The following is a 121,069-nucleotide window of genomic DNA, read 5'->3' as shown; positions in this document are numbered from 1 at the left end:
CTAGATCTTTCGGATGAGGGGTATTGTTGGCTCACTTTTCGGTGAGGCCGGACTTGAGGGACAGAGTTAGAGTTTCCCGGCCACGAGACCAACAATTGATGAAGATCATAGAAAGAGTACAAGAAGGCGAAGGTGGTGAGTTTGGATTTGCCAATGATGGCGCCCTAGTGCAAGGTTCTAGGATATGTGTGCCCGATGTGGACAACCTCAGGAATGAAATCATGCAAGAGGCACACTATACATCTGCAAGATCCACCGAGTTCCACCAAGATGTACCATGATGTGAAAGATAGCTCGGTGGAATGGCATGAAGAGAGACATAGCGGACTTTGTGTCCAAGTGCTTGACTTGTCGGAAGGTGAAGTTTGAACACGAGAGACCGTCGGGGAAGCTGCAAGAGCTCCCTATCCCGAGAATGGAAGTGGGAAATGATTTCTATGGATTTTGTGACTGGGTTGCCTCGTACCACGTGAGGATATGACTCGATATGGGTAATTGTAGACCGCTTGACCAAATCAGCTCACTTCTTACCTGTAAAGACTACATACTCTGTGGCACAGTATGCCCGGCTCTACATTCGAGAAATAGTCGATTGCATGGAGTTCCGCTTCCATAATATCGGCAGAGGGCCCCATTCACTTCTCGGTTTTGGAGAAAGTTGCAGGAGGCACTTGGCACACTGATTGAACTTCGATGCGACCTTCCACCCTCGAGACAGACAAATTCAGAAAGGGCGATCAAACAACTGGAAGACATGCTTCGCATGAGTGTCTTGGATTTTGGAGGTCGATGGGATGAGCGACTAGCTCGTGGAGTTTGCCTACAACAACGATTATCACTCCGAGATAGGGTTGGCACCCTATGAGGCATTATATGGAAGAAAGTGTAGGTCTCCTCTGTGTTGGACAGAAATGGGGGAAGCGAAAATGCATGATGTAGACCTAGTGCAGTACACTTCAGAGGTAGTTCCTTTAATCGAGAACGGCGAGGGCGGCTTTCGATGAAGCGTAAGAGTTATGCAGACCCCAGACGGAGGAATGTGGAGTTTGCAGTGGGCGACTATGTATTCCTGAAGGTATCTCCAATGAAGGGAGTCATGAGATTCGGAAAGAAGGGCAAGTTGGCACCTCGATATATCGGACCTTTTGAGGTTACTGATAGAGTTGGAGCAGTTGCCTACCGGTTGGAGCTACCACCCAACCTTTCTCACGTTCATCCCGTGTTTCACATCTCCATGCTCAGGAAATACATTCCCGATCCTTCTCATGTACTGCAGCCGGATGTGATAGAGCTAAAAGAAAATTTGACATTTGAGGAGCAACCTGTAGCCATAGTGGACTACCAAGTAAGACAGCTAAGATCCAAACAGATCCCTATGGTTAAGGTTTTGTGGAGGAGTCAGTCAGTGGAAGAGTGCACTGGAGTCGAGCGGGACATGCGTAGCAAGTACCCTTACTTGTTCAATGCATAATCATGTGTTTTATTACGCCTTGTGTAAAAATTCGAGGGCGAATTTTACGTAAGGGGAAGAATGTAACACACAAAATTTTTTTATTTATGTGTATTTTTGATATTTTAATTTTATTTATATTTTTGGAATTTTTTTTAGATTTTTAGGATTTTAAAAATAGGGTTCGATTTTCCGAAAATATAAACTTTTATGATTTTAAAAATTAATTTAAAGACCACGTGGCAAAACTAAAAATATATTTGGAGTCGTATTTTTACGAGTTTCTGAAATTTTTGAATTTTTGGACCTCGTTTTGGTCCCGAGGCGATAAAAATTCAAAATTTTGTATTTCGAATCAAACCGGCGAATCGAATCGACTGGATCGGACTGTCGAATCGAACCGGCTCCCTTTCCTTTTTCTTCTCCGCGCGTCGTCCCTCTCTTTTCTCTTTCTTTTCTCTCTCCTCCTCCCCTGTGCGCCTGTCGCTCCGATTTCTCGGCCAAATCCGATCCGCCACCGATTGGACCGGGTCTTGTGTCTAAAATCATCTACTCGTGAGAGCTTTCCATAGACACCAAGAACGCCAAATCCATCGAGCGGTTTGTCCGATTTTTGCTCGGGAAGATTTTAGCCCATTTCGACTTTTGGGCTAGATTTCTCGAAACCGTGAATCCACGAGAAACCGAGGCCACCAGCATGCTCCATTCGTGAGAGCTTAGCGACATAAATTTCGAATTTTTCCGACACCGTTTTTGGTGGGTCCTCTGAACCGCGGTGTAATTTCGAGCATTAAATGAGCTTAGAAAATTCTGAAAAATTTATGTGCTAACCCCGTGTTATGGGCTTCGTGTAGGTATCCTCGATTCGCAGAAATTCGGACGATTGGCCGGTTCGCAAATTTGGGCGAACGGACCGTGGCCGGAAAAGTCTCGAATTGGGCGAGGTTTTGGCTAGCCCCATTGTCGGACGTCGGCGCGTCCCGAAGTCGGAATCGGCAAAGGTAAACCCAACCTAGTTTTTACGTAATTTTCTAGTGCTTAAATAGGATTAAAAATCCATAAAATATTCGTGGTAGCTTAGAAAATTACGATTCTTTTGTAATAGCTTAGTAATATTGCTAAGGACCGCGGGGCAAAGTTTTATAATTTTAGAGCTTGTTTGGGCGGTTTTGCAAAAATGATCAATAATAAGGACTAAATTGAAATTTTGCGTATTGTGATGGATGATTGATTTGATGGGCCCGGGAGGCTGTGTGATATGATTGAACTGTTGATGTATGGATTGTGAGTATAGAAATGCGATTTTAACCCTTTTGCGGGTTGGGTAGGTCCTAGGTATAGGGAGACTCTGCGGATTTTCTGCGACTTAGGACGAAATTGGTCTTTTTCTTTATTTGTATTGAGGCCGATTGTATTAAATTAATGTAATATGATACGCAGGTGAGCCGGGACAGCCTTCTTCGTCCGCCCGCCACACGATAATTTGTCGTCAAGTGCAGAGTAAAATATTAATTTTAATTATAATTTCGATATTATTATATGTTCAGCATGCCCATGCATCACTTATATGCATATATTTATGTAGTTAAACTCTAGGCACGATTTATGTTGCATTCATAACTGTTGATGTACCATGGATGTTGTTGTGGTAATTTGGAGCAGTGTGCGTGCGTTGGCGTGCGTGTGATGTGGTGTGGACTATGGATAGGACGGGGTAGTCACGGCTTGAGTAATTCGCTGGGACCCGTTCCTTCGAGGGGTAGTCACGGCTTGAGTAATTCGCTGGGACACTCGAATTGGATATTAAGTGGAAGACCGAGCTAGAGTCATTCGCTGGCACCAGGTTGAATTTAAGAGAGTGTATAGGGATCGGCTCCATATGTTATGATTGATACTACAGGGTGTGTGAGTGCTCCAAATTACCTTTTTGATGCTATGATGTGAATTTATTGCTGATGTTGCATTTCATTCCACAGGTTGCATGAGTTTTAGATAGTTATAGAGATTATGGTTAAAATTGATATTTTACTCTCTGAGTCGAACGCTCACTCCTGTTCAAAAATTTTTACAGGCCACAGGAGGATATTTTGTTCTGGGTTAACCTGCCTTTTTACCTCGCAGGTTATTTATCAATATTGTGTAATTTTAATTACTCCTAGAATTTCCGCATGTGTTAGCAGTAATTATTTGAAATTGGTCTGTAATATTATATTCATGTTGGACCTGTAAACTTAATATTTTAAGTCTGTTTGATGGATTGGATGAGGGAGCTGAGCTCCCATTTATTATTATGTTGATGAGTATGTGGAGGGTGAGCTGAGCTCCCCAATGGATTGTTTATTGTGTTTACAGGTCGGGTGAGTCGAAAACTCCCCGTTGGAAAGTCCATTTTTATGGCCGGACTCTGTCCGTTTGTTTTCTTGATATTGGGCCCAAATGGGCCTTAGAGTTGGGTTAATGAATAGTTAAGGCTTACTACGGGCCTCGGGGGCTTTAGGCTGGCCCAAGTCCTAGTGCCGGTCCGGCCCATAGGTTGGGTCGTGACAAATCAAATTAAAAATTATTTTATTATAATTTATATGCTTTAATGACCTACTTAATTATGATGCAAAATGAAAGGGATATAAAATATTAAAATGCATAATAAATGTGTGAAAGTTTGAAATTTAAAAATATATGTTATAATTTTTAAATAAATTATTACTTAATTTTTCAAATTTTTTAAAAAACTATATTTTTTTAAGAGAGATTTTTTATTTTGAAAGTATTGATTATTTATTAGATTTATTGATTTTGATTAATTTTTTGGGGGGGAAACAAATAAATGGAGGATTAAAATTATAGAGAAAATTAATTAATTTATAATTTTTCACAAATTTTAAACAATAAATTATAAAATATATATTGAAATATTGTTTTTTGATTAATTTTTTATATAGTTTTTTTATTAAACATATCTATATTTACGTTAAATTTACTTAATTTATTAATTTCAAAAATTTAATTAATTTAACGTTTACATCTTATTTTTATTAGATATTATTAAAAATATATTTAATAGTGTTATATAGTGAATTTAACTTTATATATTAATTTAATATAGTGCATTTATTATCATTATATCAAAATTCATAATAACTATATTTTTTAAAATAATCTCCATTGTATAAAAAACAAAGGAATTAACCAAAAATACAACATGCTATTGATGAACCTGTGACAGCCAAATATAATGATAAAAAATTAAATTAATGATAGCGAAGTGAGCATCTAAATTAAATTTAAAATTAGAAAAAAAATCGTAATTAATTGTATTATATTGTTGCAGACCATGAAAATTTTTCATCTGTATGAATCTATAAAATAAAAAATAAATGGGTTAAATGTCCATCGGATATAAACTCGATGTGTACCTATTGGACGTTCAATTTAGAGTTCATATAAGATAATAATATATTAGATTGATTATAGAGAAAGAATATACCTCCATATGTAAGCTGATATTTTTATATAGAATACAAACAATTATTAATTATGGTAAGTTAACTATATAATTATATGGATATTATTAGTTAGCATAATGATAGAATTATATTTCTATTTATAGTGAATAATTATAGGCATTATTATATTTGGCAATTCTATCAATATTATTTTTTTAATCAAAATTCTTTTTTTTATTGAGTGAATATTACAGTGATTGAATCGACTAAACAATGGCTGAACCATTAAATATAATTAGACTCATGAGCTATTCAAAAACCTGAGTTATTGGGTCAAGTGTGTGTGTGTTTCTATATATATATATATATATATATATATATATTTTTTTTTTTTTTTGGGAGTTAAATCCTTTCGAGTACAAATCTTTAGATTCGTTATGTTTAAACAATAAAATATTGACAATTGCCTTATAATTTTTGGAGTACGGATTATTATATTGAACTTAATAATAGCTGATTATCACCTTAAGAGGATTTTTGCCTTTTATTTGCTTATCCTAGCAGACTATTGTCTTGAGTAGGCTAAGCACTTTATATTTTTTTGACCCTAGCGACTATGGGTTAAACACCTTAGTTAATTTAGCTTGGCGGACTATCGCCATGAATGGACTAAACACCCTCAGATTATTTAGTCTGGTAGACTATCGTCGTAAATGGACTAAGCACCCTTTTACATTTATTTGCAAAAATAATAATTGTACAATTATTTTTATGAAGATAATCTATATAATGCATGTTGTAAACTTATGCACTATTTCTCAATAAATAGTATTATAAATGGAATGTATAATGTACCAACTGATTTTGATAAAAAATAAAAGCATTCAGATTTAAAAAATGTTTTAGAGTGATATGTTATTCAAAAACATATATACATACATTGGTATAAAATGAATTTCAATTTCAATCACATCTAAAACACCTTAGTTTATTTAGCTTGGCGGACTATCGCCATGAATGGACTAAACACCCTCAGATTATTTAGCCTGGTAGACTATCATCATAGATGGACTAAGTACCCTTTTACATTTATTTGCAAAAATAATAATTGTACAATTATTTTTATGAAGATAATCTATATAATGCATGTTGTAAACTTATGCACGATTTCTCAATAAATAGTATTATAAATGGAATGTATAATGTATTGATAAAAAATAAACGCATTTAGATTTAAAGAATATTTTAGAGTGATATGTTATTTATAAACATATATATATACATGGGCATAAAATGAATTTCAATTTCAATCACATCTAAATTCTGCAATATGATAAGTAGGAGCTAAATAAAAATTAAAAGCAATGCTAGATCATGAAAATTAAAGTGATAAATTTTAAAATAATTATAGGTGTCAAATTTCTATTCATCTTGAAAATAAATTTAGACTATTATTTTATCAATGAAACTTATGCTATTGCCACCAAATAATTCCAAAAATTAATTTTTAAAATCATATAATTTTTTCAAGTCCTATTAAACTAAAATACAATTATAATTTCTATTGATTTAAAGTCAAGCAATGAATTTAATTTTAACAATAATAGAATTTTGTATCAAGAAAATTGACTAAAACTCATATAATGTTATTGGAAGCATCATTGGTAATTTTTAACAAAACAAAACAATTGTCCTAAATACAAAACTGAAAGTACAACGATGGACTTATTAAATGTGGCTATTTTATAGCTATTAGCATAAATCAAGATTGTTTTCTTACCATAGAAATATTGACAATTTTGTACAATAAATAAAAATTATTAAATAAGAATTTTTATAAGCTCAAATAATTTGAAAGTTCCGAAACTTCACAATGATCTCCCGTCAATCTTTAAATTATTAAAAATACTTCGTAGCAATTGAAAATGTGATGATTTTTTTTGAAATGTCAAATCTTTGTAAAATAAAATATGAAAATATCGCCTAAAGTATAGAGTTTATATATAGGCACGTAATAGTAAAGAAAAAAAAGTGTTGCAATAATAAAGCATTTATACTTACTACAAAAAGAATGTCATCGATTGATTATCCAATAGCATATAAAGCCCTTTGAAAATTTTAAAACAAAACTTATATGGCTGTAAATATATTTTTTAGATTGTACATGAATAAATTTAAAAATTTCCTGAGCATGATAAAAAATTTTTGGTTGGATTGTTGCAAACCACAAACCATCATTTCACTTGATTCGTTCTCTCATTTTGAGTTCATAATATAAAGAATATAAGTAAGTGACACAACTTCTTATGTTGTTTCCCATAGATGGCGCCATTGTTGCTGTCTATGAAAATTCTTTATGGATATGGACTTGCAAAACATAAAATAAATGGATCAGAGATCCATCATATATGGACCCAATGAAGACTCTCAGACGCTTAATTTAAAGCTAGTGTGAAAGAATAATATATTAGATTGATTAAGGAGAAAAAACATATTTTCATAGATGATCTAATCTCTTTATATAGGATATAGACAATGATTGATTATGGTAAATCAATTATGTAATTATATGGATATTATTAGCTAACATAATTATATAATTATATTCATATTTATAGTGCATAGTTATAGGCATTACTATATTTGACAATTCTACCAAAACTGTTTATCTCTAATCAAGATTTTTTTTTTCTTTTATTGAGTATGTCATACAGTAGTTGAACTAACTAAATAAATCTCATTACTGAACCATTAAATATATTTATGCTCATGAGTTATCTGAAACTTTGAATTACTGGGCTAAGTATTTATATATTGGGAGCTATATCATATATTTAATAAAAAATTACTAATAAACTTTAATATAATAATATTAAGCTTTGTTTGGAATCATAGTTAGTAGTGAGTACTCGATTCAAACCGAACCGTACCGAATCAAATTAAATTATGAAAATCGAATTACATATTTTAGAAATTAAACCGAATCGAAATGGATGAAAAATCGAATCGAACCGAACCGTTCTATTTTGATTCAGTTCAAACCGATCGGTCTTGATTTTTCATTGATTTTTTAATTTAGACTTGATTTTCCAGTTATTTTATCTAATTTTAACTTTGGTTTGAACCTAATAACCATTAATCAATGAAATTAAGCAATATATATAATTTCTCCATAAAAATAAATCAATTCGATTCAATTTGATTTGATTTGAATATATAAAATTTTTATTCGGTTCAGTTTAACTGAATTTTTTTCTCTTTAAAATCGAATCGAAACGAATCGATTAAATTTTATAACCTAACCAATTAAACCGAATTGATTCGATTCAATTCGATTTTTTGATTTGAAGAAATCTGCTTACCCCTAATTATAGCCATGGAGGAAAATAAGTGATCCTTTTTTTTTTATGAGAGAATAATAGAGCAAGTATTATTAAAAGTAAAATTAAAAAAAAAAATTGTCAATAGGTGCCAATGCCATTTAATTAAGATGCACTTGGGCAGATTCCACCACATCCAAGTCTATTGTTAGGGCCTAAGAGCTGTTGATATACAATCTTGTCAAAACATAATTCTTAAAACATACACATTAGCTGTAAAATTGCATTTTCTGACTGCTCCATATTGAAAAATTAATCCGAATGCCAGCAGACTTTATAAATCAAGGGAAAAAAACAAAGCCTAAATACATTCCTATATTAGAGTGGCAATAATAGAGTACTCACCAAAATCAATATATTTGAACCGCACTCGATTAATATTTTTAAAATCTGATTAATATTATCAAAATTCGAATTCATTTTAAATATAATTAAAATTTAAAATTTATTTTTAATTATTCAAATTCATTTAAAAATCAATTATTATTACTAAAAAAAATTTAAATTTGTTTAATTTTATATATTTTAATTAATAACCTACATAAAATTATTTTAATTAATAATTTATATTTAAAATTTAATAATTTCATAAAATATTTAAATTCTTTTTATATAAAATAAAAAATATAAAAATTTATTAATATTATTAAAAATATATATATATATATTTTATATTTAATTAAATATTTATATAAACGAATTCAAATAATAGATACTAGATATGTAAAATTCACGCCTATCACAAATATTATTGTTTACATTCAAACCCATTTCAAACCTAATTATATGCTATCTAAACCCATCTTATTAAAATTCAATCGGATCAAATACCTATAAAAACCTTAACCATTATATCATCCTTATCCCAGATTCTTCAAAGATTAAGCTATGGTAAACTCACAAGGATAATAGTAATTAAATATAAATTAATCATCTCACTATTAAATTAATAAGAAAAATAAAAAATAGTCTGTCTCATTATTAATTATACTTAATTTTATTGATTATACTCTAAATCTTCATACAATGACAAAGTTACCTTCTTCCCCTTTCTATCTATTCTTCTACGATTTTCCTACTCTTTTCTCTTAACTCAACTCAACAAAAAAGAAAAATCACCCTTACCTAGACACTGTTAGAACAACTCGCAGACGGCCAGTTGCCCTCGTTGTTAATGAATTTTTCTGCAAAATGAAAATTTAAAGGATTATTTCCTCTAAATTTTACTTTATATTTTATTTGTCTCTTAACCTTAATTTATCAATAAAAAAATTTACATTTTAATTTTATTTGATAAAAAATTTTTAATCTGTAATAATAAATTTACAGATTAAAAATTCCCAGATTAAAAATTCCCTTTAAACTGTAAGATAACGCTTGCAAATACAATTTCAGTATCTTTCAAAAAATCCCTCCTTTTAAGAAAATAGTTCATTGTAATAATACAAATATTTTTCTGATAGATTCAAATAATAATTAAAATAGATTTTTTTTCTTTAATGCGAGAAGAGAAGAAAGGACGTAAAACAGAATGTCGTTGTTTTTTTAATATGAATGGAAACATGCTATATTATATTACAAGGATTTTTATAAAATAAAATAAAATTAAAATTTAAAGAATTTTTAATAATAAATTAAAATGAATAGAAGCAAGTGAAACAAAACAAAATTCACAAATCAACTATAAAGTTACTCAAATTTAAAGTGTAACTTTGTTATGTTATAAAAATTTAGAACACAACAAACAAAATTTAAAGTAAAATCAATAATAAATAAAATCAATTCTGACTTTATTTTAAAGTTATCCATAACAAATGTTTAGTTACTTTAATTTTTATAAATTTATAGGTTCAATAAATTATCATTTTAGTTGATTAAAAAAAAATGAAGGGGACTGTCCAAACTCCAAAAACAATCACATAGTTATTACCCAATGGGGCAATGGGGAATACAACAGAGAAGCAATTAATATTTGCAGTAAGACTGGGATTGAATCAAAGATGACGTTATCTCTGCAACTTTTGAATCGTTTGGAAGCGAATGAGAGAAGCCACCAGCAGCAATGAGTGTGATAAAAGGGTATGTGCATGTGTGTGTAATAATAAAGGAAAAGAAAAGCTGAAAGCAGACCTTTGAGGATAAAACGATAAAAAGAAGAGATAAGGAGTCCTTCCTTTGAAAGTGATGGCCAGTTTATAAGGAACCAAATGTCCCATCTCTACTTTACTATGCATCTTCATGGAATTGGTCTCTTCACTCTCTCCCTCTATTTTCCTTCTACCCAATTTACCCTCCCCAAAAACCCATTTCCCTTTTCTCTTTGCAAACGGTCATGATTCGTACAAAAGGAAGATAACAAAATGGCAAGCAAAGGCCCACCATAATGTTCCTGCCTGTTAAGGATGATGCAAAGAACCATCTTCTCTCTTTGAAATAGGAACATTTTGCTACAATTGCTTACATCCATCCCTTTCATCACAAAAACATTCATAAACAAAGATCCATAAAATATATCTTTCTTTTCCTCTCTCTCACCCCAAAAGGAAGGAAACTGTGCTAAGGCAAGAGAGACGGATTAGGTAAAATTAAAGGAGTAACACTACTCAAAATGGAGCCGTTGACGTTCGATGGAGTGTGTGCTTTTTGGGAGTTTGAGCGGCTGCAGCTAAGCATGACTGCCCAAAAAACAAAAAAAATAATAGACACATGACTTCAACTTGTGTATATAAAAAGGAAAGAGCCAATTAGCTTGCACAGATGAGTGTTTTGCTTAAATCAGAACCCGGCGAATCTCTAAAGCAAACAAAATAATTTGTGGGTCCATTTTTAATTTGGGTTTATTGACTGCATAACTTACCTCCTCTTGCTGTCTCTTGAGTCTAGCATTTTCTGCCTGTAGATGTGCTATTTCTTGCTCTAGCTCACTAGTATAAGCCTGCAAGAAAAAAGAAATCGCTGAAAACAAACTCGTGACTTGATTTAAACTGAACAACAAAATAAGAAAACTAACTTCATAAATAGCCCTAATTAAAAGGAGGGGAAAAGACAGATAATTTCCTGTTTTCTAGCTCTCGATCGAGCTGCTGATTCTCGGTTCTTGATCATACGCTTATGCCGGCGATCACAGGAACTATTATCAGATTCTTGAACCCTTTTCTTGCCAAAAGAAGGCATGCCCGAAGATGAGTGCAAAGCCTCAAAAGGACCGTTCAAAGAGGAAACATTTGAAACAGGATGGGTAGGCCTAAGTGGATCAGAGTTGTCAAGAAAATCGAACCCAGGACCTGAGTTTAATCTGAGAACAGTGGCATGAGGTGGCACAGGAGAGTCATATAGAGCAGGGTCTCCTTGAGCATGGGCAGAGACTCTTCTTGTCGGTGGATCTTTGCGAAAGGGTCTAGCAAAGAAGTCTTGAAGAATAAAGTTAGGGTTGTGATAAGGATTATGGAGTCTAGGAGTGACAGCGAGGTCTTGATCGCCAGAAGGGTGATCATGGAGAGAAGCAAGATTGATGTCTTTCCAGACCTCTTCCATGGTCTTAGCCTTGTGGTGGTGCAGAAGGCGAAAATGGTCAAGGACAGGAATATGTGGAGGACGATTTTGAAGAGGAAGATGAGACTGTTGAGAGATTTTGTTATATATGGTGTTATGAGATTTTTAGCTCTGAGTTATGGTGGTTGCAACTGTGACTCTTGACTAGGCTGGTGTACCTGAGGGAGAAAAGTGGGGCATAGGATTTGATGGGAAGAATAAATTATACAATGGAAAGGGAAGTCGCTGCTCTCCCTTTTATACAACATACCATGTCATGAACGAGGGAAGGATCACCAACTCTAACCCCCACGTAATAAATCCTCTCACTTGACTTCATCGGCTTAGGGATTCTCCTTACTTGGCCGATATGTTTTTGTTATGGACTTTTCTTCGACCAGCTCAAATAGAGTTTAAACAAGGACTTTTGTTATTGGCCTCTCCTCGTATTTTAGATAACTTAAGTCTTTACCAAAGCACATTGTTATATTTTTTTTACGTGAATGAAATGACATGTATTATTTTAAAAAAAAAAAAGGTAAAAATAAACTTAATTAACTGAGAATAGCTGACATTGCTAAATTTAGGGTCAATTATACGTTTTGCAGCTCACGTTGGCCAACATTCAATCAACGTCTAGTTTTGATTCTACCAAGTCTCATAAATAGAATACTTCCCTCCATTCACACTTTCTTTTACTACTACGTTTACTTTTTTTTTTTTTTTTCAAAGCTACTTATTTAATATAAATTTTTACTTCTCTTTCTTTAAATATAAATGGATTTTATATTATTATTCTACAAATAAGGACGAAATTTATCTAACAGCACAAAAACAACTATGTTATTGATGTCATAATAAATATGACTAATTATATGATAAAATATCACAATAAAAAATTAATTACAAACGAATTAATTAAAAACATGAAAAATTTTTTTTAAGAGATTATGCATTGTAAAATGGTAATTGAAATTCAACAAAATTTTAATAAAATAAGAATTTATAAAATTTTTCACATAAAAATATGCTTATTCTAACCATATTTGTATTACTAAAATAGTTTATATATATTATTTCTAATCCATTTATATTTAGTGATAAATAATGTGTGATCAACTGTTCTACGTTTAAACTCTTTGTAAATTTGATAGCAATATTATGGTGAAAAAAAAAATTACGGTTAAATAATTGTAATTTAGAGATGATTCAATGATGGCTTCTTATTTTATCTACCTCGCGATGACTTAGTGGTAGCCCTTGCCAGTTGTCGGCCACGGCCACCAGCCATTGACGAGGCAGCCTTGCTCACAGTTACACATCCCAACCCATAAGTGAGAATTAAATTTTGCAAATTTATATTCTTTTACTGCTTGAGGTGCACGACTGAGTGTTTATATAACTCATTTTATAAATTTAATGACGATTAAACCTATGAAAATTAATAAATAAAAAAAATAATTTATTTCATTGCTATTTTTATTGAGTGATAATTTTATAACCTTGAGATTTTTAAAATTTAAAATCTTCTCATTAAAACAAAAATTTAAAATTACCGTTATACATTCAACCTCTCTGATCTATTAATCGAATAGCAACATTATCATAAAATATTAAAATCTGCAGTAAGGATAGTTATAAATATTAGTTCTTAAATTTTAAAAAGTCATTTTCATAAAATACTTTCCATAATTTTATTTATTTATTTATTAAAGATAAAAATACATTTCATCTGATGTGCCTCCAATGGGGGATCTAGTACAAAGTTCAATTGCATCATGGCAGGTCTTCTTGGCTGCCACTCCGTTACAGGCTCTACGAATAAAAACAAGATTAGCTTGAGCAAGGTCCCGCGCAAGGTGGATAAGATATCTTCGGCACGAGTTGACAAGCCGGACAAATATTGCGTTTATAAATCTTTGGAATAATGAAAAAAACAAAATTTCCTCAACTTTATTATTATTATTATTATTTTTATAATTGCTCTCTCAACTTCTTATTTTGATAATTGTAATTTAAAATATTGATATTTTTTATAAAAGTACTTAATTTATACAATTGCGGGTATGAAAAAGCTGCAGGTAATGAAACTATTATATCATATGGCATTATATAAAAAAAAAAAGGAAAAAAAAAAGAAAGAGAAAAAAAAAGGCATTATAACGAATAGTAAATGTGAATAATTAAGAGGGCTTGTTGGTGGTGTTTGTTTCAACTTTCAAATGCCGAGTCTATGCTTCCAGCTACATATGAACAGCTGGGGAGTACCAGATGCCAAGAGGACCGACCTTCTGTCCTTGGCTGTAGCATCAAGCTTGCACTCTATAATTGGCTCCATCAGAGAAAGCTATAGCCTCTAATTTCTGGTCCATAATTTGGACACCAGCTACACATTTAATTCCTATGCTATTACTGTATACATTTTGTTACATGCATATGTTAATATTCTGTTGTCACCCAACCCCACTCCTATATTTTTAGCTACCGTCCAAATTATGTACCTGAAATAAGTCTCTCTCTCTCTCTCTCTCTATATATATATATATATATATATTGTGCGCTAACGTCTATTCAGTCTTGTTTTGATTTTACGTTTGACACGCCATGAACGAAGGGGAGCTTGATAAAGAGATTAGTGGATAAACAAAATACGTGAAGGAATGATCAGTAACCTCAAGCCAAAATGATCATAACCGAATGAGAATTTGATCATACATATCGTTCTTTCACAACGAAATTAAGAATTGTTGAAATCAACATTATTCCTTTCTAATCAGTTAGACCAGTGTTCGAAAAGACCTCTCAAATTTGAAGGAATGCACCAACTCTGGCCCCACCATTTGAGAAGCTTGTACCAAATTCAAACACAATCACATAGGAACAGAACATGATCAACTTCCTCCGGCTTATGGAGGGCACATAGCCTCATATTGATTTAGAATACCCGTTCGTACGGAATAAGCTTTGGTGTTGAGCCTTCTGAGCATAGCTAACCAAACGAAAATCTTGACCTTAAGATATTTGAGAGGAAGAAAGTCAGATTTGCTCAAAAGCAGCGCATCAGAAGCACGATCAATGTAGAATTTATCCACGTCAACACCAATCAAGGATTTGCGAATTGCAAATGAAAGATAATAGAGAAGTCCTCTTTCACCTTAAGATCAGCAAAAAGATTGACATCAATTCCATTATTAATAGAGCGGACAACATTGTTTGATATCTGAAAAAAAAATCTGCAGGCGAACCGTTGGCAAGAATGGCCACCTTAGAAGCGCAAAGGAACCGCTCAATCCATTTAACCCATTTGTTAAGGAAACCCAGGTGGCAAAGAGCGTCTAAAAGGTAGCTCCATGAAAGAAAGTCAAGGGCCTTCTCGAAATCCAATTCGAAGAAAAGCCCCTTGTCACTTTTATTATTCCTGAAAGAATCCACAATCTCGTTCGCAATCAAGACCCGTCAAGAAATTCTCCGCCTTTAATGACTTCAACAGATTTTGCTGCCTTGTGGGTTGTGGCAACTGCTCCATCGCATAAAAATTGTTAACATAACACATAATGTCCGTCATAAATGATTCGCCCAAAGGATATTTTTAAATTTTATATTTATTTTTGAATATTATTGTTTAATATTTATGAACACCATATATAAAAATTTCTATATACCATATATAAAAATTTCTATAAATATATAATTTTATTTTTAATATTTATAAGATATTAATTATATATATTAACAAATAAATATATTATATTATAAAATTTATTACATAAATAAAAATATGTAGAAATTTGCTTGTGGATGCGGAGGAAACAAATGGAATTTTGTTTATTGATCAGAAATAATTATCTTTTGGTTTTGTTATGGATTAAAGATTAATAAACATAAAAAATTTGAACATATCAGATGACAGGCTACGGCTACCTGTGCCGTAAATGAAATGACTTTCTTTTCTCTAATTAAAATTTCATTATTTATTAAGCTATTTTGGAGATAAATTATTAAATAATATTACAAATAATATAAATTAATTTTTATAAATTATTTAAAAATTTTGCTAAAATTTAAATTTATTAATAATATATAAACAAGGAATAGTCAATTATTATAAAAATAAAAACAATTTACAATAAAAAAAATAAATTTATATTTTATATATTATAATTTAATTGATGTAAAATAGTTTTATAATAAAATAATTATTATGAAATACTTTTATAGAATGAAGAATATAAAACTATCAAATTAACTTTATTGCTTTTAAAACCTCTCATGAAATAGGTTTAGATTTATCTTCCTTCCCTCAAATTATATTATAATAATAATAAAAAAAAAAATAAAAATCAAAAGCTTTCCAACCCGCACCGTTACTCTGTTAGTTTGATTATCCACCGCCAATGGATGCAAGGGGATTACCCAATTAATACTTACAATACTTAACCCATTCCATTAAAAATTATTTTGAATTATTTAAATTTATTATTATTATAATAAAAAAATATTTAAATATATTTTAATTTATATTTTATTAAAAATTTTATGATTCTATAAAATGTTAAATTATATTTACTAAAAATATATTATATATTTAATAAATTATTTATAAAAACAAATTCAACTAATAAATAATCAACATATAAAACTCAAATCTAATTCAACCTTATACTAATATTATTAAACTAAATCTAAATTTACTTCAAAATTAATTATTTACTGTTTAAATCCATTCATACTTAAATCCAACCATCCATCCATCCTACTTGGATAAGATTAAGCAAAATAAAAAAAAAATAAAAATCCAACCCATTTTCATCCCCAATTCCCATCCCAACTTAAGTAGTTGAGCATTGGAGTTGCTTCGCTGGTCACCTCCACCGAGCTTATTTGTATTTGCATGGATCAGTAATCGTACTACATTATTTTAAAAATAAAAAGAATTGCTAACCAAAAATAGTAATGAATCCTAAACATAAATGAATCATGAACACGCGCGCTTAGATTTTTTTAATCTTTAAAGCAACAATAATGATTAAAAAAAACAGTGAATCACAGTGAGTCGCGTTATCGTTTGATGACGAAGAACTACTACAATTTTAATAGCCTAATAAAAATTTTCAAAATACCAAAAAAGACTTCGGATTTCGACAACACCACAAGTAGTAGATTACAGTTTACACCCACAAAACAATATAAACCAATCATACAAATAAATAAATAACCAAATGACAAAGCCATTTAAATGAATAATCCAGAGTATCAAAACTCAAAATAAAAAACAATAATTCAAAAATTAAGAAAAAACTTCCCAATAAAAAAAATTATTAAAAATTCGAGTGGCACTTAATAATACAATTTTTTTTTTTGCAAATTGAAAAAGAAGTGAATTATTATTTTTAAAATATTAAGAAAAAAGAAATTATATACATTTTGCTTTATTGCGGATTTCACCAACAAAAGACTACCAATGCCCAGATCCAACAGCTTGATTTAGCAGACATCAAAATATAGGAAATTAAAACATCTAGACCCTGGTATGTGTCCACTACTTTATTTACTAGTAACAAAAACTAATATAAATGTAATCAAATAATTTGAACAAACCCAAAATCCACAATCTCCAAGTCTTAAATTTAACATATATAATAAATATAATGCCAAACACCATTTCAATGGTTTTCACTCTGCGAGGACCATTTTTATGCAGTGAATTCTTCATAAGGTTTTGAAAAAGATATACATATAAATGCAGATTATAGATATGATGCGTGATGAGAGAACAGCCAGATCATCATGTGACCAAAAATAGAGCAATAGTCGACATAGCATGAGCTACAGGATCTCATAAAAGCTACTCTCTCTCTCTCTCACTCTCCCCTCCCTCACAATATGCAGACTCGAATCTAACCATATTCTTTGTTCCATCTCTCAGAAATTATATGTTTTCCCCAGGATTGGAGGTAATCTGGCCCCAAAGATTTTTAAAAACCAGCTCAGGGGCAGTGAAGGAAAGCAGAACCAAAATTCCCCATTAATGACACCAAACAGGCCACCACCGATATTCAAGGGATAGAAAACACAATACCCCCCACAAAAACCATACATACATCCCAGTAGACTCAAGCTCCTAGCTCTTGTAATAAATGTTTTTCATTTCTTCTCATTTCTCTTCTTTTTTTTTTTTTTTTCTTATTTTTCCCTTTTAATTTTTCATCTGTCTTTATAAAGTTGTTTTCTTTTGTTTTCCTTCTAATTGTCTTTCTAATTGCCCCACGAGAAATCATGTTTCATCGTGCCAAGGCAAGACCACTACCATCAAAAAAATACGAGACATCCACCACTGTAATCAAAACCCTCACTCTGCACCTTCCACCAAGAAGTTGCAGTAGAATGTGCATTTGCACACATTTTACTTACTCAAATTTCTTGCTAAAGTAGATGAAGTTGAAACTCCTTGTACACTAACTTGACCTGTTCCTTCAGTAGTGGATACTAGTGACTGGCTTTTCAAGTCCCCAGATGATGATCTACCAAGAGAGGCCTCATTACGAACATCTGCTGGACTCCTTCCACTGCTGTGGCTACTGGCATTTTCCTCCAATGAAATACGCTGGACACGGGCTGCCAGCATGTCATGACTGGACCTCCCAAGTGTCGGGTGACCTGAAACACTTGGAAACTGAACAGAAGGTGGCATTATCCATCTCATCCAATCATTTCGCCTCCTTACTTTGTCACCCTGAAACACAGATGAAACAAAATTTAAAATAGGGAAGATACAGGCAATAAAGTAAAAGTATACTAGGGCCCTTCTCAAAGGAGGAGGAATTGAATAACAACTCAAGCTACTTCAATAGCAAACCACTTGGGACAGGTATTTGAGTTCTTTTGCCCCTATCCCATTATTTAATTTAAGGATTGGATGGAAAAACCATAAATCTTGTAGAGATTGTGGCTCATATTTCAGAGAAAATACAGCATACTAACTGCTCCAGGCATAATAATAGGGGTTATTTTTGTAAGCACAAGCTTCTCCTATTCCTGCTTATCAAAAAAAGCTTCAGCTATTTCTACTTGTAAAAGGAAACTTTAGTATCTCTATACATAGGCACTTAATCTTCTCCTTCATATTGAAAGATCACAGGTGGCTCTCCATGGACATGGGCATATCGCTAAATCACATAAAATTCCTTGTATAGTGGTTTCCCTCTCCGTGTGATTATTATTCTAATATCTGTGTGTTGCATAGGTAATTTTTCAACAAAACCACTGTCCCAAATAGCGAACCTTAACAACAACAGACCTCAAGAAAATGCAGGTAAAAATACCTGTACTTCAACAACAGTTGAACTTCTTATAGCTTCCGATATAAACTGGATATTGTCAGTCAAATGAGAAACCTGAAACATAAGCCACAGAAAGGTGTTGTCTTTGAATTAATCTCTTGAAAAAAGAATACACTAGCAGAAATTAAAATGCCAGAACCTACACAGCCAACCTGAATTTGGCTGTTTTAAATTTGGCAAAACCTCAAATTGTCATGATATTCAAAAGAATTGAAAGAAATAGATATATTAATATTGGAAATTCAATAAAACAAACTGCCCCAACGCAAGTGAATTTGCAATGCAACCAATTAAAGAAAACCCCAGCTTGCACAAATGCGGGACATAACACATCACATCATTCTGATAAAATGTTATAATAACTTTGAAAAAACAAAATTCAGATTTAACATGAAGCTTTGACTAATGTATCACCAAATCCTCCCCCCGCACCCCCCCCCCCCCCAACAAAAAAAAAAAAAAAATTGTGATAACTCAATAATCAAAGTATGACCACATTACACTCTTTTTTCCTAGCATCTTTCCAATTAAGGAGACGATTCACAAAATTGTTTAGATGGTCACCATATGCAATTAAGCACACAATTTATCAAGTGATTGGTGGATGTTGACATGTTATGAAAATAGAGTGATTGTCGGCATCATATCTCACCTTTTCTCTTGAAACACCAATAACACAAAAACATCTATTTCTAAATATGAAAAGAATCAGATTAAGAAAATTGATTCATTTTTCTTATTCTAGTTAAATTTGAATAAAACTAATGTATGTTTTCCTTTCATCTTTCAGGATCAAATATTTTAAAACTATTGATAATTCATATACAGTGTACTCAAGTCTGATGCTTTCATTGGGGTTTCATTAACAAAGTAGTATAAGAATAAAATAGACCAAGAAAAAGCGTAGGATTTATAGTTTCTTCAATGAAACTGTAGAGACTTTAGTCATCAGCAATTGCAAGCTTTTTCCTTTATGTATGGATAAATTCGCATGTGCTAGTGTGGCTATCAAAGATAACAAAATAAAAGCAGATAAAATCTTTGCTGCTTAGCCACTGTACTTCAACACTAGGCTATATCTAGGGTTTATATATGACAATAAACAAATCCAGAGGCACGTGCCCTGCAGCATTACAACTTACAAGTCATGCACTGTACGTATTTCCTGCCTCTTGCAATCACACAAGCACAAGCAGAGGTAGAGCCACAATCATTTGAATGGGGTCAATTGACCGCACTCAACTTAGGGAAAAAAAAACTTTGAAGAAAGATATTATATGAAATCTTTTACGGGTATTTATTAGATTGACCAACTAAAATGGCAAATATATTAAACAGCCAACAGTATACACAAAGGAAACGCTAGGACAACAAAATGAGTAATATAGCTACTGCACATAAAGATGTTTGGATTTTCGAAATATACAAGCACACAAGAACAAGTGACATAGTCATGGCCCAACTCTCTTTAGCACTAAAAGTGTCAGGAGCACACAAGAGTGTTGAAAAATAAGTCTATTTCACACAATACTGGGTGATAATTGTTTGTCCAATTAGATGTATGAGGTATGTTTAAACCTGCCCCCTGATAAGAAAAAATAATGATTTTCATTTGGTAGGTGTTACAAATTAGAATATTGTAAAATATCAACTAATAACTCATATTCGTTATTCCATAGGTATCAATTTTGAAAGCTTTCAGCAGTTTTCCTACAGGTACCAACTTGATACAGAGCCCGAACCAAGCAACAACAATTACTGAACCACAAATGATTTGCATCAAATTTGCTAGCTGCATATGCATATAATAAAGACACTGAAACAGAGATGAAGGTAACCAAAAACTTTTTAAGATTCTCATAATTAAAAGGCCCATATTATGCAAGATTGTATTTCTGGTTATACACAAATTGCTGCTTTAGGGTATTAAATAACACACAGTAAGCTACATCCACGTATGAACATATCATGAATCAGAATCAGAAGTCAAACTAACATTGTAAGCAACAATATCAGTAATATACTTGTGAAAATTCCAATTTCACAACTTACCCCTATATGAATCTTCAATAAATTAACCCAAAAATTGAAACATGCTAGGAAAAAATAGCTAATAGAACAATATCAAACCAAATCATGTAAACAGTAAACAACCAAGCAGTTTTCTCTCACACTTATACATGCAACATGAAGAAAAGAAAAAGGGGGGAAATCACATATGGAGAAAAGAAACACTATTTAGTTGCACAAATATGCATCTATCCACGGTTTCTGAACTTTTACACAATTTTTGCTATGGAACTCTGCAAATGAAATCATTTACCATTGAATCCTTTCTGATTTCGTGCTATTGAGCCTAATCTTGCTAATTTGGCAAAATTAATCAGAACTGACATCCAACACAATGGTGATATCACTGACCATGCCATCAAAGAGCTAATGTGGCATATGGCATTTTTTTTAATCTTTTCATTTCTTTTTGTTTTGTCAAAAAGACCAAAATATTTTTTTTTTTAAATTAAAAGATGATATCTAATATTCTGATATTGTGATTTTAATTATCAAGTATATAAGCAATGGTTCTCTAAAAAATACATAAATAATGATAAAGTATTAAAATAACATAGAAGGGTAAAAAAATAAAAGTAGTAGTCAGTCAAACCACAGTCCTATATAAAGGAGAAAACAGGAAAATAATAGAACAGTAATGGTATTGAAGAACAAAATCTTCTTCTATTCACGGAAATTGACTTTTTTTTTTTTTTTCAAAAGTTGATATCTTATCATTCTAAGAAATAAATAAACACAAACGCACACAACCACACATATACATACCACATCAGCTCTTAAATGATATAGTGATGATGTCATCCCCGATTTGAATATTGATTTTGAGCAACTTTGGCAAAATTGGACACAATGCACCAAATAAAAAAGTTTGAAAATTCAATAGCAAACAATTTCACTTGGAGGGCCCAGTACTTAAAACACACAAGTTCAAGTGAGAAAAAATGGATTTTGCAATTTGCCACTACTCAGACATGCAAAAGCAGCTATAAGCAAATGTGCATGTATGCCAATGCCACATATACATAAATATGAATCAACATGATAAAATTAACAATCAACCAAATGGCCTAGGAAGTGCATGAATAATAACATGCATTTTCCATTTATGAACTCTAATAAAGTTTTCATTTGAATAAGCATTTGGTATTTCTCTATGATCTGACTCCAAGTTCCAACTGTATTAACTGTCATATGAAAGCATACATCTGGGTTAGGACATATTATAAATCATGCCACAAAGGTAAAATTCCAATGATAGCATTTTAAGAATGCAGTGAACGAAATAGAGCCAACCATCCAATCATAACAGATGAAACATAAATCTTCAGTGATATAACTTCTTGGCAGGGAATTGAAAACAGAAAAATAACCAAAAACAAAAGGTAAACAGTAAACAATTTATTAGTTTTCTCCCATAAATGTACAAGCAGCAAGAAATATTGCCATAAAAGAAATAATACAGAATATTAACAACATTAACACCCAAAAAAAATAAAAGGCTAGAAAGTTTCAAAACAGCTAGCCCAACTAAAGAGCTCTGTGAATAATAGAAAAACGCACACTGATACCTTAATACATGACATGAAAATTACACAAGAACAAGTAACTGAATCAGGCAACTTAAAGCTTCACACACACACACACACACACACACACATAGAAAGAGAGAGAGAGACACACACACACTCTGTTTTATTTGGATAACTTCATGTGATTAAAAGTCAGGTACCTGATCATATAATTTAAATAATAGAACATGATTAACGAGAATAAGCCATGAATAGAGAAAAGTAAATCATTGTCAAAAAAAAAAAAAAAAACTACTCAAGCACCCCAAAAAAACTTACTTTGTTGAAGCCTGCTATTAGTTTAATAGGTACCCAGCCCTGGTCATCCATGTTCTGCCGCAAGAATGTATCTTTAATTAAATTTTCATTACTGCAATAAATTAATAGGAGGTGCAACTGTTGTTAACTTCCCAATAAACTTGAAATAAGATGGAATATTGGCAGCAAATAAATATGGGAACCTACAGAAGAAACCATAAAGTGAAAAAATACCTGAAATAATAATCTATCTGATTCACTATTTTAGAATGCAACTGAGGGTCTGGAGAAGTAAAATACAGAGGAGGCGGCATTGGTGCTGCAACAAAAGGCACGCCTCTGAGAGGGTCTGGAGGTAGACCAGCAGCAACATAATACAATTCTATCAAATGGATGAGGACATTAGTGTAGATTCACATAAGCAAAATGAGAGCAGAATATAATAGAGCTTACCATGGAATCCAATGGGACTGCCAAAGGCCCGCATTGCTGGGGATCCAATAAAGGGGGTGGTAGTAGGGGGTGGTGGTGGAGGTGGCGGATGCCTTATAAACCTTTGGACAACTCTCTGCGGCTGCACATGGGCATCCCTGCCATTGAAATTTCTCTGAGTGTTCCAATCTTGATTAGTGCGATCTTGATCACGTCTGCCCCCATAATTGTGATGGTGAGAACCATCTCCTCGTGAATGTGGCCCACCATTGCGCCTGAATGAATTGCGCTGCTGCTGTGGGTGATTATTAGCAATTAGAGATTGTGAATTCCTTTGTGAATGATCCCTAGGAGAAGGGTTATTTAAATGAACTTCTCCTATCAGGGGCTGTGATCCTGGTGGCTGAGGAGTGCCACCGTTGGAAGATGTGTTAGCACCATTGCGCTTCATTGATCTCTGGCGTGCTGGCATTGTATGATTTGGAGTTGAATTAGGATATGCATTACTGCTAACTTGTTTCTGTGAAGATGAGGATGAACTTCCAGTTTCCTGTAGTACATAAATAGCAGGAAAAAAAAAATGCAAGCACATATTGACCAAATTCCTTGGTAAGATACAGAGAAAAAAGATTAAAAAAAAAAAAAAAGAATTGCCTTTAACTTCTACTTATCTTAATTAAAAAGCCCTTCATCCATACTGAACATCTAAGCAATAACTCTAAATTATGGTTGTCTACTGTTATGGTTTTCGTTTCTAAGAAACTAGGCATATATGAATAAATAGCCAATCCAATGTTTTCCTCAGCAGCCACAAAAAATAAAACAAATTAAAGAAATAAGCCAACCAAACAGATAAAGCCAAATAACTCAAATTAGATTCGAGTTAAAAAAAAAAAACCTGTGGAACTGGGACAGACGATGATCCATCAGATAAACCTTTGGATAAATCTTGAGAAGGTTTCCCCGCAGCCCTAGCAGACTCAGACAAAGCAGGCCATGAAACAGCTCCCATCACAGGCCCAACCTCCGCAGCCCCATTCGATGGCTTATTCCAGACTGGCCTTTTACCCACATTGCCATTGGAACCATTTCCATTATCCAAAATCTCTTCTTCCGCCACCGTCATCGAAGAAGAGGATGAAGAAGCAACCAACGCAGGTTGATCAGTCACAACCATCGGTTCCCTCGCCAATGGTGAAGAAGGTGTGGCTGCCACCGCGATCGTCTCCGATTCCCCACGAAAGATTTGTGTCCACGGCGAGGACACTACTCTTGAACCACCACCACCGCGCCGTGATTGAGGGCTATTATGATTATCCACAGCAGCCGCAGGGGTGGGATGCCGAGGTGAGTGATTACTTGGCGTTGATGTTATCGAGGTACTAAGGGCATTAGCTGTGGTAGCCATAAGATTAAGAAAAAAAAAAAAAAGGGTTTCTGGTAATGATCAAAGGGGGCAAAACAGGAACAAAAATGATAAAAAAAAAAAAAAGGAGAGAATTAAAGAATGATAGAAGCAACCAAATTAGGGTTTTTGATTTGGGTAATGCAAGGGTAATTTCCAAGAAAATCGAGGGGGTTGATATGATTCTGATGCGATCCGCCTTCGGAGAGATCGAGCAATGGCGCTTCTGGTCCTTGACTCTTTTCTTCTCTCTCTCGATACTTGTTGGTTTGGTTGCTTAGCTCTTCAGAATTCTGAGGATGCTTATATTTTCCTTATTTACGGAAATAACCCTAGTGTTTTTGCTCTCTCCACGACCAGAAAGTATGCAGTTCCCTGCTATCTCATTGGACTAATTTTTTTTTTTTTTTTTAACCTATTTAGGGTTGGAACCTGCCAATGTAAAACTCTACATAAGGGAAATTATCTATGCTGATTTACTAATTTTACATTCATATGCTTTTTTATTAATAATTTTAAATTATTAATACCACATAAAAATATATAATATTACCTTAAAAAATTGTGCAATATTTTATATAAAATATAATTTTTTTATGATTAATATAATATTAATAATAAAAAAGTATATTTAATGAAACTTAATAAATACTTATTTTTCAAGGTGATTAAAAAAAATAATTGAATGATTTAAATTATAACAAAGTACATATTAATTTGACTAAATTACTATTTATCTTATCTAATTGATGGAGAGGAGAGTGATAAGATAACTTATAGAAAATTGTATTAATAATTACCGTATTTATTTGGAGATAAGGATAATATTGAAAAAATTAATTAATGTATCTTAATCTTTTCAAAATGATATATAATTTTGAACAAGATAATTTTTAAAATATAGTAGATAAAAATGAATGAGGGGAGTACAATATTATACTTATGAATTTTAACTTAGTGATATTATAATCGTCTCTAAATTATAAAGTCTTAAATTTAAATTTCATTCAGAGTCAATTTAAAAAAAAAAAATGTAATAAGACATCAAGGAATCCTGAAGCTTAAATGCAAAATATAAAGTGTTCTTGAGTGAGATTAAACATATATAATTGAAAATTATCATTTGGATGCATTATATTATTTTTTTTAATTAAATATAATAATTTTAATTTTATATTGCATTACATTTTCAATTTTAAATTTTATACTGACTTTGATTAGGGTTAAAATTTAAGGCCCCACAAAACTTCACAGCTTTGAAAACAATTTTAGTACCATTTAATTAAAAGCTCATTGTTATATAAATATTTATTTCAATATTTAGATATTTAAACTGCTATTTATATAATTACAATGCGAAATATGTAGAATGTGCATATTTATCCTTTTTTTTTTTTTTTTTTGGTACAAAGGAGAGCAAAGCTCAAAGGAAACCACAGCACAGCTCTAGGATATGAAAAGCCATTGCCTCAAGCTCTCAAGTAGCTGCATAAGGAAATGAATCCCTGAAGGAAAAGATTGTGCTAGTTCAACAAGTCTATCAACACAATGATTTGCCTCACGATAAACATGGTTTATTTTGCTGTCCCAATCCAAATGAAAAAGCTGTTTGATAGACAACACCAGAGATCTCAAGGCCTCTTGAGGTAAGGAGTCGTCGTTCACCATTTTAACTACTATCAAACTATCACAATTAACATATAAATTTCTTATCCCCAGAGACCAAGCAAGCTTAATACCTTCATACATAGCCCATAATTCTGAGCAAGGAACACAGCAAATACCAATATGGTGAACAAATCCTCTTACCCATTTTCCAGTGCCATCCCTTCCCTTATAATTCCCCCTCCAAAACCTGATTACCCCTTCACTGAACCATCAGTATTGAGCTTGAAATAGCCCATCCGAGGAGTTTGCCAAGCTATCCAACTTTTTACTTTAGGAGTCGAAAAGTTAGTCGAACCCATAATCAACGGATCAGCATTACTCACATCTGAAGCATAATTAAAAAATTTTATGAGCCCATTCTTTTGCCAAACTATGCTCTTCTGAGAACAGAACCATGTTCTGTCTATTCCAAAATTTCCAACAAGCAATACTAAGGAGCACGCTATTGTGCATATCTTTAGAGTTAATATTATCGATTACCCACTTATCCAACCGATCTTCTTTACTAAATTCATCCCACCAACCTAAAGGAAGAATCATCCTCCAAACTTGCTTAACAAAACTACAATCCCGCATCATATCCAAATGAGATTCATCATCAATAAAACACAAATTACATATAGGAGAGTCAATTAAGTGCCTTCTCATTCTTTCCTCATTAGTGAGCAACCTTCTTTGAGTTGCTAACCACAGAAACGTCTTGATGAGCTGGGTGCCTTTCCATGCCCAAATTAAAGATCACATTTTATTCATAGGAACCCCAAAATCTCCATATAGCCATTCATAATCAGATTTTATAGTAAAATTACCTGAACTGATGAACCTCCACCACAACACATCCCCTTCAAGATGAGGTGAGGGAGGAATAAGAGAAGCGATACATGCAAGGGCACCTGAAGGCAAGAACTGCATCATCTTATTCCAACTTCATGATCTATGAAGATTAACATAAGCATCCACTGTTTCATCGAGGTAGTGAAAAGGAACAGAAGCAATCGTTACATCCAGTAAAATGATATCCTCAAATAACCCATCTATTCTTCTAGAAAAACGCCTTTGAGCCATCTCCAATGGACCAACTAACACAAGCTTTCAATTCTCCCCAAACATCTGCAATGCCCTTCCAAAGAGGGGAGGCGTTAGAAATGGAAATGCTATTCTGAATAGACAGATTTTGTGCCCTATATTTATGAAGGAGGACTTGGGCCCATAAGGAATCTTTCTTTGTTGTTAAGCCCTAGCATATAGTTAACATGTAAGGCCGATTCAGAGTTGTTAATCTACAGAAACCCAGACCTCTTGAGCTTTTAGGTCGAATGGTGTTGTTCCACAAGACCAACACCACGCGTTTCTTATTAGGAGTAGAGCCCTATAGATAACGCTTCTTCAACTCTCTAAAAATGGAATATATTCTAAACATATGTGCCATGGTTTCTTACTTCGACAGGCAACAATGTCTAAATTTGATATTTTTAGATAGTAATACAGAGAAGATAAAATTATTTCAAGCACTGACAGAATCAGAAGCCAACTCTCTACACATTCTTTCAATATTGTTACAAATGTGAATTGGGAGCCTAGAGGTTTGCATAGCAAACTGAGGCATCACAGCAATAACTGATTGAGGAAGAGTAACACGCCCTGCCATGGACAATTGAGATGCATTCCATGGTGACAGTCTCCTAATAGATAATATTTCATTACTTGCATAAAAAGGCCTAAGACCCCATACACCTAAAGGATCTAACTAGAATCTAGGATTTAAAAATAAAAATGGAGGCCATATGTGTAAATACCTTAGCTTAAAAACTAACAATAACATCGCATAAACCAAGGCCTGATAAAGGAATTTGAAGATTGCCCTAAAGCAAGCATAGGGAAGAGAGGCTGAAGGCCAAAAACACCTTAGCCCTCGAATTGAACACCACAAAGATTTGACATAGAAGGGATGGAGTGTCGCCATCATCTCAAACCACATTTGCTGAGTCAATTTTAGTGGAGAAAGAGCAAAGGAGAATCACAGAGGTATCTAACATGGCACATGCCTACACACAAAAAGTTCCTTACAAATAAACTTACTGTATGACAAGCAAAATAAAAAGTGACCAAGAACAACAAACGATCAATCTCAAAATCAAAGTGGTGAAGCATACACTTGTAGTATATCATTGATCGCTAAAGAGGTGAAAAAGTGACTGACTCTTCATCAAATCTCTTATGTGTTATGGGTTGGGCTGCATTGCAGCATACCCTACAAGTGGCTACCTCCCACAATAAGCAAATCCTTCCCCTTAGGTTTCCATGTGCTGCAAGATCTCAACATAAGGGACAAAACTCCAAAAAGTATATCAAGAAAGCCCTCTTCAAATAACCATATATCAACAAAAAAAGAGTCAAAACTTATTTCTATATAACCATCCTATTAGGAGGTAGGGAGGAAGACCCTTTACCCCAAGAGGTAAAAGAAGGCAATGAATAACGGAGGCCAACGAACCTCATAATCGAGGTTGAGAGAGACTCTCTATTGTTAGGACATAGTTTTTCATTTGGCAAATCTAGGCAAATATGAGATTTTGAGATGCACACTTTTTTTTTTAACATAGATAAGCATACAAATGGCTTAGTGATGAGAATGGGTGTCTATTAAAATTATAATAATTTTAACAGAATCTTTATTCTCATATAAGCCACTCACACACTCTTTTTCACAACCGATGTGGGATCCCGAAAAATCAGTCTATGGGGCACGCTAGACTAGTTTCGGATCTCAACCCATGGCACACCAGCCATAAGACTCCCCTGCTTTTCACTCAAATTCTTTTTTTTTTCTTTTTTTACTTAGATAAGCACACAAATGGCTTAGTAAGGAAAATAAATGTCTATCAAAATTATGACAATTTTAATAGAGTTTTTGTTCCCATACAAGCCACTCACACACTCTTTCTATAACGACCCAGATGCACACTTTTTCCCCTGTTTCATCATTCCATTTGTCTTTTGTTTCCCTTCTTTATATATCTTTATATTATTTTATGTATAATTATTTTCTTTTTAAGTCTATATTGCCCTATCATTTTACTCTTTAGATTTTCTTTTTATTTCACGTGCACCATTAATTTCTACCTTTTTAATAATTGAAACTTCTTATTCTTTTTTTTTTTTAATTTATCCATTAGAAAATGAATTTATTGCCCAAATTTATAAAATTTATTTATGACACAATATAATTAATTTATTTTAAAGATAGTAAATCTAAATATCAACTATAACTTAATTTTTAGAATTGAAATTTAAATTTGATCGGAATACGACATTCATTTATGTATTCAATATTGGAATATAACATTTTGAAGGATTTAAATTTCTTGACGTAGATTTTAAATTTCAATTAAACTCAATTAAATGTGAAATAAAATATATAAAAGTAACAAATTACACCCCATTATGTTATCAAATAAAAAATATATGAATATAACTTAGGCATTATAGGAGTGAATATTGGGCTATTGAGAGAACAATTTTAACTCAAAGTTTCATTTTATAATTTAGAAATTTTTAAATAAAATGAGAAAAATTCAAACATTGAATATATGCATTACAAAATAAATGTTTAGTCATCAAATTATTAATTTAATTTAAATAAATATTATAACTTATAAAAATAAATATCCATTAAAGGTAAAAATTATACTTTAATCATTTTACTAAAGTATCATACAATTTAATATTTAATTTTTATTTTGGAATAATTTTTTATATTGGTGGAATTAGGATCGGCCCCTTTGAAAATCAGAATGGGCCAGCTTATCAGATGCTAAGCTGCAATGACATGGCCCATGGGCCTTCCCTTATGAATTACATACAGCTTTTTTTATGAGTTATCTATCAAATCTTTGAATTTTATAAGATAATTAACTTATTTAAAAAAATAATAATATAATATTTGTACTTTATTGTAAAAAACAGTAGAGTGAAAACATGGCGAAGGAATTAGTGGGTGAAGAGGGTTCTGTTCATGAGCAGCATCATGGAAAGGACTTCGTAGACCCACCGCCGCCTCCATTGTTGGACCTGAAAGTGCTGAAATGATGGTCATTTTACAGAACTCTAATTGCAGAGTTCGCGGCCACGCTTCTCTTCCTTTATGTCTCTGTGGCAACTGTGATTGGGCGTAAGAGCCAAACTCACTCTTGTGCTGGTGTTGGCTTTCTCGGCGTTGCTTGGGCCTTTGGTGGAATGATTTTTATCCTTGTTTATTGCTCTGCTGGGATTTCTGGTACGTATTATTTAATACCACCCATTTACTTCACTCTACTATAACAAATCCATGAATTTTTCCTCTTAATTTTTACATTTTTAACGACTTTTAAGGGATTATGCCATGCAATTTGATTAGTTATATAAAAATACATGCACAATTATACTATTTGGGTTTTTAATATATATATATATATGAATTATATTATATTTTAAATGAATAAAACCATTATATAAATTATACACTATATAAAATAAAATAAAAAAATATTCGAGCTTATATATAACTTTGGAAGTCCGATAAAAATTTATGGCATAATGTTGCTAATTATTATGTACATGTCTTTTTGTTATTTAGATTATTAAAAACTTTTCCTAAAAAAAGAAAACATTAATTCATTTTTTAGAAAATAAAAGGTAGAGAAAATAGACTAATTAATAAAGAATAATTTCCAACTACCACAGGAGGCCACATTAATCCGGCGATGACGCTGGGGCGGTTTGTGGCGAGGAAGTTATCGCTGGTAAGAGCAGTGGCCTACATAGTGTCACAATCCCTGGTAACTATTTCTGGCGCGGGCTCAGTGAAGGCAGTGATGAAGGATTACTACAATTCTTTGGGGGTTGCTGCCAACTCTGTTGCTTCTGGTTACTCAAAAGCCCCTGCCTTGGGAGCTGAGATCATCGGCACTTTCGATCTTGTCTACATCGTATTCTACCGACCCTAATCGAAAAGCCCGCGACTCCTTCGTTCCTGCCAGTAAACTATAATAAACTAAATTACGCTGATTTCATTCTCGATATCCATAATAATAATAATAATAATAATAATAATAATAATAATAATAAATATTTGCCATACTTATAAAAACTGAACAATTTGTCATTCCACCAAATGCCTTGCGTACGAAAAAGAAAAAGAAGATCTTAAATTTGCACTTGTCATGATCCTCATTATAAATAATTTCATTCAGTCTGTAATAGGATAGCTACTCGATTGTAAAAACATCTCTATCCTCCTACGTAGGTGTGATAAAGATTATGACAATTGAAAAGCTAATGTTATCATAGGGCTGATTCAAACATTATACCAAAAAATGACAATCATTTGCGAAAACTTTTGACAGTAAAAATCACACACAAATCATCCCCAAATGTTCCTCCATTATAAATAAGCCAATATATTTTCACTTGATATTTTCCCCCTGGAAATCCATTGGGCCTGGCTGCAAAGCAGGGGGTATTTTAAACCTGAAAATACAACATATCCCAGATATGAGTTGCAAATAACCAACCTCAGCTTAGACTAAGAAACAATAAATTGATAACACTACCACCAAAAGTAGGCTTGGCCCCTTTCCTTGGTTGATTAAGCTCACCCATGCACACCAACACTCTATTCAGTATTCACACTTTCACAATAATCTGAAACACTGCTTTCGTCAACCTAGGCCACCCACAATCCCCTGATCAAACTTGCCCAACAAATAAAAAGCTAAACAAGCTGAATCAAAACTAAAAAGTCCACCAGGAGAAAACTCGATCTTTCAATGTATAGCTATATGGTTAGGTTACTGTTTTCCCCTAGGAACATACTGGAATTTACAACGGTAAAAGTAAGACAGCGCAGGGGATGAACTCTGCCAGTAAGTTAGCATCCACATGTTTGGAATGAATTGCCTCCATGCTTATTACAACCAAATCTAAGTTTAGGTCATCAGCAATCTCGCCTATGATGGCTGTGGGCTTATTCCCTTCACCAAGGCGCTCCAACAACTTGAATTCCTGGAATCCACCTATCATTTTTTAAAAATAACGTTTATTAGCAACATAATCATTGAGTTGTCATTCTGGATAAACATGTCTCGTCATAATTTTAGATAAGCACAAGGATACAGAAAGGAAACGAAGATAAGATGATAATGACTTCGAGTAGATATATTATATATCCATCAAGCCGCTATATTTTACTTTTTCAATGCCCCACATGTATGTACCTCCGTGCATAAGTGTGCATAAGCACATACAGATTGGCCTATTAATTTATATCTTAAATTGTATATTTTCTTCAAGAGTTTTATATGCCAGTCCCATTGATTCAAACAAAGGTTGATATGTCTTATTGATCAAGAGTCTAGTTGTGATGCATCTTATTATAATCAGTCAAACTCTTAGCTACAACAAGCAGAGACTCTATTGCAAAACTAGAAGAAAACGTTACCAAAAAGTTATGGGATAACGTACAAACCTTCAGAGAGATGCCAGCGAATGCTAGACATTTGGGTTTCATGCTCTGGAAATGATTCTTTCACATTTTCATCAGTAACTGCAAAGAACGTAAAGTTCAACATTCCACAAAATGTTGCATTAAAAATATTCTGTAACATAAGTGGAGCCTCCACTCCTTCGATTCCGGGACCTTTATATTGAAAATGGCAATAGCATAGCTTAGGCCAATGAAATTACCTACAACAGTAATGTCAGCACTGTTCTTCTTCGCCAATGCAGCAGCAGTAGCAGCAGCCTGTTAAATAATCAATCAGAATGAATGATTGAACAAGGTGTCAATAAAGGAAAAAGTCAAGGCAGCACTATGTCAAGTTGTCAACAAGGCCATGGAGACAGAAAAACACAATTCCCATTACACTACAGTGGCACTGACATTACCATTCCCAGGTTGAATGAGTAGTTAAAACTTAAAAGACTCCAATAGCTTTTATAAATGGCAATGAATCACCACAGTCAAGTCAACACTTTCCATGACTATCCATTGTCTGAGACAAAGAGGGTTTATCATTGAAGGTTGAAAGAATTAATTTATCAAATAGATGTATGAAGCGAATGATTTCACCATGAAATAGCAAGGGGGAAAAGGATATTAAGAAAAATGAAGGTGCCTTAAAGAAAGGTCATCTGTCGTGATTGGCAGAAGCAGATGCTTGAACTGAGTAAAGGCATCTGCAGCTAAACTAACTTCAGATTCTTGTGGCTTAGCCTGGGCTGATAACAACTCAAGCATAAACACACTGAGTCACTAGCCATGAATTGAGAAAAAAAATAAAAATAAAAAGAAAAGAGAGAGAGAGAAAAGGCCGGGGGCGGGGAGAGAACGATGTGTAATGAATAAAAAAATCCAAAATTTTGGTCCAATTTTTACCAATGCTTTAATTTGTGTCAATTATATACATAACATTTGATATTGATGTCAAATATGACTAAACTTAGAAGGACATACCTTAAATTCCCAAATTACTGGCATGGCCATGGCCTTTATTTTATTCAAAAAATATTTCATATTAACATCAGATATGACAAGTTTAAGTAAGTGTTCAAGTAAAACCCCAGAAAAAGGCTATAAATTGACATCAAAATGACTTAACAGTTGAAAAAAAAAAAAAAAAAACAAAGAGAAAAATCCCTATCTCTTTACCAGTTCGACTCTGATCTAGTTATCACCCCCTCCTTTCTCTACCGTAAACAAGCCATATCATATGCTTATGTGCAATTTTAAGTAATAAAAATAATTTGCGTTAGCAGAAAGTTTTAACAAATGAACCATGAATTTTCAAGTTTAGTTACAACTGATAACAATAACTACAATAAACATTAAAAGTCACGTACAAAATTGATATAAATTGGAGCATTGGCTACAACTGAAAATTAAACCAAAGGTTTGAAATTCTTTAGCCAAAAAATAACCAGGACAGCTTGATTTAAAGTCTATGAAGCAGAAGTATATAAAAAAAGAATGCCTACAACAATTACAATAACCATATTCAACAAAGAAGCTGAAATCTTTCCAATATTACAACGAAAACCACCAACTGCAAAAGGTTCAGTGATTTCCCAATGAAGATTTCATCATGACCTCAAAGAAATTCTAATAAAATATTGTTCATCATTCGCTGGTGAGGAAAATTAAAATATAAAGAGATGAATTATCCAGAGATGAAACTAACAAATGATGTTTAAAGAAGAAAGAAAATTAATTAACTCAACTAAAGAAATAGAAGTACCACAAAAGAAGAACAAAGAACTTACTTTTATGTCCGATTCTTCGGAGTCTGGGAAAGATAGAGAGATTTCGAGCCTTAGACCCAAGAGAAAACGAAGAGAAAGATAAAGACACAGACTCAGCATCAGTAGGAGGAAAGGAAGAAAAAGAGTTGAGAATTGTAGTTTTAGGATGATTTGAAGTATCAACAGGAACAGCTAGCAAGTAATGAGGCAAAGCCATGGCCAAAAGCTGTAAGGTGCACAGAGGCTAGAAGAAGAGTTTGATTGCTTGACAAGAGCTAGCAGGCAAGAGGAGGAAAGGGATTGGGGCTGATTCAAGAAAGGACCGTGGCACCATGGAATGAAGAAATGATTACCTAAGTGCGACGTGTATAAGATTGGATGTACTTGCTTTACGCGTGGAATACTTGCGATGGTTACGATTAATCGAACGTCACTCTTTATTTTTTAGAGAGACACGTATAATCCAATGATAAAAATAAAAATTTTTATTTTCATATAAATTATTTATGTGTATTATTTATAATTGATATAAAATTTTAAAAAATTAATTTTTAAATACATTTAACATAATATTTTTTGATATAAAATTTTTTCCACTCAAAGTATTTTTTTTATAAGTAAATAAATATATATATATTTAATAAAATTTTTATTATCACATAAACTACATACATATAATATTTATAATTAATATAAAATATCAAATGACATGACAGTTTCTTAAATTTTATATATATATATATATATGTTATTGAGGATAAATAATTTTCATTCTTATTAACATGATATTTTATTATAATAATTTATAAAAATATTATATTTATACATGTTATTAAAAAAATATTTTTAGATAGTTATTAAAATAATTTTTATAAATTAATAAATTACATTAAATATGAGCTATTTTAAAAAAATAATATTTAATTACAAATCCTTTACTTTTAAAAGTTTATAGTTATAAAAATGTATACACTTTTAAAAAGGGCAAATTATTGTAATTTATTAAAATTAATTATTTAATTTTTATTTTTTAAAATTACTCTAATCCTTCAAATAGAAAGTATGTTAATTAATTTAATTTAATTTAATTTAAAATATTTTTACTATTACTTTAAATTAAATATTTACACTATTTAATTCTTATTATTTTAATTATTTATATTATTTAATTCTTTTAACTAATTCCTATAATTCTAACTTTATGTTATTTAGTCCGATCATAATTAAAACAAATTCACCAACGCTTTATTTGTCAGAGCAATCCCAAAAGTTACCTCGACATGGCGGCCGAGATGATATGCCGAGACGACGACAAAGAAGTGCCTTCTCACCGAAATATGTCGACGACATCTCGGCATGTTTTCGGCGACAACCTAGAACAACCGGCTTTCTCTATCTCGATAATTGAGGTGCTTAACTGTTCTGAGCTTCTTGACGAAAAACTAATCCCTGAAAATTGGAAATTTGACATAATTTTTCAATGTTTTTGAACAGAATATGAAGGAAGAGTATGGCCTGTTTGTGTGGCCTTGCAGTGTGGTCCTCGCCGAGTACATTTGGCAACAGAGGGAGCGATTTTCCGGTGCCGCCGTAGTTGAGGCATTTCCGATTGTTTCCTATAACTTAATTTTTGTTGAATGGTTTTGGTTATACACTTGTTGTTTATGTTATTGTTAGCTTGCAGCTCGGTGCCGGAACTTCCTTGCCTGGATTGACGGCTGCCACTTTGGGTTCCGATGTGACTCTCACCGATGACTCGAATAGATTGGAGGTATTACTTGTCTCTTTGTTTTTCGTTCGTAATTTTGTTTTAAGAATCGTGAATGATAAGTAGTATTGTTGTCAACTTGTCATTTCAATGATACACATGTTGTTTACAAAGTGGACTGTGGCATTAGTAATTTGTTAACGAAATGGCACGCTACGCCTGTCCTCTGATTTCATTTGAGTTTTTCTTCCAAAACTAATGGCCGTTATATTCTCCATATTTTGAATATTGATATGAGATTTATTTAAAATCTCTTAAAAACTTAAAAGAGAATTGCGATTCAGATTTCAATACTATCCAAATGCAATTATCATTGAATAAGAAGCAAAATGATTTTCCTTTACTCCTCTTGGTCTTCTTGATGAGAATAGCATTATGAGTTCATGAGACCATTCTTGGAGCCTACCCATCGATAGAGTGCCAACCGCCAAATCACTAGAAACTAGTAGTAGTTCCATTAAAATTCAGTTTCTTTTGGCATCCTTATAAAGTGAGAAAACTTCTGGGGTCCATTTAAGTAAACACTTATGTTTCCAGTGCATATGCTACATGGGCTTATTTGGTTGGATTTTTATTTTCTTGCCTTAATCAAATTTCTGTTTGATCTTCTGTAATCTCTTATAATATTGTTGTTTTGGATTGACAGGTGCTGGACAACATCCGAAAAGTATGCGAGCTAAATAAGCTTGAGTGTAAAGTAATCATAATGATTATTAATGATCGCTTTTCCATATCATACCACCACTGGCCTTGACATTTTATTTTCAGAAGACTTTATTCTTCTAACCTTGTAGGTACTGGGACTAACATGGGGAGTTTGGGATGAATTTATATTCAGTTTAAAGCCAAAAATTATTCTCGGTGCTGATGTACTTTATGAAGCGAGTGGTAAAATTACTTTTCTGTTACACTTTGTATAATCCTTGCCCCTTTCGCTTAGCTCATTTAAGCTGAAAAATTCATTGCCATTTGTGTTGGTAAGCCTTTGATGACCTCTTTGCCACGGTGACGTTCCTGCTACAAAATTCTCCAGGTTCCGTCTTTATAACAACTTATCATAATAGGAGGTACTTGTCCATCTGTTATGAAATTTTATCTGATTTTACTCTATAGCATGTGCATTGTGTACCTGTGGTTTGCTTGCTATTTTTCTCTTACAATCCTTTTTTTTTTTTTTTCTCGTTGTAATAATTTGCAGTGGGCACCATCTCATTGAATTCTTGATGGTGAAATGGGGATTAAAATGCGTGAAGCTTCTTGATGGTTTTTCTTTCATGCCATCCTCCAAGGCATCTGGGCTAAGTGGCAACATTCAATTGGCAGAGATTGTATTAAATAGTGAACAGAGTGAGGTAACTAATAGCTTGGTTTAGCATCTAGGAAGCATCTGGTTAAGCATTCACATTGATTGCATTCTTGTTTCTCACTGTCACAGGAGACTAACTCAACGATGGCAAGATAACTCACAGGAGACTAACTCAGCTATAAGCTCTTACCTTTTTATATTAGTTTTAGATGAATTGATGTAACACATACAAGAGGGTATTTCTTGGTGCATGATGTTTGCGGATGATATTGTTCTGAAAGATGAGACGCGAGAAAGAGTCAATAGAAAGCTAAAGCTTTGGAGAAGTACTCTAGAGTCAAAGGGCTTTAAGTTAAATAGAATGAAAACAGAATACATGCATTGCAAGTTTCAGTGAAGGTCAAACTGTTAATAGGGAAGGAGTTAGTTTGGATGGAGTGGTACTGTCTAAAAGTAATCACTTTAAATATCTCGGCTCAGTCCTTCAAGTAGTGGGGGATGTGAGGAGGATGTTAGTTATAGGATTAAAGCTGGATGGTTAAAGTGGAGACGTGCCACGAGAGTTTTATGTGGTCGCAAGATTCCTAATAAGTTGAAAGGAAAATTTTACCGTACAGCCATACGACCGGCTGTGTTATATGGTAGTGAGTGTTGGGCACTGAAGTAGTCATATGCGTCTAAGATAAGAGTTGCAAAGATGAAAATGTTAAGGTGGATGAGTGGACATACTAGACTAGATGAAGTCCGTAATGAGAGTATTAGAGAAAAGGTAGGAGTAGTGCCAATTGAGGATAAATTGAGAGAAGGGAGATTGAGGTAGTTTGGTCATGTGAAGCATACGGATGCTCCAGTTAGACAAGTAGAGCACATTAGGTTAGAGGATAAAAAAAAAAGGGGTAGACCCAAATTGACTTGGAGGAGAGCAGTGCAACATGACCTAGAAGCATTACACATTTCTGAGGATTTACCCCAAAATCGTTTAGAGTGGAGAAAGCGAATCCATATAACAAACCCTAAATTTTTGGGATAAATGCTTAGTTGAGTTGAGTTGAGTTGAGTAGAGAGTAAATTGCAAGGGTTGATTTTTTGCAATAGCATGTGGAATTTTTGATATTGAGATATCATAGTTAACTTCACCACTTACAAATTTGTCACCGTAAAACTTTTTCCTGACTTTAATGGAGTTCAGAATTAGATAAAAAAAAAAAAGGCAATCTGATTACTGGATATTAGAGAGTTGACTTCATTTCAAGAAATTTTAGAGATTGTCTTGCTCAGTTGGCATTTCTATTATTTATTAGAGGTTTTCCCACTAATTTCAACATGGAAGACATCCTTATGCATTGATGTTTTTCTTGATTATATTGTCTTCATGAGCTGTTCATGCCATAGGAGTATTGCTATGTTTCAGTTTTATTACAATCTAATACAAAATACTTATCCATAGATGATATTAGCAATACAAATTTCTTGTTTCCTATCCAAATAAAGGATAGTAATCATGTCATGATCACCCATCTCTCGTAGTTTAGATTGACTAGAATTAAGCAAAGAGATTCTTAATTTACCACCCTACAGTCCTTTCTAACCTCCTGGCCTCCAGTGATGCTACTCATTTTGATCATGGATTTCACAAATGCCTTAGAGAAGGTGTCTTTTGAGCTAGCAAACTTTGAAACCAAATCTTTAGTCACTGTACTTGTGAGCAGAGCTTGGTCTGAAGAGAATAAGGTTTTCCCTTGGAGGATCAACTTGAAATATGTGTTATCGAAGGTCGTTGAAGAAGGATCCATGGGGGAACCTGCGTTCTTACCATTGTTTTTTGGGCAAACACTCCTTAAGCTTGCTGCAAATGAGGGATTCATGGTGGGGTCTATATCATGAGTGGCATTGAAATTTTGGATTCTATTTTGGAAGGATGAACAGTGGGAAAATCCTAGAGTATGCCCTCCTGCATTTTGGTAATTCAAAACATTATCATTTTGATGAGATAGAAAATAGAAGCAACTGAAGTTTTTTTTTTTGAGGTTCAGAAAGTCTTGGGTCACACACTTTTTTAATTCCACCAATATATATTTGGTAAATGGGGTGACTCAAACTTGCCATACCATTAGTTTTTTTGATGAAGTAGAACACACAAGTAACTGAAGGTTTTTTTTTTGTTTTTTTGGTTCAGAAAGTCTTAGGTTACATACTTTTTTAAATCCACCAACATATATTTGATGAATGGAGTTACTCAAACTTGCCTCACCATTAGTTAGTTTGATAAGGTAGAACATGGAAGTAACTAAAGGTTTTTCTTGTTGAGGTTCAGAAAGTCTTGGTTTACACACTCTTTTAAATCTACCAATATATATTTGGTGAATGGGTTGACTTAAACTTGCCACACCATTAGTTTAAGTAACCCAACATTGGGAGACTAACCAGGCTGGGCTTCTAATTACCTGAAAGAGCTACTAGGTCATCCATGGATAAACCTCTTTGGGAGAAGCTTTGTTGCAACTGAGAGATGTTAAAAGTTGGAGCTGGCAGTTGTCTTGTTTCACTTGCCTTTGATGTTCTCCCATCCTTTCTTCCTTTTGGGACATCCCATGCTGGTCCTCCAGACTGCATGATTGATTGAAAGTACCATAAAAAAAAATTACACATACTAGAGACCAAATTTGACATTTTCCTTTCAATTTTCAGTTTTTTGTCTGTAAAATATAGCTTGCTTTCTTATCTTACAAGTACAACTGCATCCCTTGCAGCTAATGCTAAGATATCAGCGCAAGACACCACGCCGGGGCACGAAGCTTCCACTTCTTTCTTAGCATTGTCAATGACATAAAAGGCATGCAAAGAAACATTAGGTGGCCCATCCTTCTCTGCTTTGTTGCCGCCTTTTGAATTTAACAGCACAGAAGCATCACAGCCCTTAAAAACAGAAAGAAAACAATCAGTTGCCAAGGAAAAAGATAGGGAAGAAAAATAGATGCACCGTTTTAACTCCCACCCTTATGAAACAGTCATGGAAATGCATCCGAAGAAGAGCTGCAGGCACTGTTTTGTCTCTCATCATTGCATTCTTGACTGCATTTGTAACGATCAACTCAACGTCAGGACATGTTTTCTCATAGTAATTCAAGCTCAGTGCATTTCCTGGTAAAGATACTGAAAATATGAGAATTGAACTGAACAGTAATACTGGAATGCAAGCCATAATAAGGTATTCTCGATAACTCTCAAGTTTGGTTTGGAATGGAAACTGAACAATCTAATGAGGCTGTTTATAGCCAGATTAATAGGAGATAGAGCCATAGTTGTCGTTGCCCCACGACATGAATTAGTTAAGGAAATTGAGAATCTAAATAATGGAGTAGTACTTCTTAAGCATCCTTACTACATCACTGCTTCAGGACAAGATACTTTAATGTCGATCTTGGTGCCTGCTGCCTGCTCTCTAGCGACTTCTACTTTTTTTTTATTCTTTCTTTTTCTGTTGTTTGCGTTTTGTGATTTGATGATATCATGAGTTAATTGTCATAAGCTATATTAAGTCTACTTTCTCCCATGAAAATAAAGATGTTATTTAGACCAATACTTGAAAATTCGGAGTGTAAGACATATACATAGTGATTAAATAGCTTATGGTGAAACCTTGAAATGGATGAAATTGTTCTTGAAGAAAAGCCTACTTTCTTTAAGCTTTAGAACGAACTAAAAATACTAATATTGGCTAGATGCTGCCATCGATTGATATGGCAAAAAAATTAATTTATAAATAATTACAGTGTAGGTAACTAGAAGTTTAGGGTGCCTTGGAGACTATTTCAGTTATGTGCTTTTTGTTTTTTGAAAAAAAGAGAACTTGTTTGGTTGAACGTCGCGTTTTAAAATAATTTTTTCGTTAATTTCATTTTCGTTTTTAAAGTTGAAAACGATAAAGCATGAACAAGTAAAAGTGGATTGTCATTATGTAGTGGGTCATCCTCCCCAATGATGCCACAACTAATTTTTAAAGAACATGTGTTATTTCTATTTTTTCTTACTTTTACTTTTTTTTTCTGAATTTTTTTTTCAGTAGTTTAATATTTTTACATTTAAAATTAGAGTATATAGTTTTTACAGTTTAAATATTTTATTTTAAAATGTTGTTTTTTAATTCTAAAATTTATTTTTCAAAATATATGTATTATTATTATTATTATTTAAATATAAATGGTAAAAATATTTTTTTTTGCGTGTAAAAAAAATAGTGTTTTAACGGTAAGCAATAAAAAGCTGAAAAATCTAAAATTCATTTTCCTTTTATTATACTATAAGAAGAAAAAAAAAAGGATTTGGGTAATTTAAGTGCTTAAATTTTAGCTATTTTGTTGAGTAACATGGTTAAAAGTTTTTAACTTATGTTAAAAATTATAAAGGGTGGGGGTACGCACAAGGAACTCATTATTGCTTCGCCAAAATTATTGAGGAAAACATAATGAATGCGTTGGGGCCCATCACCGATTCTTCAATTTTCATTCAAAATGCCATGTACCAGTTCTGCAATCAACTGGGCATAGATTAAACCCTTTGCAACGCTTCATTTTATTTTAGCAAATATGCACGTTGAATTAATTGAAAAGAACACATCAACAAAAATGGGCCATAAAAACAGATAGAGGAATGTGGGAAGTGGGTAGGGTTTAGCAATCAAAGTAGTTATTAAATTAGTCAAATCTTGTGTTTTAAGTATTTGCTTTTATAATTACTTATAGTGGATACCAAATGTAATATAATTTGAATCAGGGAGACATGATTAACTAATTTTAACTGACTTAGCAACTATGCGCCTGTTCTAGGTTCCTTTGAGTGCATGAATCTTTAAGACTAAATCATCAATTGGTTTAGATTTTAAAAGAAAAGGGAAAGCATCAAAATCAAGTAACACATCTTTGCCTGCATGCACTATGTTAAATTGTAATTGGTAATATTGTCATTTTTCTTGAAGATACTCGTGATGAAACCGAAGTAAATTTGATTATTGGGTTTTTGTATTTTTACTTGAAAGTGCTACCAGATCATCCAAGATAGAAAGCTTTTTGGAAGAAGCTTTATTGCAGCTGAGAGATGTTAAAAGTTGGAGCAGGCAATTGTATCGTTTCCCTTGCTTTTGATGTTCTTCCATTTTTCCTTCCTTTTGGGACATCTTTAGAGGTGAGTATTCGGTTCAAACCGAATCGAGAAAATTTTAAATTAAAAAATCGACCGTAATTTTTTAAATCGAATTGAATTGAAATAAAAAAAAAAAATCATTCGAATTATTTTGGTTTTTATTTTTTTTAAACACCATTTTTTTTTTTTTTTTTTTTTTTTTTTTTTTTTTTTTTTTACTGTGATTTTCAGTTATTTGATCTAATTTTAACTTTGGTTTTAAACTAATAAACCATAAATCAATGAAATTAAAAATTAATATATATATATATAAAATTATATAATTAAATTTTCATAAAAAAAAAATCAATAAAAAAAATCATTTTTTTTTATTTAGTTTTTTTTTATATATAATTATTTTATTATTTTTCGTTTTTTATAAATATTTTTTTTTTTTTTTCAAAACCGAAAAGAATCGAAAATTTTAAATTTAAAAAAATCAATAAAATTAATTTATTTTTATTTTTTTTATTTTTTTTTTTTTCTTTTTTTTTTTAGACATCCTCATGTTGGTCCTCCCCCTGCTACATGATGAATTGAAATATAGCATCAGATTCACAAACCCTTTTTGGAAAAGTAAAATTTGGCAAGAATTTAATTTAATTAATTTTTTTATTAATTTTTATATTTGAAATGAATAAATTTAATTTTTTTAATTGAAAAATATTTTCACTTTAAAAAATATAATTTATACATAATTTAATTTTTTTTAATAATTTATTTTAAATCAACCCAAAAATTACCCATATTAATATTAATTATATACATGATGGATTGATGAAGACTAATTATTGTCGAACGTATAATTATTAAATGGCTTAACATAGCCATGAGTGGATACAAAATTAAGAAATATAAAAATCGTGAATTATATATATTAGGCAAATAGCCAATATCAAAATATCAAATCTTTCTGCCATGTGAGCTCTTAAAAAATATTAGGTGATAAATTATTCTCTAAAAAAAATTTATTGATTCTCTCACAATTGATTGAACCATAGGTATAATGATTTACTTTATGGGCAACATTTTAGATAAATAATATATATTTTTTATTAAAATAACAGATTAAAGAAAAAATAATTTCTCCAACCATTTCGAGTTAAGAAGATGCAAATACGTCTCTCTCCTTCAAAAATTAATGAGAATGAATGGTGTTAAGCATTTTATCAAGGGATGATAAATTTATGTCTTCCCTCTTTGCCAATAAATCATAAATCTTGCAAAGAGTATTAGGATATATGAGATTACAATGACCGGTATATATGATTCAATTAAGTTTTAAATGATTAATTATATGACTAAATATTATTAACTTAGTTTATTTTTATTTGGCTTTTCTAAAAATTATTTTATGTAATTTTAAGAATATTAAATAGTGTTAATTTTTTTAAATTGTACTTTTATACCTATTAAACACAATAATTATTGGTGTAATTTTTTAAAATTCATTTTAATACTTTTTTTTTCTTTTGTAATTAGATGAGATTAAAGGTATTTTAATCAAATCAATTTGTATTTTATTATAATTTATGTGATTTAATTATTTTCTTAATCACATTATAAAAATCTTAAATAACAAATAAAATTAGATAAATATAACAAAATAATTCATGGGCACATTGCAATTTGAAGGGAGTCTAATTGCGATCAAGATTTATTTATTAGTGGCTAATAGATGATATTTGATAATAATTAATTTATGTTAAATATTTAATAAAATTATATTTAATTATTATTATTAATATGTAAAATATGAAAAAATAATATATATTATATATTTTTTATTATTAAAATAAATATATAACTATTAATTTATTATATCATATAATTTATTATTTTTAAAATAAATACATAATTATTAATTTATTATATTATATTATTTATTTTATTATTAAAATAATATATAATTTATTTATTTATTATATCATATCATATTTTTTAAAAACATTAATGTGCAAAAAATTAATTAAACATAAAAAAATATATTTATCAACCAGAAGAGGGCAATAAGTATCAAAGTATGAACTAAGAAATCACAAAACGAGTATCCTATCGCCACATAAACGATTGTCAACTGCAATTTTTAAAGGTTATTTTTGTTCAGTAATAAAAAAAAAAAAAAAATACTGCGGTTGATTAACAGTTTTAATTTTAGAGTTGATTTTATTAGCTATTTAAAAAAAAAAGTTTTAATGAAAAAGTAAGTTCTGTTTGGATGAGGTATCAGCTGCATAACCAAACAACTCTTTAATAAATACGAAATAAGTTGCATAATTCCGGGATCCAAACACCACCCATCATCTTTGAAAATTTGTCAAGCTTGAACCCTAATAAGGAGAACCCTAAGCCCCGGAAATTGTGTGCACTCAGTTCAGTTCCCATGGGTTCCAAAAGTGCAGATCATATCAGGAAGAAGAAGAAAAACAAACCAAAGAAAGATTCAGATGCTAAAAACAGCGACAAAATCCACCATGGAGGGGGCGGCGGAAGGAAGATCATTGCAGACCCTCGGTTTGCATCGGTACACTCAGACCCTCGGTTTCAGAAAGTTCCAACGCAAAAGTCCAAGGTCGCAATCGACTCTCGCTTCAACCGCATCTTCACCGACAAAAATTTTGCCTCGTCTTCTGCACTTTTGGACAAGCGGGGTAAGCCTAAGAAGCACAAGTCGGAAAGTTCTCTGCGCCATTACTATCGAATCCAAGAAGAAGAAGAAAAAGATAACGATGATGAAAGGGAAGAGACGGAGAAGGAAACGAAGATAGTGAGTGATGAAGATGACGGTGGAGAGGAAGTTGGAGAAGAAAGTGAGAAAGAGGAATTAGAGAAATTGGATCTCGTGGCAGAAGAAAGCGATTCGATTAGTCAAACGGAGGGGTCGGAGTCGGAGGGTGAGGCTGAGTCGACTACTGACGAGGAGGATGAGGAGATGTTGTATGAGGATGATTTGCCTGAAGTGGAGGTATGCTTTGAGGCCAATTATAATTTATTTGCTGAGAAAATGGGGAAAATGTCATGAACATAATGTTCTATGTTAATTTTCCTTGTTTTTTGAGCTCTATACTTAGATAGTCCGTTTGATGTGATGAACGTTCAAAGCTAAAATTTTGTTTTCTCTATGTTCTTTATTTGTAATGTTATGATGCTCTGTATTTGAATGATTTAATTACTGTATGTAACAGGTGGAAAATATACCATCAATTGAAGATGGAACCCGCAGACTTGCCGTTGTTAACATGGACTGGAGACATGTTAGGGTATGTTATTGTGATTTATAATTTGGGTGCATCTAATATAAGCTTGTTCTTATAAGAGAAGCATTAGATCAAATATTTGTATTTATATGTGTGTAGAATCAAATAAATTTTCTAATGAGTGCAGAAATCTAAACATTAATATTTGATTTAATGGTTGTTAAGCTCATTTAAGCTCATTTTCATATAAGTTAAAGCTTTTAATAGCCGTATCCTTATAATTAAGGTGTGTGTGATAGAGAAAAGAAGTCTGCCTATCTTTATAACACCATTTCAATGGATTTTATTCTAGTTGTCTGGCCGTTAAAGTATTTGATATAATATGTTCTATGGTCATGGTTTGAATAGCTGTTTAATCATTTTCCTGTTGAAAGTTTTGAATGCTTAGGAAGTAGGCACCAACTTATTCATGCATCTGTGTGGGCACTTTAAATATGGACACTGTGGAATTAGGAAAGCATATGTGTTGGCAGTTGGAATTAGGAATACATATATGTTTAAAATTTTATTTCTTATTAGAAAAAGTTTGCACAAAACCTATTTTTAATTTTACAATTTTGCAACCATTAAAGATATTATATTTTTATCATATATTATCATTAAATGATAAGGAAGAAATTAATGCATTGATTAATAAATTGCATATTTCCAAGGGTAAATAAGTTTTCACATGCTTATGTTGGTAAAAATTGGCATATATAGTTGTGGCAATCATGGTACAGGGTGGGGTGGCCTAAATGCATACCCCAGCCCACCTTCTTTGGCTAGGTGGAGATTTCCCCTTCAATGGCAGGTGATGTTGTTGTCTCTACTTTTGTATGCCATGTTGCTGCTAATGCTTCATTTTCATAGTGTTTTAAGGCTAAATGCATCGTCTATAAGTATTCATCTTCGTATTTTGTAGATGCATCCCTTTGCTTTGTAAGTTGGCCACCACAATGGCCCTTCTTTACTAAGTATATCTGAGAATATGTATTCTTGTTTCTCTGATCAGCAATAATAAGAATTGTGATTGCTGCAGCAGGCTGTTTCTTTTTCAGTTCTGTACTTGTGTAATTCTTTTATAAGTGAAAAAGAAGTGGCATGAAGCTGAAATTTTGCATTGAATAAGGAATTCCTAGTTGTTGAGACCATGCATTATTTAGCTGAGCTCTATGCACAAGTTCCATTGTATGTTCTTAGCTTCCTTTATTCTATTCTAGGCCTTTCTTTGGTGTACTTTGACTCTGAATTTTGTTGTATTGTATAGGCTGTTGACTTGTACGTAATACTATGCTCATTTCTTCCAAAAGGAGGAGAAATTTTGTCTGTGTCTGTCTATCCATCTGAATTTGGTCTACAGCGTATGAAAGAGGAAGAACTTCATGGCCCTGTTGGCTTATTTGATGATGAGAACAAGGATGGTGATGATGGTGATGATGATGATGAGATTGACGAAGAGAAGTTGCGTGCTTATGAGAGAAGTAGGCTGAGGTGATTGATTGTATGTTGCTTCTGCAATTCTTTCCTGCTAAAGTGTGGCAATTGTTCATATGCTGTTTGAACAAAGAATCTTTGTTGGATCCTTCTGTCATAATATGTCAAGTAGGCTTAAAATGAATGTTGATTTTGTTCTTTGTGTGTGGGTGTGTCAGCGTGCACAAAAGAAACACCCACATTTGCACAGGTAGATATTGACATGGATATGATGACAAGCGGCATAGTGCTTGTTCAGAATTTTTTCTTCGAGTGGTTTTGCATATTTACACAGTAGTCCAAAGAGATTCACTGAAGCAGCACACACATTTACTGGCCTAATTACCTAAGATATAAAAAAGGGTCATAGGTCTGCCTCCCAGTCCCTAGTCATTAGAGAGTTGTGACTTGCGGAAGAGGATCACTTCTTCTCAAGCACATTTTACATGTCTCTTTTGATGAGTAGGTGCTAGTTCTTCACAGTTTTACATAATTGCATGTTCTCTGTCAATTATATACTTCATTTTGGAATGTGATTCTACAGATATTATGGGGCTTAGCCATCCTTTGTGGGATTATTGTAGCCAGTAGCCACTTTTAAACACTTTAGATGCCATCTTTGTTGTAATTTTGTGCTTTTAATATATTATTTTGATTGACCTTTGTTTCTCCAAATATATAGGCCAAAACAAGTATTTTCTGGATTCTTTGGTACTTCTGTTTTTGAGGGATGGACCTAAAATGACGTGTAATGAAGTAGGATCAAAAGACTTATAATTTTTGGATATTGATGCAGAATTGGTTTCAAACTAAGTTAAATGGTGAAAAATGATCCATATCGCCGACCCCAACTAGTTTGGGATTAAGGCTTAGTTGTTGTTGTTGTTTGGAACTTTCATTTTTGACAGGAGTTTATTAGTTGGCTACTTTTCTGTATCATGCTGTCAGTTTAACAGGATTTGTTTGTTTGCAGATGCAAAATGCTCATCATATCATGTTCCCCATCATCTTCTGCCTTCCTTTTTCACTGTTGTTGTTGAACTCATGTGTCTGTCTTTCTCTTCAGGTACTACTATGGTGTAGTGGAATGTGATTCTGTATCAACAGCGGAACAACTATACAAAGCTTGTGATGGACTTGAGTTTGAACGATCTTCTAATGTTCTTGATCTTAGATTTGTTCCTGACTCTATGGAATTTAAAAATCCACCTCGTGATGTTGCAACAGAGGTATATGTTTCACTTGTCATACGAAGCGTTGTGTATTTATAATTTTTCTATGGACAATAGTCTTAAAACTCAAATGTCCTTCAGCAAGGGAATTGGGGTATCTAGAATTTATTGCATGTGAAAGTAAATTTGCAGCCGCTAAAGGGCTTAATTTCACCATAAGCATTGAACTTACCATTAATTTCTATTTTAATGTGGTCATTAAACTTAATTTGTAATAGCAAAATCACTAACCTTACTTTTTTTTTTTGTTTCAATGAAATCATTTTTGCTACATTTTGACAGAATTTGAGCAATTAAAATTTTCCTAATATGGTTCTATAGGGTATAAGGCTATCATACTTGGTCATCATATGAAAATATTTGGCTAAATTTCTACAGAAAACAATTTAGCGATAGTGACCTTTTTGTACAAACAGGAGTGATTTTGCTAATATAAATTAAAAATTGGCGACCATGAGTGAAATTAACCCTATCAAAAAGTGATCAAACTTTGTTCAACATTTCAACTTGTTTGGGTTTCTTTGAACTTTAGTTTAAGAAACAGTAGAAACTACCAAATTTGGGTTTCTTTTGCTCAGGCACCAGCTAGCTATGAGGGATTGGATTTCCATACCAAAGCACTGCAGCACAGTAGTGTTCCTATTTCTTGGGATGAAGATGAACCACAGCGCGTTAAGACCTTGAAACGAAAATTTAATGCTGATCAGGTATGTCAAATTTGTCATGAATATTTGTTTATTGATATATGATGCTTTTCTGTCAATATAATGGGGATGCATATCTTTTATTCTCTTTTGATGGGTGCATAACATTCCACCAGACTGATTTTCTGCTGCTGCTTTTGAAGAAGCTGCTTTATTTTCTTCTTTTTTCATCTATTTATTCATGCATTTATTTATTTATTGCCGGGGGTTATTTGGTGGGTTTCTGTGGGGAGGATTTGTCTACCATCTTGAGATTTCTTTCCCATATCATTAGTTCTGACACTGGCTTGAGCTTCTTTCCCTGGCTTTCTCTCTCTTCCTCCCTTTCTTGTTTTACCCATTTTTGGCCCAGTGGAAAGTCGGGCCTTAAACTTCTAATCATATATACAAATGAGATAAATTAAATCAAGGGTTTTGTGTCTGCTGCCTGTCCTAGATCTACTTGCATAATTGTGGCCTTATGGCATATGTTTTAAATGGCGCTTATAACAAAAAATGTGAAGCATATTATCTGCTGATGTTTATTTTATCCATCTAAGCATGTCATGCATCTTCTGCTTTTTTATTGTGGTGGATATTGAATTATTGAATATCATGCCTCATAAGTAACTAACCACATTATACAATTGCACAGGCACAGCACCAAAGTACACTTGAACAAAGCCAAGATAACCACATGAGCAATCAAAGAACAAACTATGATATAGCCGTAAAAACATTCATGCTTGAGTATATCCTTCAATACTTTTTAAAAAAAACAAAATATTGAACATATCCATTTCATATATGGAGATTGTTCCATACCACTAATTGAGTAGCAACATTGACTAGAAGCAACTATGAGTGCTTGGCTTTTCATTTTTTTGGTTTACATATGACATATGACCACTATCTGAAGTCATATAGATGCATATATATTGATGTAATGATAGAAGTTTAACAGGGATAATCCTGGAAGCAACAATAAATCTGGAAATCAAATGACAAATACCCAAGTCCAAGACAATAGAAATCATATGCTCTCATCCTGAAAAAAAAAAAATCATATGCTCTTCTTTACTTCAACTTGATGAAAAGCCTTTTAAGGTGCTACCTAATTTTGCATGTATAGTGATATGAGTTCTGCTTTCATTTAGCTGGCTGAATTGGAGTTGAAGGAGTTTTTAGCTTCTGATGAGAGTGAAAGCGATGAGGATGAAAATGATGCTGCCATTGCAGAGGGTGAATCAGATAAAAAGCATAAAAAACTGGATAAGTATCGTGCTTTAATCCAGTCTGGTGATGGTTCAGATGTAGAGAATGAGGATGAAGGCCAAGATATGGAGATTACTTTTAACACTGGCTTGGAGGATATCAGTAAGCACATTCTGAAAAAAAGGGATAAGAAATCAGAAAGTGTTTGGGAAGCACATCTCAGGGAAAAACGTGAGAAGAAGAAGGCCCGAAAGAAGAGATCTAAGTATTCATCAGAGGACGAGAGTAGTGATGCTGATGAAGAAATAGAAGAACCTGATGATTTCTTTGTTGAAGAACCAGCTGTTAAAAAAGGAAAGAAGGATGCTCGAGCTAAGAGTGACAAAGAAGGAAAGCAACTCCAGTATACAGATAAGGAAGCAGAAGCGAGCAGAGCAGAGCTTGAGTTGTTACTTGCTGATGATAGTGGGGCTAATAATGGTGTAAAGGGATATAATTTGAAACATAAAACAGCAAAGGGTAAAAGAGAAAAAGAAGTTCCAGATGAGAACAAACTACCAAATGTTGACTATGATGATCCACGGTTTTCAGCTCTCTTTAATTCACATCTATTCTCATTGGATCCTACAGATCCACAGTTCAAAAGGTATTCTCCAATATGTCACTTTAAGAAAAATGTATTACTTATTTCTAGAGTATTCTAGAGGTAGCATATTAGTGTGTAACTGTATACAGATCGATTTACTCTTATATTAGTTGTCTTATTTCACTTCTGCAAAAGATCAGAAGATTTTGGCTTTATGTAGCCTCCTGCTGATTATGACTAGAAGTTTGACTATGGATATTGCAGGAGTGCAGCTTACGCTAGGCAGATGGCACGGAGGCAGCAAAAGGGTGATCAGCTAGAATTGGGAGAAGGAGAGCATAAGAAACAGCCAACAAAATCTCAGTTGCTATCTGATGAGCCAGTTGCAAACAAAAATGAGCAGAGAAGTGCTGATGTTTTACCATCAAAGAAAGAGAAGCACGAGATATCATCATTGGTAAAATCCCTTAAGATGAAGTCCAAGCAACTTCAGTTGCCCTCTAATGGCAACACAAGGAAGGATGAAAAATTACAACCTAGAGGTGCAAAAGAAATGGAGAAGCCTGAGCTTGCAACCTTGGTTCAGTCGGTAAAGAAGAAGGCCAAAGCTGTGCAAAAATGAAAAATCCATCTGTTTCCTCTCATCTAATTTTGCATTAGGGAGCTGTGGAGGCAGAGGCTTTGGTAAAACAATCCAGCTCCATTCGGGGATTTTACTGTAACAAATTGAGTTGGTAAGGCTGTTAGTTTTCAGTGGGGGTTTGAGTTGATATTTGGTTGGTAGAGTTTAATGGTTGGAGTTTTCTGACTTAGCATTTTAGTTAGAATTCGACTCATTAAAATCTTCTTTGTCGTGTATTTGGAATGAAAAAGCCATTGACATACACAATGTCCAAACAGAATTATGGGAAGAAATTTACAGAAAACTCGCCACATTTCTAATTTGCTAGTGAATGATTCTTTTTATTGAATTCAAAAATGATTTAGGGGTTTAACATTAATCTACTTTGGTCTGAGAAAGAAATTAATTCTCTATATTAACAGTAGAATTCTGGTATCCAAAACCCTCGTTCTGAGTTTATAAAGTAGATTTCGCAGAAAGTGCCTGTCTGCTTAACCCATTTTTACTATTTTTTTTTTTCTGATATGCAAATTCTTCAATGCATGGGTCACCGGTTTATTCGATTTTAGCATTATAGTTATTTAGAAAAGTATTTTTTTAATATATTAATTAAAAAATATTTAAAATATTAAAAATTAAATTTAATAAATTTTAACTATTAAAAATATTAAAATAATAAAATAATTTTTTCAAAAGTATTTTCTAAACATCATTTAAAATATGTATATATATATTTTTTATTTTCTGAGAGTTGTTTTCATATTAATCTCAATACCAACCAGGCATTATATGGCCCAAACCCGGGTGCCCGCCATAGCTGTTGCTAAGGTAGTGAGATATCAACAGACGGAAGAAAATGGCGCATTAACCCTAAAAGGTATCTATCTGTCTTAGATTAATAGTACAGTAACTAGATTACAAAAAGAGCTGTTAACTCCAAAGAATTCGTAACCCAAATGGAACATTACTACATTTCTATCTAGAGATAATTACAGCCACAGGATAAAATCAGATTTGCTAAGACCAAAAATTCTATAGGAAGCCAATAATGCTTCCCATTTTCTGTGTAACTATAGCTGGAAGAAATGCCTGTGTGAATTGGGTACGTAATACAGGGATATAGAAATGCATCAGGAACCAAAAATAACTAAGAATCAAACAGCGGTAAAGAATGAGATGAGAACCGTTATAAATGCAAAAATGAAAGGGTTCAATTGAGGTGAATGATTCGCTGGCGGTAGCGGCTCCCTAAAGACATTAGAATTGTTGCCATTCCCTGTGGTGGCTTCTTGATTAACAGATGCAGCTGGTGACACTCCAGGACTTGTCGGGTTGACACGTAGAGTGTTGCTGTCTGAAAGATCATAACCTGTAAGCAAATCACGTCATACCAAAATTAGAGTCTAAAAGGGAAAATGAAGCGCTTGTGTTAAAATTTGATCCAAAGATGCAGTAAGAGTAGCATATATTGTACTCACAGTTTGATGGTTTCCAACCCAACACATTCTTTTCACGATCAAAAACTATACGATAACCCGTCATGAAATTTTCTGCATTATGATGAAAATTTGATATTTTAGAGAACAATTTCTTAATATATACATATTTAGACAAGCAAGAAAGCAAAGAAAGAATTGAGTTTTATTTCTCCAATATCTATATAAAGGAAATGCCTAATTCAAAACTGCTCATGGCCAATAGCATCAGAATTGAGACATGGAAAATTGAAAATTTAACCATTTTAAATAATTTAAGGCCTCTCTTTATACCTTCATTCTTATATACAATCTCTACAATTCTCGATATCAGAAGGTTGAAAAATGTGGTTCCTTTTCTTGCTTTTTTTCTTTATGTCTTCAATTCTTGAAGAAATAATCAAATAAGTGGTGCATACAAATTTTATTAAGCATAGAGCATTCACTTAAACTTTTCTCTAGTCCAGCCTATAGAGCTTTACTGTAAGGATAGCCGAAAAACAGAATGAAGATTGAACTGATACTGGAAGGGACATATCACAGTAATTCAGATTTGTTAGGCTAAAGCCTATGGTAGTAAAGCATATGTCTAGAATATGTTGATTGAAGAGTGTGTGAGATACAAATAATATGAGCAACAAACTTTAAAAATAACAAATATTGTAACCAGATACTCACGTCCAATGATATTCCCATTTTCACTTTTGACAATACCAAGACAATATACACGTGCTTTATCCTGTAGATAATATTAAAAGGCAGGAAAAACACACTTCAGTCGTAATCCAAGAGGCAGGAATAACACAGTGGAACACTAGAGCTGAAACTTTACTGGAAGGCTAAGTAATACTATCGGGTCAGTGACATTAAATTGGCTTCCACCTTCCATAACTAGATTTAGAATTGGAACCTCCACATCGTCTTGATATGAGCTGAATTTACAATGAAAGTCAGTGCTTGTGCTCAAGGGATTGCACACATACAAAACAAGAAGGGCAATACCTTATCTCATAACAATATTTAAAGGGTAAACCATAACCAAATGAATAGCGCTTGTCTTTTGTCTGGTTATTGAACTGCAAAAATTAACATAAAAGGGTTAAGTGCCAAAATGATAGAGCATTAAACTTTGGTAAATATCAAGTCAAATTGTTTAAGATACTCACACTCTCAGATATAAAGGAATACGCTGGTTCATTTAGGTATGTAAATGAGGCACCAGATTCGAAAATTGCAGTGAATTCAAGATCAGAATCATACCTACCCACTTTTACTTTAGTGATGCTGATGTTATAAGTTGGGCTGATAGCCAAGTTGCCATATGAAAAATCAGTACAATGTCATAGGATTCAGGTAAAAATAGCACATCTGCAAATGAAGATTCAACAAGTGAGCACTTACTTTGACTGCATCAGATTGAAAGGTGTATGTTCTTGGTATGAGTTTCCCGTATCTCCAAAACTGATTCTCCCAATTCCATCGGGTCCAAAACACATGGAAAAGGAATTGGAAGTCGCTCTTTCTCTTGCTAAGGTACTAGGAACAGATAAATTACCCATACCAAGCCCAAATAAGCCATTGGGAGCGGCACCGTCCGAAAATGCACCTGTTTGCCTTTCACCACAACTGCAAAAGAGTAAACAAGTAACAATTTTTGAAACACAGAGTGTGCTAGCTCATCAAAGAAGAAGATGAAAACACAAATAACACAACCCTCATCTATACACGCTCATGGCAGTTTGCAACAGAATAATAACAGGCTTATCCTGAGGTGTTTGATATGTGATTGATGTTCCAAGAATTCAAAATCTTAAAATGGAAAAACTATTTGTACTTTAGGACAAGAACATGATATTTCTATTCCTTGTTTCCACCTTGAAAATTCAAGAGGGTAACATCTGTATCATATTCACAATTAATTAAAGGAATTCAGATGAACGCCTAGAAAGCCTAGTTTCTTGGTATTGTGAAAACTACAAAATCAGGTCTTGAAACACAAAAATTACCTACCCAAATGTGATGGTTGCGTTGTGAGCTTTCTGTTGAGTGTCATCTGTAGTTAAATGCAATAAATCCTCAACCAAGAACCCAATTGATAAAGTGTTTTCAGAAAGATATAACGCTTGATAACAACAATCACTTTGAGCAAAGAAGCATCGGTTTTGTTGCGAACACAAGGAGGAGTTCCAGGGGACCTTTTTGCCTGTTGATGATTCATTAATACTGTACACATTAAGGGGTATATCCTGTTTGATTAAAACAAAAATTCATTCAAACTATTTATCTAAAACAAGTTTTTACAAAATTTTTAAGCTAATGAAGCCAGAGGAAAATCCGAAGAAATAACAATAGAAATAATGGAATACCTCCCCGGATGGGTTCTGTAAGCGATGGAAGCAACTTCTACAAGAATCACATGGTAACCAGAAGAGATCACTGCCAGTGTCTAGTGCTACAAGAAATGATAAACCTGGCGTCCCAACTGAAACATTAGCGTAATATAAACTGCACGCAAAAAAAAAAAAAAAAACTGTCATTAAAAAAAATAATGAAAAAAAGGAATTTATTATCTCAATCTCCTGTTTGATTGCCTAGTGTGTGTGTGTGTGTATATATATACAAACACGCACTACAAAGGAGACCAGCAGTGCCACAATTGTCCCGTGACGGGGGTTTCGAAGCTTTATTGATCACGCACCCTCACTGGTCTATTGCAAGTTGACTGTACGTGCATATATAACAAAAGTGTACGGGAACATCTAAATAAGAAGAAGTGAGGAGTAGATTATATAAGCGATGAGAAACAAGCAAGTCTTACTTACAATCCCAGAGAACTGATCCCATAAGTTTGGTTGCCATCAAAGAAAGTGAGTGGCGTCGAATCATCAGAAGTAGCAAGTCGACGGCCATGGATTAATCGGTCACGGTGAGCCATAGAAGCATAATACTGCAGACTACCCTTGTCCGGCAAGTCATCGATAGCTAATATCCCTTTGACGGGATCCGAATACCGGTGGTGAATATCGAACCCGAAAGTGCCAAAACCGTAACAGCGCCTTGATAACATTAATAGCAACAAGAAAAGCAAAGAATAAGAAGAAGAAGCCATCAGAATTGGACAGAAAAGAAATGGAAGATTTGGGTTTGAGAGAGAAGAAAGAAGAAGAAGAAGAAGAAGGAGGAGGAGGAGGAGGAGGTTATTCTAGCTAAGATATCAACAAGCAGAAGAAAAGAAAAACTTGAAGTTGGAAATTAAAATTAAAAAAACAGGAAGCAGAGAAGGTTGCATTTATGATCATTCTCTTTAAGATTGTAGTGACTCGGATGGTGGACTTCTTTATGTTTTTATTAATTAATTTTTGACTTCTGTTTTTCCTTTATTTACAATTTTCAGCATTATGGTTCCATAGTCAATCCCCATCATTTTCTATGCTCTAAATTCAACATAGCTGGATGTGTTTCTTCATATGGTGGGGCAATGTCCTTAAATATTTCGTCTTCTAAATTTGATATCTTTTTGCTTTGTAATAGTGAAAGCTACAAAATAAGAAAAATTATCTCCATTTATGATTCATGGATTTGTTTAAGGAAGATAAAAAAAATCCTACTTATTTCCTTTTATTATTTTTTTTTTAAAGAAAATTGTGAACCTAAATTTAGTATCACTTTCAAGTTCCAAATGCAAAGGAGTAAGAAAAAATAAATAAATAAAATCAGCGATAAGGATTCAGCGTAAACAATATGTACAGTCAAAATCAAGAAGAAATGATCAAGTTATTTTTCTTTTCTTTTCAAGTAAATAAATGTTAATGAGGTTTTAAAAAAATGTAAATGTTAATGGGGATTTCATAGTCACATGTGAAGACCCAAGAGTCGAGAAGAAGGTTCTAAAAATGGGCCAAATTTCTTGGTTTCAATTCATCCATAGAACTTGATCAATGAAGTCAAGGCCATGACCCAATTCGCACTCCAACGCGTTTTTACTTGGTATTTCCTAGAAATTGAATGCTTAGTATCAACGCCGTTCAATGTTTTTCATCCCCCAATTGCTAACCCAGTTCCTTCCAGGAATCTTCCTGCTTTCACAGCTCCACCTTAACAATGTCCACTTTACCCAATATTCTTTTTATTACAGTGAAATATCTGAATTTATACCGCCACACCCTTACACTATCACATAAAATCAATAAATGAGCTGTTAGGCAAACATATCAATATAGCGAATACGTGAAAATTACATCTAACGTTATCTTCTTCAACGCAGCCAACCTAAGCATAGAAATTCAAGAGGGAAACACATTCTGTGCGTTTTTTTTTTTTTCTCTATTGAAGATTCCATTCAAGTTCGAATGCGACCAGGATTGGATTGCCAGGATTATTGGATAGTGCACGCTGATGTACAACAAGAAGTTACACAATGATGTACAACAAGAAGTTACACAATGATGTACCCTGAATAAGCACTACATCCACATCTGTTATCAATGATTTTTGGCTTACAAATGACTTCATGAGAAAGAAACAACAGGTTACAAAATTCTGGTATAACTAGGACAGAAGAAGATTATATTTCTAGCGATCTGGAACTGGCCTAAAAGTTGACCATGCAGCTGTCTTGATAAATGAATGACCATAGAATAGGCTACAATAAATTGCATAACGTAATGAACACTATGAAGCTAATTACAAAATAAGAATTGCTACTGTAATATGGTGATGCAGCTGAACTGTGAGAGCTATTCCTGCCCTCTTTTGCTGATTGTGGACTTGAATAGTTACCTACTCCAGCAGCAACAGCAGGAGGCACACTGGAAGCATGGGGTTCCATTGGGAACATGTTATAATCCTCAATGTCATAACCTGTAATAGAGCCAATAAGCTTAGTTGTTAAAACCATCTAATGAAAGCATCGAGGGACATATGAAACAACACCTACAATTTGTCTTTTTCCATCCCAAGACAAGTTTTTCTCGATCAAATACAACACGGTAGCCAGTCATAAAGTTTTCTGCAAAGAGATCAAGAAACTTAAATAAGTGCATTAAATGAAGATATTGGTTTCTTATTTTCAGAGAAAGTAAAATATCCCAGTGCACTGATAAAGGCACTAAAAGAGAAGCCTAAATTCTGAAGAGTAGAATTGATCCTTCATTGGCCTATCATCATTTTCTCAGATCATGGAATGCTAAGCAATAAAGTTCAATTTCAATACGTTAAAAGTTTACGTGGTTTTAAGTACAACAACTCCATTAGATGTCAATATTCCAACATTTGCAATTCATTTGTGTTGATAGTTTGATACTATTTAGCATGTAGCCATTCTTACTCATAAACCCATACTAAAGATACAACACTCACGTCCAATTATATTGAGTTCAGCACTCTTGACGACAGCCAAGCAATATACAAGGTCACTCTGCAAGTAAATAGAGTGAAAAATGTTTACTATCTGTTTCACATGGACAACACAGGTAATGATGAGAAGATATGTACAAAATATTACCTGAGTGGATATGACAATTACTGGATCAGAAACAACAAAATGGCCTCCTCCTTTCATAGTTAACCTCATGCTAGGTATCAGACTGGCATTTGCATCAGGACTGCTCAAAATCAATGAGAAAAGACACAGTTACAGAGAGAAAAAATGTGGGAGGAAATTACAGGTAAGCCCTTGTTATCTAACCTCATATCATAACAATATTCAAAGGGGATCCTGGGATCAGGTGGACGTAGCCTGTCTTTTGCCTGTGAATGGAACTGCAAAGGAACATGAAAACTTAATTTATGCACTTGATACTCATAGAGACCAAGTGAAAATTGATCTTCAGCTTTTGAAGTGCTTACATTCTCTGAAACTATTGCATAGGTTGGGTCAATTAAGTATGTAAAGGATGTCCCAGAATCAAAAAGAGCTGTGAAATCTACGTCCACTAAGGTAGTCCCTACTCGAATTTGAGTGACAGTAACATTATAGGTTGGGCTACAAAAGGTTCCAGGCATAAGATCTAAAATAATTAGCTAAAACTTCAACCTAAAACAAAAAGTATAAAGTTAGCCATCAAGTAAATAAGAATTACCACTTACTGTGATGGATTCAGATTAAATGGGGTCTCCTCTTGGTCAGGACTGCCTTTATCCCCAAAACTGATCCTTCCAACTCCATCAGACCCAAAACACATGGAGAAAGAATCAGCTGTTAAACCTTGCCTAGATAAAATGCTAGGAACAGAAATCTGCTCCATGCCAAGCCCAAATAAACCATTGGGAGCTGCAGTGTTCAGAAATGAACCACTCTGAACCTGTCCACAACTGCACAATTCATATCACTTTTCACCTCATGCTAGACCCAAAACACAGTAATAAAAGAACAAAGCTGTAATCAGTTGAGATGATTAAATGGAAAAGAATAACATACCCAAATGTGATATAAGCTTTGATAGATTCTGGATCACTACCTTCGGTTGTTAAGTGCAAAACATCCTCTACCAAAATTCCAGAAGTTGAAGTTTGAGCAGAGACATAAGAGACCATGTAAGGGCAACTGCTGAATGTTCCAAGGCAGCGATTACGGTGTTCACACAAATTGTTGCTGCAGGTGACTTTTTTACTTGTTGATGATTGTTTGGGATTGTATATGCTAAGCTCAAAATCCTGCAGAGCATATAATATATGACAGGAAATCAATCATGAGCTCAAATAGCACTTAGATAGAGCAGCACAACACCTGGTGTAGCAAAAATATCTTTGACTGCTATTCTGGTTTAGTTACATTTTACTACAGGAAAGGTTAAAGAAGAGGCATATAGGATTGCAATTTGATTTTATTAACAGTCAACTAGATAAATTCTATATATTCACCACTTTCACTTGCCATTTATTAAAGAGTTATGATTTGCTGCTTCAATGGAATTGCCTCTAGAATAAGCAACTAATAACGCAGATTTAAAAATTTTCGACAATGAGGAACAAGTATAAAACTGATCCAGGTTGAACTAACAAAGTGTACGAGGCCCTAATCACTAATTGCTAATAGAAAATGCAAATATGTGAATGCCAAATATCAAATCAAGAACACCATAACAACAAGACCCACTTATTTTTTAATCAATAAAAGGCCTTAATTAAGAAATTTCTGTATTTATCTTGGCATCATATTCACAAATACAATACAAGCAATTAACAAAGATCACAGGGACCAAAAAATTGATAGGAAACGCATACAGAAGCATAAACAGTGCCCTGAGTAGGCGCACATTTGCTGCAATCACAAGGCACCCAAAACAGATCACTCCCCGTATCAAGCGCCACCATAAACTTTACTCCCGGCGTCCCCAATTCCACTGTCGTGTAATGCAAACTACACCCCAGGGGAAAAAATTGTATTAAAAAAAATGCAAAGCAAACACAAATTAAACTATCAAGAAAACCCAATTCAAGAATTAAAAAGAAACATACAATCCCAAAGAGCTAATTCGAAAAGTGGAGTTCCCGTCTGAGAAAGCGAGCGGTGCGTCTAAATTGGAGAGTTTACGGCCACGTAGAATCTGATCACGGTGGGCTAACTCTGCGTAGTACTCGAAACTTCCCTTAGACGGCCATTTTCCTAAAGGGAAGTGATTATTAGCGGAATAAGACCAGTTCTTGAGCGAGTCAGAGAAGCGGTGGTGCATCTTGAAGGTGAAGATGCGGCCATTATAGGATTGCGGAAAGAACCAAATTGGGAGCAAGAAGAAGACGAATTTCAAGAAAGAAAGCATAATTGATAAGGGAATCTGGGAAGAAACCCTAGAAAGATGAGCATTGAGAAGAGAAATGCATGATTAAAACCCTAGATCTTGGATTCAGTTTTATACTTTTACTAGAGTTGCATGTGGCAGAACTGGGGATGGTAGGGGTTGAGGGTGGTGGTGGGGCCAGTTTTACTGTTTGTGTTTTTTGTGTGACAGTTTGGGAAGTTGGAACTTAAAAAGGGCGGGTTCTGAAATCTCTCTTTTTTGACCGTTTAGAATAGCGCCCGAATTCTGGTGATCGTGAACGGACGGCTCAGATCATAGATGAGGAGGGGGTGGCCGGGTACACGTGGAACGTTCAAATAATTAAAGAATATACGAGTGGATTAAATTAGATTATATTATATTAATTAATAATTTGTACTTTATATCTCATTTAAGACAAAATAGCCGGCCCATAAATGTCATATGTCAAAAAATTTTTATGTTTTAATAATAATATGTACAAAAAGAAACAAATGAATGTGCCCATCTCATATGGTACTTACAAAAGGAGACACAAAATCCATGATTAGATTATGACAAAAAAAGGCTCATACTAATTAATCAACGCTACAAAAAGATGGTACTCGTGGTGAAGGAAATCCCATTTCACGGATGATATTCCTCAATTCTTTCAACAGCCATTGTTGACTGCTTGATGATTCTCAAATTGGAGAAGCTGCAGAGGTGAAGCCAAACTTATCAGAAAGCTTGGTTCGTGTAAATGGTGAAAGAAGCTCCATCTGATGGATAAAATGCGCATCATGAACCAATGGATTATCTGTTCTTCCTGGAGGAGATCCTGAATAACAAGATGGAGAGCACCCACCGCATATTGATTCTCTACCTTCATTTCCCTGCAAATTATTTGTACATCCATGCCCAAACCATTAGGACTAGCAACCCTTTATCCAAAATTTCGATATTAGTTGGCCACTATCTGATATTCTGACATGGCAGTGCTAGAATATAACATGAACAGGAATGAAAAAGAAAATTGATGACCTTATCAGTAATCAAGTTCAAAATTCCACTCCTTCCATCAGAAATAGGTTGGCTGATTATGAAGAACAACAAAGACATAAATAAGGGCCATAAGATATATACATGAAACAGGAAATAAGAAACATGAAAAATTAACACTTGTGCATAAAAAACCTGTGCTTGCTACATCTGAGGGGTCTGAGAAATTCAGGTATGGCAGGTCCGAGGCGGCGAGGTTTAGGGCAAAGGGGTTGGTTATTGCCTCCAAACCCAAGTTTGGTTGGGTTTGATCCTGAATCAAGGAGGTTACTTTTGACTGGTAGATGATGCATTGTCTCCTTTTTCCTCGTAATCAAAGTCTCAATAAGCAAAAGATAAGTAGTAACCTTCTGGCGAGTTGCAATCCCTGTTCTATAATCATCTCTTTAGCAATCATTCAAACGGTAGCAAATGAAAACTACCCATTTATTTAAAGATTAACCACAAATTATAAGAGAGAGAGAGAGTTGGAAGTGAGGAATCACTCCAAGTGAAGGACACACAGCATTTGGTTGGCTGAGAGTGAAAGAAGGACACAGGGGACTTGACTCCTAACTTTACTCTATTTCGCGCTATTGCCTACAATTCATTTGGTCCAAGTAGCATTCTATAACAATCTTTATTTATTTATTTATTTATTTATTTTGTCTTTTTTCGCTTTGGGCGGAATTTATATTATTTTTTATAGACACTTGTCCCTGGTTTTTTCATATGTAAATGACAATCATCTGCCATGTCTAATGTGAAATGGCATGACCCTTCACACAACCATGCACAAGAGATTTATTTTGAACCCCTTTATTGCTTTAAGCTGCTTAGGCCTAAGCTTCTGGCATCTAGGTGACAACCATTGTGCTTTTTTTAATGTTTCCAGGTTATTTTGCCTCGAATAAATAAAACTTGAGAAATTCAAAAATGAGTTTCAATTCTTTGTCCCAGTAGCGTTTGGTGCAGATCCATTTTGTCATTCATCAGGACAAGTGCCTAACGGGGATGTTGATTTATTTGGCGTGCGATGGAAGCAGCCTTTTTATTTTGTTCAAATGCAGATTGCAATAAACCACAAGAGAAACAATTTACCAAAGCTGCTGGAAGCCTTAAATGATAATATTAGCAACATATTATAATAATGAAGTCCCTGGATGGTTAACAGTTCCAACATTTATCATTTAGCTTCTTCAGTAGCAAGGAGACCGAGCGTTCCATTTCTGCCTGCTCATTCCTCAGTGTAAATTTAAATGAAATGTTATTTCTCCCATTATTGACACATAAAATGATGTATGGGCACCAGAAGAAGGAAAGGAATAAACACCTCTTGGACCTCCATCGCCATGCAACCAAAAAGCAGTACAATAATAAGTCGGTTATCGTAGAAAGTTAAGAAGCCATTGCACAAATGTAGGTAGCATCAACCTATGCGATGTCCAACAAGTTGGTCTTTGCTCTCTCTCGATTCTAAGACCTGCTAAAAATAGTTTGTGATAGGAAAAGTTATCTCATATTTAAAGAATTATGTCTATTTTTTAAAAAGTATAAAAAGATGAAGTATTTATTAGAAACAATTGTAATTATTTTAAAAGATATTCTAAGAAATATAAAATAAATTGTTATATTTATTTTTTAAAGTACAAGTAAACAGATGTAATTGTTTTAATACATTCAAAGTGAAAGGCAAATACTTTATAAATCATAATGATTTTGAGCAGAAATCTACTAACTTTTATCTTCTCTCTTCACTTCTACTTATAAGATTTGTTCAAATTACCCAGCAACAATAGTAGGAGGCCATAATTCTCTTAATGAGAATAATTACAAGGTCAAAATTTATTATTATTGTTATTGTCATTTTTCTAATAGGACAAGCTAAATTAATTTTTTATTTAACAAAAGCAACAGCTATAAATTTGCATGTAGGGTTGAGCGTTCAGTTTAAACTGAATCGAACTGAACCAAATCAAATCATAAAATCGAATTACATATTTTAGAAACTGAACCAAACCGAAATGAATAAAAAATCGAATCGAACCGAATCATTCTATTTTGATTCAGTTCTATTCAAACCGATCGGTTTTATTTTTTATTAATTTTTAATTTAGACTTAATTTTTAAGTTATTTGATCTGATTTTGACATTAGTTTGAACCTAATAACATTAATAAATGAAATTAAACAATTTATATATATATATATATAATTACATATAAGTCATAAATTTCCCATAAAAAATAAATCAATTCAAAAATTAATAAACATATCCGGTTCAGTTCGATTTAACTAATTTTTTTTCTCTTTAAAATCTAACCGAATCAAAATAATTAAAATTTTTATAATATAAAACCGAACCGAACCGAACCGAATTATATTAAAAATCAAATTGAATTACTCAATTAAGATGATTAGATTTGATTTATTTAGTTTGAATCGAATAATACTCTCTCCTATTTACATGTTCTCGTCAGCAAGAATAAGAGATTCTGGTCATAGAGCACATAAATTATAAGGCCTAGACTGAATAAAGTGGAAATCAGATTGCTCTAATCATGCATTTAGATCTTTAATACTGCACATACAAATTTCATATACAAGGCAGCTGAAAAAGAGCCAGAATGCCAGACGCCTACAACAAATTATAACGGAAATCAACAAATCAAATCATCACATCAATCCATTTATCTGTCCAAGCACATCAAATCAACATGGGTCTAGCAAAAACTAGGAGAAAAAAAGGCCACAATGAAAGGCAAGCAACAAACCTATCAAGCTAAATCAACCGATACACGCAAATTAATCCATCCCCAACCTAAAAATCCTAGGTAAACAGAGAGAAGCACCACCGAGAAGCCCACCGCCCACCACCTCCAAGGCTTGCCACCATCGGAGATGCCATTCTAATAATACATTGCCATTGCTGCTACATCGATGCAAGTTAAAATCAGTATTGTCATGACCTAAGCCGGACCGAAACTAGCATCTGGACCGGTATAAAACCTCCGAGGCCCGTAATAAGTCTTACTGTTCTCAAATCCATGACCAGACCCAAAATTTAGGCCCAATATGCATATAAAATAATTTAAATTAAACTGTTATAATTTTATTTCGGATCAACTTAACCCAGTAATTATCAGAAACCAAAATTAGGGGAGCCCAGCTCAACCCTGTTACATCATTTATAAACTATTTAAAACTCATGAAAATTTTTCATTTGTTAATACAAAACTTAAATTCATGCAGTCCCTGACAGGATTAATGCTGCTACTAGTATATGTAGAGTTCTAAATTACAAATTTAGATAATAATAATACAGTTAAGTAATTTTTTTCATAACCTGTGAGGAAAGGAACAGCTTATTCTGAAAAAAGTCTCCTCCTGTAGCCTGGAAAAATATGGTGAACAAGAGTGAGCGTTCGACTCAAATAGTAAAATACCAATTTTAAGTATAATTTCTATAACTATTTAAATCTAATGCATCTTAAATAGTGGAATGCAACACTATCAAAATTTTTATACACATCACATCATAATAGTAAAAAGGTAATTTGAAACACTCACACTCCTAACACTGTTCAAATAGTACATATATGGAAGCTAATCCCCTATACAGCTCTCTTAATTCAACCTCTGCCAGCGAGTGTCTCTCAAGCCTGACTTTCGCTTAATAAACCAAATGCATAGTCCCAGCGAGTGTCTCTCAAGTCGTGTCTACCCGTCCTGTTCATATCTAATACCATACCACACGCACGCCAACACACGCACACTGCTCCAAATTACCACAAATAATATTCATGGCAATTTATCAATTAAGAATGCAATATAAAATGTGTCTAGTATTTAACTATATAGATACATATTTATAAGTGATGCATGGGCATGCCTGAACATATAATAATATTGAAATTATAATTAAAATTAACATTTTACTCACAGACTTAACCGAGGTCACTGCGGCGGCTGGGCGGAGGAGAAAGATTATCCCAGCTCACCTGACAAATTTCATTGCAATTATTTAATATATTTGACTCGATACAAGCTTGGAAAATACTAAAAACACCCTAAGTCGTGCTGAAAATTCAATAGAGTCTCCCCTATACCTATGACCTACCCAACCTGTAAAAGGTTTCAAAATATACTTCTATATCCACAAATCTCACATTCACAACTCAATCACATCACATGGCTCCTCCTGGGCCTATCCAACAATCAACAATCACAATGTGAAAAATTATAGTTTAATTCTTATAATTAATCCCTTTTGCAAAAACTACCCATATGAGCTCTAAAAATTCTAAAACTTTGCCCCGCGGTCCTTAAAAATATTAATAAGCTAATGCAAAAGGAATTATAATTTTCTAAGCTACCACGAATATTTTATAGATTTTATTCTAAATCGATATTAGCCGGAAATGAGCAACTTGGAGTTCGGGTTTACCTATACCAATTTTGACATCTGGAACGCATCCAGAACGTCTGAAAACGTTAGAATTAACTATAATATCGATCACGTTCTGAGACAAGCCACCGGACAGTAGGATCTGGCTGAAAACGCGGTCCTGGCGCCTGTGAGCTATCCTCGATCCAATTGCACCTAAATTAATTCCAAATTAATTATCATAAAATTATTTTTAAATTTTTGAAAATCAAAAAGTGCGAAAATCTCACAAAGCGATCTGGACCGTCCGATTATCGCTTTTTTCAAACGGTATCCAATTGGAGCAAGACCGGTCCTATCTCGAAGATCTCGTCGTCCTGAGTCCATCGGTGGCCTCGGATTTCCGATCCGACTGTCGAATCGCTGGAAAAGTGGCCGGAAAGCCACTACCATCACTTTCTTTCTCCTCTTTCTCTCTCTTCGTTTCTTACCAAAAACTCCACCATTCCGGGCATGGCTGGTCGAAAAATAGGGCTGGGTTCGTGGGGAGTTGGTGATAGCTTAGATCACCGGCGTTGGTGGCCAGAATCGGCCAGAAAATGGCCCGACCTCTCTCTCTCTCTCTCTCTTCTTTTTCCTTCCCTTTATTCTCTCTCTTTCTTTTCCTCCTTGCCGCCTGCTGCTGTGGTTGCCTCTGCCTAACGTCGTCCTAAGGTGGGGGAGTGCCACCAGTGCCTCGCCAGCGCTGGCGCTTGCCGAAAAGCGAGAGGGAGAAAGTGAGGGGGAGAGGGTGAAGCGGGAGAGTGGAGAGGGGGCTGCTGCTGTGTTTTTAATTTTCTTTTTTTTTTAATCATTTAATTACATAACTAGTTCTTCAACTTTTTAGAGGTTTACAATTAGGTCCAACATTATTTTATTATGTTAAAGTTTAATAAAACTCTAGTAACGATAAAATAAATATAATCTAGGAAAATTTAATTATTTTATTCTCATTTAATAAATTAACTTTAATTAAATTATTTATTATTAATTTATTTATTATTATTATCTTTCTTTATTTTAAAATCAATTCAAATAAATCCTATAATATTAACAACATAATATTTCCTTTTCATTTTATTTATAATTTAAAAATTTTGGATTGTTACAAGTATTTTGAAGAATTTTTGAAAATTATGAGTCTAGCTCCATTAAAATCACCAACACACATGCGTTTGAATTTTATTTTACTCAGATGATAATCTATCAGATGGTGAGAACATATAAAAGCATTCACAACTAATAAATTATTTTTTCATATATGTTACTTTCCATGAATTTTACACTAACTCATGAACCCAATGAGACAATCAGTTTAAGATATCAATTAAGAGAAGGAACTTATGCATCACGTTATTAAATTCACATTATAGAATATACAAATTTCCTTTCGATCACATTCACCCTAACCGTCTCTTATGACTTTTAACGCAAGGGTGAGAGTGAAAGAAAGCAACTATTCGGTAACCGTAAATAAAAATTCTTTACAAAGGTCTTTAGCACAGTTTTAAATTTTGACAAAACACACCCAACTCCATTGAATATGATTTCTTTTACTTCTTTATGTGTTCGTTAATTTATTTGCAGAATTTGAATATGTTGTTCCTTCTACCTTGAAGCAATGGATGGATTCATTTTAATTGGTTTTGCATTAATAGCTTTATCTTTTTGTTGCCTTTCTCTCTCAAAATACAAGTCAAATAAATTAATCGTAATTCATACGTCAGTTTATATAATTTAATTATCATAATTTATTATGATCCGTTTTATTTGGATAATATTAAAGTCTCTAAAATTATGATGCATGTGTTCAAAAGTCAATTAGAATATATATATATATATATATATATATATATATATATATATATATATATATATATATAAAGAAAGACTCTTTTGAAAAGCGGGCAAGAGTTGTGACATTTAGACACTTAATAATGTAAAATGCAAGATTGAATTTTTTGAATGTTATAATATACCAACTTGAAGGTCTACTTAGTTATTTTTTTGTCGAAGATCAACATATCATTAATGAGCTCAGAACACAGCAATACACAGCAGGGCTCAAGCCGCAGATATACATACTACATTAGCTTAAATTATGAAGGCCCTATCTAAAACTACACAGTCCATAAAACAAAAGGTCCAAGGCTCTCCAACTCGCAGACGCCGACCGTAAGCTGAGCGTTCGCACAAAGCACCAACCAAACGATGACCGCAACACTAGTAAAGCACACACAAGGGCTGCTGGCTAATTGTTTGTTAGATATATCGGAAGTAAGGTGACGCTCAATTTGTCCGTAGACCCCGCAAACCACCATCAATAGGCACGCGTTAAAAAGATAAGACCAAAACCGAAGGATCAAGGGCGGCGTTGGAAGATAGGACCAAGTTGAAGGTCTACTTGGTTAGCCAAGTAATCATAGAAAGTATGAAAAAATGTGGCAATCCGAGTCTGCGGTTAAAATTTCATATTGAGATGAGTGTTAATTTACAGAAAACAAGAATATTCTACTTTTATTATACATCCCAGTATAGATAGGGAGGTTGGTCAACGGCATATTGATTAGACTGATCCATAAACCGCTTGCCACTTGCTATCCATTAGCTAATGACACGTGTCTGTTATCTACTCATATTGGACAGATGGAGACAAGTCATACGTCATACGTAACAATCGTGTATAAAATTTTAAAGACAATTTGAAATTGGTAAATATTTGCAATACCTTAAACACCACGCCACAATTAGGGGTGGCCAGGTTCAATTTTGAACCGTTAACTAAATTAGAATTTGTTCAATTTTGAATTAAAATTAGTTAAAATTGAAATTAACTTTGAATCGGATTAAAATCATTTTTTTATGGTTTGATTTAGATTTATATTTTTTAAAAATCATGAATTAACAATTTTGAATCGGACTAAATCAATAATTTAAATATAAAAAAACTGATCTCACTCCTAATATATATATATATATATATACAATTATTCTTTACACTCTCTTTAATTTTTAATATTTTTTCAATTTTTCTCAAATTTTCTAAAAAATTATTTTCTACACTTCTTTTAATTCTCAGTACTTTTACAATTTCCCTATTTTATTATTTTATATGCTCACTGAAATTTTTAATGCTATCTCAATCACTCTGTTTTTATTTTATATCTTCAATAAAATTTTCAATACCCTTTATTTTGATTTTTTTTCTTTTATATTTTTTTAATTATCAGTTATCATATAATTTTTTAAAAAAGGGCAAGTAATACTCAACTCAACTAATATTTTATCTCAAAATTTTGGGGTTGGTTACATTGATTCTCTTTCTACACTCTAAACAATTTTGAGTTAAATCATCTGAAATGTGTAATGCTTCTAGGTCATATTCTACTATTATTCTCCAAATCAGTTTAAGTCTATCTATTTTTTTCTTGCTATCCTCTAACCTAATGTGCTCTACTTATCTAACTGGAGCTTTTCCTATATTTACGCTTCACATGACCAAACCACCTCAATCTCCCTTCTCTCAACTTATAACTGAAAATTTTGATTCATCTAAATCGTAAATGGATACATAGATAAAATTAAGTTCACGTACCTTTTTCTAATTTTTTTAAAATTAATTTCATATCTAGTTTTTTAATAAGTTCAAGTTTTTACTTATTAAATTTTTCTTAAAAATAAGTTATTTTTATTCTTTTTTTTCTTATTTTATTTTGATTGAAAGATTTATAAGAAAAATTAAAATATTTTTATAAATATAACTTAAATTCTAAATCAATAAAATTTTTCTCTAATTTTTTCCTTTAAGTCGCTCTTAAACCGTCCCTAAACCACTTTCAAACCATCCTCCAAATCATCTTGAACTGTCATTTTTCGAACCATTCTTTAAACTGTTTTAAACTGGGGCTCGAATCGGAACCGACGGTTCAGGAGCTGTCTTCCAAACCTTCCCATGACGATTTGGTTCAAGTTCATGATTTTATTGAACCTGAACCGATGGTTCAGGAACCATAACCGGTGGTTCCTAAACCGTGGCTATCCCTAGCCACAATCAACTACATAAGGGGCAAATTATCGAATTCCGCTAACACGTGTATTTTTATTCATAAAATAATAAATTTTATATTTTTAAATTAAAAAATAATTATTTTTTATAAATATTAAGTATATTATTTTTTAATACATGAAAGATATTCACATAAAAAAAAGCTCAAGAGTTTTTTTTATAAGAAAATAATATTCTTTTCTATTATACGTTATTTGGATTGAGAAAATTATAGAGGGAAAATATATTTTATATTAATTAAATAAATAAAAGAAAAGAGAATAATATAAAAGAAATTTCATTTTCAAAATATTTAAATCGATTTAAAATATTTTTTTTAAAATGAAGTGAAATGGATAAAAATATAAGAATTAAAGTATTATTTATATTAAAATTATTTAAATATTCTAAGGCATAAGATTAATAATTAATTTTTTATAAAAATTATATTTCTCTCTTATTTCTAATAATTTATTAAAATAACATAATTTTTTATTTTTTTTATTTCACGTATTCAATTTCTCTTCATTCCTATGCAAAATAAAGTATTTAAACAAAAGTTTAAGAAAAATAATTTATTTTGAAATGCCATTGTCATGATAAAAGGACAAATTTTGTTGTTTCCAAATAGTTTCAAAAACTCTCTGTTGACATTTTTATTTGCATTAATTAATAGTCAATTTATTGATCTCAAGACTTATAAATAAATAATTAAAAAACACAGATAAAATCAGGGGTTTCAATATAATATCAGAATTTTGCTTAGGAGATTTTTTTTTTTTTTTTTTTTGCCATGGCTTTTGCAAAAGGAGTATTTTTGTACGTATAAGGGTAGAAGTGGAGCCCAAGGCTGCCCATGTATTGCTGGGATTTAAGGCCGTGGATTTGCTGCTTTTCTTTAATGCGGGACTTTTTGTCTGCTCAGAGAGAACTCAGTTTTTATTTTATTTTTTTTTATTTTGCGGTTCCTTCGATTGCACTGATTCAAACAATTCTCTTTCTTTCTTCTCTCAGTTCTCTGTATCACCCAATACCCACCAAGGGAAAAAACAAAAACCACAAGTTAAGGAGAGTTTAAAGCGAGCGAAAATTCAAGAATCCAAGTGAACATAACACGTACCATCCCCCTCCCCTGAAATATATTTAAACTTTTGATTTGATTGATCTATAGATCTAACCCTTTTATACCCACATGTACCTCTCTGTTTCTTTTGGATCTCCATCCTTTTCATCTGCTGTAATTTAGTAGCTCACCAGAAACCGCGCAGATAAGCTTACTTTGTATTGTGAGTTTCTCTTTATATTTTTCTGACTTGCTATGTGATTGGCGATTGAGTTCCAAATCCTTTTCTTTTTTGGGCTCCAAACAACTTCGAAAAATCATGTTGGAATGAATATTTGTACGGTTTATGACTTTGAGGTGTGGAATGTGGACTTAGATTTGACCTTCTTATTTTAGATTTTCAGGCATCCATTTTTCTTAATTTATGAGATTGTTTACTGAACTTTAGGATCGAAGCTTAATTCTTCAATTTGAGAATTCGTTATTTCTTGTTTTTTTTTTTTTCCCCTTCAAAGTTATGTTCTTTTTATAGCATCTTTGAATTCTTTGGTGTGTAGGAGGGGAGACTGGTGGGGTTTATTGGACGGAGTAGTATTGCATCCAATTTTGGATGTGGAGGAATCGGTGGCTGGCCCCGGTGAGATGAGGGATGTTATCAAGGTTGATGAACTTTTTGAGGGCCTGCTGGCGGCCGTCCTCAGAACGTTATGTCCACGCGAATTCGGATGCAGCAGGCCGGCAAGATGGGCTGCTTTGGTATAAAGACACTGGGCAGCACTTGCATGGTGAATTCTCTATGGCTGTTCTTCAGGCCAATAATTTGCTCGAGGATCAGAGCCAGCTTGAGTCTGGTCCCTTGAGCACTTTTGAGTCTGGCCCTTATGGCACCTTTGTTGGTGTATATGATGGTCATGGAGGGCCAGAGACATCGCGTTACATTAATGATCATCTGTTTCAGCACCTAAAAAGTAAGAAACCAACACTCTTGTGGTGATTTTCACATTAGAATGCTTTTTAGCACATAACTGCGCTTTCAGTTACATTTGCCACTCTGGAATTTGGATTGATGTCTTAAAGGAATAATAACCGCACTCCCCCTTTCCCCCCTCTCTCTTGTGCATAATCTAGTGTCTTTTGTTATTCACTGTTGAGAATCACGCCTAATGTTGGAGTTTGCAGGGTTCACCTCAGAACATCAATCTATGTCTGTAGATGTGATTAAGAAAGCATATCAAGCAACTGAAGAGGGGTTTCTTTCTCTTGTCACTAAACAGTGGCCCATGAAGCCTCAGATTGCAGCAGTTGGATCTTGTTGTCTGGTGGGTATCATTTGTGAGGGTACCCTCTACATTGCTAACCTTGGTGATTCACGGGCTGTCCTTGGTAGGCTTGTCAAAGCAACTGGGAAAGTTCTTGCCATCCAGCTGTCATCAGAGCATAATGTGGCGATAGAGTCTGTCAGAGAGGAGATGCATTCTATGCATCCAGATGATTCGCAGATTGTGGTTTTGAAACATAATGTATGGCGTGTGAAGGGCCTGATACAGGTAAAATCTTTGCTTGGACAATTGTGGTAGATGTTCCATATAACTGGCCCTTTATAATTCGTCTTCTCTTGATATCTTGTGCCATTTTCAGTATCAAATGGAAAACTTATTTATTTGAATGCTGTGAAAGAAATTTTCAAGTATTATAAGTGGATTGAATATTTTCTTTAAAGCATCATGTGCCTTTCTTGGTGTCCGTTTTTCTCAAAGGGAACATGGGTTTAAGGATTTGCTGTTCTTGTGTTCATTGTTCATAGTGCCTAATCACAGTTTATGATATAATGGACAAAGCAACGGCTGGTATTTTTGAGTGATTGAATTTTTTTTTTATTGTTTGAATTCACTGGACACTGAATAGTTCTGACTTCTGAAAGATTTTTATGTATGAAGTTTTGACTCAAATTTGCTGCAAATCATATTCTCTTATATCATGGGAAGTTATATGGCTTCAACATAAATTTGGTTAGAGTTTTCCTGGTAGAGCTTTGGGTGGGATGGAATTATATACTCACCAGTTACCGTTAAACCTCAGGAAAGGGGAAAGGAATTTAAACTATATTCCTTTGAACTTTTAGGTTCTGAGCAACTGGAGGGAGACTTCAGTTGCTTTGTGCAAAAGTTAAGATCTCTAACAAAGGGATCATATGAGAGTAATCAATATGGATATGAACAAGTAATGAGCACTTTAGGTAATTTGAAAGAGAAGATACACGCTATGATAGTGGTAACCTTTAATCTTAGTTTTTTTTTCTGGTAAGATACTTTCATTGAGGAGTGTGGTTGGGCTTTTTAGAAAACAAAAGGATGTCAACATCATCCATTGGCATGATCGAATATCAAGAACTAGTCTTAGATCATATTTGGGGTTGTCATTTGCTGGATGAAGTCAATTAACTTTTGTGGACTGCAATGAGGTATTGGAATCTGTACAAAGTATGGTGAAGATTTGGCACATTTAAATGTGTAGTGGATACTGAAAGAACAAATGCAGAAATTACGGAAGACTAGTTTAATGCAATTTTAATGTTTAGTGCTGTTATCATGCCAGGATGCTTTATTTAAAGAACAGTCTACAATTGCTGATAGGCCTATAGCAAATATGAATCAACAGCATGGGAATACTTGTTGCAATAAGTCCTCCAATGGTTTCCAAGTCCAAGATTTCCAGTATATTGGATCTTATGATTCTTTGGACCTTTATAAAATAAGATATATCATAGTGTTGAAAATAATGAAGAACCACTAATAGTGGTATCATCAATGTTGAAAGCAAATGTATTCAAATTTATTACACAGTTTTGCTATTTTGATATAACTATGAGTTAATTTATAATCTTGGCTTGAAGGTTGCACAATAATAGTTAAGGTGAAGATAGAAAAATTGATAAACTGGTAGTTTAATTTCTTCCTTTGGATAAGGATGGGTATCACTTTATTGTTGAATGTGGAAGTTCATATTGTGCAGTATATGTGTGCATCACAGAAATGTTTTTAACTCACTCTTTTTTGATAAATTAGGAGTTGATATATGATATTGGCTTTAGTCATCACAATGTTTTTTGTGCAGTATATGTTTGCGTAGAGACACATGCATGAGCATACACATGTATAGCAAGTTTTAATATGTACAGAAAGTTTTACATCACAGGTTTCTAGATCCATTGGTGATGTATATCTAAAGAAGGCTGAATTTAACAGAGAGCCCTTGTATGCGAAGTTCCGCCTTCGTGAACCTTTTAACAGGCCAATTTTAAGCTCTGAACCATCAATTTCTGTGCACGAACTACAACCTCATGATCAATTTCTCATATTTGCTTCTGATGGGCTTTGGGAGCACCTCAGCAATCAAGATGCTGTTGATATAGTTCAAAATCACCCACGTAATGTAAGAACTCAATTTCAGCTCTCAGTTGCTTTTGTTTTTTAAATTTATTTTAGATAATATGGTTACATCAGTAAGCTTCGTGGGGTACAGATTAACAACAATGCACTTTGCCTACCACGTAAACTTTGCCTTTTTGTTTGGAGAATGAAAATGGACAACAAAGGAAATACAAGTTACTAGCAAAGATTGCGGCATCTCTTGGAACTTCATTTTGTGATATATGAGCACCATTTGCAATGTGGATTGATGTACATGCCTCTTATAATCTTCTGATTTTTTGTTCAATTCTTCTTTTATTTACTGAGATTTTCAAAGTAATTCTCTGCTCCTTCAGTTCAAGAAATCTATAACCTATAGTTTTGCAAGCTGTTTTATTTGGTTTATCTACTTGTTTTCAGGCAAGGCTCTATGCATTTTCTATTTTTTGGTTGCTATTTTCTATATGTTCATTGAGATTTGAATTTCTGTAAGTGCCCGTGTTTAAAAAATTATTATTTTTATTCCTGTCTAAATGGATTGATTGTAAGGTTTGAGGAATTTTATTACTAACAGCATGTGCTTGCTGTTGTAGGCCATGTGCCTTCCCTGTATTTTGCTATTGTAAAATGGACATTCAATTTGGGGGGTTTTCTATTATGTTTTGTAAATATATAAACAATATTGGGATGTTTGACACTGCTGACATTGTAGGATCTTATTAAGCCCCATATAAGGAACTATGAGGAAGAAATCTGTCATCAAATGATTTCATACCTGTCTGAATGCAGGGAATTGCTAGGAGGCTTGTGAAGGCTGCCCTGCAGGAAGCTGCTAAAAAGAGAGAAATGAGATACTCAGATTTGAAGAAAATAGACCGTGGTGTCCGCCGCCATTTCCACGATGATATCACTGTTATAGTAGTATTTCTTGACTCAAATCTTGTGAGCAGAGCCAGCTCAGTCAAAGGGCCTTCCATATCTGTGAGAGGGGGTGGAGTTAACCTGCCCACAAAAACCCTAGCTCTCTGTGGCACACCAATGGAAACTTAGTAGCACCTGATGTAGCTGGCATTTGATAATATTTTCCTACGTGCAGGATCCTCGTAGAATTTCCTTGGTATTAGCTGCCACTAAGAGTGAAAGAGCAAGAAAGGAGAGGGTGCTGCCCTTTGATTAATTTTTTAATTTACAATGTAAAATTTTTACTTCAGACGTGTATTTTATTAGTTCATGACCACATGAGCTGAAAGGAAAGGGAAAAAGAGAGCTGCAATGCAGAGAAGATGCTAAAGGTTGGTTTTCTTTAGGAAAATTTTCTTGATGCATTCGTTTAACTCTCTTTTTCCCACCCTCACTTGGAGGTTTTGCTTTTTGTAAATTATGTGAAACAGATTCCCCTTGAAATCAAAGTTTATGTACCTGTTGTGCTTCCATAGTACGGAGTGGGTCTCTTGAATGGTTGGGAAACCTTTTCTTTTTCATCTTTTTTTTTTTTTAAAGAAAAGCCATGCAATTGTGTGGAAAGATTGAAGAACATTTCACTGATAAAGGGAAAAAAAATAAATAAAAGATTTGGAATGGCTGAGATTATGTGATGTTGATTGAAGTGGCATCTTATTTTCCAATGGTGGATGTCCTTGAGAATTTGCAGGGGGAAGGGAGCAATAGGATGCTAATTTACAGGCTAGAATTGTTGTACGGAGACATGCAGGCAACTCTACATCTCTATCCCTTTTTTTTCTGCTTTTGAAAGGAAGGAGGAGCTCTTAATCTTTTCTCAAAGTTGATATCCGATGGGTTAAATCAAGAAAAAGAAAAATGAATAAATCTGAGACTGCTCACAAATTTGCTTCTGTTGACCTTTTCCTTCTAAGTAGAGTCATGATACCCTGCATCACCTAACCCTTTTTACCATTTTGAGGCTGCAGAAATATTCAGCACCAGATTCCATTCTGTATTCTGGGAAGTAGACAAACAGAATGAGCCAATATCTCTGCATACGATGGATAAAAAAAACATATGGAGAGACTAAATCATTACGGTGGAGAATCTTCTGATGATATATATATATATATATATATATATATATATATATATATATATATATATATATATAGTTAAATACTTTTCCTTGAAATTCTGTGCCAATTATTCTCCTTAAATCTAAGCATGGTTACATTACCTTGAGACCATAACTTTAAGATATATAAAAGAAGATGAAGCATGTCACCGTTGAAATGGAATATTTATTACCTACATGTAAGAAAGCTTAGGAAAGCATAGAATGGGCAAATATAATTTCTATTTCACTTTGTTGGCGGGAACATATTTCCACCAACAAACGAAAAGAAAAAAAAAAAAAAAATTAAATGATTCAACTTCTGCAATTTCATAGCCATTCAAAGTATATATTTATGATTTTTTATATATTTACAAAAATTATAATGAGTAAATAACACTAATTAAAAAAATTTATAACTTTATATTTTTAATATTTTTTATTATTTTTCTAAGTACCTCAATTTTACTTACTTTTTTTTATTAAAAAAATAATTATTAAATTTTTAATAACATAAATATATGTAAAAGATTATAGTAAAAAACATTATTCAATTAAAATAATTTAAAGATATCACTATTTTTAATGTATATTAGGATTTCATTTGTTTTATAAAAAATTTATATATTAAAAATATTTTTTATAATATATTTTTTAAAAATATATTTTTATGAAATATTTTTATTATTTAATTTTAATAATAAATTAATAATATATATTTATGTTATGTATGTTTAAATGATTTTATAATTTAATAAAATTATTAAAATTTAAAAAATAAAAAATATTTTTTAAAGAAAAAATTATTTTTTTTTTAAAATATTTAATCTCAAAAAAATTATTTTTTTAAAAAATATTTTTTTAAAGAAAAAATTATTTTTTTTAAAAAATATTTAATCTCACCTTTAAAAATTAATCGTATAGGGATTTATTGAGGCATTATTTGCAAGTATGGAGATTTATTTATTATTTTTTGGTACCAAATTCCACTAAATTGTGGAAGTTGTAGCATAGCTATAGCCTTTAGTCCATTCAGGAGGCAAATCTTGTCAGGTACACAGGCAAAGGTGATCCTCATCACAACATAGGGGTGGGGCAGCGTAGCGCTCATGTCTTTTAATCCACAGGCTTTTTCCCTTTCCAATTGGATTTTAATCTTTAAGCATGAGATGAGACAATTATACATTTAAGACTGTATTAATAGAGCTAAACACCAATTAATCTCTGTGTTAGGTTCTTTTCCTTCATGTCAAAGCCATTTATGTCACCATTATTACCTTATGATATGAGATGTTAGCTCCACTCTCTCAATACAATTAATTCTCTTAAAATGAAATTTTTAGCTCCGCTCCTGCGCAGGTTGAAGCTAATATTCAGTTTGATGGGAAGTATAAGAACTCGAGCAGGAAAATAAAGCAAGAAATCCTTTCCTCTTTCTTTCTCTTTTTCTTTTATATGTTTGGAGGCCATTTTCTGTGAACTCTTCTTTCTACTCCTGGTCTCTTATCATCAGCAGTCTTCTCATAATCACCAGCTAAGTCTATAGCAAAAGGAGGAAAAAGAAAATCTATAAAAATCTCTGTGTATACGGAAATGAAATAAATTGGATGTCATTTTCCACACAATCAGTACTTTTTAATATTGTTATAAATGAGAATGAACAAATCACCCAATGCACAAGCACTGAGTTTTGCCTTGGTGCCCAATAGCCTCTCTCTATCTCTCTCCTCGTCTGACAAGTCCCAACTGTTCTTTTCAACTTTACCAGAGAGACCCTTTAAGCTAAGCTATATTCCAAGCTCAATCAACCCCTTCCACCTCATCACCCACCATTATTTTCTGTTTCTATCAGTTGCCACCTGCTGATGTTATGATCTTCTTCTCCTCAACTTTTCCAGTACCAACTTTCTGCCTTGCTATCACAGCCTTCCTCCATTTTAGCAAAAGCACGCCGTAGTATCACCTACAAGACAAAACCCACTGCTTTTTTCCGCCAAGAAAAGGACTTTATCGAGAGATGGGGTGTGGTCTGTCGAAGCAAGATGAAGAAGACGATATTGTGTCCTTGTGTAGAGAAAGGAAAAGGCTAATTAAGTTGACCGTTGAGAGAAGGTATGCATTTGCAGATGCTCAGTTTAAGTATAATCAGTCTCTCTATGCAGTAGCAATGGCTTTGAGATTGTTTGTGGCTAGACATTCTTCTCCATCTTCTCCTTTTCTTATCACTTTCCCTTCTGCTACTTCTGCTAATGTTGACACCAATGAGACCCTTCCTGACAACCCAAATTTTCTTCAACAGAGGCCAACTGAAACCACCCATGAAAACAATGCATGTCAGCCTTCTGATTCTAATGTGTCTATAGCCCCTTCTAAGTTAGAGACAGAAGTAGAAGAAACCCAAGAAGATAATAATGATCATGGTCATCGTGAGGAGCAGGAATCCGAGGAAGAAGATCATGAAAGTGAAAGTGAAGAAGGAGAAGGGCTTTGTGAGCACTTTTATGGCGAGGATGGTCCACCAGTGCCATCACCACAGAGGGAATTTGGGTGGGATTTTTTTTATCCGTTTGATGAAATGAGATCAGAGGTTTTAAATGGGTTTGGTCAAACCTCAGATGAGGATTTGAGGGCTGTGAGAGAGAAAGAAGGGATTCCAGAGCTGGAAGAGGATGGAGAGAAGGTAATGAATGAGGGTGAAGCTTCGAATGTGGAAAATGGTGATGTGGGTCATAAGGAGAATGGAATTATAGATGTGAGAAGTGGAGATAATGCATATGTACTAGGCCAAGGGGAGAGTACGGGATTGAGAGTAATCGATGAACCCAAAAATGGGAGGGAGCTGTTGGAAGCATTGAAAAATATCGAGGACCATTTTTTCAGGGCTTACGATTCTGGTTTGGACATTTCAAGAATGCTAGAGGCCAACAGAGTACAATTGCAATCTGGTCTAGAGGAAATCAAAGGTGGCTTCTTCTTATTCTTCCCTTTTTTAAAAAGAAATTTTTATCCTCACTGGTCTGCTCTTTGTAATTGGTTTCACTTCATTATCTATATATAGTTTGGTAAGAAACTTTCAAAAATTGACGAATTAGACAAGTTTAAAACTCCATGAACTGTAACATTTTAGGCTATGCCAATGATTGTTGAGAAAACTATATCACTCATCTAATCCTTTTTTGCAGCAAATCTTGGATGAATAGTGATTTTAAATCTAGTCCATCTCATTGAAAGATTATCATCCTAAATTTGAAAACAGAAGGAAAATGGGGGAATGTATAGTTGCTACAAATTATCATTTTCTTGCGGTGGAAGCACAGTGATAATGGAAGTTGTCAATTAAGCCTGGTATTTGAGAATGAAATTTCAATTGATTGGCTTTTAAAGCTGTTCTCAACTCATTTTCCATTTGGCAATTGTCGTCCTCACAATTTTTTTTTTTTTTTACTCTTTCAAGTTCTTACATTAATTGTTAGGAAATGGAAATCCTCATTTTTTTTTCTCTCTTGCATCATTGATGTTTGGATGCAGAGAGCTCAAATAAGCTCATCAGATCAATTACATGGAATCGATCTGCTTCATTTCGGTCTTCCTCCTGTAAAAGTCTCCTTACATCTAGTTCTATAAGTTCTTCAATGTGGACAGAATTCAAGACTGATCTATTTGATGACTATGGATTGGAAGCGGGGAGCCATTCAACTACTCTAGAGAGGTTATATGCTTGGGAGAAGAAGCTTTACCAGGAGGTGAAGGTAATAGCACATAATGTTGATAGACTCTCTCTCTCTGTCCATTTATGCTAATCATGTTCAATAGTTACAGTCTGATTCTAAAATGCTTAAATCAATGACAATGATACGAAGTTTAACGTTGACATCAAACTAGCCTATCACTTGATCAGTTTATTGGACCTCAGCGCTTTTGACTTGAGGATGCTGCATTCCAGCAAAGCATCCGTCTTTTATTGCTGTGGATGTCAATAGCTTTATATCTCTTGTTACTGCTTACCAAATTCCTTTAAAATGTTATAATGATGGGTGTACTCAGGCTGGAGATCAGACCAGGAAAATTTATGAGCGAAAATGCTCTCATTTGAGACACCCAGATGCTACAGGAGATGACTTCTGCTCCATGGATAAATCTACAACTGAAGTGAAAGAATTATATTCCAGGATCTCAGTAGCAATAAGGAGTGTGGAATCAATCTCTGATAGAATACAGAAATTAAGAGATGAAGAGCTGCAGCAACAACTTCTTGAGCTGCTACATGGGTAAGAAAAATGATGTTAGAAATTTATTGCAAGGATTAAGAAGGCTGAAGTTAAGATTTAGCTGTTTGATGACTTTGATCCTTCACTTCTGCAGCCTAATGAGAAACTGGAAGATAATGTTGGAATCACATGAAACTCAAAACCGAGTAATGCTTGAAGTGAAATTCTTCAACTGTCCAGCTTATGGAAAGTTCTGTAATGACTCTCACCGTCTTGCCACTCTTCAGCTTGAGGCAGAGCTTGATAATTGGAGTGCCTGCTTTGCTGCATATGTATCTACACAGAAGGCCTACATTGAAGCTCTTGGTGGTTGGTTGTCCAAGTTCATTGCTCCTGAAGTTGAATTCTACTCGAGGGGAAAGTCTTCACTCCCACCATGTAGAATTAATGGGCCACCATTGCTAGTAACCTGTCACGATTGGTTAGCTTGGCTAGAAAATTTGCCAGATACGGCTGTAACATTTGCCATGAAAAGCTTTGCAAAGGATATCCATGCCCTGTGGAATCAACAAGGAAAAGAGCAGCAGCAAAAGAGGAATGTTGATGCCATAGCCAAAGAATTTGAAAGGAGGGCTCTGGCATTCCAAAGAGCAGAGAGAAGGATCCTTGGATCCAAGATATCTGAGCAGGAATCACTGGTCACTGTCCGTAATCGCATTGAGTACTTGGCAGAAGGGAAAAAACTATTGGATATGTTCAGGAAAAGGCTAGATGAAGAGAAGGAAAAGCACCTCACTAACATGCACGAGACCCAGCAAATCACCATAAGTGGATTTCAGACAGGATTTTCTTCAGTTTTTGAGTCATTGGCCGAGTTTTCTAAAGCATCTGTGAAAATGTATGCTGATCTTGTAACATACAGTGCAAATGCAAGGACAATAGGGAAAAATGATAGCAACTTATCCTATATGGATGGGTTGGGCTCTCAGGTTCCTACCAGAAAGGAATAAGTGAAAAAGTACGTAAGGGTTTGAGAATTTCCAATGCTTGATATCTCAATGATAAATAGTGTGTATAGAGATTCTGTCAAAGCATTTATAGCATGCTCTTGTTTACATATGTCAAAGTTATAGTAGCAGCCTCTTGAAGGCTGATATTTTTGTTCCATTTGCCAAAATTTTTGTGCCATTTGCCAAACTTTTTGTGCTTGCCAGTAAATTTCTCCTACCAAAACTAGAAGCACAAGCCTCATCCTCAAAAGCTAGCTGTTACTGGGAGAGATTCCAAGGCATTATCTACCCATACACCAAATTACCATATAACCGATGTGAGACGTTGGGATTGTGACAATGCTATTTTTGTTGTCCTCTTCTGTGGACGTTTCATAATTGACTAAGTGCAGCATTACAAGATTACCCTGTTAGTGGTAGAAAATGAGTGATTGGAGGATCCAACTGAAACTTTTAACTAAAACAACTCTTCGTTTGTTCACTTCTTGTCTATTTCCTTCTTAAATCCATGGACTGATTATGGCAATTCCAGGGAATTCAGATGGAGAGATAAACCTGCTAAAAGAAAACCTGTGCATATTTTTGAGTTCATGCATAGTTTCGCATAAGAAATTGTTTATGAAACAGAAGCAGCTAAAATGTTGTTTAAACATATTGTGTTGAAATTAAATACAGTTCTTTCTTGTCTATGACATGTATTGATATTAACAAAAATAAATTTCTTTTTCCTAATTTTAGTGTTGTACTGAGCCATTCAAACCAAAAATCTCATGAAAAATTTATAGATACAAAGACAATCACATATGTTCAACCCATTTGTTCAACCGATTTCCTCACCTCTTCCTCGCTAATTCCTCTCAAATTGTTCTTATGAATATCAATATCAATGATGGACGAATTGGTTCATCAGTAAATGAAATACACATAATCTAATTAAAACGAGAAAGTGCTGTATATATATAGAATTTGCTAACAAGAGCCATTATTGAAAACTAACCTTTTTGCTTCCAGTGTTGTGTAAAAAGTGCAAAGAGCAATAAACATAATGAAACAACCACCATGGATATTACAATGCTAATGATAAGAGCTCCCAATACGTGTTTATGCTTTGGAGGAGAATTAATGGACCCATGAGGTGGCAATGATGAAAATACCTCCAATCATGTGGGTGGCTCCGCCGCCAAATGGTACTTGTTTGTCATCTTAGCAAAGCAAGCAAAAATTTAGTTTTACAGTAGAAAAGAGAAGCAATTTCAAGCTAACATGCATATTCCCATTTTCTTGCATTTTGTTTAGCCTTTTCTCATTAGACCAACTCTGTTCTGCATGAAATTTTGTTGCTACGAAGAGATGGGAGGAAAGGATAGAGGAACAGAAATGAGGAATATGGGAAGGAATTAACTAGTTTTTAGTCACTAAAGATTGAAGAAATTGCTGCCGGAAGATCAATTTGTCCAAAAGTAGTCGAATATTCTCAAAGAATCTCTCTTTATCATGTCATGCAATTGACTTCGTCTTCTCTGTCTCTGGGCGGCACAACGGCCACACCCACACGAGCATGGATTTTTATGACTACGTATATATCAAAAGTTCTGCTTGTAGCTGCCTGGAGAGTAGAGGGTAAATGCATGCAATCTCCACGCTTCTTTTGGTTGAAGCGTTATCTTCTTTACAAATGGCCTGCTTTTTGTATAATTATTAAAGAGTTCATTCGCACTCACAAAGTTAATCCAGCTATAAATGTATTTTTGAATTTATACTAATTCAATATGATCAGATTCATGAAAACAAAAATGTAATATGCAGCAATAACTGTGTCAAAATAACCAAGGATTCAGAAACTCTGTCGTCACTGAATCACATGATTGTTGTTATACATGGTTCCTGAACATAATCTAACGTCAGTGATGCAATTAAACAGTATTATTGTCAATTCATGGGGCCACTTGATGATGAAAAATAGTCCTATATTGGTAGAATATATATGTTATACTAATTAAATTAGCATATCTTTAATTCTTGATGATAAGAACCCACAAAATTAAAACACGATATATGCTTTTAGACGTCATGTATTCAATTATGATTAATTACAAATTGTCGTTATGATGTCCATTAGCACTTGCTTTCATCTGTTGACTTGATCATCAAACAATATTTTAAACAATTATCAAACCCATACCTTATTATTTTTTTTTTTTAAGTTCTTTGATGATTAAATGCATATAATTCACTTAATTGATTCATATTCGAGTCTTTACTCCTCTAATCTCATACTAAAAAAATGTTGTCCCATTGATCAGTCCTCGGCCGATTGATAGGTTAATTTAGAATAATTAATTCTTTTTTTCTAAGGCAAGCATATGAAACACAGTCATAATTGAACTAATCATTTTGAACATCTCAAATGTGAACATTGACTTGTTCATTGTTGCCTTAAAGGAAAGGTATCTATTTCTTAAATCATTGAATGGAATGTGAATTTTTTTTTTTTTTTATCACATGAAAAATGCCTCTCTTGGTAGAAAAAGAAAGCAAATGTGGTTAGAAAGCATACTTTTAAAATAGCAACTACCAAATTGAGACTCAAGAACCATCTTATACCACAAAAGCTCTATCTTAAATAATTGGAGTTGGAATTGGTTTTATCTTAAAAATTAAAAAAAAAATTGTAAATTTAAATTTTAATAAGGGAAAATTTTAAATTCAGTTTATTATAAATTTAAATTATAAATACGTTAATTTTATTTATTTTATTTAAAATAAATTTTAAATATTTTTTATTTAATTTAATAATTAAAAATATATTTAATTTTTTATTTTTCAATGAAAAAAAAATCCTGAAGTTGGTACTTGTTTACATATAGGAATTTAAGACATTAACAACCTAATTGTCCAATTGGTCCACATGTAATTTCATTAATGTTTCCTCAACCCAATTAAATTGTTTGTACATATGGGTCACCCAAGCTGTACTTAATTAAATATTCTAAATATTCATTACGCTTTAATTCATCATGGAGTGCATACTAGACAAGTATGGCAATATGGGAAAGGAACGAAAAAAAGAAAATCATTTATTATTTTTATTTTATTTTTTAAATAAGAGAAAATTATTTTATGTATTTTTTTTTATGGATTTTAATATATAATATTGACATATAAATTGATTTGTGATGCAATTTTAATATGTCTAGAAACTTAAGACTTGAATTTTCCGTCGGTGGAATGCATTAAGATTGTTGATAAGAAGAGAGAAAAATAGCCTCCAATGACTCTTTCCAAGTTCTTCACCGACTATTGGTTTTTCCTCTCCTTCGCTGGAAGTAGCTTACCATTTTCCTCAAGTGACTCGTATTTTCTACCATTTTGACAATTTTTTTTAGCATTAATTAATACTTGAATCTGAAATGTGTACAACAGAGCTGAATAACGAAAAAATATTTTATATGGTTAAACAAAGTTACATTAACTTTGGAATCTTGACAATAACATTAACCCTTCTAATTATAAAGAAAACCAAAAATTCACAGCAAAATTGATGTTGACTTAGAACGTGAAAAATGAGAAAGAGACCAATTAGTCCGTAGAATCAATAAATTAGGATGAATTAATTAAAGGGCGAGTATGGCCTATGAAAATAACATCACCGCTTGCAAAAGTGTGATTTGCATTCTCATATTCTCTTCCATTGTCGGATCCTATTTTGAGAAATTATTAGAGACAATAAGTGGGTTAGACGGTTAGCTCTCAATTTATTATATTACGTTAAAATTAAGTTTCTATTTGGTATTGTGCTTTTAGAATATTAAAATTATTTTTTAAAATAAAAACGTAATTTTAAATATTGTTAAAAAGTAATATAAAAAAATTATTTTGTTATTTTAGTATTTTTATATATAAAATTTATCAAATTTAATTTTAAAATTTAGCAATTCCAACACAGTAATACCATACAAATCCTAAATAATAGAGGGAGGTGGAGGTTTAGGTATAACTATTGGCTTGCCAATAGTATGGAAACCAATTGTATATCATGGAAACCATGAGCCAGCCCTAAGTTATTTAACCATTAAAAACAATTTTCTACATTAGGGAAGTTAGAGAATTTTTTTTCTTTTTTAAAAAAGCTACTGTTAATTAAGTCCTTAATGTTCTTAAATTGGAAAATTTTCGATAGCACAAAACTAACTCACAAATTATTAAAAATAGGAGCTCAGTAGACCTAACTTGACTAGTTGTGGGTTCGAAAATGGTCATCCTCCTTCATAAATTGATGCACATGTGCAAAAATTTATATCAACTCATCCAAAGATGCTAGTTGGCAAAGCCCAACATAGTTGTTAAATTGAAAAGGAAAAGGATTCATGACAAGAAGAGAAATTACAACTACCATATCTCAAAACTTTTATATCACTGATCTACTAGAAATATCGTGGCATACTCCAAACTACCAAGGCAGCAGGATAACTACTCATCTGGTCATATGAATGAACAAAAACAGAAACGAACCTGTAAGGTGATGCCAAGATAAATAATTGACAAAATAACCATTTCCCATCTTGTAATTTACATGGTTAAACAAAAAAAAAAAAAAAAAGGAAACACCACATCACAGATCCCTTCTACACAGTGGGCAAGATGCATGCCTCAGGAGCCACATATCTATGCAAGGTAGGTGAAACATGTGATGACAATGAGGCAAGCTTCTGACCATCTCTCCAAGCTGAAAGTCCTGTATATATGCAAAAAAACAGCAAAATGTCAATTGCACAAGCTTCTTTCTGATTAATCACACTTCCAATCACCAATTTGAAATGAAAGATGTATCTGCCAGAAAAATAAAGGGACAGTACCTGAAGGCAGACAGAACAACAGACTCTCTCCCCTGAAGCATCTACATTGTTATTGCTTGTGATTTTGATCTTGGGGATCTTTTCAACAGAAGCTCCAGGCAATCCCTTCGCACCACCAGTGTCAAAGATGTTCTGGACCTCCTCAAAGCTTGTCTCAACAGCTCCCATCTAATTGCACACATTATAGATGTAAGCAAAGTACAATTGTGTATGGATATTGTATTAATATATTAACATATTTAATTGCTTGGATAAAAAATTACCTGGCTTTGTACAGCACTTAACATGGCTGGACCAATTCGTTCACGAACAAGTCTCCCACTAAGGAGGCTTGCAATAACATCAATCTGCCACATTGAAGAGTTCCATTACTTTGTTGCTAAATTTGACATCAGATCAACTCAATCAAGGGTTGAACATCAAATTCATAAATTATCAACATTAGAGATATGCAAGCATTAACTTTCACTTTCCATGAGCTTATAGTGAACATCTATGCGCATTAGCAAGGAAACAGAAGCTAAATTGCTCACCAAGTAGAGAAGACACCCAATACCAGATTCATCCGACTGCCAAAGATGAAGAGAAGATTCAAAGACTTCAATTGAGAAAACAGCTCCTGATATGGCTCCAACAGCAGCCCCTCGGACAAACCCACTCTCAGTTTCTTGGCCTATCAAAGCTCCAGTCATGGCTCCTAACAGGGTGCCCACTGCAGACAAGAATGTCAATTCCTTTAGCACACATGCTCAAAGACAACAAATGCCTCTTAGTTATTTAAAGAAATGAAAGCAAAAATAAAGAAAGAAAATGAATAGCAAATGGGATTTAAGGAACCCAACAAGAATCACTTATAATAATACATGTTTGCAGAAGATGGATAAAAATACAATGATCCCAAACTTTTTTGGCTAACATGGAAATATTTTCACACTTGATTATAACCCTACAAGACAATTATATCCATATCATTTTCACAATAAAGACCATTTGTCTCTTTAAATAAATTATATGCTTGGAATTAGAACTTCAAATGGAACATAAAGATACATCAAAACTCAGAAAAAGATAAATAATTCAAGAGAAACCCCAAAATAAAACCCACATCAGAGAACACAAAACAGATCCAAACATCAAAATCCAATTCAATCAAGAAATGCACAAATTTCATTAACAACAAGAATTCCATAGAACATCCACAAAATATTAAAGAAAACATGAGAGCAAGTAAGAATAAAGAGATGAGACTAACCTAAAGCAAAGAAGAAGGTGAAGATCGCAGAGAAAACGTTCCCAATGATTGCAGAAACCGCGAAATTGCAAACTTCTTTAACCTTTTCAACGAAATCTCCAAAGAAAGGCAATGAAGACATAGAAAATCGAGATGGGTATTGATAAAACTCCATCTTTTTGGCCTCCAATTATACAAGACAGAAGATTATGTTAAAGGGTGCCGTTGATATGCAGAAATTGGGTTTTAAACAACGACTTATATATAACAAAAGGAGAGAGGTGGTGGGTTTATTATTGGGTATGCTTAGGCCTCAAGAGAAACGAAATGGAAAAAATAGAAAAGGAAAAAAGAAAAGAGAACCCATCATCATTCATCAACCACCTCGCATTAAAAGCTTCTTATATTTTTCTTCTGACACAACTCTCTCTATCTACCTGTTTTCTTCGAAGATCAACTCTCTGTCTTTCTCTCTCTTCCTTTTTTTTTTTCCTCCTTTTTTCCTCGACCAAGAAAATCTTGAATCTTATTTCATATATACAATAATTTTAGATTTTAGAGAAATGGAGAAAAAGATGAGAACCTTCATTTTTGTCAAATGGAGAACCGGTTGGCATTGGTAGAGTATAAACTTCATTTGCCAGAAGAAAATTATAATATGGAAGAAAATATCCAATATTTTTCATCACTCGTTTTCCATACAAAGAGAAAAAGTTGGATTAAAATACTGATACGCTAAACATAGTACGCGTAGTACGACTATAAGAAAAGTCATTTGCATTTGGATCTTCTCAATTTCTCATGTCTTATTCATACTATTTTAATCTTTAAATTTAAAAATATTTAAAATAATTTTAATATCATATATATATATATATATATATATATTTTTTTTTTTAAATCAATTATAGAATTTTTAAATTTTTCTAATCTTATTTGCCCATTTTTTTATATAATCTATCAACCTCATTTTTTTTTATCTAAATATGATTTCGAATAAATTAAGACATAAAATATATAATAAAATTTACATATTAATACATATATCTTACATATTTATAGTGAATAAGAATTTCTCATTAACTTAATTTATTGAATTATGCACTATTAAATCTATAAAATTTTAATTTAAAGATATTAAAATGTAATTAATAGCATAAAAATTCAGGTTATTAACAATGATTTTAAAATTTTTTTATAATTTTATTTTTTTAAAAATATTGAAGTAAAAAATTTCCAATAAATTTAATAGTGTATTATTTGGAAATCAGAATTCTTTTTAAAGCATTTTTACACTATCATTAAAAAAGTTAGCATTTTTTTTCTGTATTTATTAATCTTAAATTAAAAATTCATGGTTTACTAGCACAAAATTAAAAATAGATAGTTAAAAAAATATTTTAGACATAAATAAAAAATAAATCAAATGCTTTATTTTGAAAGTCAATTAATGAGAAACTCTCTCTTTAATTAGGTTAAAATTAAAATTGATTTGATGAAAATTGAATTTATTAAAAAAAATTAATTTCATACTAAATTAAATTTTAAAAAATAATTATTAAATTTAATGAAATAAAAATTAAATTAAAAATACATCTAAAGTAAAACTAAAATTTAAAGTTCATACGATTTCAATCACATTTTTTAAAAAATTTAAATAAAAATATTTGATTATGATGTGATTCAACCCATTTGATGAGGTGATGATGTCTTGATTTCCTTCAGAACATGAAAATATCTCAAGTTGATGTCTTGATTTCCTTTAGGTCTTCTTTTATTTATTTTTATTCTATAAATAATAACTATATTTGTTTGATGCAAATAATTATTTTTCTTTTAGATAAATTGAAAAAAAAAATATTAGTATTTTTTATTAGGTAGGTTATTAGATCAATATAAATTAAATAAATAAATTATTTTCAGTAATATTGTTGTAGGATTTTTTTTAATTTTATTATGTAAATAATATATTTTCAGCGACTTTATCAAATCATAATTAGACAATATTGTTTGTAGTTATGCTAAATAATATGTCATTAAACTTTTGTAGAGTGATTTTATGATAATTTTATTTTAATAATATAAATACTATTTTCCAATTAATAATCACTATAAATTAATAGAATAAAGCTTCATATTATAATTAACAGCACAAAATAAAAATAAAATAAATAAAAATCACCTCTTTTAACAAATATGTATGCGAGTGATCGATTAATAAATTGAAATAATTAAATTAAGTAAATAATGCAAATATTGTAAAATAATTAAATAATTCTTTTTTTTTATATTAGAAGCAATTAATTAAACATACATAATCATGCATTGTTGTATAATTAATTCATGCATTGGGCTTCACTTAAAAGACTAGGAAAAATGGAATGCCTTCTCAACAAGCTTAGGTCAAAGAACGTTAGGTGGAGAATACTCAAAAGATATAGGCTCTACTCATGAATTTAATTAATTTTGTTTAATTTTAATATTTGTCACAATTTGTTTTATATAATAATATATTATTTTTATATATTTATATAATTATTTATATAATTTTAATATTTTTCATTATATATAAAATATTTTATAAACAAACGGAGCCTTAATTTAAAAAAGTAAAACTCAAATGATAGATCCAAATCAATTAACAAGAAATTTAATTGATATCCCAAAAACCAATATCTCAAGTTGGAATTGTAAAGTGAGAAAGTAAATCCCTAGTGAATATCTTTATTGGTGTGCATTCTCTTGAGAAAGAATTAGTCTCATTTTTTGCTAATTACGTGATTTTATGAGAAAATGTACATTGGAGAAAGTTCTTGGAGACCTATCAATTTAATACACAGAAGAAAAACGTCTAAATAATACTTTGGTGCATTTGTAATTTTCCAATACAAGTTGAAGTTCTAAGCAGCCTCGAAAAGATCATTCCACCTATTTTTGACGTTAAGAATATTATAAAATATATTCTATTTACAAAAAAAATACTCCACCAATAAGTAAATTTTATCTTAAAATATATATAAATTATTAAGAACATACAAGCGTGAAATTTTCATATCGAAAAAATATAGAATAAATGAGAGACATATAAGTAGAAATGATCCATAAACTCATTATCTTTAAGATTTTAGATTAAATGAAATATCAAATTTACTAGTGTGTTATTTTATAAGATTTATCAAGAAAAATTATTTTATATGAACGTGAGAAATGATGTTTATATATGCATTAAAAACAATGAATATCATATAAAAAAATCCACTGGTTTGAGTTTAGAATTTATGTTTATCTTAAACCGATAAGAATTACACATTGATTGATAACGTACATCGCTTGGAGAGTTGAAAGGAGAGAATAAGATTCCACCAACCAAAAGATTTTGTAATCCAAAATCAATCAACATGTGCTAGGCAGCTTTTGACATGTTAAATTTAAGCCTGGCTATTATATGATGATGATTCTCTTATATATACATATTTTTTTAATTGGTTGGTAAGCTAAATAAGGACCAACGATGTCATGCTTAATTGTAATGTGGATTCACCTTTTTGGTGAGATTCTTGAATGGAGACTACAAAGATAAAAACAAAAAGGACAACATGGTTATTGCATCAGTTGTTGGTTTTCCAGCAACAGCAAACCTGTAAGTTGTAATTCTATGGGCTTAAGCCTTTTGCTTTGGTCATGAGATTCACCTCAAATATATATTTGGAATTTATTTTTATATCAATTAAATTAACGTTAAATTCATAAATATTATTATATGTTATTGAACTAATAATTTAATGATCCACTGTATATCTTATAGTATAGAAAATTTAAAATTTAAAATTTTATTCTCTAATTCTTTTATTTTATTTATTTATTTTGTAATATAAAAGTGTGTGATGATTCATAAGGAATGTACACTTGTAAATGAGATTGGTGTAGAGGATAATGGCATTACTGACATTGTAATTTGTAAATACAAGCATTAAATAAATAAGAAAAATGGTTTCTTCCATGGGAGAGGGAGGCCCAAGCCCAGTCTAAGAGAGGCTCACAATGGAGCCCATCATGTCTATTTGGAATTGGAGCAACTCTACAGGTGCATTTCAACCATGCTTGGTGGTGGTAGATTTGTGACTTGGTGAATACTTAGTGCCAACCTAATTTTAGTTTAATAATATTAGAATTATTTTAATATTTGAATTATAATTAAATAAAATAATAGGAAAAACAAGCTACAAAATAAAATAATAGTAGAGTAAATGGATATAAAAAAAATATATGATGGATGAATTAAAGATATTGTATAGGAAATTATAAGTATATACAGGGCTAAACATTCAATTTAAATCAAATCGAATCAAATAGATTATTAAAATTAAATTATTATATTTTAAAAATTAAATTAAATAAAAAAAATTGAGTTAAATTAAATACTTTTATTTTGAACAGTTTAATTTTTATTTAATTTAATTTTAATTTTGATTTAAATTTAATAATTATTAATTAGTAAAATTAAATAATTTATTTATATAAAATTACATATAATTTATAAATTTTTTATAAAAATAAATTAATTTAAAAATAAGTAAAATATTTAATTAATTTTTTTAAATTAAATAAATTAAAATAATTAAAAATTTTAAAATATAAAATTAAATTAAATTATTTTAAAATTTAAATTAAATTATTAAATTAAAATAATTTAATTTAATTTATTCTGTTGAAATCAAATTGAAGCATGCTCCATGATGCAATGAAGTGGGTCAATTCTTTATGCAATAAAAAAAATCCAGAAAACCAAATTACTTAAACATTTTGTTTTATTTTTTTTTATTTTTTTTCAAAAAACAGAAACAAACTTGTACAGAGAGAGACGTCACGTGACGTGAATATCACTGATCCGAATAGTTGGAGTTCCTTTGAAAATAATGACAAAATAACCTCATCGTTCAATGTATCATCTTCAAGAAAATTAATATATATATATATATATATACATACTCTGCTTCGACTGTCGTCAAGTCTTCAACCTCACCTACCCATCTGCCTCTGTTCCTCTCTCTCGCTTTCCTTTAGATCTCTCTCAGTCTAACCAATCGAATTCGACTCGTCGTTTTCATAGCAACGCAAAATCCAATATCGTAGCCATGGGTAGTTACGGACTAATCATCTAGCCATGAGCTCTGTTTTACATTCCATTTCGTAGTTTTATTACTATGTACTAACTAAATCTGGTTTTTGTTTTGGTTTTGATCTTATGTGCGGTTATTTTCAGTGAATGAAAACCCTTTCAATAGCATATTGAAGACTCTTGAGAAACCTGATGGTGGTGAATTCGGCAAGTACTATAGCTTGCCTGCTCTCAATGATCCCAGAATCGGTCAGTGGATTCTTATTCTTATCTTATCCATCTTTAATTACTGTTTGGTTGCTGAAAAGTTAAAGATACGAGGGAAAATGGAAGTGATAGTGGTCGAAAATTCGAACCTTTTCTATTGCAATTTATTTAAAAAGCTCCACTGCTTTTTATTGATCAGGTGCTTCAGAGATTCAACTTTTTTTCCTTTCTAAAATAATTTATTGTTTATTATCAGAAATAGAGCATTGGGTTGGCTACTGTAGTTACTTCTTCTTCTTGTTGTTGTTATTATTATGATAGGGAGAATTGATTTGGTGTGGAAGGATTTTGATTGGGACATTGATTTTTATGTGTGTTGCAGATAAACTGCCATATTCAATTAGGATCCTTTTAGAGTCTGCTATTCGAAACTGCGATGAGTTTCAGGTTAAGAGTAAGGATGTTGAGAAGATTATTGACTGGAAGAATACTTCTCCTAAACAAGTTGAAATCCCATTTAAGCCTGCCAGAGTGCTTCTTCAGGTCCACTACATTTCTTATTCAATCTGTGAATCTTTTGCTTTTAGATGTGAAAAATTAGTGTTATTAGCACAGTTAAACTGCTCTTATTGATCATTGCTATAGTCATTGTCATTATTGAAATTTTGGCTTTTAATATTGCCATCCTGTTATCAGGATTTTACTGGAGTTCCTGCTGTTGTTGATCTTGCCTGCATGCGAGATGCCATGAACGGCCTTGGAGGTGATTCTAATAAGATTAACCCACTGGTGAGCCATGAATCAATTGCCGTTTCTGGTGCTCTCTTAAAATATCTATTGCTTGTTTCAGTATTTGTGTTTGTGGGGTTAACTTGTGAAATCTATGTCTTCAGGTTCCGGTTGATCTTGTTATTGATCACTCAGTTCAGGTTGATGTGGCAAGGTCAGAAAATGCGGTGCAGGCTAATATGGAACTCGAATTTCAAAGGAACAAAGAAAGATTTGCCTTTCTCAAATGGGGTTCAAATGCGTTCCATAACATGCTTGTCGTTCCCCCTGGTTCTGGGATAGTCCATCAGGTGAGGCAGAATTTTGCATCATATTGGTGAGACACGATTTATTTTTGGATGTTGGTTTTGTTGCCCAAAAGATATTTATTATTTCAGTTTCAAAAATGCAATTTGCTTTTCTGTTCTCATATAATGCTATATCCTGTGAAAGATGTTTGATTTCTTAATAATATAATTTCCAGGTCAATTTGGAATACCTTGGAAGAGTTGTGTTCAACACAAAGGGTATGCTTTACCCTGACAGTGTAGTTGGAACAGATTCGCACACAACTATGATAGATGGATTAGGTGTTGCTGGTTGGGGAGTTGGTGGAATAGAAGCAGAAGCTGCAATGCTTGGCCAGGTAAAACTATCTTATATGATCTTTACCACTTCATAAGTTGGATGAAGTGTCTAATTAATTCATTGTCAATTGATCATTTTTGCTACCTGTTTTGAATTGGTTCATGAAACATTCTATTAGTGCAAATGTGTTTGACTGGCCATGTCATGCTGTGCTTACCATTTATTGTCAAAAATTGATTTCCAGCATTTCTTGATGCGTGCAGCCCATGAGCATGGTCCTGCCTGGTGTTGTTGGGTTTAAGTTGTCAGGAAAACTAAGGGATGGTGTTACAGCCACTGATTTGGTTTTGACAGTAACACAAATGCTAAGGAAGCATGGGGTTGTTGGCAAGTTTGTGGAGTTCTATGGTACATCAATTTAACACCATCATTTGATGGTCATCTTATTGTGTTCATTACATTTTCTGCCTTCTTTTTTTTTTTTTTTTTCTTATCTCACATTAAATGTTGGTTTTTTGCTTTCTATGCAGGCGAAGGCATGGGTGAACTATCATTAGCAGACCGTGCTACTATTGCAAACATGTCTCCTGAGTATGGTGCAACCATGGGCTTTTTTCCTGTGGATCATGTTACTCTGCATTATCTCAAATTGACTGGCAGAAGTGATGAAACTGTAAGTTATTATATGAAATTTCATTTAGCCATTTCATTTAGCCATTTCATTTGCTAATTGAAGAGACAAATAATGCAGGTCTCTATGATAGAATCCTATTTAAGAGCTAACAAGATGTTTGTTGACTATGGTGAGGTAAGTAACATGAGTAAATACTTTCTCAGCAAATACAGATCATTCGTAGTTCTGTCTTTTTCACAATCTTGTTCAATGTATTTAACATCATCATTTTTTTTTGTGAATTTGTTGCTTGAGCTCAGCCCCAGATTGATAGGGTATACTCCTCATATCTAGAATTGAATCTTGAGGATGTGGAACCTTGCGTATCAGGGCCAAAAAGGTAAAGGTTTATAATTAGATGTACATTTCTTATTTGAGAACCAAGATTTATAATTATATCCTTTATAAGAGAAAAAGACTTGCTTTAACTTAAAGCTTATTGTATTCCAATATTTCTTGTGCACCCTTCAAAAGTGGATGTATTTTTGCAGGCCTCATGATCGGGTTCCTTTGAAGGAAATGAAAGCAGATTGGCATTCATGCTTAGACAACAGGGTTGGATTTAAGGTGAGAACCACATAGACAAAGATTGACAGAATCATCACTATCTGCACAGTCTCTACCATAAGTTACTCCAGAAATTTTTAAATTTACCGAATATTAAATAGAGAGAATCTTTGAAATTATGTTATAAATTTTTAGACCATACAGTGCTACTGGGATGTAGGCTAGTTCAATTTTATCTCAGAATCTCTTAATATTGCAGACACTGCATAAGGATAGGATTATTAATCCTGGCACTTATGGTTTTACATAAGGAATCTCATGTCTGATTTTAAGACCCTGTAATAGTATAACTAAAAAATATAGCCTTCTTTCGAACACTGCTTGTGATGATTCATCAACGAAAAATGATTTAATATCTAAGACAAGACTGGAGTGAGGTACATGGAATATAATTGTAGTTGATTTTTCACAGCATTCACACTTTGGTTGTTTTTCATGTGATGATCTATTTTGTGGGTTTAACATCTTGAATGGTGAGGGAGATTATGAAATTGTTGGAGAATCATTTGCTTTTTTATCCTTTGGAAATGTGAATAATAGAACTCCATTGCATAAGAGGACTGAAACAGTAAGGCATTTATATTTTTATTAAGATGAAAATCACGTTACTACTATTGGCACAAGCAAATGTTATCCAAAAACAATTGGTAGAAATAGCAAGGCACTTATTCCTGTCAAAGTAAATTTTATTATACTTTTATAATTACTTGATATTTGGCTTATCCCTTGTAGTCCAATAAATCATTATTTGCTCTCATTACTTTTACTTTATGGTTTTATAGGGATTTGCTATACCAAAGCAATCCCAAAGCAAGGTTGCAGAGTTCAATTTTCATGGGACTCCCGCCCAACTTAGGCATGGTGATGTGGTTATAGCTGCTATTACTAGTTGCACTAATACCTCAAACCCTAGTGTAATGCTTGGAGCTGCTTTGGTTGCAAAGAAAGCTTGTGAACTGGGATTGGAGGTTAGATGTCTTTTCTTTTAAATCCTATTATTGTATCTGTGTACATTGACTGTTTACATTAGAGAAATACATCTAAGAAGACCGCAATTACAAGATCAAAAGGGCACAAAGGTTGCAAGAGGTGCAGCTTTGTTGCATTGCGTGAGTGTGGAGCAGAGTGCATTAATATTGCCTTCTTTTGAGTTGTGAACTACTTCTGAGGGAGACCGGAGATATTTCTGATATGTGCTACCGTGTAAATCTAATTAATAATGTTGGTTTAAAGGTTGGTTTCTTTGATCCAGTGTTCTGTTTTTGAGAGTCAAACTTGTGAATGTGAGAAACTCTTGAAGAACTTCTAAAAACTTTTTAAAAGCTTCAGAATATGGGATAATCCTCTCTCTCTCTCTAGATTAATTCTGTGGAAGGGATTGTGTGTGCGGGTTCTAGGAATGATTCTCATACCCAAGATTTTGTCCCTGAACAATTTTAGATTTGCAAAGCTTAGTTTTCTTCATTATTTGACATGAATTTTTCATTCAGTTTTTGAAGCATTTGTTTTGAATGAGAAGCTGGAAACCTTCTTTAGTTGTAGATAATGAATTAATCAACTTGAAAAAAGAATGTGTTTTTTATTTTATTCTATTTTTTTATCAGGTAAAACCATGGGTTAAAACAAGTCTTGCTCCAGGTTCTGGGGTTGTGACCAAATACTTGGAAAACAGGTAATAGTTCTTTGTCCAAACTCCTAAAACTTTCAGCAACATTTTTAATATATTTCTGAGTTTTGTTCTACCTCTGCAGTGGCCTGCAGAAGTATTTGAATCAGCTAGGGTTCCATATAGTTGGTTATGGATGCACCACTTGCATTGGCAATTCAGGTGATATTGATGAAGCTGTGGCATCAGCTATTACTGAAAATGGTAAGCTCTTTTTATGTGTAATACTAAGGTTTCTTAACTCTGCTTAGATTGGATTTTGATAACTGAAAATGATATAAATAATGCTTTTTTAGATATTTCTTCCGAGAATTTTTCTTTTACTGATAGTTTTGTTGATCTTGTGCATCTTTCCAGACTTAGTGGCAGCAGCTGTATTGTCTGGGAATAGAAATTTTGAGGGTCGTGTACATCCTTTAACAAGAGCTAATTATCTTGCCTCACCTCCACTTGTGGTTGCCTACGCACTTGCTGGAACGGTGTGCTGCGCATAATTTTAACTTACTTTTCCTTATGTATTACTGTTGCCATTATTTTACATGTTAAAATATGCATACCAGATGTTATCTGACTAGCATTGCATTCACCTGATCAGGTTTGTGATTTACTTTTAGAAATTAAGTATTTATCTTATTGGCGGGCAATGCTACAGGTAGATATTGATTTTGAAACAGAACCAATTGGGGAAGGAAAAGATGGAAAGAAGATATTTTTCAGGGATATATGGCCATCCAATGAAGAAGTGGCAAAAGTGAGCTATTAACATGATATGATTTGATTTCTAACCTGGTGGTTAGGTTAAAATATTAGGTTTCTTATGATTATGTTTTCTATTCTTGCATGGGCCACAGGTTGTACAATCAAATGTGCTGCCTGATATGTTCAAGGCTACTTATAAGGCAATCACTAAAGGAAATCCCATGTGGAACCACTTATCTGTACCTTCTGGCACTCTCTACTCCTGGGATTCGACATCAACATACATACATGAACCGCCTTATTTCAAAAGCATGACCATGTCACCTCCAGGACCACATGGTGTGAAGAATGCTTACTGCTTGCTCAATTTTGGGGATAGTATTACGACTGATCACATTTCACCAGCTGGTAGCATCCACAAAGACAGTCCTGCGGCCAGATACCTTGTGGAACGTGGTGTTGACAGAAGGGACTTTAACTCTTATGGAAGTCGCCGTGGTAATGATGAGGTGATGGCAAGGGGCACCTTTGCCAACATTCGCATTGTCAACAAACTGTTGGGAGGAGAAGTTGGACCTAAGACAATTCATATCCCTAGTGGAGAGAAACTCTCTGTTTTTGATGTTGCCATGGTAATTTCTTCTAATCTAGCTGTTCTATTCGTTGGACGTAGAAGAAAAGCATTGTCTGTGCTTTAACAATTGGAATTAAAAGTTGGCTACTGGAACAAAGATGAATAATGTGAGAGTGAACCTTTGGAGCAAATCAGGAATATGCATGCTTATGCCTTGTTTAACTTTTGATGCCATGCAAGGTAAACATAAGTTTTCCTTGAGAATTAACCTAGCAGATGACCTGATTGTTACAGTTCCCTATTTATTTAAAACATTGAGTTTAGGGCATGTGATTTTAATTATAGAAACTAGTTCTCTAAAGAATGATAAACTAGACATTGCATTTCTTTTGTTGAGACCATAATCTTATATCTGTTGCAATTTTTTTTTTATTCTTTTTTATTACAGAGGTACAAAAGTGAGGGACATGATACAATTATCCTGGCTGGTGCTGAGTATGGGAGTGGCAGTTCTCGTGATTGGGCTGCCAAGGGTCCAATGCTATTGGTACAGTATTTGCCAGTATCATAATCAATCCAATTTGCAGGTATTTTTAAGCTTTTATAGTGATCTTTGAATTTATTACTGGACCAGGGTGTGAAAGCAGTGATAGCAAAGAGCTTTGAGCGAATTCATCGCAGTAATTTGGTTGGCATGGGTATTATTCCATTATGTTTTAAGCCTGGTGAGGATGCTGAGACACTTGGATTGACTGGCCATGAACGCTACAGTATCGAACTTCCAAGCAGTGTGAGTGACATTAGACCTGGTCAAGATGTCACAGTTGTGACGGACAATGGCAAGTCATTCACATGTACCTTACGTTTTGATACAGAGGTATGGGAAAATTCAATCATGTCAAACTTTTGACCTTAAAATTTAATAAATGATTTGATTCTTTCAATATTGTTTACCCACACCCATGTTTGGTTACTTTGTTGCAGGTGGAACTTGCATATTTTGATCATGGAGGCATTTTGCGATATGTCATCAGGAACCTGATTCATACAAAACATTGAAATGGCAAATAGCTCAATTATCAATAAGGTGGGTTTGCTGTTGCGAAGCAAACGGGTACATGAGATGTCCTTTTCGTTGCAGAGCCCTGCCATTTTATGAATAAATGAAGAAGAATGGGAGAATTTGGAGTGTTGACACAGATATTAATTCCAAAATTCAGGGCACGGTCAATATTTGACGTTGAACGTTTGATTTGCCTCTTATTGTTTGGTTGGAAAATATGTAATTGAACTGATGATTTGGTGGCTTAAATTTTTATAAAATGCTGCAACTGTATTTCAAAGCTAGTTGTTTTTATCCGATACTTGCTAGTTAATAGCAATCAAGATTCAAGATTGATACAGCTTCTGTGTCAATTGGAAGCTCTGTGGACTAGACGCACCTCAGCAAGCGTTGGATTGGCAATTTAAAAAAAAAAAAAATCGCAAGGGTTGACATGCATTGCTAACTAAAGTCACCATGGCTCTGAATAATTTCCTTAATCTACAGGCCCATCTTTTCAGATTCTTTCTTTTTGCCCCTTTTGAAACGAAAGGATGATTTCCACCTTAATTCAGCATACTTTTAAGTATAAATTTTAATCAAGTTCTTTAATTTTCTGTTAATATTAATGGCTCTGAGGTGTCGTATTTGAACAAAAAAAATATCTAGCTGATCATTGCATCATTCCTAGTCAGCATTGCTAGAAATTCAAGGAGTTTAAAGAATTTGAGTTACTAAATTGTGGATTATTTTGAAGTGTCAAGGACGGCAACGACAAAAAATTTGTAATTCTATAATAAAAGATTAAAATGCATACTCATTAACAGATTATAAAGACCAAAATTGTTAATTTTGAAACAAATAAAAATCACGAGGTATATTATAAAAACTCATAAATTTTCTTTAATTAATCCACAAATAAATGATCTTTAAATTCAACAACTCTCCACGATTCTTGCGATGCAGGTTTTCGTGTACAACCAACTAACCAACTCAACTCAACTTAACTCAATTCAATTAAGCCTTTATCTCAAATTAACCAACTAACCAAGTTTGGATTAAAAGGGGGAGCCATTGTCTTCCACAAAAATGTATTAATGGATAAAACAAATACTTCCATAGAAATTTATTATTGGACAAAACAAATATAATCTCAGTTAAAATTAGGTCATGAGCATTTCTGTATCAGCAACTCAAATGCTCAACCTAATTCTGATTTACCGTAAATAAAACTATCCAATGAAAGGCTCCCAACGGTGGAATATCAAAATTTATGCTCAGCTGTATACAAGTAGGTTACACGCCTACTCAGCGTCCGTTGGTGCTGGTGCTCGCTCTCAGGAGTGGCATATTACAATTCAGATGTTTAGTCATACAATTAACTGCACAAAAGAAAAGCAGCGATGCTAAGGGATCAAAATATGATTTTTGGCAGTGCACACTGCACAGGAAGAAAACAATAAACACAATGCTTTAAGGAATAAGACCAAGATACAGAAAAGTGGAGGCTACTTGGCTTGATTGTCCATGATAGGTTTGACCCAATGAAAGTAAACTAGCTTCATGAATTATGCAGCAGAAACTTAACCTCATAAATCATCGGTGATTCTTAGTTTTGAAAGTTACAGCTCGTTCCGTTTAAAGGGAGAAAATGAATTCACAAGAAATTAAGACACAATATTGCTTAACGCCTTAACCAAAACAATCTGTCAATAAAATGTCAATACACTCCCCACATTCACCACTGCTCACTAGTATCACAACTATTAATATTCTTCCTCAATACTACAAGTTTGTCCAGCAACACTTATGCAAAAACAAGATATTTGTTGCCAATCAGTATAAACTCTAATAAATAGTAATGGCAGTAATTAAAAGAAAATAACTGCACATAATAAGATTGTTAATACTCTATTTTGGGCACTGATAGTCACCTTTAAGAGTATAGTTCAGACTTTGTACTCATTCACACGCATCCACTTGGTAGCTGACCACTTATTCCCTTTAATCACTGCGCAACCACCTGAATGGAAAGAAAAAAAATCAATTCATCAATAGTTTAAAGATTGGATCACTAAACTGAGCAAGAAAATGAACTACTAGATGCAAAGAGCATATCTTCTCATTTAATAATGCAGAGGTATGCCCAGGGACATCAGCATGTATACAACCGAAATCTAACCATAAAGATTGTTAGCTAATAACTGTACTAACCATGCAGGCTCGAAGGATCCAGAGAGGCGTCAGGTTTCATGCTCCAGAAAAGCAATGCATCGCCCATCTTTGGTTTAACAGAAAGCCCTCCTTTTCCACATTCAGACAACTCATTCCACCAAGGCACAGCACTATAGTTCCCTTTGGCAGAAGGAAATACTGTCTCACCCCCTTCTTCAACATCTGAGCTGCATGTAATAGTGAAAAGGAAAATATTACACAATGAACAAATGAGAACTTACATAAAATACATTGACAAAGAAAACATCTCCACTTACAGGTACATAAGAACAGTTGCTATGCGTTGACCCCCATTCTTGGTATTGAACTCATCCATGAAGTAGTCAAAATGAGGCTCATATTTTTGCCCAACTTCATAGTGAAGAACTTGGAGTCCTTCCCCATGTTCTGTACATTGCATTGGCATAAATAGGCTTAATAATGACTTGTAGCCACAAAAACATCATAATTCACCTAAATCATAATGAAAAACAGAAACTACAAGAAAATGTAGCCTTTGAATGGAACCCTAGTTTCTAGATTTATAAAATCCTTGATTTTTTTTCTTAAACTTGTGTTAAGGTGAAGTTAAATATAATATATCCAAGAACTTGAATTGAAATTAATCAACTCTTGTTGACTCCAATTTTGTGGTGTGGTGGATTTCATTTCAACTTTATTTTGATGACTGTGGCACCAAATAAAAAGTTGAAAAAAATAAAAAGGTGTGATCAATTATGTGTTGCTCTTATTGTGGATGCTGAAAACTGACTTTTTTCTCCTCATCCCTCCAAAGATGAGCAAATAATGTTACAGTTAGCAGCACATATACCTTCTCAAGTCTACAAGAAGGTCATATGCACCTTGTCATCTTTTTCAGCTTACAAGATTGCACTCATGTACTTAACCAATTGCTAAGTTTCTTACCATCCAAAAGTGAAATTGATTTAAGGCAAAAACCAAAAAAAAAAATGAAAATATAAAGAATTTGTGAATAGTAATAGAAGTTGACCACAAACAAATAATATTATAAGTGCCCAAAAAAAAGGATGGGAGTAGGAGGGAGACAGGCAGCACAGGAAAGCAGAAGGCAAATTTATTGAGGAAACAAGGTGCAGTTAAAAAATAAGAGACAAATGGAGCTCAAACTGCATACCTACAGGTATGAAGGTGAAATCAGCAATCCTCTTCTCAATTTCCCTTATCTTTTTATCACGACCTCTTGGAAGGAATGTGCCAGAGCTTGTTCGCACTCTGCAAATCAATAATTTGGAAAATAAGCAAGATGATGAAAAGAAGATTAATGAAAATGCCCATCCACAATATTGAACTTAAGTAGTACACGAAAAAGAGGATGAGAAATCTCACCTGCTATCTTTACTCTTCCCAGTTTCACTGTCAACAACTGTAGACTTTTGCATATGAGGCTTGGCTAGATTGATCAGGTAATCACATTCCTCTTTGCTCTGCCCAAAATAATCATCCAAATTTCAGTGGCTGCTATAGATGGTATCACTTGCTAAGCATTAAATTTAAGCTACAGATCAAAGATGCTAATCAACAACATTTCAATCTGAAGAACAAACTTGGGAGTTATACGAGCTTAAACTGTAAAGGAAACAAGAAAGACAGGACTCCGTAATTTCCAAAATTCTTCATAATTTAAACTTTCAGTACGGGATCCAGAAACACACGAATTTCTCTATCGCCCAGTTAACAGCAGATTAAATTATATATATATTGCATGTGTCTCTAAACTCTGAAGTGAACTAAATAAGAATTAAGAAATCCCATTAAACCACATTGAACATGGCATTTTTTTGCCAATCTCAAAACATAGAAGAATTCAAAAGACCAACTGAAAGCGGTAATCCTAAGTCATAAATTCAATAGAAATACAAAGGGAAAAAAAATTGAAACTGACCAAAAAATTATGATAGATAGAAGCCCGAGGCTCCCACGAGATCACCTCAGCCCAGTGTTCTTGTCCCCCATCGTCTCCCTCGATACTGCAATTACACACAATCAAATAAATAACGAGATCCCAATTCCAATTCAACAAAACAGAACTTAACATCACAGCAAAAACACCATACCTGTCCACTTTATTATGGACGATGGTGCTGAGATCGTTGGCCTTGCGAGAGGGATCACCGGAATTGCTAGGAATAGAGAGAATTCCGAGGGCAAGAAGTATGAGAATGACGAATGTGAACATGAGGAGCAGAGTCAGAATCATCGTCGACGACGATGATTTTCGAGCTGGAAGGCGAGAGTATCTACCTTTCGCCATTGCTTTGATCGAGCTTCGAAGATCCAAATTCGAAACTGAAACTCTAAAGAGATCGATGTTTGACAGGACGAGAGAGATCAGAGATAGAATTTGAGCAAGCAAGATCTAAGCGACTCTGTCTTCCCAGACGCGCTTTTTATTTATTTATATTCTTGATATCAAAACAATTTTAAGTTTTTTTTTTAATTTCTTTCTTAATTTTAATATTTTCTTAGTTGACTTTGTTATATACATTGAATTACAATTTTAAAATTTAGAAATAAAAATTATTACTTGAATTGAAGTTTTTAAATATTATTAGCTATCTAATTTATTTCATTTATTACTTAATTTTACCAATGTATAAATATATATGTTCTATTTAATAAAATATATGAAAAAATGTATAAATATATATGTTCTATTTAATAAAATATATGAAAAAATGTATAAAATATATATGTTCTGGCCGTAAATAATTTTAAATTAAAGAGTTTTTCATTTTCGGGTGATATTTTATTTTAAATTTGTTTTAATGAAATCAAGTCAAATTATTTTATTTTATTTTATTATTTAATAAATTTTTTTTATAAATTATCTTATAATAAATAGCCGGATAAATTCAAATTTAAAATTGAAAAAACTAATCAAATTATTCTTAATTGACAAATTATTTTTATTTTTAAATAAATATCTACTATAGATAATATACATCTCAAATATTTCTGTATTTTTATAGGCATAAAATTTTTACAATCAAATTTATTTCTCATAATTCACTTATTAATTTCAAGTTTTTAAAATACTTATATCACTAAGCTCATGTTAGGCTCAAAAAGGGAAAAATTGCAATCAATATACTGCCATGTTTTATAGATTTGATTATGATAAATGCAAAGATTTTATATTAATGAGCTTTAATTTAAAAATTTGTGAATTATTTTAAAATTATGAAATTTTAAATTTAATTTTTAATAAAAAGTCATAGATTTACTATAAAAAATAATATTTTTTATCAGGATAAATGGAGCAGTAGTGCCAAACTCTTGGGAAATTTTTTTTTTTTTAATTTAATAAATTACACTAATAGTTGTTCATTCTCCACCGACTAATTTGCTAATGAGCATTTCAATCGTGCAGGACAAGGCCTTTTCTTGGACCACTTTCTAACAAGTTACCTACTTATCTAAGCTAAATCTTCAAAAATTCTTCTCATAATAAATGCTTTAATTATTTTTATTATTTTAATATTATTAATTTTGATTGGTTTTATGGGATTAAAATATTTTACAATATGATAATATGGGAATTAAAGTGTAACTTAATTTTTAAAACATTAAAAACTAAAATATAATAAATAAATTATAAATTTTCATTAATAAATAAAGAGTAAAGTTAGTAATAAGTTTATGAAAAAAAAAATTCCTATTTTATTTGTAAAGTTATTCATAATTTATAAAATATTAAATTGTTAGTTCTTATTTATTTATTTTAAGCTCTCTTGTGTATGATAGAGATCCATATCCTTGAGCGAATAGAAACAAAAGAGCAGTCAGAGAGTTGTTCAAACAAAAGTTAGGCAAGAAAGATAAAGCAAAGTCTTCTCAGAAACTTCCTTCCAATTAAGCATGCCAACTAAGAAGATGATTAAGCATTTGACTTAGCTCTCTACTTCTATCCATGGAATCCTTTTTAAAGTGTTACAAACACTATTTAAGATCAAGTTGCCTGCTAAATAACCTTTCTGTTGCAGTTAATAAACATAGTCTTTAGTGTTTTCTTTGTTTAATCAAAAGCAATTCACATCCAGTCTGTAAAAGGAAACATCAATCTATTGTAAGTAGGCTAGTTTCATATGTTACAAGGAAACATTTTTTCTTTTTCATTATGTCCTTTAAAAATAGGGTGTGCAAGAACACTTATTTAGAAGCAATACCTCTGCAAAAGAAAACGGCACAAATCATGCATAGAAACCAATTAACTTTGTTGGATAATGAATAGAAGCAATGCAACGGAGCTAAAAGACCCCAAGAGAGATGTTACAGAGGGGAGTGGAATTAAATGAGAAACCATTTGGAACGTAGTTGGAACTTCTTTTTGCAGGAACCATTAATTCAATGGCTGGTTGATTCAAGTATGCATACTTGCTCTTGGTCCACCTGCGCATGATGATTATATCAAAGAGTATCAATAATTTTAATATGAACTTTTATGTAATGGACATTACATATTCTAAACTAATTTATGTAATGTAATGGACATTGCATTTACATTAGATTTTTTTTTTTAATATAATTCAACCAAATAATATAATGAGACATCAAATGTAATTGTGATTGCATTACATCTTCTCAAAAGTGATTAATTCTCATTATTAGTGGTCAATACATTTGAGATTGCAAAAATTTCAATTTCCTCTTATCTAATTTTCATGAATCAGTAAGCACTATTATTAGAGAAAGTCAACTAACCAATCCTTTATGCCAACACGCACTTCCTTCTTGTTTTCATCTTTTGTACTACTACTAAGGGTGGCGTTAATGTTGTACTCCTTAGTATCTCTGGTGCCATTTTCATCTTTCAAAGACTCTTCAAATCGCTTGTAGTCCTCTTCCTACGCCAAACAAACCTTCAGTCAGTTAAGCAAGTCAAGGAATTCAGGTGTCACCATCACTCACCGTGTTTTATGAGCTAAGCTGAAAGAAACGGGGACCAGTTTAGTTCTGTGCGCGCAATATTCCAGTAATCAAGCACTGGCATGTGGTTATTACCACTTACCAGGCAAATTGCCACACTTGACCACAAGAGGGCATCACCTTTATGTTCAGGTTTGGCAGCTTACGTCTATGATTCACCTCTAAACCTCATATGCTTTGCCTTGGACCTTAGAAGCGATAACCGGTTGCAGTCATATTTGCAAGTTCTGAAACAAACACAGCTCAAAGAAATCCATACAAGTCCTATTAAATTGTTTCCTTATAGAAAATTAGTTTGTTTAACTAAGGGCCAGTTTAACATTGCTGTTGAAACTGCTGTTGATAAAATCACTTTTTTAAATATACTAGTTAGAGAGTGTTAAAAAATAATTAAAAATTAAATTTGATCAGTTTTAGTCATAATAACATTAAAATAACAAAATAGCTTTTTTCAAACAGTTTTTCTCAACTGCATATAAAATTGTACTTTTATTCAGAAAAACAGTTTCGGACTCTGAAACTCAATGCCAAACAGGACTTAAGTTGAAAATGGATGGGTAGTTGCAGCACTATCAACCCCATGGTAGCCATAGTCCATAGACGCAACCAACCAACATGAATCAGAAGGCGACCTTTGGCACAGCCTTCTCTTATAGGCCAAAAACAATTACCTGAACAAATTATCAGCAACAAATACCCAGTTGAATAAAAGGCCTAAAAACAAATCTCAGTAGTGTTTTATGTGTATCTGGCGAGTGATGAATGATGAATCAGAAAATTCAAATGTAAGTATGAGATTTTACAGTGAGATTGCGAGCACTGACCCGTGCTGCTGCCTTTTCAGCAGCAAAGAGGTGATCCTCTTCTTCAATGTGCTTCTGCCTCCAAAACTTAGCAATCTCCTGATTAGTCACGCTTATAGTAGCAGTTTTTCGAGCCCAGAAGGAAGTGGCAGCGGTGGGGGTGGAGGGGGAATTGATGGTTTTGTTTTTGTGCTGCCATTTTCTGTTTTGAGGTTTGTTTGCTTCATTCTTTTGGCTGATTCAATTGTCAATTATGCTACTATCTGAAGTAAGAGACTACAAAAAATGGAGACATCAATCAAGGTTATGAAGAGCTAATTCCATGAAGAACCCTCCAGAGCTACCTATCCAACCTAACTTTCAGTTAGATTGGCTTGCTGGTCACAATTCCTTGGTTAAACATGCCTCATCATTTATACGAAGGTCGGTTATGACTTAAGAGCATATCAATATACAGAAGTTCTTGCATGTGAACAGCTTCAGGCAAATGAAGGATTGACTGACTTTAGGCAAATAAAAATTGACTTACCTTAGGCAAATAAAAATTGAATGGTAGATATAATTTAATATTCCAGTAACTGGCAAAGGAATACAGGCTAAGGGTATGGATCACCCAGAGCTCCACATTCAAGAAAGGTGACACATAAGTCTCTATTAAAAATTATAATAAATACACAAACACATCCACCCACCCACCCACGTAGGCAGAGATGTCCTGGTAATCAACAGTTGCCAAGAATAATATAAATAACCATTTATTGGCTAAGTTCAATCTCATGAATAGAACTACCATCCATAGGCAGAAGGCAAAACTCGGAAACGAAATTTGATACAGATGCTACATAAATTCTTGTCCCCCCAATCTTGCATGAACCCAAAGATATGGCGTTCTCCCTCTCTCTCTCTCTCTCTCTCTCACACACACACACACACACACACAACAGCTATAATTCATCCTTTGTTATCCTTGTAACTAACCAATTTCTTGAATCATCATAATGACTACCATTAATTTTGAAATATAGTAATAGAAGGTACATGCCAAAATGTTGGTTGATAAACATAAGCAGATCCACCAGAAGTGGAGACTGCAGAGTTCCATTCTTCTCCCAGCTAAAAGAATGGTTTGCAATTCAGGAACCAAAGAAAAAGTTCAAGTGACATCAAACACAGAAAACTACCCAGTGCCAACCACTTTCCACTAATGGTGCATTGGATAGAGAGATTTAAAATTTAAGATTGTTTTTAGTACGAATTGTGTAATTAAAAAAATAAATTTATAAGAAAAATATTTAAAAAGACATAAGGTTAAACCAAATCTTACAATATGCGAAATTACATCTCTTTCGTAATTGTTTTAAATTCATACTCAAATAAGTTAAAATCCACATAAATTAATTTAGTACCCATTAAATGAATCTACCCAACCCAAAACTGTACATTAAAACTAATTAAGTTCAAGTTCTTTCATCGCAAATGCCTACATATCCAAAACGCAACCTAGAAATATTTCCCATAGCATTTAATTACTTCATGCACCACTTCTTAAACAAATATGCAAGGCAGGTAAGGAACCCAGGAACTTCATTCCTGTAAGTTATGACAATGCAAGAACTGCTATACAGAGTTACACAAGGGAAAACTAATTTTGTCCGGTGACAGAATAAACGAGACAAATACAGCATTAAGCAGAGAATAGGCTTCTTTGTCTCACATCTTCCAAATTTCAATCTCGTCAAGACTTCATGTATACAAATTTAAGTTCTGATGCCAATTATGATCATGAAACTAAAATGAATAATTAAACTTGCCAGTAGGCAAGAGAGGCCAGAAGGATGGAGGGCATGGGAAGGGGAGTTGAATGACCAATCACAAAACAGTTCTTCCAACTTCATAAATCAAATCTCCCATGTCAGCTCCATTCAAATCATTGAAATTTGGAATGCTGTCAATACTTTCTTAGGGCATGCTTCAGGCCAAACAAGCAAAACAGTTCTCTTTAGAGCAATGTACAATCATTCTCTATATATTTGAAGACAAGAGAACCATCTTCAACTCATCCAGAACTAATAGGCCAGTATATAATTCATAATCGATCAATTCATAGCGGAAAGCATGTATTTATAACCTTAAACGCCAAGGAACAAGGTAATGAACATAAACATGTAACTATTTCAAAAAAAGAAAAAAATTGTTTCAATTTTTGTCTAGCACACATACACGAATTGAAACACAAAATAGAAGTTCTCCAATTATAACACTCATCATCAAGTATACAACTATCCCAGGAACAAATACCCATGAACCTTCTCAAGTTTCCGATGCGATCCTAAGAGCCTTGGTCTTGAAGCGGTACCTGGGTGCCCGAGGGATGACCTGACTAGGACCCATATGAAACTGACCAGGGCTATCGGTGAGAGGAGGGCCATCATCGTAAACATAACCCACAAGTCGTCCACAGCTATTGCATATAATCTTGGTCCTCTTTCTCTGAATTCCCCAGTAATTAACAGTCTCGAAAAATGGTCTGATCTTGTCCTCCTTCTCGAACCTGAACTTGGTGGAGTCAATCGAAGAGAAGGAGAGCGTGCCTTTGTTCCCTGCCTCGAAGTAGAAGTCCGGCGGATAGAGACAGGCGGTGTTTAAATTGAGATTCGCACCGCATTCTGTGCAGGTATAAATGGAAGCCATTGATGGGTATTGACGCGGGCGATAAGGAGAAGGGTAATAATATATAAGGGGTTTTGGCTTGGCGTCGAAATTTCCTTGTCTAGGCTTCGACGGTATTGGCCAGGCGAAAAGCCGAAGATGGCTTTATGTTAGAAATTTCAAAAGCGCGTCGCTTGAAGGTTCCATAGAACGTCGCCGGCACTTCGCACGACTAGGCTAGTATTACCATCTAGATGGCTTAAAAACTGAAAAGAAACTTGATTTCTTTTCTTTTTTTTTTTTTGGAGAAAAAACGAAAATTGATTTTATATATACATTTATTAAAAACTATTGAAATTTGTTTTGTTTTAAAATTACACTTTTTTTGTTGTATATGTGGGAGTAGGGGTAGTAAGACGCAATATCATTCATTATAATTATATAAAATATATCAGTTAATACCCATAAAAGATGATTGAGTCACAATAGTGTCACTTAAGTACTATTTGCACTTCATATAATTTTAATAGAATCAAATTACTGGTAAGTACTGTCTTCTCATAACACTATCACGGTACCAAAGATTTATGTCAAGAAGGCATAGTAATAACCGAGACATATTCAGTATTTCTTCCGAGGGTCATTATGACAACTTACTCCTTGCAGAGTTTCCATAACCGTCATTACCATAGCTCAATGTCTAGGTTCGGGATAGTGGGTACGTAAGGAGAAGGTGTTAGGCGCCACTTACGTCTGGTCTAACCTCGTTAATTTGAGTGCCAATCCTTTGCTAATGTTTTTAGAAGTCTTATTTATTATTCCTCTATTAAACTGTATCATAAAAATGCAATTTTAATCCTACACACGCAAGAAATTCAAAAAAGGGTGGTTGTTTACATACAATTGTTATGCACAAGTAATTCTTATCTATGGAGTTGCTAATTATTTCCATAACCGTCATTACCATAGCCCAATTAATGTCTAGATTCAGTATAGTGGATACGTAAAGAGAAAGTGTTAGGTACCCCTTACGCCTGGTCTAATCTCGTTAATTCTAGTGCCAGTCTTCTATTAATGTTTATAGAAGTCTTATTTATTATTCCTCTATTAAACTTTATCCTAAAAATGCAATTCTAATCTTACACACGCAATAAATTCAGAAAAGGGTAGTTGTTTACAAAAAATTTTATGCATAAGTAATTCCTATCTATGGGGTTACTAATTATTTCCATAACCATTATTACCATAACCCAATGTCTAAGTTCGGGATAGTGGGTATGTAAGGGAAAAGTGTTAGGTAATCCTTACGCCTGGTTTAACCTCGTTAATTCGAGTACTGGTCCTCTACTAATGTTTCTAGAAGTCTTATTTATTATTACTTTATTAAACTTTATCCTAAAAATGCAATTTTAATCCTACACACGCAAGTAATTCAGAAAAGGGTGGTTGTTTACAAATAATTTTTATGCACAAGTAATTTCTATCTATGGGATTGCTAATTATTTAAATGATATTTACCAGATGATTAAAATTAATTTATTATTGAAAATTTAATTTACATTTCAAATAGCACTTCTATTTAATTTAATTAATTAATTTTTCACCAAGTTACCGTAAGGATAATTAAATTAAATTAATTATATACATATATAATTTATTCTAATATCACATAAGTCCTAAATAATCACAACCTAATAAAGATTTTTAACATGTAATTTTATTTTACAATTAGCAAGTATTAAATTATATTTATTTTACATGACAATGTTAGTTTAATTTACAAAAAATATTAATTTTAATTTACAAAGTATTTATTTAAATTAATTACATGCAAAAGTCAGTTAAATTAAAAACAAAGTTAATTTCAATTTACTAAATAAAATTTCTATTATTACTACAATTTCATGCCAATGGTTATTATAGGAATTTATGATTACTTACTTGTTAGTAATTGCAGTTGTCATTGGGGCAAGCTATCCTTAAAAATGATTCTTCTCTTCTAGTATGGCAATGACATTCCTGACTTACTCCCATTTAGCTCCACGCAAATGCCCTAGTACTTACCTTAGGGTTACTTACTAATTTTATTTGTAATAAAAAATAAAGAAAATAACAAAATAATAATAACAATTCACATTAGACTCTAGCTTTAATCTCCTAAAGGGCTTAAAATTTCTAATCAATTACAACTAACTAATGGTCTAAGTCTTTTAACATATTTCAAATATTTCATAACACTTTTTGAATTAAAAGAACACAGAAAAATATCAATTAGAACCCAAGAACACACAAGAACATGCAAAAAAATACCATTCCCAAATTATGGCAAATTGATAGTAGTAAGAAATCTAATTTTTAAAAAATAGTTAGACATGCCTAAAATTATGCAAAATTAACAGAAGACGGCCATACATCATAGAAGATTATAAAATTTATAGACTAAACAAAACCCTAGCCAAATGGTCTACACAAATCATAATTTTTTCTAGTGACAGAATCGCACTAATTTTTGTAAAATTGGTAACTTATCAACCACAATAGATATGAATGCGAAACCAATTGAAAAGGATTCATAAGATTCTGAAATTAATTTTAGACACTAGATTTGCACAAAAATGTTAATAAACAAGAGAGATATAGGCTTCAAAAGTCGGGTATACTGCAAATCGAGTTTTGCAAAAATCCTAACTTCAAACAGCCATAACTTACAAAGTACAAAAGCTTTTTCAGTGATTCTTGAGCCTAAAATTAATAAAATTTCATGTACAATATGAATATAATTTTTTCAAAAAAATTTTACAGATTCATAATGTCACACCTTACCGCTCTGTAAGGCATAACATGATCCCGTAGAATACCTAATGAACTACCGAACTTCACCTACCGATAACTCATTAAGTACCCTACAAGGGATTTTAAAACAATTTTCTTATCTTTGACAAGTGGTGAGCATTTCTAATGAGTATTTAAAACATTTAGTTGAAATTAAAACTAATTAATATTTTTGGCCATTTTAGTTTTCCGCAAATTTGATAAAAATTTTGACAGAGTTTCCTCTGTATTTTGAGAAAACCGTTCTTCGAATACCTGTAAAAAGCACTTCTAAAAGATTTTCTCAACCACTACTTCGGTTTCACAATCAAACTCAATCAATTTATCAAAATTCACAAGTTCAATAATTCTCAAAATATCACAATCAATATCATTCATATTTCATTAAAAACAAAATAATTTATACATAACCTTACAAATTTATATCAAAAGAAACACAAACTAAACTTTATTACAAACTTCATACAAATTTGTGTACAAGCTGCTCAAGACCCATTTTTACATGTCCATACATTTATGTGCAATATATACATCAAAAGAAGTATTTACAGTTAGGGTATAAATTATACCCGAAGGCTTCAAACTGATGACTTCACACACCTCAGCAGCTCAGTCTGCTGCTCCTCTAATCTCTGTATCTGCGACAGCAATAAAAGCTATCGCTGAGTACTAAGACTCAGTGGTGCACAATATACTAAAATAATCTTTATGCAAAACTTAAAGCACATTCATTCAAAAATTTGATTAAACATGAAAATTAAATACAATCATGCATTGTAAGATTTTACATGTAAACCAAGTTTATTTCAAAGTATCAAAACACATTTCATAAAACCCACAGTTAAATCATGCCATTCGAAACAAATAGAATCTCAATAGCCAGAGGCTAAAGAGAAATCACATCACAAGGCTAGCTAGCTCAAATATATGGATATCCAGTCACATCCTCTTCTACTGGCACACCTCAACACTTCTCCAGAGAAGGAATCAAAATTCGAAACTAATTACCCCCACTAGTCGTGCTAGTGAGGTGTTCAAATATGTGGTCATGACACTGTGGTTTCAAAACTTATCTTAACAATTTGCTAAACATTTTCTTTTCAAATATACATAATAACTTTCAACAATTTAGATCAACATCATAAGAATGTCATAATCCAATATTTCACATTATTTAAAACGATATGCAAAAGATGATTATAAAAGTATATGTTGTGCACAAACCTCAAGCAGTCGTCCTTTAGCCTCGACTCGGTTCCTCGAGTTCCTTCGATATTCTTTTCAACTTAAACACACAATTTTAAAATGTTTCAGTACTAGAACTTAAAAGAAATCCAAAATAAACTTAACTTCACATTTAGCTAGCTCTAACGTGTTAAATTCGACGTTCTCGAAATTTTGTGTTTTGGGTTACTATTCACTGCACTATTCAAGTCAAATTATTGACTTTCTAAGGCTTAATGGGTATGGGAACTCCAACTTCACCCACATACCACATTTTGGTCACCAAACTTGTTGGTTTTGGTCATTTGTTTAAAGCTTAGGTCATTTTGGCAAAATTGCCAATTTTCGTTTTGGTTTTCGAAGTTGCACTATTCCATTGGTCGATCTACTGTTGGAATTTGACAAAACTTCCTTCATAGAAAATGTTCCTTATTGTCTTAAGTGTATTCTCATTTTTGGATCACCTCAATCGGAGTTTTGTAGCTCAAGTTATGGCCAAAATAAGTTTACTGTTCACGTGCAATCGTTCATACTGCAATTTAGGTGCTGGCAGATTTTTGGTCCAACTTTGGTCAATTGTTTGATCAAGTTAAGTTCATAATTCGGTCTCACTTTATTCATATGAAATGTTGTACTATGTCTTAGGTTTCCATCAGTTCAAGAATCGCCTAAATCCGAGTTTTCTAGAGAGTTATAGCCCTCCAAACATTGCTGCTCAATGAAAATTCTGCAGAATTTCAGTACAGTAATTTTAACTTTGCTCAATGATTTGAATGAGTTAATGGCCTAATTTGGGTTGGTGTTCTTCATGAAAGTTTTAGGTCTATATCATATCTAATTGCTGGCAAAATTTCAGGTCAATTTGACCTACCTAGCTCGAGTTATGACCAAATGAACAGTTACTGTTCATTTGGTCAGTTTTATGATGGCAGCCTGCAATCAACTCACTTTGGTCAATTGTTTCACCAAGTTTTGGTCAGTTTTTGGCCATGGTTCCTTAATGAAAATTGTGCTCTTTTATGTCTATTTTCATCTCCAATTGGTGGCATATCAATTGGGCTTGTAAAATTTGAGTTTTGGTCCTTCAAAGTGGGTTTGGTCATGCTGCCAGCAGCATGACCATTGACCTACGAATTTAGCTAATTTTTCCACCATTCCCATCCAATTTATTTGGTCCTAATTGATCATTATTTCATGTCACAATAGGTTAAACATGCCATTTATGCATTTCTCCAAATTTTAGTCCATAAACCCTAGCATTGAAACCTTAATCTCACTAACTCTTGCATTTAACTACTTCTAATAATTTTAATGTTAATCATTTCACTAAGTAAAGCTTCTAAACTCACTCAATTGCATCATATTCATGCAAACCACACTCCTCTCAAGCTGCCCAAAATTTCAATTTAATTCTTTCCCCATATTTGTTTCATTTAAATCAAGTTATTAGCTCACTTAATTACCTAAACATGCATTTGAATGGAAAAGTAACAATTTAACATACTAACCTTTTGTTAAAGCTTCAAAACCCTATCTTTAACTCTTCCTTCTTCTTGTAATCCTCTTCTCAAGTTGTAACAATAAGCTCTAGGGAGGTTTTTAATGGAGTTATTTGAATTAAGTGAAAAAAAACTAAGCTTAAAAGTAAGCTTACATGGAAGTCCACTCATGGAGGAACTTGGGAGGAAGATGGGGTGGCAAGGAAGATGAAAGAAGAAGAGATTTTCTTTTGTTTTTCCCTTACACGTTTTTGCTTATGAAAGACCACTAATTCCAAATTAATTAATTCAATTTATTAATTTAGTTATGACATCATACATGATGTCATAACTTTTGACTTTTCCATCTTTTTCTCTTTTTTTTTTTTTTTCTATTTATTTTTCTATTAGTTCTTTAATTTAATTGTCGATTCCGAAATTTTCTTTTCTCCGATTTTATTTAGATTAGGTCGAGTCGGCTCTGGGTCAATTGACCAAATTGCCCCTCGCCGTTCATCCGGTTTGCAAATAATCCAATATTTCTTCCGCTCACGACCTAATTATTTGACCGACTTATGATTCTTTTTCGTGATTTTCTCTTTTCCACTTTGTGTCCATAAGGGTCCTAAGGACCGCAGCGTCACTTTTACGGTACAAAATTTGAGTTTAAAATGACTTATGATCGATCCAGGAGGTCACTCATCGCTGTGACTCTCGGCTCGTTTAAACTCTTATGTTCTGTTTTTCTTATTTATAGTTAACTAATTAAACATTACTAATTATTTGTGTTTATGGCTTCTCAAGTTGTCTTAAGTATGGCTCTAATCCCATTAATTGTCCGGATGACACCGGTCTCGAATAGATGAAATATACCGGAGCTATATAACGGGGTGTTACAATTCTCACACTCTTAAATAAATTTCTTCTCGAAATTTTACCTGGTATCAATCTCTGAACAGCTGTGGGTGTTGTCTACTCATGTCCTCCTCTCGTTCACAAGTAGCTTCTTGGCCCGAATGATGGTTCCACAAAGACTTTTACCAACGGTATCCGCTTATTCCGTAGCTTCACCTCATAAGCGAATCTTTATGGGTTCTTCTTCATATGTGAGGTCTGGATTCACTTCTATTTCTTCTCTTGGTAGTACATGAGATGGGTCGATCGATACCTCCTCAACATAGACACATGGAAGACATTATGTATCTTTTCCAACTCGAGGTAGTGCCAACCGATATGCCAAAGGACCCACTCTTTCCGAACCTCATATGGCCCAATGAAACGAGGACTCGCTTCCCCTTTCTGCGAATCTCATAATTCTCTTCCAAGGAGAAACTTTGAGGAAAACTTTCTCACCCATGCATATTCAATATCCTTCTTTTTAAATCAATATAGGACTTCACGATGCGATGCGGTCTTAAGTCGATCTCGGATCACCTTGATTTTCTCTTGATTTGTTGAACAATTTGGGTCCAATCATCTTTCTTTCACCCACGTCATCCCAACACAATGGGTTCTACATTTTCTGCCATACAAAGCTTCATATGGAGGCATCCCAATGCTTGATTGGTAGCTATTGTTGTAATCAAACTCAATCAAAGGCAAGTGTGTATCCCAATTGACCTAAAATTCAATCACACAAGCCCGTAGCATGTCCTCCAAGATCTGAATTACCCTCTCGGTGGCCATGCATGCGTGGATGGAATGCGATCGAAGTTCAATCTAGTTCCTAGGGCTCTCTGAAGACTACCCAGAATCTAGAAGTGAACCTAGGATCTGCATGTACGATGAATCTGGCACTCCATGCAATCTCACAATCTCATCGATGTACAACTGGCCAATCTGTCCAAATTGTAGTCCATCCGAATCGCGGAAAATGAGCGATTTAGTCGATCACAACAATGACCCAAAGCGCATCATGACTCTTTTGTGTCCTCGGAAGTCCCATCACAAAATCCATCATTTATCTCTCCCATTTCCACTGCATCGTAGTGGATGTAACAACCAGTGGTACTTGATGCTCTGCCTTCACTTGCTGACAAGTTAGGCATTAGGATACAAACTCTGCCACATATATCATCATAACCATCCACAAGTAATGCTCCTTTAGCCCTCTATACATTTTTGTACCAACATTATGCATGGCACAAGGAGACTAAAGTGCTTCCTTTAACATGAACCTCCTCAATACAACATAATTATGAACACACATTACGCCTGGTGTAGCAATAGACCATCATCTCGAGTGAGAATTGCGGTTTCTTGCCTGTCGGACTTCTTCCATCGACTTCGATATTTACGATCATTACGAGTAGCCATTACGATCGATCAATCAATACCTTGTACATGCCATGCAACTGCTGTCTGCCCCTCATCATTAATCTCTAAGCTGGCATGCAATGATCTTAACTCATGTACCAAAGACAAAGGAGTAACCTGTAGACTCGCCATAGTCTTGCGACTTAGGGCGTCAGCCACAACATTAGCTTTCCCTGGCTGATAGTCTATCAGACAATCATAGTCTTTTATCAACTCTAACCATCTCCTCTGTCTCAAATTCAACTCTTTCTGGGTGCCCAAATACTTCAAACTCTTATGATCTGTGTAGATGTAACATTTCTCCCCATACAAATAATGTCTCCAGATCTTAAGAGCAAACACTATAGCTGCAAGCTCCAAGTCATGTGTCGGATAATTCCTCTCATGCGGTTTTAGCTGGCGTGATGCATAGGCAATGACATTTCGATCTTGCATCAACACACAACCTAACCCATTATGAGAAGCATCGCTGTAAACTGTATATTCTTTACCCGGTGTAGGTAAAGTCAAGACTGGAGCCTCTGTCAAACATCTCTTCAATTCATTAAAGCTTTGCTGGCATTTGTCCGTCCACTGAAATTTTACATCTTTTCTAAGCAGCTTGGTCAATGGAGATGCCAACATGGAGAATCCCTTCACAAATCTACGGTAGTATCCAGCTAAACCCAGAAAACTACGAATTTATGTGACATTTCTGGGTGGCCTCCAATTAAGGACAGCTTCAATCTTACTTGGATCTACCTTAATGCCCTCTTCTGATACTACATGCCCCAAGAAAGATATTTCTTTCAGCCAAAATTCACACTTCGACAATTTGGCATATAGCTGTTTCTCTCTTAAAGTCTGCAGTACAATCCGCAGATGTCTATCATGCTCTTCTGCATTCCTCGAATAGACCAATATATCATCTATGAATACCACAACAAACTGGTCGAGGTATGGTCTGAAGATAGTGTTCATCAGATCCATAAAAGCAAATGAGCATTAGTTAACCCGAATGGCATAACCAAAAACTCATAATGGCCATAACGGGTTCTGAAGGCAGTTTTAGAAATACTCTGCTCTTGTACTTTCAGCTGATAATAACCTGATCTCAGGTCAATTTTGGAGAACACAGCTGCACCCCTCAACTGATCAAACAAGTCATCAATGCGGGGCAATGGATATCTATTCTTTATTGTCACCTTATTCAACTGTCGATAATCAATACACAAGCGGAGAGTGCCATCCTTCTTCTTTACAAACAACACTGGCGCTCCCCAAGGTGACACACTAGGGCGAATGAAGCCCTTGTCAAGCAACTCTTGCAACTGCACTTTCAACTCTTTCAATTCTGTAGTTGCCATTCTATATGGCGTTATGGAGATTGGGTCCACACCAGGCATAACATTAATCTCAAACTGCACCTCTCTTTCTGGAGGTAATCCTGGCAGTTCATCAGGAAACACATCCGGAAAGTCACATACCGTAGGGATGTCCCTTAGTGCTGGACTCCCCACCTGGGTGTCTATCACATGTGCCAAGTATGCTTCACACCCCTTTTTAATCATCCTTCTGGCTAGTGCAGCCGAAATGATGTTTGATGGCAGTAAATGCCTCTCCCCGTGTATTACCACATCACCGTACAAAGGGAGACCAAAAGTGACTGTCTTCAGTCTACAGTCAATCATGGCATGATGCCTGGCTAACCAATCCATGCCCAAGATGATATCATACTCTCTGAAGGGCATTTCAATTAAGTCTGACAGGAAAATATGTCCTTGGATCACCAAAGGACAGTCTCTATAGATTCTGTTGACCCGGACCTCTTGTCCTAATGGACTAGTTACTAGCACTTCAAAACCCATTTGCACACATGGAACAAAGAAGTGAACCGACTATGCTAGTACTAACATATGAATGGGTTGAACCGGATCAAACAACACAAATACATTTTGACCAGAGATAGAGAATGTACCAGCTACCACATCTAAGTCTCACCTCTTCTCGTTGTCTCATC

The 121,069-nt window shown here is 33.2% G+C and overlaps 17 protein-coding genes across 25 annotated transcripts; 6 read left to right on the top strand and 11 right to left on the bottom strand.

The window, feature by feature from the left end:
• Positions 1 to 9,251: 9,251 nt before the first annotated feature.
• LOC110642209 (protein FD) lies at positions 9,252 to 12,011 on the bottom strand. Of its 2 annotated transcripts, XM_058153133.1 has the most exons (3): positions 11,335 to 12,011; positions 11,131 to 11,212; positions 10,175 to 10,948 (listed from the first exon to the last, which is right to left on the bottom strand). In XM_058153133.1, the coding sequence occupies exons 1-3, from the start codon at positions 11,805 to 11,807 to the stop codon at positions 10,877 to 10,879; spliced, it is 627 nt and encodes a 208-aa protein (XP_058009116.1). In that variant the 5' UTR covers positions 11,808 to 12,011; the 3' UTR covers positions 10,175 to 10,876. The 2 variants fall into 2 exon arrangements, 1 of the variants encoding a protein (XP_058009116.1); XR_009151269.1 differs by lacking the exon at positions 10,175 to 10,948 and adding an exon at positions 9,252 to 9,457 and having other exon boundaries at positions 11,131 to 12,011.
• Positions 12,012 to 17,335: 5,324 nt separating this feature from the next.
• LOC110642208 (la-related protein 1C) lies at positions 17,336 to 25,215 on the bottom strand. Of its 4 annotated transcripts, none has more exons than XM_058153131.1 (7): positions 24,994 to 25,215; positions 24,371 to 24,867; positions 23,494 to 24,022; positions 23,275 to 23,389; positions 23,062 to 23,152; positions 19,127 to 19,198; positions 17,336 to 18,537 (listed from the first exon to the last, which is right to left on the bottom strand). In XM_058153131.1, the coding sequence occupies exons 2-7, from the start codon at positions 24,647 to 24,649 to the stop codon at positions 18,208 to 18,210; spliced, it is 1,416 nt and encodes a 471-aa protein (XP_058009114.1). In that variant the 5' UTR covers positions 24,650 to 24,867; positions 24,994 to 25,215; the 3' UTR covers positions 17,336 to 18,207. The 4 variants fall into 4 exon arrangements, with proteins under 4 accessions (XP_058009114.1, XP_058009115.1, XP_021649855.2 ...); XM_058153132.1 differs by having other exon boundaries at positions 23,275 to 23,359; XM_021794163.2 differs by having other exon boundaries at positions 23,275 to 23,422; positions 24,994 to 25,211.
• A 5,308-nt stretch (positions 25,216 to 30,523) lies between these two features.
• Positions 30,524 to 31,530, top strand: LOC110642238 (aquaporin PIP2-7-like). Its single transcript, XM_058152136.1, has 3 exons — positions 30,524 to 30,609; positions 30,649 to 30,821; positions 31,268 to 31,530. Exons 1-3 carry the CDS (start codon positions 30,524 to 30,526, stop codon positions 31,528 to 31,530), a joined length of 522 nt encoding a protein of 173 aa, XP_058008119.1.
• A 199-nt stretch (positions 31,531 to 31,729) lies between these two features.
• On the bottom strand, positions 31,730 to 35,170 carry LOC110642237 (uncharacterized). The gene is made up of 4 exons (XM_021794211.2): positions 34,844 to 35,170; positions 33,269 to 33,326; positions 33,051 to 33,128; positions 31,730 to 32,598 (listed from the first exon to the last, which is right to left on the bottom strand). Exons 1-4 carry the CDS (start codon positions 34,940 to 34,942, stop codon positions 32,405 to 32,407), a joined length of 429 nt encoding a protein of 142 aa, XP_021649903.2. The 5' UTR covers positions 34,943 to 35,170; the 3' UTR covers positions 31,730 to 32,404.
• A 905-nt stretch (positions 35,171 to 36,075) lies between these two features.
• LOC110642233 (uncharacterized) lies at positions 36,076 to 41,476 on the top strand. Of its 2 annotated transcripts, XM_058153128.1 has the most exons (9): positions 36,076 to 36,231; positions 36,317 to 36,421; positions 36,507 to 36,593; positions 37,237 to 37,287; positions 37,385 to 37,478; positions 37,573 to 37,657; positions 37,789 to 37,942; positions 38,026 to 38,071; positions 40,647 to 41,476. In XM_058153128.1, the coding sequence occupies exons 1-8, from the start codon at positions 36,103 to 36,105 to the stop codon at positions 38,050 to 38,052; spliced, it is 732 nt and encodes a 243-aa protein (XP_058009111.1). In that variant the 5' UTR covers positions 36,076 to 36,102; the 3' UTR covers positions 38,053 to 38,071; positions 40,647 to 41,476. The 2 variants fall into 2 exon arrangements, with proteins under 2 accessions (XP_058009111.1, XP_021649892.2); XM_021794200.2 differs by lacking the exon at positions 38,026 to 38,071.
• On the bottom strand, positions 39,292 to 40,650 carry LOC110642232 (peroxidase 64). The gene is made up of 2 exons (XM_058153130.1): positions 40,341 to 40,650; positions 39,292 to 39,847 (listed from the first exon to the last, which is right to left on the bottom strand). Exons 1-2 carry the CDS (start codon positions 40,564 to 40,566, stop codon positions 39,456 to 39,458), a joined length of 618 nt encoding a protein of 205 aa, XP_058009113.1. The 5' UTR covers positions 40,567 to 40,650; the 3' UTR covers positions 39,292 to 39,455.
• A 3,885-nt stretch (positions 41,477 to 45,361) lies between the features above and the next one.
• LOC110642211 (pre-rRNA-processing protein esf1) lies at positions 45,362 to 52,444 on the top strand. The gene is made up of 7 exons (XM_021794167.2): positions 45,362 to 46,039; positions 46,260 to 46,334; positions 47,581 to 47,804; positions 48,853 to 49,015; positions 49,597 to 49,725; positions 50,859 to 51,562; positions 51,767 to 52,444. Exons 1-7 carry the CDS (start codon positions 45,458 to 45,460, stop codon positions 52,122 to 52,124), a joined length of 2,235 nt encoding a protein of 744 aa, XP_021649859.2. The 5' UTR covers positions 45,362 to 45,457; the 3' UTR covers positions 52,125 to 52,444.
• A 544-nt stretch (positions 52,445 to 52,988) lies between these two features.
• On the bottom strand, positions 52,989 to 56,963 carry LOC110642223 (aspartyl protease family protein 1). Of its 2 annotated transcripts, none has more exons than XM_058153126.1 (10): positions 56,422 to 56,963; positions 55,966 to 56,104; positions 55,610 to 55,845; positions 55,001 to 55,225; positions 54,766 to 54,901; positions 54,602 to 54,675; positions 54,432 to 54,531; positions 54,278 to 54,338; positions 53,603 to 53,674; positions 52,989 to 53,493 (listed from the first exon to the last, which is right to left on the bottom strand). In XM_058153126.1, the coding sequence occupies exons 1-10, from the start codon at positions 56,706 to 56,708 to the stop codon at positions 53,279 to 53,281; spliced, it is 1,545 nt and encodes a 514-aa protein (XP_058009109.1). In that variant the 5' UTR covers positions 56,709 to 56,963; the 3' UTR covers positions 52,989 to 53,278. The 2 variants fall into 2 exon arrangements, with proteins under 2 accessions (XP_058009109.1, XP_058009110.1); XM_058153127.1 differs by having other exon boundaries at positions 56,418 to 56,661.
• A 1,084-nt stretch (positions 56,964 to 58,047) lies between these two features.
• On the bottom strand, positions 58,048 to 61,547 carry LOC110642222 (aspartyl protease family protein 1). Its single transcript, XM_021794184.2, has 10 exons — positions 61,058 to 61,547; positions 60,824 to 60,959; positions 60,018 to 60,253; positions 59,687 to 59,911; positions 59,447 to 59,582; positions 59,286 to 59,359; positions 59,103 to 59,202; positions 58,958 to 59,015; positions 58,536 to 58,607; positions 58,048 to 58,459 (listed from the first exon to the last, which is right to left on the bottom strand). The coding sequence occupies exons 1-10, from the start codon at positions 61,357 to 61,359 to the stop codon at positions 58,242 to 58,244; spliced, it is 1,557 nt and encodes a 518-aa protein (XP_021649876.2). The 5' UTR covers positions 61,360 to 61,547; the 3' UTR covers positions 58,048 to 58,241.
• A 254-nt stretch (positions 61,548 to 61,801) lies between these two features.
• Positions 61,802 to 62,945, bottom strand: LOC131183120 (uncharacterized). Its single transcript, XM_058153125.1, has 3 exons — positions 62,533 to 62,945; positions 62,380 to 62,431; positions 61,802 to 62,231 (listed from the first exon to the last, which is right to left on the bottom strand). Exons 1-3 carry the CDS (start codon positions 62,688 to 62,690, stop codon positions 62,040 to 62,042), a joined length of 402 nt encoding a protein of 133 aa, XP_058009108.1. The 5' UTR covers positions 62,691 to 62,945; the 3' UTR covers positions 61,802 to 62,039.
• Positions 62,946 to 71,741: 8,796 nt separating this feature from the next.
• Positions 71,742 to 76,757, top strand: LOC110642221 (probable protein phosphatase 2C 46). The gene is made up of 5 exons (XM_021794181.2): positions 71,742 to 72,132; positions 72,467 to 72,877; positions 73,089 to 73,456; positions 75,105 to 75,341; positions 76,109 to 76,757. Exons 2-5 carry the CDS (start codon positions 72,559 to 72,561, stop codon positions 76,367 to 76,369), a joined length of 1,185 nt encoding a protein of 394 aa, XP_021649873.2. The 5' UTR covers positions 71,742 to 72,132; positions 72,467 to 72,558; the 3' UTR covers positions 76,370 to 76,757.
• Positions 76,758 to 78,841: 2,084 nt separating this feature from the next.
• On the top strand, positions 78,842 to 82,712 carry LOC110642219 (protein ALTERED PHOSPHATE STARVATION RESPONSE 1). The gene is made up of 4 exons (XM_058153123.1): positions 78,842 to 80,341; positions 80,907 to 81,127; positions 81,423 to 81,646; positions 81,741 to 82,712. Exons 1-4 carry the CDS (start codon positions 79,396 to 79,398, stop codon positions 82,594 to 82,596), a joined length of 2,247 nt encoding a protein of 748 aa, XP_058009106.1. The 5' UTR covers positions 78,842 to 79,395; the 3' UTR covers positions 82,597 to 82,712.
• A 4,205-nt stretch (positions 82,713 to 86,917) lies between these two features.
• On the bottom strand, positions 86,918 to 89,378 carry LOC110642218 (NEP1-interacting protein 2). The gene is made up of 5 exons (XM_058153124.1): positions 88,705 to 89,378; positions 87,986 to 88,164; positions 87,716 to 87,799; positions 87,453 to 87,620; positions 86,918 to 87,331 (listed from the first exon to the last, which is right to left on the bottom strand). Exons 1-5 carry the CDS (start codon positions 88,856 to 88,858, stop codon positions 87,209 to 87,211), a joined length of 708 nt encoding a protein of 235 aa, XP_058009107.1. The 5' UTR covers positions 88,859 to 89,378; the 3' UTR covers positions 86,918 to 87,208.
• Positions 89,379 to 93,632: 4,254 nt separating this feature from the next.
• Positions 93,633 to 100,891, top strand: LOC110642217 (aconitate hydratase 1). 2 transcript variants are annotated; one of them, XM_021794177.2, is made up of 20 exons: positions 93,633 to 93,822; positions 93,947 to 94,051; positions 94,392 to 94,552; positions 94,706 to 94,798; positions 94,903 to 95,088; positions 95,262 to 95,423; positions 95,629 to 95,773; positions 95,896 to 96,038; positions 96,117 to 96,173; positions 96,299 to 96,378; positions 96,530 to 96,605; positions 97,388 to 97,573; positions 98,210 to 98,277; positions 98,357 to 98,475; positions 98,629 to 98,750; positions 98,924 to 99,022; positions 99,123 to 99,602; positions 99,993 to 100,091; positions 100,179 to 100,421; positions 100,529 to 100,891. In XM_021794177.2, exons 1-20 carry the CDS (start codon positions 93,819 to 93,821, stop codon positions 100,601 to 100,603), a joined length of 2,703 nt encoding a protein of 900 aa, XP_021649869.2. In that variant the 5' UTR covers positions 93,633 to 93,818; the 3' UTR covers positions 100,604 to 100,891. The 2 variants fall into 2 exon arrangements, with proteins under 2 accessions (XP_021649869.2, XP_021649868.2); XM_021794176.2 differs by having other exon boundaries at positions 93,672 to 93,825.
• A 789-nt stretch (positions 100,892 to 101,680) lies between these two features.
• On the bottom strand, positions 101,681 to 105,226 carry LOC110642212 (probable prolyl 4-hydroxylase 10). Of its 2 annotated transcripts, XM_058153121.1 has the most exons (8): positions 104,897 to 105,223; positions 104,725 to 104,809; positions 104,169 to 104,266; positions 103,957 to 104,054; positions 103,079 to 103,208; positions 102,801 to 102,988; positions 102,521 to 102,609; positions 101,681 to 101,968 (listed from the first exon to the last, which is right to left on the bottom strand). In XM_058153121.1, exons 1-7 carry the CDS (start codon positions 105,091 to 105,093, stop codon positions 102,536 to 102,538), a joined length of 870 nt encoding a protein of 289 aa, XP_058009104.1. In that variant the 5' UTR covers positions 105,094 to 105,223; the 3' UTR covers positions 101,681 to 101,968; positions 102,521 to 102,535. The 2 variants fall into 2 exon arrangements, with proteins under 2 accessions (XP_058009104.1, XP_058009103.1); XM_058153120.1 differs by having other exon boundaries at positions 104,725 to 105,226.
• Positions 105,227 to 106,995: 1,769 nt separating this feature from the next.
• Positions 106,996 to 108,984, bottom strand: LOC110642215 (uncharacterized). The gene is made up of 5 exons (XM_058152135.1): positions 108,977 to 108,984; positions 108,593 to 108,806; positions 107,544 to 107,686; positions 107,099 to 107,231; positions 106,996 to 107,010 (listed from the first exon to the last, which is right to left on the bottom strand). Exons 1-5 carry the CDS (start codon positions 108,982 to 108,984, stop codon positions 106,996 to 106,998), a joined length of 513 nt encoding a protein of 170 aa, XP_058008118.1.
• Positions 108,985 to 110,743: 1,759 nt separating this feature from the next.
• Positions 110,744 to 111,490, bottom strand: LOC110642214 (uncharacterized). The gene has a single exon (XM_021794169.2). The coding sequence runs from the start codon at positions 111,260 to 111,262 to the stop codon at positions 110,882 to 110,884; it is 381 nt and encodes a 126-aa protein (XP_021649861.1). The 5' UTR covers positions 111,263 to 111,490; the 3' UTR covers positions 110,744 to 110,881.
• Positions 111,491 to 121,069: the final 9,579 nt, after the last annotated feature.

This window comes from Hevea brasiliensis, chromosome 9 (genome assembly GCF_030052815.1).
Source record: "Hevea brasiliensis isolate MT/VB/25A 57/8 chromosome 9, ASM3005281v1, whole genome shotgun sequence".
Classification (NCBI taxonomy): domain Eukaryota; kingdom Viridiplantae; phylum Streptophyta; class Magnoliopsida; order Malpighiales; family Euphorbiaceae; genus Hevea; species Hevea brasiliensis.
This window is presented reverse-complemented; position numbering and strand designations above follow the sequence as displayed.

Excerpts from the sequence above, each read along its gene's own strand:
- LOC110642209 (XM_058153133.1), bottom strand. The coding sequence starts at position 11,807 with ATGGAAGAGGTCTGGAAAGACATCAATCTTGCTTCTCTCCATGATCAC. Across the intron at positions 11,213-11,334 it reads GCTCGATCGAGAGCTAGAAA|GCAGGCTTATACTAGTGAGC; the intron begins ACAGGAAATTAT and ends TTCTTTTTTCTT. Across the intron at positions 10,949-11,130 it reads TCAAGAGACAGCAAGAGGAG|TCATGCTTAGCTGCAGCCGC; the intron begins GTAAGTTATGCA and ends TTTTTTGGGCAG.
- LOC110642208 (XM_021794160.2), bottom strand. The coding sequence starts at position 24,880 with ATGGCTACCACAGCTAATGCCCTTAGTACCTCGATAACATCAACGCCA. Across the intron at positions 24,023-24,370 it reads CGTCTGTCCCAGTTCCACAG|GAAACTGGAAGTTCATCCTC; the intron begins GTTTTTTTTTTT and ends TATGTACTACAG. Across the intron at positions 19,199-23,061 it reads TAATAGCAGGCTTCAACAAA|GTTTCTCATTTGACTGACAA; the intron begins GTAAGTTTTTTT and ends CTTATGTTTCAG.
- LOC110642238 (XM_058152136.1), top strand. The coding sequence starts at position 30,524 with ATGGCGAAGGAATTAGTGGGTGAAGAGGGTTCTGTTCATGAGCAGCAT. Across the intron at positions 30,610-30,648 it reads GACCCACCGCCGCCTCCATT|AACTCTAATTGCAGAGTTCG; the intron begins GTTGGACCTGAA and ends GTCATTTTACAG. Across the intron at positions 30,822-31,267 it reads TTGCTCTGCTGGGATTTCTG|GAGGCCACATTAATCCGGCG; the intron begins GTACGTATTATT and ends CAACTACCACAG.
- LOC110642237 (XM_021794211.2), bottom strand. The coding sequence starts at position 34,942 with ATGCTGAGTCTGTGTCTTTATCTTTCTCTTCGTTTTCTCTTGGGTCTA. Across the intron at positions 33,327-34,843 it reads CCGAAGAATCGGACATAAAA|GCTGCTGCTACTGCTGCTGC; the intron begins GTAAGTTCTTTG and ends ATTATTTAACAG. Across the intron at positions 32,599-33,050 it reads TCGCTGGCATCTCTCTGAAG|GTGGATTCCAGGAATTCAAG; the intron begins GTTTGTACGTTA and ends AAAAAATGATAG.
- LOC110642233 (XM_021794200.2), top strand. The coding sequence starts at position 36,103 with ATGGCGGCCGAGATGATATGCCGAGACGACGACAAAGAAGTGCCTTCT. Across the intron at positions 36,422-36,506 it reads CCGGTGCCGCCGTAGTTGAG|CTCGGTGCCGGAACTTCCTT; the intron begins GCATTTCCGATT and ends GTTAGCTTGCAG. Across the intron at positions 37,479-37,572 it reads TGTACTTTATGAAGCGAGTG|CCTTTGATGACCTCTTTGCC; the intron begins GTAAAATTACTT and ends TGTGTTGGTAAG.
- LOC110642232 (XM_058153130.1), bottom strand. The coding sequence starts at position 40,566 with ATGTCAAATTTGGTCTCTAGTATGTGTAATTTTTTTTTATGGTACTTT. Across the intron at positions 39,848-40,340 it reads TGACCTAGTAGCTCTTTCAG|GAGGGCATACTCTAGGATTT; the intron begins GTAATTAGAAGC and ends ACCAAAATGCAG.
- LOC110642211 (XM_021794167.2), top strand. The coding sequence starts at position 45,458 with ATGGGTTCCAAAAGTGCAGATCATATCAGGAAGAAGAAGAAAAACAAA. Across the intron at positions 46,040-46,259 it reads ATGATTTGCCTGAAGTGGAG|GTGGAAAATATACCATCAAT; the intron begins GTATGCTTTGAG and ends TGTATGTAACAG. Across the intron at positions 46,335-47,580 it reads TGGACTGGAGACATGTTAGG|GCTGTTGACTTGTACGTAAT; the intron begins GTATGTTATTGT and ends TGTATTGTATAG.
- LOC110642223 (XM_058153126.1), bottom strand. The coding sequence starts at position 56,708 with ATGGCTTCTTCTTCTTATTCTTTGCTTTTCTTGTTGCTATTAATGTTA. Across the intron at positions 56,105-56,421 it reads GGGATCAGTTCTCTGGGATT|TTTATATTACGCTAATGTTT; the intron begins GTAAGTAAGACT and ends TTTTGCGTGCAG. Across the intron at positions 55,846-55,965 it reads TACAGAACCCATCCGGGGAG|GATATACCCCTTAATGTGTA; the intron begins GTATTCCATTAT and ends TTAATCAAACAG.
- LOC110642222 (XM_021794184.2), bottom strand. The coding sequence starts at position 61,359 with ATGCTTTCTTTCTTGAAATTCGTCTTCTTCTTGCTCCCAATTTGGTTC. Across the intron at positions 59,912-60,017 it reads AAAGCTTATATCACATTTGG|TTGTGGACAGGTTCAGAGTG; the intron begins GTATGTTATTCT and ends TGAATTGTGCAG. Across the intron at positions 58,460-58,535 it reads GGGATGGAAAAAGACAAATT|GTTATGACATTGAGGATTAT; the intron begins GTAGGTGTTGTT and ends GCTCTATTACAG.
- LOC131183120 (XM_058153125.1), bottom strand. The coding sequence starts at position 62,690 with ATGCATCATCTACCAGTCAAAAGTAACCTCCTTGATTCAGGATCAAAC. Across the intron at positions 62,432-62,532 it reads CTCAGATGTAGCAAGCACAG|CCAACCTATTTCTGATGGAA; the intron begins GTTTTTTATGCA and ends CTTCATAATCAG. Across the intron at positions 62,232-62,379 it reads TGAACTTGATTACTGATAAG|GGAAATGAAGGTAGAGAATC; the intron begins GTCATCAATTTT and ends AATAATTTGCAG.
- LOC110642221 (XM_021794181.2), top strand. The coding sequence starts at position 72,559 with ATGTTATCAAGGTTGATGAACTTTTTGAGGGCCTGCTGGCGGCCGTCC. Across the intron at positions 72,878-73,088 it reads TCTGTTTCAGCACCTAAAAA|GGTTCACCTCAGAACATCAA; the intron begins GTAAGAAACCAA and ends TGGAGTTTGCAG. Across the intron at positions 73,457-75,104 it reads GTGTGAAGGGCCTGATACAG|GTTTCTAGATCCATTGGTGA; the intron begins GTAAAATCTTTG and ends TTTACATCACAG.
- LOC110642219 (XM_058153123.1), top strand. The coding sequence starts at position 79,396 with ATGGGGTGTGGTCTGTCGAAGCAAGATGAAGAAGACGATATTGTGTCC. Across the intron at positions 80,342-80,906 it reads TGGTCTAGAGGAAATCAAAG|AGAGCTCAAATAAGCTCATC; the intron begins GTGGCTTCTTCT and ends GTTTGGATGCAG. Across the intron at positions 81,647-81,740 it reads CTTCTTGAGCTGCTACATGG|CCTAATGAGAAACTGGAAGA; the intron begins GTAAGAAAAATG and ends TCACTTCTGCAG.
- LOC110642218 (XM_058153124.1), bottom strand. The coding sequence starts at position 88,858 with ATGGAGTTTTATCAATACCCATCTCGATTTTCTATGTCTTCATTGCCT. Across the intron at positions 88,165-88,704 it reads CACCTTCTTCTTTGCTTTAG|TGGGCACCCTGTTAGGAGCC; the intron begins GTTAGTCTCATC and ends TCTTGTCTGCAG. Across the intron at positions 87,332-87,452 it reads GTTGTTCTGTCTGCCTTCAG|GACTTTCAGCTTGGAGAGAT; the intron begins GTACTGTCCCTT and ends GCATATATACAG.
- LOC110642217 (XM_021794176.2), top strand. Across the intron at positions 96,379-96,529 it reads TGCGTATCAGGGCCAAAAAG|GCCTCATGATCGGGTTCCTT; the intron begins GTAAAGGTTTAT and ends GTATTTTTGCAG. Across the intron at positions 97,574-98,209 it reads CTTGTGAACTGGGATTGGAG|GTAAAACCATGGGTTAAAAC; the intron begins GTTAGATGTCTT and ends TTTTTTTATCAG.
- LOC110642212 (XM_058153120.1), bottom strand. The coding sequence starts at position 105,093 with ATGGCGAAAGGTAGATACTCTCGCCTTCCAGCTCGAAAATCATCGTCG. Across the intron at positions 102,989-103,078 it reads GCAACTGTTCTTATGTACCT|CTCAGATGTTGAAGAAGGGG; the intron begins GTAAGTGGAGAT and ends TATTACATGCAG. Across the intron at positions 102,610-102,800 it reads GGATCCTTCGAGCCTGCATG|GTGGTTGCGCAGTGATTAAA; the intron begins GTTAGTACAGTT and ends CTTTCCATTCAG.
- LOC110642215 (XM_058152135.1), bottom strand. Across the intron at positions 107,687-108,592 it reads CTGAAAAGGCAGCAGCACGG|GAAGAGGACTACAAGCGATT; the intron begins GTCAGTGCTCGC and ends TGTTTGGCGTAG. Across the intron at positions 107,232-107,543 it reads CGTGTTGGCATAAAGGATTG|GTGGACCAAGAGCAAGTATG; the intron begins GTTAGTTGACTT and ends CATCATGCGCAG.
- LOC110642214 (XM_021794169.2), bottom strand. The coding sequence starts at position 111,262 with ATGGCTTCCATTTATACCTGCACAGAATGCGGTGCGAATCTCAATTTA.